The sequence below is a fragment of the Plecotus auritus genome (genome assembly GCF_963455305.1).
Source record: "Plecotus auritus genome assembly, chromosome: 1".
In the NCBI taxonomy this organism is placed as follows: Eukaryota; Metazoa; Chordata; class Mammalia; order Chiroptera; family Vespertilionidae; genus Plecotus; species Plecotus auritus.
The window spans coordinates 223,669,120-223,813,298 of record NC_137770.1 but is presented as its reverse complement, the minus strand read 5'-3'; the positions used below and the strand labels follow the sequence as shown (position 1 = coordinate 223,813,298).

At 39.5% G+C, this 144,179-nt stretch overlaps 2 protein-coding genes across 3 annotated transcripts; one reads left to right on the top strand and one right to left on the bottom strand.

Annotated features, from left to right (window-relative positions):
- Nucleotides 1–3,620: 3,620 nt before the first annotated feature.
- TMEM156 (transmembrane protein 156) lies at nt 3,621–38,640 on the bottom strand (the record flags this gene model as incomplete). The annotated part of the gene is made up of 6 exons (XM_080656572.1): nt 3,621–3,730; nt 16,707–16,790; nt 18,850–18,969; nt 23,895–24,155; nt 26,937–27,206; nt 38,553–38,640. The coding sequence occupies 6 exons, from the start codon at nt 38,638–38,640 to the stop codon at nt 3,621–3,623; spliced, it is 933 nt and encodes a 310-aa protein (XP_080512698.1).
- A 14,601-nt stretch (nt 38,641–53,241) lies between these two features.
- KLHL5 (kelch like family member 5) lies at nt 53,242–142,566 on the top strand. 2 transcript variants are annotated; one of them, XM_080656496.1, is made up of 11 exons: nt 53,242–53,561; nt 90,807–90,989; nt 94,960–95,096; nt 95,616–95,812; nt 101,700–101,912; nt 118,909–119,095; nt 125,815–126,039; nt 128,945–129,107; nt 134,163–134,375; nt 136,443–136,614; nt 141,181–142,566. In XM_080656496.1, the coding sequence occupies exons 2-11, from the start codon at nt 90,847–90,849 to the stop codon at nt 141,235–141,237; spliced, it is 1,707 nt and encodes a 568-aa protein (XP_080512622.1). In that variant the 5' UTR covers nt 53,242–53,561; nt 90,807–90,846; the 3' UTR covers nt 141,238–142,566. The 2 variants fall into 2 exon arrangements, with proteins under 2 accessions (XP_080512622.1, XP_080512621.1); XM_080656495.1 differs by lacking the exon at nt 53,242–53,561 and adding an exon at nt 79,339–80,022.
- The last annotated feature ends 1,613 nt before the right edge of the window (nt 142,567–144,179 follow it).

Genomic DNA, 144,179 nt, shown 5'->3' with positions numbered 1-144,179 from the left:
TGACACACTTATCTTACCGTATTGTGTCTAGTATTATAACCAGTACTATAATATCTATCTCCTCCACCACATTGTAAACTCTGTAGGCAGAGAGCAGGCCAACACTATCTTTGAATGCTTCAGAGAATCTGTTAAAGTCTATTATTTGAATAAATAAGTGAAATTAACTTCCAGAAAGCTGACACAATTTAGCAGAACTTAAAGCTTAATTTATGGCTTAGGTAAGCCAAGCTCCCATTGATTTCCAAGTCACTTGTCTGAACATAATAGAGGATGTGCAAGGAAACAATACCTTGGCTTCTCAGAAATTGTATAATATCCATTCCTCATGGACTGTGACACCCCCTAAACTCCTGCTGAATATTCCAGACCTGAGCCTGACTCACCTATTAATCAGGGCTACACAGACTAGAAAAAGTGAGACTAGCAGAATTCCCAAGTCTGGAATTCTACTCAGCTAAGCAATTTTAACCAAATAATGATGCCAGGAGATTAAATTGCACCTTAACTCTAGGAGGATAGTTTTATGATTTTCAATGATAAGAACTGCCCTCTTATCTCTATGTGCTTTTCTTGTAATTAATCACTGTAATTATTCCTGATATGAATGATGTCTATAAAAAATATAAAAGCCAAAGGAATCAGAGGACACTTTGCTATTAGATTTAAATATTGAAGTTTCACTTAAGTTTTACTTCAATTCATTGTATTTTAGTATATTTGAAGTTTTTGAAACATCCTCAATGCCACAGAGGATATTTCAAAGGCAAGATTTATAAATCCAAACAAATGTAGAAACAAACAACCCAGGCCCTTTGAAGTGACTTGCCAAAGAGAAACAATCCATCTGCCCAGAAAAACCCATCAAATCAGAATGTGCACCCTGAGCCAAGGAGAGGAAAGCCTGACCCTGTTTTTGATCCCTCAAAATCAAAATCTTGGGGCATCCTAAGCTGTGTAATGATGGGTATTCATAGAGAGTAAGCATTCTCTTGCTATTTCCATGGGTTTCATCAGCTTGTTTCCATGACCCAGGCTTCCTGAAAAAAACCTCTCATTTCTTTGACCTCATGTGTGCCATGAGTGCTCCCGAGCTAGTTTGCATCAACCAGGATGCTATTTCCTATTGTGCATCCTCGACTGGACTCATGGCTTTACCAGTTAATTCATTTCCAAAATAAAATTATGAATATTCTTCAAAAGGATTTTGTCCAACTTGTTCAGAGGACTTCAGAAGGATGTTCTAAAGATTAAGAAGAAAAAAAAGAGAGAAATATTAATCACACAAAAATGTTAAGTATTACCTGAAGAGAATTAGTGGAAAACAAGTTTAAAACAATTCATCAAAAGTGTGTCTTATAAGAACACTAAAATACTTCCTAGAGTCACTGGTTAAGGGCTGTTTCCAATCCTATGTTATGCAATGGAGCCTCCATTATATCCAAGAAGACAGTGTGGTAAACAAACCTCTCAGCCTAGGACTCAGGAAACCTAGGGTTTTCTCCAGCCTCTGCCACTACAGTATGTTTGGGTTACTCTCCACTTCTGTGAGTGTTCACGTACGTTTCTTTTAGTTATAGCAGTCCATGATTCTAGTAGAGAGACATAGAAGCTAGGCCTTAATCATTCACTCAAAAAATAACTGGTGAGCATCTATTAAATGCTAGGTAACATATCCTCTGAATGCAGAATCTTTCCATTATGCTCCCAAGTTCCCCGTCAATGCCTCTATCATGTTATTTGACACTCTATTGGAATTAGGGGTTCCCTAATCTGATTCCTCCACTGACTGCATGTTATTTTTGCCAATGAGTAGAAGAATTCCTGGCACAAGCATTTGGTGAATGGACAAAAGGAACTCTTCCATATGCCAGGTTGAGCATCCCAGAATGAGGACCAGAATGAGAAGTATCAGGCATAAAAGTATCCAGTAATATTCCATTAAAACAATTATATGATTACATGACAGACTATGTAGAAATTTCTGAGCCAACAGCAGACCCTGATTACACTAAAACCCAACTACTAAGACCAGCCTCTCTCTAGTCCTGAACACAAACATATCCTTGGCACTTAGCTTCCAGTTTGATGTATTGAGCCACCTGCTGGAAGCTAGTTCCAGCAGGGGATAATAAAATGCAAAAATTTCATCAAAAGGTTGATGAATCTTGATGCTTCAGCAGGGCTGAACATCTGCATATACTATTGCCTGCTACTGGAACAGCCGAAGGCAGTTCCCCCAATCTGACAATGCCTACTGTATACCAAACCTTACCTTTGATATGTATATCTGCTTTGCCTTAGGGCAATTTGTGTTAATATAAAGCTAGGGGTCCAGAGATTCAGAGAACTTGATTACTGAAGCTAGGTCTCCTCTGACGCCCCCATGTATTCCAAATTTATATTTCATATCTAATCTCTTTATTAATTTACTCGCTGTCCTTCTCCAGATTCCCAAGCCCTTCTAGATGCTGAGAAACACCCCAGCAGCCGCCTGTGCTGGATCCCTTTAGTTACCTTTTCTAGATCTGCTCTCCACTTTCTCCCAACCTGCTTGGTATGCTGGGTGGTCAATCTATAGAAACTGCCTCCAGCTGGTGTCAGCGTCCCCTGGCTCTGGTTCAGTGTGGCCAGTGGGAAGTACACTGAGTAAAGGGAGAACAGCCAAGCTGGGGTATTTATTCTCTCTCTTCATGGCAACCACAGGCTGTGTCCCCTGACCAAAGGTCACAGCTCCTGTCGGGCAGCCCTCTGCACATACTCCACCTCTGTGTATGTGTGCATGTGTGTCTGCCTCTGTGTGTGTCTCTCTGGGTTCCTTTAATCTTAGAGACAGGAGCAGTAGCCCCACTTATTAGTCCTATGGTGTCACACTCTTCTTTTTGGTTTTCTTAGTTTAATAAACCCTTTATTAAACTCTCCACAAATTATTTAAGTATATCAATGGTTTCCTATTGGGACCTTGACTGATAACTACCCAAGGATTATGAAGCGTAAATGATCTAGCCTATCACCACCAAGCACAAAAAAATACAACAAATAAATGCTAGTGTCCCTTCTCTTCCCTGTTACAATTTTTATACCCCCTACAATGGCTGCCAAGTTTGCCTTTAACAGAACAGCTACTTAATAAATATTTGTTGAATGAGTGAAAAATTTTTCTAAGACACTTTTGATCACAGTTTTGAATTCAAATATATAGGAAGCAATGTACATTAATCTAGATGATCAGATGTTAAATTTAGAGAAGTCTTTAGTTTCAGTAATTGAGGATCAGTGGACAGTTCTTTAGAAATTCACATTCTCTCTTTTCTCATGCTCCAACTAAAACAATGATTGGCCCACTGAAATTATGACTCAACCCCAGGAAACAATGCCAAGGGATGAATTGATAGCTCAGAGGCACATGTTGGTTAACAGACTACTGGTCCTTCCTACACCTTGGAGAAACAAGTAATTTTATTTCATGTCATTGAATTCATGTGAGCTGATTTTGCAAGTTCATCATTTTCTATCTCCTACTCTCAATAGAAACGTAGTTTGAAGTATACTTTATTTCCTTGGATCTCTTCACGTTTATAATGAATAAAGTCAAATAGTCAATAAAGCAGAATCATGACTCACCGTGTATACTGCTCATGCCGATGGGCCGTGGAAGGAACTTCTAGTTCTGGTATTGGAGAAAGCACCACCTTGACCTGAGTGGAGGGCAGCCTCTGCTTGGTCCCGGCTATTTAAGAAGGAGAACAGTTTTCATCTCTATTTAATCCACAGCAATGCAAACACAGACACAGTGTTTTCTTTTTTGTTTTTTTTGTTTTAATAAATCTTTATTGTTTAGATTATTACAGTTGTTCCTTTTTTTTCCCCCATAGCTCCCCTCCATCCGGTTCCCACCCCACCCTCTGCCCTTACCACGCCCACCCCCCGTCCTCATCCATAGGTGTACGATTTTTGTCCAGTCTCTTCCCACACCCCCCACACCCCTTTCCCTCCAAGAATTGTCAGTACACTCCCTTTCTATGCCCCTGATTCTATTATATTCACCAGTTTATTCTGTTCTTCAGATTTTTTATTCACTTGATTTTTAGATTCACTTGTTGATAGATATGTATTTGTTGTTCACAATTTTTATCTTTACCTTTTTCTTCTTCTTCCTCTTCTTAAAGAATACCTTTCAGCATTTCATATAATACTGGTTTGGTGATGATGAACTCTTTTAGCTTTTTCTTATCTGTGAAGCTCTTTATCTGACCTTCAATTCTGAATGATAGCTTTGCTGGGTAGAGTAATCTTGGTTGTAGGTTCTTGCTGTTCATCACTTTGAATATTTCTTGCCACTCCCATCTGGCCTGCATAATTTCTGTTGAGAAATCAGCTGACAATCGTATGGGTGCTCCCTTGTAGGTAACTAACTGTTTTTCTCTTGCTGCTTTTAATATTCTCTCTTTGTCTTTTGCTCTTGGCATTTTAATTATGATGTGTCTTGGTGTGGTCCTCTTTGGATTCCTTTTGTTTGGGGTTCTGTGTGCTTCCTGGACTTGTAAGTCTATTTCTTTCACCAGGTGGGGGAAGTTTTCAGTCATTATTTCTTCAAATAGGTTTTCAGTATCTTGCTCTCTCTCTTCTTCCGGCACCCCCATAATTCAGATGTTGGTACACTTGAAGTTGTCCCAGAGGCTCCTTACACTATCTTCATGTTTTTAGATTCTTTTTTCTTTTTGCTTTTCCAGTTGAGTGTTTTTTGCTTCTTTGTATTTCAAATCTTTGACTTGATTCTTGCGTTCCTCTAGTCTGCTGTTGGGTCTTTGTATAATATTTTTTATTTCAGTCAGTGTATGCTTAATTTCTAGTTGGTCCTTTTACATATCCTTGAGGGTCTCGCTAAATTTATCGGCCTTTTCTAGAAAGTTCTTGAAAAACCTTATAACCATAGTTGTGAACTCTATATCCAGTTGTTTGCTTTCCTCCATTTCTTTCATTTGTGATCTGTTTCTTTGTCTCTGCATTTTGGTTGATTCCCTGAGTTGATAGAGTAGCTAGGTGTCCTATAGGGCCCAGTGGCTCAGCCTCCCCAGTTACCTGAGGTGGACACTCTTGGTGCACCCTTTTGTGGGCTGTGTGCACAGTCTTGTTGTAGTTAAGCCTTGATTGTTGTTGGTATCACTGGGAGGAATTGACCTCCAGGCCAATTGGCTGTGAGGATCAGCTGTGTCTACACTGGGAGAACTTCTGTGCTGGAGACACCTTTATGAGACAAGACTTGCAAAAGCCTCTGTGCTCAGCTTGGATGGAGCGGAATCTCAGGGCGGAGAGGACAGCATTGGTTTCCTATCAACCCTGCCCTATGAGGCCCCTGTGTCTCAGTGTCCCTTGGTAATCGCTGCAAGCATCTCTGAGAGAAAGCCGCCCTCGAGTTCCATCCGCTGCCAGACAATCCAGTTTCTCCCCCAATGAGTCTGGATCCCCAGAGTCTCGCCCCCCCAGAACTGGAGTTCAGTGTAGTCGGGAGCTTTTGTCTCCCTCCTGCTTGAGAAAGCCAGTTGCACACTCAGTTGCCAGTTCTCTCCATGCACGCGTCTCAGTACCTCTGCCTCCTGCAGCTGCTCTGAGTCTCAGTGTGCCTTTCTCTTTCCTTCTAGTTGTAGAATTTCCACTCAGCCAGCCTTCCTGTGGTTCTGGATGATGTCCATTTTGTCTTTTAGTTGTCGTTTTGAAATTGTTGTGCGAGGCAGCAGTTTAGGTGTTTACCTATGCCGCCATCTTGGTTTCTCTCCAAACACAGTGTTTTCTAATATAGTAGGAGAACCAAGCCCTCCATCTAGAAAGATTTTGGCAGTTCCCACCATTCACTAAATTTCCTCCCTACAACTCTGACACCTTTGACCCATTTCTCTCAACTCTGTTTCTTTCCTTTCATTATTCCTCTGCTCCCACTTTCTGGGGACAAGACCTAAAGCATAGCTGAGAAGGAACAAAGTAGAGAAAATGTTTTAAGTACAATGTCAAGTAGCAAGAAAAGAATTTTAGTTTGGAAACTGACTGCAAACATGTCCTTCTATCGTATGTTGTTGAAATATGTCCTTAAGAAGAATGTTAATGATGTCCTTTATTTCAGAGACAATTTTACCAAGAAGCAAAGTTACAAACTAGGTGAATTCTAATCTGTCTTTCTTTACTCTGACCATGTGACTCTATGAAATTCTTCTAATATTATTTTTAGCTGATTTCAAAGCAGAAGATGAAATGTCATGTCCATGGCATAACGGTATATCTTTTATTCCACTGGGGTCTGAAGTCTTGCTTTTCTAGTTTTTTATATTGAAACTTAGTCCTACGTAGTACATGTGGTTTTTGCTTCACAGATGCCTCTGCTTTTTATACAAAGCCCTGGACAGAAATGAGGTGACCTATAATATAGAGAAGCAGGTAGTTGCTTCTTAAAAAGAGAAGTCAAACAGGAGGATTTAGCCCTGACTGATTTGGCTCAGTGGATAGAATGTCAGTCTGCGGACTGAAAGGTCCCGGGTTCAATTCCAGTCAAGGGCATGTACCTTGGTTGTGGGCACATCCCCAGTGGGGGGTGTGCAGGAGGCAGCTGATCGATGTTTCTAACTCTCTATTCCTCTCTGTAAAAAATCAATAAAATATATTTTTTTTTAAAAAGGAGGATTTACATGTAATCAAGAATATGATCTTTCTTGTCCATGAAGATGATTAACACTGGCATAGTTTACCAAAATAGCAATACTATCAACCCTTCTCTGGTAATTTTTATTGTTTTCATTAGAGAAAATTTTCAATATGAAAAACTTAATTTTTGGATTTAATTTTCTAAATAAATAATACATTTATTAGAGAAAATTTTCAATAGGAAATACCTTATTTCTGGATTTAATTTTCTAAATAAAAAATACATTCATTAGAGAAAGTTTTTAATAAGAAAAACAATTTTTGGATTTAATTTTCTAAATAAATAATACATTCACATGATTAGAATTTTTTAAACTATAAAAGGACATTCAGTGAAATGTCTCCCTCTTACCCCATATCCCAGATAATCACATACTTCCCTTGCTCTGCCACTGGCAACCAAGGTTATTTGTTTTTTTGTGTATTAATAGATGGTAAACGGACAGACGGACAGATAGATAGATAGATAGATGATAGATAGATAGATAGATAGATAGATAGATAGATTTATACTTTTATACATACGTATATTATTTTGTCACTCTTTACACAATTTGGTAGCCTACTATCCACACATGTACTTAAGGATATATTTTAGAGATCTTTCCACATTAAGACCTTTCTCATTCCTCTTTACAACTTCCTGGTATTCCACAGAATCCATCTATCATCGTGTCTTTAAAAGCCTTCTATGTAGATTGTGTCTAATCTTTTGACATTGTGAACACACTAGCAATAAACATTGTACATATGTCATTTCTCTCCCATGTAAGTCCATCTACAGGACAAATTCCTAGAAATAGAACTGCTGGCTCAAAGGGCTTGTACATGTTAACTTCGATAGTCTGTTTACAGACATCCAAGTGGCTTTTGATGCACCTTAAAGCTTCATAATGAACTTACTATGTAAATAATTGTTTACACAATTAGGTTAAAGTATCCAAAGAGCCTATTCATGAAACTAAATAATTATTGAAGAAAATTAACAGAGCCCTTTCAATTGGAAAGCCAAACTGCTCACCAGTTGCTTATTCATTTGGTTTACTGATATTTTATATTATGGTATAACCATATTTTACTGTAGAATGCCTGTAAAATGATGTCTAAAGTAACTCTCTAGTGGGGCATTATCCTCTGTCTCTTCTAGTAGCCAGGGTCATGTAACTCATATGCTATAGCAAAACTTCTGAAAAATTGATAAAAAGGCAAAAAGTAAGATATGTGTGATTTTAATAACTTCTTCAGAATAGTTGTTAAAACAGGTGGAACTTTTCTTGTTCTACCCTGGGAAATGGAGCTGCTTTTGAATAATATTAATTCAGCAGCACCAGTTAAGGCAGTAGAAGCAGTCAGACATATTTTAAAACTTCACAGAAGTCTTTTTATGAATTTGTCAAATCTCTGAACCAAGCATTTCTTTGACTTTTTTCAGGAACCTCAGAAGAACCTAAAACATTGAAAAGAACCCCAGTTGGAGTTTTGACCTGGCTGAATCTAGTGAATAAAATGGATTTCTAGCAGTAGAAACTTTGATTAAAAGTAAAACTCTATGCCTTATGTTCGCAGATAAAGCCTCTTATCACCCTGCTCTTGACAATGTCCAGGTTGCCATCTGGTCATTATTTTTCAAGATTTCTATCACTTTTAAAAAGTTTTTTATATCTATGACATCTGATATCTAACCTCAACTCATCCTTCCAAGGTAATTTTTTACTCCCACAGAGTAACAGAAACTTGCAAGATGTTCTGTTCACTTTGCTCCTGATGGTTTTCCTGCCAAAGACAAGGTACATCTCCCACAGTGAAGGCACATCTAAAGCTTCCTCATCCTACCAGGCTCTCTTAGCTGCTAAGCGAATTTTCCTCATCAATTTTTTATACTCTTACCTCAAAAACTACTTGTTCAACAATATTTTACTTGATTATTACATTGGAAAGCCGAAATAGCTAAAAAAATAATAATAATAATAATAATAAACAAGGAGTAGTAAGTAGGGTTAGGTGTCCATGCAATATATGATCTTCTGTGACCTCTATTTCCCCAATTGTGAATTTATTCAGTTTTGCTGTAATTGCTTACTTGTCTGCCTTCTTGTGTACAAAGATTGTATTTTATGCAAGAAGCCACCTTAGAAAATGACACGTGATGGGTCTTCAGTAAAGACGTGTTGAATGACTGAAAGAATGTCACTTAACTTTTTTGTGCTTCATTTTTCTTAATAAAAGGGTGTGGTTAGAAGCAGTACAGCAGTCAACTGGGGTGCCACCTAGGAATCTGGGGATAAGACTGCCCTCTGAGAGTTAATCTATCAAACCAATCCCCAATCAGAGCGGAAACACACGAAGTCATCTTCAGAAATGATCCCCAGGCCAAAGCCTGTTAAGTGTTAAAAGTGCTGTGTTATGTGAGCCATCTTTCCCTAAACTGTGGAAGAAGGCCCCCCAACATATGTTGGCAGAGGAATCCACTCCAAGACCTGCCAAACAAGCATTGGCTGTGATTTGACTTCCCAGGTGGTTCTATCTCAGGAGAGAGAACACATGTGTTTTGGGTCGTGTTTCTCTCACTGGGATTACTCCTTGTGAATTAGTAAGTGGCCCTCTGGTTTTATAAACCTATTGATGTGAGTGGGATTACACAAGGGATCCTTCTCTGGGTGCTACCATTGCAGGAGGCTGAGCCCACAGGCCTGAAGAGAAGCACAGGATCAGGTAAGCTCACCCACACGAGGCACCTGTGTGGCTTTGTCACCCATGGGCTGCAGCAGCCAAGCAGCCTATCCTGGCAGGGCCCTGCCCTCACCCCACAGGTTTCCTATAAAAGGTCGGCAGTGGTTACTGACCCCTGAACTCCTGAGATCATTTCCTTGTGACTTCAGCAAAGTTAGTGCAGCTGCCTTGAGGCTTAAAGGAGGAAAATAAAGGGAAGGGTGAAATGAGGCAATAAAGGTGTATTTTGAAGTACTCCGAAAAATAGAAAGCTCTATGAAGTGCAAAACAGAATATTTTTACCAGCATTTTTTAAAGCCCACTCAAGAGCTCTGCTCAGAATTTAGTAGGACCCGTGCGTGTGCTCAACAGGAGAGGGTAAGGAGAGCTAACCTTGGAAATGATGGTCTCACTGTGTCCCTCTCCTTCATACTTCGGGAGACTCAACCATGACCCTTCATGGAGACAGTGGCAATAAATGTCTAAATTGTTACCCACAAAGTACTAGGTTTCCTCATAAGAGCTTCTCAAAAATGCACGGAACTCAAGTTAGTCTTAACAGATGACTGTGATCAAGACAGATGTGGAAATTTTCAGATGATTTAGCAATTCTTATTCAGTTCTCTAATCTGGCTTCAAAAAGCCTTCCAGTCTTAATGATTTATCCTTATTGCTATGCAGAACTTTAATACTGCTATACATCATTCTAACCTTTTCATCACATAAAAACATTGGCACTTTTGTGCAAGCCCAAGATAGCTGGTAGCCTTTCAGGGCTAATAGAACCAATTATGATAGATTTCCATTATTCCAGGCACCAACTCCCTACTATGTACAAAGCTTCGTCTGTTATTATTAACAGTGATCCTAAAACTACTCATTTGCTCCAAATCTGGCCAGTGTGAAAATCAAATGAGGATGGAAAAATAAATTACTGCAAAATTATCTAGAATTAACAGCTAAAGAGGAAAAAAAAAAGTCATTCAACAGATAGCTGCCAATATTCTGAGCCATTGACTCAGTTTCCGGTTCATTCACACTACAAATATCCTTAATACTCCAAGGAATGAAACTGATGAAGTGTTTAACCATTTTCCTTTCATTATTTTGAATAGGCATTATCAAAAGTTATAATTTAGTGGGGACATATTTAGAAGGTCTTTGTGGCAGCCGTTCTTTCAACATAGTCGGTATAGAGTTGTATTTATTTGGTAAATATTTATTGGGCACCTATTACGTGCCCTTATATACACTATGCTATGAGCTGGAATGTAGTGATGAGTACTATAAGATAGTGTTCCTGACCTCAGTGAGCTACCTGGCTCATGGGAGAGACATCAATTTATATATGTAAAAGCCTAATATGAATCGACCGTTCAGCCAATTGCTATCATGCGCACTGACCACCAGGGGGCAGACGCTCCGACCGGTAGATTAGCTTGCTGCTGGGGTCCGGCCAATTGAGACTGGGCAAGACTGGCCGGACACACCCTGGAGCCCTCCATTGGTCCCTCCCAGCCTCTAAAATATTTCTTCTAATTAATTTCCTTTCAATGTATATGAATCAGTGCACTGGGCCTCTAGTCAAATAATAACACAAAAACATCAAATAGCCCTGGCCGAGTGGCTTGGTTGGTTGGAGGTCATGCCATAAACCAAATTGTTTCAGGTTCGATTCCTGATCAGGGTACATACCTAGGTTTCTGGTTCAATCCCCAGTCAGGGCTCGTACTGGAGGCAACTGAACTCTCTCTCTCTCTCTCTCTCTCTCTCTCTCTCTCACTTTCTCTCCCCTTCCTCTTTCTCTAAAATCAATAAAAACATATGCTGGGTTAAGGATAAAAAATATATTTCAAATAGCAAGAGTAATAATTGCCACAAAGAGAGACTTGTGGTATTATGAGGATGTGTAATAAGGGGACTTGACCTAATTTGGAAGGTCCAATGTGACTTCCCTGAGGAGGTGTCAATTAAACCAGAGTTGGACTTCCTAGACAAAGGCAGGGTGGGAGAAGGGGAGGTGTGCTGGGGATTGCAAGGGAGGATGGTTCAGGCAGGGAGAGTTTGTGCAAAGATGGAGCAAATGTTTATCTGCATATGTTTTATCATCAATTCTTTCATACCTGGCATAAATGACTGTCACATAAAGGCATGAAAATAAATCACCCTATTCTGCCTAAAGATTCTTCACACTTATAAAATTCTTTCTGCGCATAGAGTCACCCTCCGCATTTTGATCTATTCTGGAACCTAGCAGATGGCTATAACCTTTACTGTTTTATGAACTCAAATCTGTATTTTAAGAGTCATAAAAATCATAGTTAAGCAAGTAAAAATTGAATTCTCATGTTATCTTGCTTGGTTGCTAGACATCTGGCCCCAGTAATTTATCTTCTCTTCAGCAAGAAATGGAAACCTGCTTAATCTTTATTATACTGGCCATAAACATGTTGCAAATGATAATTTTATAGTGCCATTCATTTTGTTTGGGGGTAATACAAATTACTGGGTCATCCACTATTGGCCTGCAGTAATTATCTTTCTTTTTCCTCCTTTTTTATTGTTCCTTGTCTGCTTTATTCCTCTCTCTTTCTATGGTATAAGTAATTCTCTTTCACCATAAAGTTCCACTTTCTTTCCTTCATGGTCCCTATATACTCACCCACATTAACTACAAAACGCATTTCAGCCAGTGCTGGAATGTGACTTTGTGGATGACCCACATAGTCTCACACAAGCTTCTATATGCTTGTAGAGGAAAGGTCTCATCTCAGTTTCCAGTGTTAAATGTTAAAGAGCATGGAGAGTTTTGGTCTGTGAGGAACCAGCAGAGGTAAGCTCCCCAGTTCGCCATTGCCACTGGGGTGCAAGAAAGTGCATCCATTGGAGTTTGAGCCCTGACTCTGCTAGGACCTGTCTGTGGGTCAGTGACTTAAACTCTCATAGCTTCAATGTTCTCATCAGGAAAAAAGAGTGAGGTTCTTATGAAATAAAATAAATGATGTGTGTGAAAGAACTCTGCATATAGGAGGTACTTACTGAGTTCTTAAAGTTTCACTGGTTTCCCTTCTCCTAAGGCAACCAGAATCTCCTTAACTGTGGTGTCAGCTCTGGGAAGGCAGCGACTGTGCTATAGTACATGCCACTCTGTTGTCAACACTTAACAACGCCCGGTGTGTAGTCCGTATTCAATAGATTTTAGTTGAATGTTTGTAGGTGAAGAATTTCAGGTTTAAAAATTTCAGCATGTTTTATGGACATAGAAGGGGGAGATGAAATGACTCCTCTCATGGACCCACGAAGCAGGAATAAGTGGAAGCTTGAATCCCAGAAACCTGGGGTTGTGGAGATCTACTGGCTGTCCAGCATGTGGATAGCTCACGGGGACTCTTGGGGTGCAGGAAGCCAGTAGGGCAGATATTCCCACTCTCGGCTTCCTGGCCTACACTCCATTAATCAGCTACTCCCCCTTGGGGCTGGCAATCCTGGCCGAGATGCAAAGCTGCCAGGTGGTGTAAGGCTAGCTTTGGCAGCTCAGAGGGAATGTCCAGCGGTGGGGACACCAGCAGGGGTATTATCACCATCCATTCCTGTGGTATGAGTTTGGATGCGTGTTTAGTTGCCTGGCCTCTCTTAACTCCTCTTTATTTTCCAATCTCAGATTCCCTAACTTCCCTGCTGCTTCTGTGGGTTCCCTATTGGTTTTCCAATAAATTTCCTTTCTGCCAAGTCAGCCAAGTTGGTTTCTATTGTTTGCATCCAGTGATCTGGGTCCTAGTCTATGGCCTCTGCCCCGGCCTTGGTTTCCCAACGGGATCAACTCATTAAGCACTGTGTCTAGGGATACATTCCAAAGGTGCTTTTGCGTTAATTCTCAAAGTCTCTTCTTCAAATGGTCAGTGTTTTTCACGATTCTTTAATGTCCTTAGCAATTCTATAAAGTGTGTTACATGTTCTTCAATGAAGTAGAATTATGCTGCCTCTGACCACTCTTTGTCTCTTTGTTTGTTTCACCTCCCCCAACGCCCAAGATTCATTTCTTGTTCATCTGCTCTTTTAACTCTAGACACATTTCCCCTTAGCGTTTGTGTGATTTAATAAGCTTTTATTGTCCATGAACTACATGCCAGACATTACGCTAGGGACAAGGACCCAAAGGTGAATAAGATAAGAATCATCTGTGTGAAGATAATAGTCAAAAGAACAAAATGTAAAATAGATTAATGCCCGGAGAGGCAACATATGCCACCATACTTCTCAGAGCAAGGAAGAAAATACAAGGGACATGTGAAAGCTGGGGAGTTGATTATGTGCACCATCTTTTCTACAGCAAAGCAACTCACTTATCCCATCAGTGTTTGCTGTGCCCTACTGCGCGCCAGGCACTGTGCAGGGCCAGGATCTGGGTAATCTCTCCTGGGTCTCCCTTGTCTTTCTGAAGGTGTGAGCCTACTATACTGTGTGTGTACATGTGTAACAATACTTACTCATGAACAACTGAGAGTCATTGCGGGATGTACAGCCGGAGTGGACAGCAAGAGGCTCTGCTGAAGTGACTGTAGTCACTGCTCTCTTTGAACTACATTTTTTTTAAACTTGTGTTACTGTTTCTCCAGAGAACCATGCCGGCACATTTTTTTCTGACTGCAGCCTATAATCCATCATTCCAAAGAGAGGCCTTAAAAACAGCACTCGAGGGAGACATTATTTCCTTTCCATTTCTCTCTCAGAAAGAGCAACTTATAATGGGAGGAGGAAAAATTGCATTTAGGTTAAAGGAATATAAATAACAGGAAGGAATCTGCTTCTTCTCCCTTTTAAGAAGCTAAGCCTCAAAAGGACTCTTCATTTTAAAACAGGCCACCATCCCTTGACCTGCTCTAAACATTAATATTATATACCTGGTAATAAAGCCAGAGGATTTTTAGTGAGAGCTATTAAAGGGAAAGGGTGGCTGAGGCAGGTTTCTCTGGTGAATGAAAATCACAGGCTCATAAACAGTGTGTGGTTAGTCCTGTGGTTAGCCAGAACTTTAAATTTGTGATTCTCCCCATTGTCTATGTTGACAGGACAACTATTGACTTTTCTTGGTTGCAGTGCTCAAAATTTCAACTTGAAAAGAGAAAGGATTGGGAGTCCCTAAAGCAAGCAAAAGCCCTACGGAGCCGGGCTAAAACATTCCTGGTGTATGGATGTCAGGTGTGTGTACTGGGTGAGAGGGGACACCAGGGGGAAATGCCATTTTCTCTCTTTAAAGTTAATTTTGGCCCTAGCCGATTTGGCTTAGTGGAGAGCGTCGGCCTGAAGACTGAAGGGTCCCAGGTTTGATGCCGATCAAGGGCACATGCCCGGGTTGCAGGCTAGATCCCCAGTGTGGGGCTTGCAGGAGGCAGCCGATCAATGATTCTCTCTCATCATTGATGTTTCTATCTTTCTCTCCCCCTCTCCCTTCCTCTCGGAAGTCAATAAAATATATATATTTTTAAAAAGTTAATTTTGTCTTTGGAAACAGCCCTGTGATTTTTATCTCATTAACCAAACAAAATTGTCACTGACCACCCAAAATTTCCATCAACTTCCCCTACTGTTAGCTAGTATCCAGTGACTATTTAGCTAATGCTTATTTTTAGCCATCTATAATATAAAAGGCTAAGCAACCGGGCCGACCAGCCAACCGGCCGACCAGCAGGTAGCTATGATGAGCACTGACCACCAGGGGGCAGATGCTCAACGCAGGAGCTGCCAAGAGACAGCAACTTTGCAGAGTGCCCTCTCGCACTCTGGGACCCCTTGGGGGATGTCAGACTGCAGGTTTTAGCCCAATCCCCACAGGCCAGGCTGAGGGACCCCACCTGCCAGAGGGACCCCACTCATTCTGTAGACGCCCTTCAAGCCCTGGCACGCCGTCCCAGATGTGGCCGGCCAAGGAGGGACCATGGGAGATTGGTTCCAGGGCGTGTCCAGCCCATCTCGCCCAGTCCCTCCCTGCTGACCACCTTCTAATTAATTTCCTTTCAATGTGCACAAATCCATGCACTGGGCCTCTAGTAGGTTAATAATTTTACTCCTAATGCTGAGATTAGAAAATATGTATATATTTTTAAAGTGAGCTCTTTTGGCCCAGCTGACGTGGCTCAGTGGTTGAGCATCGAACTATGAACCAGGAGGTCATGGTTTGATTCCTGGTCAGGGCACATGCCCAGGTTGCGGGCTTGATCTCCAGTGTGTGGATGTGCAGGAGGCAGCTGGTCAGTGATTCTCTCTCATCATTGATGATTCTATCTCTCTCTCCCTCTCCCTTTCTCTCTGAAATCAGTAAAATATTCAATTAATTAATTAATTAATTAAAATAAAAGTGAGCTCTTTTGGTGCACCCAGTCCAATTTTTCCTCAAGCTAGGGGCTGAGTACCTGCTAACTTAAATAGCTAAGAAAACCTCAGGAGCATAGTCCCCAGTGAAATGCTGTGCAAATCTCCACGTGGCTACAGATGCAGCTGCAGTGGGGGGCCCAGGATTTGTTCAATTTTCTTTCAGCTTTGGAAACGGTTTACACGCCAGACATGAAGTTTCCTTATGTAACTTCTCACAAAGCACGAAGAAGTCTGCTCACTGGCTGTGCATGAGGAGATATAGTTATATAACTCGTAATCCTGTGGTTTTCAGCAACGCAAGGATATTATTTCTCCCTGACGAAGAAGAGGCCTTTGCCCCTGTCATAGTCTGCCACTTTCTTTTTAATATGATTTGACAGCTTGAATTCAGAAGGAAGCTTCCCAGTTTGAAGAAGGAGCTGGAACTACAGTGTCTGTGCTAACAGCCCCCTTGCTGCTCTAATGAGGATCCCCTTACTCCACTTCTATTTCTCGGGAGAGGACAGGGTTCTTTTTAATTGGGGCTATTAGAAGCTCTCTGCACAATGACACCCTCTGCTAAGTAAAGGCTCCAGCAAGAGCCAGGCCCGCTCTGCAATTACTTCTTGCAGTTCTGAGAAATAATGGTATCTTGTCTCATTTAAAAATAAATCTGAGACTTATCCCTGATTGCTTTTTCTCCTCTGCCTACCTACATGAATTTCTTCTTGCCAACTGAGCAAACTTGCCATTATTTAAGGAGGTAGTTTTGATTGTTACTGTCCCCTGATAATAAGACATATTAAACTAGATATCATTTGCCCATGGTTCCTTTCTTCCAGATACAAGGCTAATTTACACGAGCTCAGATCTCGTGATCTTGAGTTAATATTGAAAGGGTGAAGTTTTGGAATTTGCTGAGCAGTGTTCTGTTTGCATGTCACAGAGCTCACCTGAAATTACCCGCATTTCCAATGTTCGCAGTTTCTCCGAATCACTTCTTCTTAAGAGAACAGATGCAGGTTTGTATTTATGACCTATTCCAAGAAAAGAAATGAAATATTTAGATGGTAACCAAGCACATTCTTAAAATATATTCCCCATGTTGAGTCCAAGGATTACCAAGGAAAATGGGCCATTCACAACAGGGCCTGGAATGGCAAGACATAAAGAGCTTTTTCTTAAGTTGTTTTTCATGAACAAATACAGGTTCTTTCTAAAACCAGTGGCTTCTCCGCTGCCATAAATGCCATATGCCATCTCCCTAATGAAAAGCCCAGCTCTTGTGTATAGAATGTTACCTTATTTATATTATTATATATACATAGGTATCATATACAGAATATATTATTATTTGACATTTAATACCCTAAATGATGTGACTTTTTATTACTGTACATGCTTGGATTTATAAAGCAAGCCTTTGAAAGCTATTAAGCCTGTCATGTGGGTCGATGTTCATAAGAACTCAATGTCAATCTTCTCTATTAGTCTCTTTCTAGACCCATTTTCTTTCTGGTTTCTATCTCTCTTTCTTAGTATGTTATCATATGGGAAAATAGACTTTAAAAACTCAAAACTAAGCACCATTTGCCATAACATACATTTATTTAAAATAATATAATTTTCAAAACTAGAAAGACCCTGATTCTTAATGCTGACATTTTATTAGTTACATAACTCTGGACAGAACACTTAACCTCCCTGAGGCTCAGGGTCATTGTTGTGTTTTTTTTAAATAAAAATAATAGCACATACCCTGTTTTCATGCTTTGAGAATCTAGTGAAAAATCTTGTGAGAATGTTACTCTACAAATATACAATATTATGATCATTCACCAATGCATTAGGGGTCTTACGTATAAGGTATCAATGACAAGACTTGATATGAAAGTGCTCTCAGAAATATCTGCAACAAATATTTAGTTGAAAGAATTAATGGCACTTGCACTCAAGCCTAGAGGCAACCATTTGTTTGGCTCCTGAAATGACTAACAGCCTTGCCTGGTGAAGAACATAAGAGCCTTGGGAAATAATATAAGCAGCACGATACTACTCTTGTTTATTGAGCATTGCCATGCTCAACATTGTGTTAAATTTCTTACGCAATCTCTTTCGTTCAATGCTTACTTCAACCCTGTGTGGTAATGGTGACTAGCCTTGTTTTACAGAGGAAAAAACACTCAGATCCAGTAAGCAACTTGCTCAAAGTCACATAACTAGTGAGTGGTGGCACTAGGATTCTAACGTATCCACCTATCTCCAAAGACTAGTCTCATACTGACACATTTTTCTCTTGTCTCATAATGACACATTTTTCTCTTGTCTTTAAGAGACCACTACTTTCGATCAGGCCTGATATTCAACCAGTATATTCATGGGCACGCACTCGTAGTGGCAGTATATGGATGGATACACACCAGCAGGGCACATATATGCATGGGTACACACCAGTAGGACTATGGCAATAGTTCACATTCAGTGTCCACCCTGATAGGTGACCATCTTATTAGTTATTAAATATTTTAGTATCAGCCCTAACCGGTTTGGCTCAGTGGATAGAGCTTCGGCCTGTGGACTGAAGGGTCCTGGGTTCAATTCCAGTCAAGGGCATGTACCCTGGTTGCGGGCACATCCCCAGTAGGGGGGTGTGCAAGAGGCAGCTGATTGATGTTTCTCTCTCATCAGTGTTTCTAACTCTCTATCCTTCTCCCTTCCTCTCTGTAAAAAATCAATAAAATATATTTATAAATAAATAAATAAATAAATAAATAAATAAATAAATAAATAAATATTTTAGTATCATCCCTACTGTCTTGATTTCCAGTTCCACATTTTAGGTCAGCCCAGCCAAAAATCTACTGACATACTCACACTCATTAAAGATTGGCTCCCCCTCCCACTCATCACCTTAACTTAGAGCTCCAACGCTAACATTCTTTATCACCACTCCCTATTGAATCGCCACTTACACACAGTAGGTGCTCAGTAACTGGTAAATTGAACTTAAAAAAAAAAAAAACTATAGGTAAGATTAGGCGTTCCTTGAAACTAAATGGATTATTTCAAATGATGGATTTATTTCTCAATACTTACTCTGCCACTTCTGCTCTCGCCTATGGACTTCAAGTATTTTGTGGATAATGAGGATGAGCAAAAATATGAAAACTAATATTACTAACACATACCAAGTGATCTTCATGGAACAAGAGAAATCTGCAAAGGAAAAAAAAAACAATAAAAGGACACAATACACAAGAGGCTATGTGGTTGTGCAGCTGGGTTCTATTATGTAGTCTGCCCTTAACTGAAAAGCTAAATAGTTACATAGCATCACTTTATGGGTCATTTGCTCTCCTGAATACTTCCCTGATGTACTAAACGAGGAAACTTGATCAGGTGGCTTCCAGAGATCCATTTAGTTCTGAAATTCTAGGGTTAATTTCTTGTAGGTTATGCTAGTGTTAGTTTCACTGTCATTTCTATCCCTAGGTTAAGACCAGGACATAGCCAAGCAGCCAAAAATTATATCCTGAAATCAACAAAGATGCATTGAGTATGAGGAGGATGAGGAAGAAAGGTAAAGACAGACAAAGAGAAAGGGCTGGGCTGAGGCATGGGAGGTGAAAGCAGCCAGGCAGATGAATAATCAGACTCCCCTTTCACACAGGCTCTCAAGGCAATGCTCAGATCAAGCACATGCATTAATTAAACATGCAGTTATCCCAGCCTACACTGAATGAAGATACAGGTAAAAACTTCTTCCTTCAAATGACAGTGAAGCCACATGGGGAGGACGGTCACCGTCCAGCAATAGTTTAGCACGGTCTCCTTTGGTCCCATAGAGACACACTGGCCAGCCGACCCAGGAATCAGTGACTTAAATGAAGACAACCTCATCATGTCCAAGACACAACTGTACTGACTTTCTAAGCCATCCTCTGGGCCCTCTTCCTTGCACGCAAAACACAGCTAGTACTTATTCAACTTAGCAAGATATATAACTTGTGTATACCCTTGGATGACTGCCCTTGTGGTGCTCATGATCTCGGTATCCCTTTCACAGGACCCTCACCCCATGGGCAGGTGTACATTACATAGGCAGTCAACAGTTCTTTAGAGAAGAAGCTGAATGAAAAAAAGTCATAGTTGACTGGGATGACATAGTGCTTGCCCCACCCCACCCCCGCCCCAATATCATTCCATGATAGCTGCCAAACTTGCATTTCTCACTCAGCAAGATAAAAGTATGTAGTCAGCCCAGCTGGCGTGGCTCAGTGGTTGAGCGTCGACCTGTAAACCAGGAGGTCATGGTTTGATTCCTTGTCAGGACACATGCCCAGGTTGTGGTCTCGATACCCAGAAGGGGGCACGCAGAAGGCAGCCGATCAATGATTCTCTATCAGTGATGTTTCTATCTCTCTCTCTCCCTCTCCCTCTCCCTTCCTCTCTTTTAAAAAAAGAATGGAAGATTGTCAGTGCCAGCAAAAGCCAAGATGGGTCCAACCACCAAGGTGTCACTAGGCAGTGGACAAGCCATTAAAAAAAAAAAAAAGAAGAACCATGCATTCACCAAAGTTATATTGTAAGAGCGAAATGTGCACAGTTGAGGCCAAGCCAGCCAGCCCACCCACCAGTGTGAACATAGCATCAGTGTGAACACAGAGGGATGTGTTTCCCACATCCCATGCCACACACCTTCCCTGCATCCCTGCGGCCACCTGGGAGAGAGCCAAGGGGGAACAAACGAGAATCTGAAAAAAATCTAAAGAGATGGTTTAAATTATTGTTCCAGAGGAAATTTACCAAATTGGACTAAATTTCGTTTCATTCCCTGATGGATAGGGCTTTTAAAGAAGATCGCATTAGTCTTTGCACAGCAGAGTAAAATACGAATAATTTTTTAATCGTCTACACATGGCAAAATGGGTATCATTTTTCCAGAATATAAAACTACCTATTTATGTACCCCTGTAATCTTTCTGAATTATGGACCCCCCCCAAAAAAAAATTAACTATCATTTCACTCTGACTAGATTTATGGATTTTTCCATTAATACAAAAATAAATCCTCTTAAAATCATAATAGAAATGCTTATTTTTCCTTTATGTTTTAGAACATCAAGTATTTAAATGGATACATAAATGTACATTGAAATACGTAATGTTTTAGTATCTATAATCCAAACCTCTTTATCTTTCAGATTTTATCATAGTCACCTTTTCTATGCAGCCTTTCCAAAACTTACTTTCCAACCTCACACCTGAACCAGAAGGAACGGACTTTCTCCTACCCTCTCCCATCCCCCCGCCCCCCACCACCACACACACCTTGACATATGCACTAACTGCAGAAACTGTAGGGTCCTGGGCAAACTAACTCACAGGAGAAATTTCTCTGAAATCATGTATTTTACTTTCAAAATGCATACATGGTATATATTTGTGTTTGCTTTAAAATAAATATAAGATTTTTTAAAATACTTGCCTCAAAAATAACATTTTAGAAAACCATTCTGAAGTTATCTGAAAGGCTCCCAGACATCTGGAACCTCCAAAAGCACAGCAGACTACTCTAGCATAGCACCTGTCACACTGAATGACCTCCTTGATTGCTTTACATTCATCTCTCTTTGGGTCCCCAGTGCCTGGAACACTGCTTGGCATACAGCAGGCACTCGTTAAATGGTTAGATCATAAAATGCTCTTCAAGAGTAGGTTTTGTGGCTAAGTGAGGGCACAGTGCTTAGTAAAAGGATCAATTGTGGTCGATCAGAAGAGGGTGAGCAGGAAGTTAATCGGCCTTAAGCAGAACTAAGATATATGTAAGTTTTGTCTTTTGGCTCCTACATTCCCCCAATTCCTCCAGTGAACCAAAGTGCTTAATCTGCATCCTGCCTATCTTCTCCGCTTCACATCAAAAATCCCATTTAGCTATGGTAAGGGGGAGAGATCAACCAAAGGACTTGTATGCATGCATATAAGCCTAATCAATGGACACAGACACCAGGGGGGTGAGGGTATGGGGGGAATAAGGGCACATATGTAATACCTTAATCAGTAAAGAAAAAAATCCCATTTATGCAGGCCTGGTTCTCAGCTCTAAGAGGACATGTTAAATCAATTCAAAGTAAGATGTTAATAGCATATCACAATGTACATGGATATTTACATTTTAAAATAAATCTCACCCGGGCGGAGACTCGGGAGCGGGGAAGGCAGAGGTCTGAAGGCGCGCGCGTGTGCACAAGGGCAAGGCTGACGGGAAGCCAAGACTGTTTGCTCCGCCCTGAGACTCCACCCCATCCAAGCTGAGCACAGAGGCTATTGCAATTTGGCAAGTCTAATCCTATAAGGCTGTCTCCAGCACCGAACTTCTCCCAGCATAGACACAGCTGATCCTTACAGCCAACTGGCCTGGAGGTCAATTCCTCCCAGTGATACCAACAACAATCAAGACTTAATTACAACAAGGCTGTACACACAGTCCACAAAGGGGTGCACCAAGAGTGTCCACCTCAGGTTAACTGGGGAGGCCGATCCACTGGGCCATATAGGAAACCTAGCACACAAATCTACCCTACCAACTCAGGGAAGTAGTGAAAATGCGGCGTCAAAGAAACAGATCACAAACGAAAGAAATGGAGGAAAACAAACGACTGGATATAGAATTCAAAACCACGGTTATAAGGCTTTTCAAGAATATCCTAGAAAAGGCCGATAAATATAACGAGACCCTCGAAGATATGAAAAAGGACCAACTAGAAATTAAACATAAACTGACTGAAATAAAAAATATTATACAGAGACCCAACAACAGACTAGAGGAACACAAGAATCAAGTCAAAGAATTGAAATACAAAGAAGCAAAAAACACTCAACCGAAAAAGAAAAAAAAATCCAAAAAATTGAAGATAGTGTAAGAAGACTCTGGGACAACTTCAAGCGTACCAACATCAGAATTATGGGGGTGCCAGAAGAAGAGAGAGAGCAAGATACTGAAAACCTATTGGAAGAAATAATGACAGAAAACTTCCCCCACCTGGTGAAAGAAATAGACTTACAAGTCCAGGAAGCACACAGAACCCCAAACAAAAGGAATCCAAAGAGGACCACACCAAGACACATCATAATTAAAATGCCAAGAGCAAAAGACAAAGAGAGAATATTAAAAGCAGCAAGAGAAAAACAGTTAATTACCTACAAGGGAGCACCCATACGACTGTCAGCTGACTTCTCAACAGAAACTATGCAGGCCAGACGGGAGTGGCAAGAAATTTTCAATGTGATGAATAGCAAGAACCTACAACCAAGATTACTCTACCCAGCAAAGCTATCATTCAGAATTGAAGGGAAGATAAAGAGCTTCACAGATAAGAAAAAGCTAAAGGAGTTCATCACCACCAAACCAGTATTATATGAAATGCTGAAAGGTATTCTTAAAGAAGAGGAAGAAGAAAAAAGTAAAGAGAAAAATTATGAACAACAAATACATATCTATCAACAAGTGAACCTAAAAATCAAGTGAATTAAAAACCTGAGGAACAGAATAATCTGGTGAATATAATAGAATCAGGGGCATAGAAAGGGAGTGGACTGATAATTCTCAGGGGGAAAGGGGTATGGGGGGTTCAGGAAGAGACTGGACAAAAATCATACACCTATGGATGAGGACAGTGTGGGGGAGGTAAGGGCAGAAGGTGGGGTGGGAACCGGGTGGAGGGGAGCTATGGGGGGAAAAAGGAGAAACAATTGTAATAATCTGAATAAAGATTTATTTTTAAAAAAATAAAAAATAAATTAAAAAAAAATAAATCTCACCCTTGCATACCCAAGTGTGGTAGTATTGCTTCAAGCACAGCTAATAGGCATGTTCAAATTTTTTTCTAGGGCAGAGAGTCTTTCTAGTGACCCTCAAATCACCACCCCTAGATGCTTCTTCTGCCTCGTGGTAGGGTTGGGTCCCATAAATATCACATTTTGAAAAAAATTAAAAAAAAACACAGATAAAATAGCTAACATTTTTCTAGCCATATTATTTCATCAATAAAATTATTCTTCAATGATTTTACTTTCAGTGAAGTTAATGTGATAGCCCTTGTATAATTTCTCTTTTCCCTCTAATTTCCTTTAAAACTTACTTTTTACATCCATTTCTAGGTGCAAAGAAATGTGTACACAGTTATTCGAGTAATTCATAATTCCACAAGTTTGGTTCATAGACTTGTCCTTGGTTGGCTCTTCCTCCATAACTGCTGAGCTTCTAGTGCCTGTTTTTAGGTTACAGGTAATGTTACATTCCTCCGAGTGGTCAACTGCAGGAGCTACAGTGAGGTTAAAATGTCGACAAGGTGAAAGAAGGTAATCTGCCTTCACTTCCATGGATCCTCTCATGATAAGAACTAGAAAGAGATTAGAAAAATGTTATTCACAAAATAGTAATACCTGGTAAGAAAACAATTCAAAACTAAGTCTCTTCATATACATATATATATATATATATATATATATATATATATATATATATATATATATATACATATACATATATATGTATGTATGTATATATAAAGTAGAAACAAGAAGTTACCTGCACTACCAATATTTTTAAGATTATGAAACCCAAGGGACAGTAAGATTGAAAGAGAATCAGAGCACCTGAAAGAAAACACAGATATTTCTCTGACAACCTGTGGAACAGATTTTATTTTTCAACATTGTCACAACAGTATTTCTCATCCCACATTACACTAGTTCGCTAGGGCTGCCAGCACAAAGCACCGTAAACTGGGTGATTTAAGCAACAGATGTTTATTGTCTCATAATTTTAAAGGCTAGACTTTCAAGATTCAGGTGTTCGCCAAGTTGCTTCTTTCTGAGGCTACAGGGGTAAGATCTGTGCCAGGCCCCTCTCCAGGCTTCTGGTGGCTGCTGCCAATCTTGGCATTCCTTGGCTTGTGGAAGCATCACCCCAATCTCTGCCTTTATTTTCACATGGAGCTCTATCTGTGTGCTTGTCTGTGTCCACATCTCCCCTTTTCATAAGGACACTAGTCAGATTGGGCCCTAATCCACCCTTTTGACCTCGTCTTAACTAATTACATCTGGAACAACCCTATTTTCAAATATCACATTCTGAGATACTGGGGGATAGGACTTCAACATAATTCAACCCATCACATACATGTTAACTTAAAATTTTACCACTGCACCATAAATAGGTAGAGTCTAATACAGGGGTGGGCAAACTTTTTGACTCGAGGGCCACAGTGGGTTCTTAAACTGGACCGGAGGGCCGGAACAAAAGCATGGATGGAGTGTTTGTGTGAACTAATATAAATTCAAAGTAAAGGAGCGGAGGGGAGAGCAAGAGAACCGGATAGAACAGCCGGATCCGGCCCGCAGGCCGTAGTTTGCCCAAGGCTGGTCTAATACCTTTCACCTTGAATCTGGGTGGGAGAGTTTGTGACAAGTGTAACCAACCAAATTCAGAGGAAGAGACCCTTCAGGGCAAAGCCAGAAAAAGTGAAGCAATATCTACCTTGTTCCCTGGAACATAATATTGGGGCCTTGAACCACTATGTACCAGTTCAACAACTTAAGGTCATCATGCTGTGAGGAAACCCAAACTAGCCCTCAGGGAAAGACCACGTAGAACATTCTGATAAAAAACCTGAAGAGAGAGAAATGCCCACCTGTCTCTAGCTGCTCAGCCCCTCTGCTTTAGCTCGCCACTGTCTTACCCCAACAGTATGAAATGCTCCTAGCCAGAAATGCCCAGTTATGCCCATTCTGAATCCCTGGCCCACCAAGGAGGAGGAGAAGGAGGAGGAGGAGGAGGAGGAGGAGGAGGAGGAGGAGGAGGAGGAGGAGGAGGAGGAGGAGGAGGAGAGGAAGGAAGGGAGGGAGGGAGGGAGGGAGGGAGGGAGGGAGGAAGGAAGGAAGGAAGGAAGGAAGGAAGGAAGGAAGGAAGGAAGGAAGGAAGGAAGGAAGGAAGGAAGGATAGAAGGAAGGAAGGAAGATTGCTGTTGTTTTAAGACACTGAGTTTTGGAATGATTTGTTACACAGCTGTAGCAACTAAGAGAACTTGTCAATGCACTGTTTTCACTTTTCAAAGAGGCAGAGAAGTAGCACTTGTGAGCTACCAACCCTTGAAGCATTTTCTAGTTCTTTGATATCATAAAGGTATTTCCCTATTTTGCTTTCTGGTGATTTGACCCCAAACCCTCCAATAGTTATAGCACTACTTGAATAAGAACTCAGAAGAAGACATGTCTATTGTACTTCATCAAAAGTCAATGACAAGAAATCTTGTTCCCAATTTTTTATTGTTGGCATTATTACAGATGTCCCCTCATCCTCCCCCGCCTTGTTCCCATTTCTAAAGGATGAGGAAAATGCCAATATAAAACAAATAAAAGGCAATCTTGCTAAATCGGCATAAGCAATCATTTTTATGCTTAGGCTTGAGGCAACCAATATATTTTGTGATTATAAGTGAATTATTTAATTTCTCAATGATTCAAATTCATAGCATTTAATTAAAAATATATATTGATCACATAATAAATGTAAGGTTCAATTAGACACTACAGGTGATATGTAGTTATTATTTATTTGTTCATTCATTCATTAAACAAATACTTATTGAGTGCCAAATGTCAGACATTATGCTAAGATATAAAAATACACTAGTGAACAAAGACAAAGACCTTGGCATCAACAGGCTCACTGGATATTTAGACAAGTAAAAAGACAGCTCATATATAGTGGATAAATGTTAAGCAGGAAGAGTTATAAATGTATCAAGAATTCAATGACTCCTTGGAGAATCAAAGTGTGACTTTTTTTTACTGTGAGAACCTACAAGTTTATTTAGAATTTTTAATTCACATTTTAAAATCCATTTATTTAAATTCAGTATCTTTAAAAAAAGCATGTTAAATAATTCTTTAACCATCAAATCTTTGTGAATTACAGTGGCATCGATATTTTGAATAGATATTTTTTTTTTGATAAATCAAAGTAAACCAAGAACAATTAATATCTCAAAGGCGTTCACGTCAGTCATCAAGAGCCACTCCAGGGACTTAAAATTTGAATATATTGTTAATACCTTTTTTAACAGAATATGGTCATCTGTCCTTGATACATTTTATTCTCACTTTCCCTTTGAATTTACCTTTTGATGTTTGTTCCTGAGAAATAAATTCCATGTTTCCTTTGGACTCACAAACCAAACATGAGGAGCACATTTTAAATTCACTTGTGATGTCATGGCATATCCTGGTGAAGTTTTGAAAGTTGGAGTGATTTAGAAAAATTCCCATCATAGTCTGAGTCTCCCTTACTCGTTGCAGAAAAGTCACAACAGGAAAATTTAAGGAAGAGAATGAATAGGTAAGATTAGGTTGTAAACACACTTCCAGACATGATAGCTCCAAAATGTTTCCTATAAAAGAAAACAAAAACTTTCTTTACTGTGAAAGTTTGAATTTTTCAAATAAACACACAATAATAGCTCCCAGTTTTTCTTAGGCAGATTCAGTACATTTCTTATCAGTGACAAGATTTTGTTTTTACATGAGTTAACAATAGCTACTCCATTTAAACATTTCTTTTTAAAAGTTATCAACATTCCCTATTAATTTTCAGCAAACAGTCCTTGTAACAAAGTGCTTGGAAACCCTAGCATTTTAATCATTCTCTCTTCTGGAAAAGTTCTAATGGACAAGCCCTAGGCTGCTCTGAATCCATCTGTTCTACACGGGAGGTTCAAGTCAATTGCATGGAGCTGAATGGGGAATGGAAAATATGAACAGTATAGTATCTCTATTAGTTTCCAAGGGCTGTGTAACAAGGTACCACAACCTGGGTGGCTTAAAATAAGAAATTCATTCTCTTACAGTTCTAAAGGCCAGAAGTTCAACACCAGTTATACTGGTCTGAAATCTAGGTATCTACAAGGCCACACTCCCAGAAGGGGATGAATCTGTTCCTTGCCCCTCTTCCAGCTTTTGGTGGCTGCGGGCATTCCTTGGCTTGCAGCTGTAGCGCTTCAAACTCAGCCCGTGGGGTCGCATTGCCTTTCCTATGTCTGTCTTCTACTCTTCTGTCTGGGTCCAATCTCCCTGTGCCTCTCTCTTATAAGGACAGATGGTTGGATTAGGGTTCACTTGGATAGTGCAGGATAATCTCCCCATCTCAAGATCCTTAACTTAGTCTCATCTGTAAAGACCCTTTTTCCTTATAAGGTAGCATTCACAGGTTCTAGGTTTTAATACCTAATATGTTTGGGTGGTCATTATTCAACCTGCCTGAACCTCCAAAGATGAAACTCAACAGGATGACATGATTTGTATTTTTTGTCTGAAGACAAACATCTGATATGGAAATGGTGGTATAAATAGAAAAAAAAAACATCAAATTCAAAAGAAAAGACAGAAAGACTCTAGTGCTGTATCTGTCATTAGCCAAGATACTTGAACAATTTAATCTCCATGAGTCTCATTTTCTCATCAGCAAAATAGAGATAATAACTAGATTCTGCTAACCTCATGGGGTTATAGTAGCATCAAGTGGTATAGCACATATGAAAACACTTCTGAAATTTGTACAAATGTATATTATTTAAAATTCAGACCCATGTTCCAAAGTAAAAATTAAAAATTCATCCTTAATTTAGGATAGAATTGTCTATGATTTAATTCACACAAGTAATTAAAGGTCACTATATGAAAATCAGAAATCCCTACTTAGCTTAGCAGTAGTGCTCAACTAAGGAATATCCTCTTTCAGATATTCCCATCTGACTCTCATTTGCCAGTATAAGAAAATAAATAACATGCTCAATTCTACCATTATATGTCTTTACCTATATTTCATATAATCATATAGGGCAAAATACTATAAACATATACATATATATTATTGATTTTTTACAGAGAGGAAGAGAGAGGGATAGAGAGTTAGAAACATTGATGAGAGGGAAACATCAATCAGCTGCCTCCTGCACACCTCCTACTGGGGATGTGCCCGCAACCAAGGTACATGCCCTTGACCGGAATCGAACCTAGGACCTTTCAGTCCGCAGGCCGACACTCTATCCACTGAGCCAAACCAGTTAGGGCAACATACTATATTTTTTAAATTTTCTAAATAATGTGGAGTACAATAGAAGAATTACTCCATTTTTTTTAGAATGATTACTTCTAGTCATACATCTTGGTTCTAACGTAAAAGAAAATGAAGCTATTGATTAATATTAAAATTTTCTTTTGCTTCTGGAATTTGTACTTTAATCTTAATTCATAAGTGTTTCATTACTGATGATGATATTTTTATTATGTAATAAATTAAAGGCTCATTACCTTATGCATTTGAAATTGCTTCCGTGATAATTCACATGAGATTTCCAGCTACAAACACATTTCATACTTGAGTTGCTATAAAGATTTTTTGGGGAAGGATAATTTACTCAAATACACAATTTTATAATTTATTTGTAAACAAAGATGTAATCAAATAGTAACTAATTTTTTTTTGAAACATTGTCTTCAATAACAATGTCCCAGGAGGGAGATAGAAATACACTATCTGATAGAACTCTAGCTTTTTTGTGTTAGCAAAATACACGGAAAACTTATTTCTTGCCGTCTTTCTACTTTCCTCTCTGGAATTTTTCAACTCATGAAATTTTCAACGTTTTGAATTTATAGTTTTATGCTATGAACTAGAAGGGAGATAGAGAAATTTTACTGTCAATATTGCAGCCTTATTCAATAAGAGACCAACTGGGCTTCTTAGAATTTACATTTGGTTATAAGGTCATTTTATGATGTTTTTTAAACCTTGGTTTTAAATAATTCAGTTGGAAAATAAGTAGAGGACATATCCTTCCCTGGTATAATTTTAAGAAATAAATGAATTCTACTCAATCTTTTTGTTATCAGATGGGCTATAATTTCATCACCATGAAAAAGGATTTATGATTTTAACTACTGCCATTAATGTTGCTGGGAACCAGGCATCTAAATTCTCACTCCCAGAGATAGAAATGCATACCAGAATTACTCCACTACTAGGACTGCCATCTCTCAGAGGAAGTATACAGAATGCTAAATAGTATCAGGAAAACACATTACTGTATAGGACAAATGCCCAGGTCAGTTATTTTTTTTTTTTTTAAGAATCATGGACGATCTTTATTTTCTTTTTGGCACATCATGGTGAAGTTATGAAAGTTATTTTCTTTTTTAACTTTCATTATAACAAATCATATATAAGTATATATAAAATGTATTGTGCCAATTAAATAATAATAAAAATAAACACCATGTATCTATCACACAGATTAAGAAACAGGATATTACCAACATCTTTGAGGCACCCTACCCTTCCCATGCCTACACACAACTTCTTTCCCAGAGGTTAACCACTATCATGAATTTTGTGTGTACCACCCCTTTGCTTTATCATAGCATCTTTCAAAAATGTATATATTCCGCCCTAACCGGTTTGGCTCAGTGGATACAGCGTCGGCCTGCGGACTGAAGGGTCCCAGGTTTGATTCCAGTCAAGGGCATGTACCTGGGTTGCGGGCACATCCCCAGTAGGAGGTGTGCAGGAGGCAGCTGATTGGTGTTTCTCTCTCATCGATGTTTCTAACTCTCTATCCCTCTCCTTTCCTCTCTGTAAAAAATCAATAAAATACATATTTTTAAAAAAATGTATATATTCCAAATAACATTGCTTTTTAGCATATTTTAGAAATATGTACATATATATAGAATATGCTATATGTATTACCTTTGACTTGCTTTTTCTGCCTAATATGTCTTAGTCATGTTGCTGTAGTTAATTCTTTGTGGTGTTCATTTGAATGAATGTATCACAATTTATTCATTCTCTGACCGTGGACATTTGGGTGTTTCTATTTTTTGCTGTTCTGAATAATGCTGCTATGAACTATAATGATCATACATGGTGGGACTGTACAATAGTCCAACCACTTTGGAAAACAGATTTTCATTTTATTTAAATTAAATATACACTTAGCTTATCACCCAACAATTCTACTCCTAGGAATATACACAAGAGAAATAAAAACTCGTGTTCACACAAATACCTGTAAATGAATTTTCATGGCAGCTTTTTTATGTATAATGCAAAACTGAAAATAATCCTTTCAGTCTTCTTTCAGTGTCCCTGTCCTCCACTTACGGCCCCATGACACTGAGACTCCAGACCACCAGGAATTGGTAGATGCCCCTGAAGTGACCAATTTGTTCACTGTTGCTTATCCATCTGGATTTATAATTTTTAGTCATTTTTCCCCTTTGAGAAGTTTTCTTATCAGTTCAACTATGTATTTTTTTAATTTTTAAATATGTTTTAACTCACATTTTATTTTACTTTTTATTGTGCTAGGAATGTTTTTCAAGATAGGGCTATAAAAAGAGAAGTCTCAACTCTCTGTTGACCTTCAAAAATATGTGAGAATTTATAATAAAACCTTCACTGCTTGACAGACAGACGATAAGAACTCCAAAAACTACTCTGTGTCAAGTCATATTTCCCCAATACCTGAGCTATTGCTCTGTTAACTAGCTATCAGGGAACTTTGGAAAAAGCACGAATTATTTCAGACAATACATATTTTTGAGTTATTGCTCCAGAATATTAAATGTACACTAGGAAAAATAAGAAATTTTTTCCACTAGAAACATAGCTAAGTGCAACCATTTTTGAGAAGCATTTAGTGATTTCTTATAAAATTAAATATACTCAGGTATTCTACTACTAGTTTCCTCATATAAATGAAAACATATATTCATACAAAAACTTCCACAAGAATGTTCATAATAGCATATTTATAATAGCCACAAACTGGAAACAAGCCAATAGACAAATTTAGTGCATTTATACAATGGACTATTTAGCAAAGGAACTATTGGTATACTCAATAACATGGATGAATCTCAAAACATTATGCTAAGCTAAAGAAGCCAGACCAAAAATAGATACTGTGTGATTATTCCATTTATATGAAGCATAAGAAAGCACAAAACTATACTATGATGACACAGGTCAGAAAGTTGCCTTGGGGGTGGGAGGAGATTTGACAGGAAAAGGCAGAAGAAATCGCTCTAGGAGTGCTGAAAATCCATAATTTATGTGGGGATGGCAGTTACATAGGTGCATACCATTGTCAAAATTCATGAAACTAAGCATTTAAGATCTTTTCCATTTTATTATATGTAAGTTATGTCTTTCAAAAGCAGAGCAAAACAAAGCATAGCCAATTGCTGCTGACGATCTTGCATCGTTATTGGGTATTCAGCAATTTAAAAATATTAGCTGCCAGGAGAGGAGAGAGTATATGGTTTTGCTGCCTAATTTGCAGACATTGGTTAACATGTCATTTCCTTTGCTCACAGGTCTGCCTCTGTAACAATTGGCATAGACTCAAAAGAGTATCAATTTCAGTAGCAAAAACTCAATTGTATTTCCATTTTGGATCCGATGCTGATACTTCTTTAGTAATACTGAGTGAGAAAGGGTGAAAACCGCCATGATGTGTTAACATCTACCATGTTGACCAGGTCAGGGACAAGGGAGTCTAGATAGGATATGGATTTATTCACAGAACATTAGAGGGAGATCATTTGAAATATTTCCTGGGGGTAAGGGGAAAAGTTTGGGGTTACTTTTAGCTAATGGTAGCAGTGTGTGAAAGGCAGGTTTGGGACAGAAGAAAGAGACTGCTGGTTTTACATGTCAAAGCCAGGGACAGAAACACATTGTGAAATTCTCCGTGGGGGGAAAAATGGTAGAAAAATGATTCAAGGTAAAGAGACACATATCATTTTTAATGAACTTTATTGGGATGACATTGGTCAATAAAATTACATATGTTTCAAGTGCACAATTCTATGATACATCACCTGTATATTGCATTGTGTGTTTACCACCCAAAGTCAAGTCTCCTTCTGCCACCATATATTTGACCCCCTTTACCCTTTGCAACACCCCACTCCCATTTCCCTCTGGTAACCACCATACTGTTGTGTGTCTGTCAGTGTTGTTTGTTCATTTGTTGCTTTGGCACATTATTTTTAAGTAAAAAAAAATTCTGTGAAATAAATTTCAAAATCTAAAAGTTCTAGATTTGTGATGACATTTTGTGTTTCAAGCATGTAAGAGGAGGATAGCAATGCCTGGCCTGCCTAAATCAAAAGATGGTTGTGAAGATCAGATGAGAAATGCTTCCTTCAAGAATGTTCGCTTTTTAGTTGCTTTACAATATGACTTGGAAAACTCACTCAGTCAACAAATACTGCCTCCTAAGTGCTTGAAATATGAACAAAACAGGCAGAAACCTCATTTTCATGGAGTTTACATTCCACTTAGAGAAATCAGACAACAAAAAATATATACAATAAATAAGTAAATTATATAGGTGATAGGTCTATGAAGAAAAGAAAGAGCAGTGCAAGGGGGAGATATATTACCATATTCATGTTTTAGAGAAAGTCATATTTTTCTATTTAAAAAAAAAAGAGAGAGAGAGCATTTGTCCCCCAGTTCATTGAGACAAGCAGTTAGAAACCATCCCAAGTAAGGGTTGTTGGTATTGTAACCTAATAGATGAGACAATGAGGCCAATCCTCCCAAACCAGTGAAAAAGCACTATATTCCGCGGTATTTTTTTTTTGCCAGTACTTATTGTCTAAAATATATATGAAAAAAATATTGTGTCCATTAGTAGCCATTTAAAAACTATAAATATTCATAAAATTCAGGGAGAAGTAAAATCTCACAATGAAGTGAAATTACCCATCAAGTTCTATTCCTTCTTTCTGAAGATTTTCAGAATAGTCTCTTTAGAAAGATGCTTCATTGTGACTGAGCTTAAATATTTAATGACTTGAAATGAGACATTTTATTAAAAGTACTTGGTATACTACCTGGTACATGTATAACTATTTGTTAATTTTTTTTAATTTAAATAGTCACAAAACTATATCCCAGCCAAAACCGGTTTGGCTCAGTGGATGGAGCGTCGGCCTGCGGACTCAAGGGTCCCGGGTTCGATTCCGGTCAAGGGCATGTACCTTGGTTGCGGGCACATCCCCAGTAGGAGGTGTGCAGGAGGCAGCTGACCGATGTTTCTCTCTCATCGATGTTTCTAACTCTCTATCCCTCTCCCTTCCTCTCTGTAAAAAATCAATAAAATATATTTAAAAAAAAAAAAAAAAACTATATCCCAAACCTTATTGGGGGTTACAGTTAAATTTTTTTTTAATATATTTTATTGATATTTTACAGAGAGGAAGGGAGAGGGATAGAGAGCTAGAAACATCGATGAGAGAGAAACATCGATCAGCTGCCTCCTGCACACTCCCCACTGGGGATGTGCGCGCAACCAAGGTACATGCCCTTGACCGGAATCGAACCCGGGACCCTTCAGTCCGCAGGCCGACGCTCTATCCACTGAGCCAAACCTGTTTCGGCTACAGTTAAATTTTTAATAAGCCAGACAATAAGAAGAAATTAAAGAGCCCATTTTTGAGAAGTGGGATAACACTTTCAGGCAAATTCATTGTGGATAGCCTTAACACTTTTTTATACCCAGACGTAAGTAATGTGTAGTACATATGCTCAGATACTTCAGGGGTTAGCCTTGAGTTCATAAGTATTTAAAGTTCCTTTATCCTTTGTTTTCTTCAACTCCACTGCTCCTTATACCACCATTTCCATCAGAAAGTGTGAAATGGAAGAGGAAATTAAAGCCAGCAAACATTGTTTATGTCAGTTTGGCTCTTAAAAGTTAGTGAGGAAGTCAAAACAGCTAGATAAAATTAGGTTTGAGGTGTTTTCATCTGCACTATTCCTGTCCCACACTGTGACAAATCATCAGGAATACACTTGCGTAACTCATTACTACCTCTGGTTTCAAGAATTTCTGAGATATTTATATGAGTACATTTTATTTGAAAATCAATAATAATTGCTTCTCTTAGAAAGTGCTTCTGCAAGCAGGTAAGGAAAAATATTGGGTGATCATTTGAAATCTGGGAGTTATTTCCCATGGCAACAAAAATGGAAGAAACATCTTCCCCCAGACAGGCCCAGAGGCAACTTTTACTGTGTTCACATTGAACCTTTTTACATTGCTATCTAATAATGGCAGTATCATATTTAATTATTTACCAGTCAGTCCTCCCGACTGAAACCTCCTTGAAGGAAGACCTGCCTTTCATTTTCGTAGCCCCGGGTTCCTAGTACAGGTAAACAGTATTCATAAGTGAATGAATAAAAAAAATAAAAGATCACTGAGATTTGTATGCGTTAACCAGGTCTCACTCTCTTGTAAACATTGTCCAACAAAAGTAGGTTGATTAAGTCTATTGTTTAGGGAAACCTAGCTCCCTTAACTGCAAGAAGCTCTGAATCAAAATATATCCATTCCTTTTTATATCTCTACTAGGGGCCTGGTGCATGAAATTCGTGCACGGGGGTGGGAGGGGGTCCCTCAGCCTGGCCTGCACCCTCTCCAATCTGGGATCCGTCTCACAATCCAGAACCACTGGCTCCTAAGCCCTCACCTGCCTGCCAGCCTAATCCCCCTAACTGCTCTCCCCTCCTTGTCTGATCTCCCTAACTGCCTATCTGCTCACCCCTCCTGGCCTAAATCCCCTAACTGCCCATCTGCTCTCCCTTCCTCTCTGTGCCTTCAGACCCCAGCGCAGGAGTGCTGAGAGCTCTCCATCGAGGCCCTGCCCCCATCCTGACACCCCCCTCCGGGCCAGGTGGCACAGCAGGCCTGCACACGCCTCTGCCTCCTCACAGCGGGTGGCGCAAGTCCCCACCCACATCCCCAACCACCAGCTCCTGTGCACGCACAGCCTGTTGAACAGTCGTGACTGGGACTCCGTTAGGACCAATTAGCATATTACCGCTTTATATATATAGATTATCTCTATGCAATATAAATCTATCAAGTCATTATATTAGCTACCGAATCTTAGCATAAGCTGCTTTTCAAGTAAGCTGCAAGTACTAGAATAAGCTCTCCTGCCAATGCAAACTCATTAAAACTCCCAGACACCGTTAAAGTTCCTCTCCTTTGGTGAAATTAGAATAAATAGCTTCTACTGTATAGCTATGATAATTGAATATTCTGAGTAATGATTATTCAGAGACTCAGATACATTCTTGATGAAAAGTGATCAAATACAGTTCTCTATTTTTAACATAGGCCTTCAGAGGGTTTGTTATTTTCAAATCAAATCTATTAAGCCTCGTGAATACATTATTCCTCATTAAGATTCTTTTTTAATTCACTTGACGTGTCGAAGACAGGGTATCAGTGAATAATTTATAAATAAAAATCATTTATAATATTTATCTTAGAAATTAAAGTGAAAAGGACATAAGAAAAAGTGGGGAAAAAAGACACAAGTAACTGATAGGGAGGGTGAGACTATACAGGAAGGGCTCAAGGTTAATTTTAGCACTAATGGGACACTCTGAGCTTATTACCTAGGTAAGCTTATTACCTAGGTAATTTTACCAGAGAGTTTGTTTTATGAACTATATTGGCTAGCAAGTCAACTCATTTCATAGGACATTGAGTATTATTGTGATTTTAAAATTATTAAAATATCAAGTTTTTTAAAAGCAAAACAATTATGTGCCCTTATGGATAACATGAGGTGATAGGAACTATTCCTGGTGATCCATAAACCAGTATAAGATATAAAACATTATTATTACACTATTTTTAAAACATTACTCTTATACTACTGTATGTGTAAAACATTTTGCCTAGTAATGAAATGTTTGTTTATGGTGGATCTGTGCAAAATTCCTTCTACCAGAAAATGACATCAGGATAAGACGATGCTTTCCAAACATTTTGTTTATTGGCCCTACAGAGGATTCCTTTGAAACAAAATTCCCAAATAAGTTCATCACCCCAAAGAGTACAAGGAAATATCTGTGCTGTTCTTGAAGCAGGAAAAGAGAAATGGCTCTTTAGAGTTTATGGAGGCAGTAAAGGTAGTATTGGGAGCTGATATAATTGGTTAGGAAACTAGGAGAACAAAAATTATATCAATGTTGGTTGTTATCAGTTCACAAACATTAAGCAATAATTAGCAAGTATTTCATTAAATCTTTTTTAGGCTGATTACCTAGTTTTCATTAGATCCAACCTGATTTTTTGGAGGTGCTAGATATACCTATATGACCTACCTTAGATAATTATTAAATGAGCTTACTCTCAGCCCACAATAGCTTAAAATTTTAAATAGTTATCTCTAGTCCAATTCTATTTTTTTAATATTTGCATTAAGTGAAATAAAGAATTAAAAACATGTGCTCTTTAATAACTATGTATGGTGCCCGGCTGGTATTGGAAATATCAGAGGGAACACTTTGTAAAGTATTTGATTGTCTAACCACTGTGGTGTACACCTGAAACTAATATAAAAAATGGAAAATAAATATATATATACACTATAGTTGCTTAATCTAAGCAACATAATGCCAGAAAAACAAGAGAAGTTTGAACAATTCAATCGATCACAAAATTGCACAATCATGGTATTTATTTACCAAAAAAAATATTTTTATCTGTCTATTTAGCATTACGTATTTGCAACAATAATTACTGCAGCAAGTCAAATTATAATATTTTTTTCTAATTTTAATCAAATTTATATAACTTTTAATGATATTATACATCATTTTCTTTTTATTTTTTCTTATTATTAAATGCTAGGGAACACAGTTACCATCCAAGTAGCCACATTAACATATTTTCAAATCTTTTACTGACATATAAAAATAGTTTAAATTTACACCTAATTATTTTCCTACCCTTAGTTTCAGCAATCATCACAATTCTCTGAAATATCCACAGAGTTCATGTTGTCCCATTTTTCTCTCGTTACAAACATTCACACCCATATACCTGCTTAAATTTGCACCCATCTTACTCTAATTATATTTTGAAATAGCTAATATTCTTGATTTTCAAAAAGCAATAGTAAGTTATTGTGTGAAATATCTGTGTTGGAAGGAAGACAAGCCATTTTAACATAATAAATGTCCTTTTCTGTCGATAATAATTTCAGAATGTAAACGCATACTTAAAACTGGTTTTGAAGGAAAATGATTTAAAAAGCAAAATAATGAAAAGGGAGATATATGTACTACTATGTGTAATACTTTAAACAATAAAAATAAATAAATAAATAAAAAGCAAAATCATGTGATGAGATTACTGTACACTGAATGTTGGAAATCTTGGCCACAAATTTTAAATTACCTTTTCATTTTTTTTTAAATATATTTTATTGATATTTTACAGAGAGGAAGGGAGAGGGATAGAGAGCTAGAAACATCGATGAGAGAGAAACATCGATCAGCTGCCTCCTGCACACCTCCCACTGAGGATGTGCCCGCAACCAAGGTACATGCCCTTGACCGGAATCGAACCTGGGACCTTCAGTCCGCAGGCTGACGCTCTATCCACTGAGCCAAACCGGTTTCGGCACCTTTTCATTTTTTTATTTCATGATTGTATTCTACAATAACTAAGTGCTCTGACTAAGGTTACTGTGCTATGTAACAGTCAACTGAAGTTGCAATCTCCCTGTATTAGCTTTTCAGACGAGCTTCTGCCCATGCAGCATGTATCTGAAATGAAGACATTTCCTATAACCATTGGCTGTCCTCACTTTTAAAATTAAGAAAAAGAAAAGATAAATTATAATTATATACTCACCTTTTGGTGTCTTGAAATATTCCGGCAAAATTAAAATGAAAGTGATCACTATTGCTAAAAGTAATTTAAGGAGGGCTGTTTTTGTCATGTCTGTTCACATGACACACGTGTTCCCATCCAGTGCATTGATGGCAAGTTTCTTCCTGCTTTAAGTTTCATCTCTGTGGTACTTTAAGTTTATGCAATTGACCTCATACTTCCTTTTGGGTAAGAATTTAAAAAAAAAAAGAGGCCTTGAACTGAGACTTCAAGTCACTTGACATTGAGAAAACTACTTCCAAATAAGCACTTTCAAACTATCTTCTAAACAAGACAAAAATAAAGAAATGAACCCCCTGGCAATGGGCAAGGAGACACCTGGTTGGTGGTGTTGCTCTTATATCAATCAGGGGCAAAGCAGATGTACAGTCCTTAGTTCATCCTAGCTTGATGCCTGTGTGGGTGGCCAGAGCTGTTTCATGCCTGAGGCTCATAAAATGAAAAAGGAAAAGAAAAGAAAAGATCTTGAGAAGCAAAGGGGTCTTATCCTCATCTACATTTGAAGCTATTTTCTCTTGTTTACCAATCTGTGTGATAAATATAAACCCACAAGATCCTCACCAAAAATAAAATGATGACTGTCAGTCATGTCCAGGTTATGTGAACAGCATTCATTCATTTACTTATTAAATGATTGTTTACCTCTTTTAAGTGTGAGGCAGGAACTGTGCTGGGTTCTGGTGTTCAGAAAAATAGTATGTCTAGAGGACAATAAACTGTACAAAAGGTAAGGATAAACTAAAGACACTTGCACAACTTTAGTTCTACTTTACTTACAAAGTATAAAAGCAGTAGGATGGGACTCATTATCATTATGCCTGGAAACACTGTTTATTGTTCAGAATCCACATTTTCAGTTACCATTTTTTTAAAAAGATTTTTCATTATGGTAATCTTAGTAAAACAAAGTACTTTGTTTAGAATATTTGAAGGGTAGGAATAATCCATGGTGAATAAAGAATATGTGCAAACAAATATTTTTTCCCATTTTTCTTGTTTTCTAATGTTGGGTTTTTCGAAACAGCTATCAGTTTTCTCCCTGCTCACTCTCTTTTGTACTCTCACCACCCGTCTATTTCTATTTATCCTCTTTCTTGTTCTTATCCACCCAGCCCTGAGCTTTATCAAACAACTAGAGGCGCAGTGCACGAAATTCATGCATGGGAGCGGGGTCCCTCAGCCCGGCCTGCACCTTCTCCAATCTGGGACCCCTCGGGGGATGTCCAACTGCTGGTTTAGGCCCGATTTCTGTGGGACAGTCGGACATCCCTCTCACAATCCGGGACCACTGGCTCCTAACTGCTCGCCTGCTTGCCTGCCTGATTGCCCCTAACTGCTTCTGCCTGCCAGCCTGATCACCCACTAACCACCCCCCTGTCAGCCTGATCGACGCCTAACTGCTCCCCTGCTGGCCTCCCCTGCTGGCCTGATCGCCTCCAACTGCCCTCCCCTGCCAGCCCAATGCCCCCAAATGCCCTCCCCTGCCAGCCCAATGCCCCCAACTACCCTCCCCTGCCACGACCCGCCTCCTCCACCAGGACTGGCCTCCTCCACACTGCACAGAGCCGTGGGACCCCCAGGCCTCACTGCGTGGAGCAGCCACCAGCCCCGCCTCCACTGTGCGCAAGGCCATCTTGTGGTGGCCATCTTGTGGCAGCCATATTATGGTGGCCATCTTGTAGTGGCCATATTGTGGTGGCCATCTTGTGACAATGTTGCACGCAAGGGCCACCTAGGCTTTTATTAGTATAGATGGGTGAGTGAGGAATGGAAGGCCGGGAACAAAGGTCATGCTGTGAATATATTTTGAGCATGAATGAACGTCTTCTGATTAGGGTTGGGGATTTGATAGACAGGTGGAAATCAAAGGTTAAGAGACCTTAAGACCTGAGCCTAAGAATAGTCAAATGGGAGGAAGGGCTTTATACATTAGACTTTTTAAAATTATTATTCTTGATTTCAGAGAGGAAGGGAAAGGGAAAGAGAGATAGATGAGAGAGAATAATTGATCGGCTGCCTCCTGCATGCCCTACACTGGGGATCGAGCCTGCAACCCGGGCATGTGCCCTGACTGGGAATCAAACCATGATCTCCTGGTTCATAGGGTGATGCTCAACCACTGAGCCACATCAGCTGGGCCACATTAGACTTATTTTATGAACAACATCAAGAATCATTGAAAGGAAGAGAAGAATTGATGAGAGTCATTGCCCACACAGCCTACTGAACGAAGACGTATTGGAATACAGGTTCAGCAAAAGGTCCAGTTGAGATGCTGGTGAGGAGGGGTGAGAGACCCTGTCCCTTAATCCTTCCCCATCTTACAGGTGTCACTGAGTGATCAGTGGATCATCTACTCCCCATTTGGACCCTGTTTTGATTCACTCAGACATTTTCTCATGTATGAATACAAACATTCCAATCATAATTTTACCAATGGAGATAAAATTGATCAGAAAGTATTTATTTATATAACACCATTAAGTCTATTTAATTCCTTGATGAATTTTTTTCAAAAGGCCATTAAGCCACTTCAATAGAGGGTGGGGAAAAACAGGTTTACAGTTGTTTGTATGAAAAATAATACAACAATTAATAAATAATATAAGAATGAACTCTGTGTTTCATGTACTCACCACTATCAACCTACTTTTGCCCATCCTGTATTTTCTTTTCTTTTTTAAATAAAAATATGTTTTTATTGATTTGAGAGAAATCAAGGGAGAGGGAGAAAGATTTAGGTGAGAAAAAGTCAGCTGCCTCCTGAACGCCTCCTCCTGGGGATTGAGCCTGAAACCCAGGCAAGTGCCCTGACACGGAATCAAACCCACGACCTCTCAGTGATAAATGGACACTCTCATACACAGTATGCTGACAGAGAATATGTTTTTTCTTTTTTTATTTTATCTTTATTGTTGAAAGTATTACAGATGTCTGCTTTGTGTGTGTGTGTGTGTGTGTTTCCCCATTGACCCCCTCCACCCTGCACCTGCCCCTCCCGAGCCTTTGCCACACTATTGTCTATGTCCTTGGGCTATGCATATATGCATATAAATTCCCTGGTTAATCTCTCCCCCTCCACCCCTACCCTCATCTTCCTTCTGAAATTCGTCAGTCTGTTCATGGTTCTATGTCTCTGGATAGGTTGTGCTAACTCTTGATTTTATTTACCTTTTAATTTCATTTTAAAGATAGAACTGAAGCAACAAAAGGTTTTGAAACAAACAAACCTGGAGTAGACATGCTTCTAGTGGTGTGTAAGAAATTTTCTTCAACAGCCCATTTCTTGATTTACATATTAAGAAGGACAGAGATGTAGCAAGCTCTAAACCTTTAAGTGTGTGACTCTGTTGGAACTTAATGTGCATATTTGCCCTGAGGAACGGTGGTAAGCCAAGGAGGATCCCAGAGCTGGAGATGTGCGCAGGGGTTCTCCCTGCTGCTCCGCACTCTTCCTCTGATGTCCCTCCTTGCATCTGTGCTCCCCTTTCTTCCATATATCTGTACCATCACCTCTCCATCAATCAAACATGACAACTCTGCAGTTAAGTTCTTTCTAAAGACTTCATTGGATTTCTAAGGATCCATAGATACAACACAGTTCATTTAACCATACTCCAATTACATCATTTTTAGTTTTTTATATAGCACCACATGTGAAAATCACATACTAACATCTTTGTGTGATTCTGATTATAGAGTAGAATACTGAGACAAACAGTATGAAGATATTTGCAGTAGTTGATTCCCATAGATAACTGTCTCCCAGAAAACCTCTGTCAGCATACTGTGTATGAGAGCGTCCATTTATCACCAAACTTCAACACTCGCCATTTTATTCTTTTAACCTTTGTCAATTTGAAAGGAAAAAATAATAATTTGTGTTTTAATTTGCATTTTTTTATCGCTAGTCAGTCTGAACACTTTTCATATTTACTGGAAATTTGAATTTCTTCTCTTGTGAATTGCCTGCTCATGTCTTTTATTAGAGCATTCACCTCCTTGTTGCTGCTTTTATAGGCCTTTTCCCTCTATTGGAAATATGTATCATTTGCCATATATGTTGCAAACATTTTCCCTAAGTTGTCATGTTTTTGTGTTGCTGTTTTTAATCCTCACTGGAGGATATGTTTTTATTGATTTTTAGAGAGAGAAGAAAGGAAAAAGAGAAAGAGGCAGAGAGAGAGAAACGTTGATGTGAAAGAGACCCATCAATTGGTTGCCTCCTGAATGCGCCCCAGCCAGGGATCGAACCTGAAACCTAGGTATGTGCCCTGACCAGGAATTGAACCCTCAACCTTTTGGTGTACAGGACAACGCTCCAACCAACTAAGCCAGCCAGCCAGCGCCTAAAAATAATAGTAGCAAACACAAATATAGTTTTCCTGTGTGCAGACACTGCTCTAACTCACAGGTGGCACTACTGACATTTGGGGCGAGATAATTCTTTGTGGGTAGGGGACTGTCCTGTGCATTGAGGAGTGTTTAGCAGCAGATGCTAGGAACAACCCTGCCCTCGTTTTGACAACCACCACCACAACAAAACGTCTCTGGACACCACCTGATGTCCCTGCGGAGGCAAAATACTCCCCATTGAGAAGCACTGTGCTGAACACTTCACCTACATTAAGTCATTTAATCCTCAAAACAACCTTAGGAAATAGTCACTATCATTGTTTCCATTTTACTCGCATCAGACTAGCTCTATTCTAGGTAATCTAATCGCCCAGAGAGTGGCTTTAAAAGACAATTTATAATCTCAATCACCCTAATTACTTCTAATTGTGTTACTTGCAGCTAAACCATCTACTTTGGCAACACGGCAAGCTTGGATTGACACATTTGCAGGGGGGGCGGGGGAGAGGATAATCTCTTATTAATGAGGTCAGTCTGAATGTGGAGAGGAGGGTTTGGGGAAGTTCCAATGTCCTCATTCATTTGGCCGCTCGTTCAGCAAATATTTCCTGAACACCTGCCCCATGGCAGACAGCAGTCTGCACCCCAGAGATGAAGCAGCAAACGAGGCGAAGTCCCTGCACTCACATTCTAGCGGGAGTGTGCATTCCACTGACAGACCACCATCAAAAAATGACAATAGCTTATGTTCAGATAATGTTAAATGTTCTGAAAAAAAAAAATAAGGCAAAGAATGATGTACTAACAGAGAGTCAGGCAGGGCGCATGCTGTAGTGTAAACAGGGATGTTAAAGGCCTGCCTTGTAGGATTCCATTTATAAGACTCGAGAGAAAAGGCAAAACTACAGGGGCAGAAACACAGCGGTGATTTCCAGAGACTGGGGATAGAGGGAGGGGTTGACTCCAAAGGGACACGAGGGAATTTTTAGGGAGACGAAAATTTATATTTTGATGATGGTAGTGTTTATGCAACTGTAAGCATTAGTCAAAACTCTAGAACTGTACATTAGATAGAATGGATTTTACCATAATTAAATTAAAACTCAATATACACAATTCTCTCTCTCTCTCTCTCTCTCTCTCTCTCTCTCTCTCTCTCTCTCTCTCTCTCTCTCTCTCTCTCCTCCACACAGGCTATTTTGCTGCTTTAGAAACAGAGATTATTGAGAAAGGGGGTGGGATGTTGTTTCTGAGGCTGGGAGTGGACCAGAGCTTGAACTTAATTGGAGAGAATTCCAGGGGGAGCCTCAGGTCAGGCCAGCAGGAGACCGCAGCGTTGCTCCTGCTTCCTGCAGTGGCCGGGGTGAGGTTGCTGCAAAGAAACCCGGGGCACGAAGGCACACAGAGGGCACGTCTTTAGCAGCCGGTTCAGTGGCCCAGAAAAGGTGGTCAGCATTGCTCAGCCCACAGGCTGCGCTTCACTGAGCCGCCTCCTCTTTGTTCATGACCCTCTGGGGAGCATCTGGTTTGATCTGCCACCACTGTGTTCAGAATGCTCACTGGGCAGAGCGAGTTCACTTGAGGCCTTTGCATATGGGCCCTCTCCCGCACAGCCATACCTCGCTGCTCTGCCTGCACTGTCCCCACCCCAAGCACCTGGGGCAAGAAGCGCAGAGTCTGTTTCACTAACAAAAGCCGCTGCACTGAGATGGCAGCCGACACAGGAAAGAACCCACTGGGGCCACTTTCCTTAGAAGGAATATGAGGCAGACTTATCTGTCCAGCCAGTTCACTCAGAGACTGGGGGAAGGGGTGGGAGTGCGGGCAGAAAGGTAAACCACCCTGGAATGGATTCCTGGGACCACTGTAGTATTTCAGCCTCTGGGAACAAAGTTCCTGACAATTAATTTGGCCCGGTAATGCGTTATCATGTTACTTGCATGTATAAAGACACAGAAAAGCACAATCAAAACATTCTTCATGCCCTAGCTCAGTGGATAGAGCGTTGGCCTGTGGACTGAAGGGTCCCGGGTTCGATTCCGGTCAAGGGCACATGCCCGGGTTGCAGGAGGCAGCTGATCAATGATTCTCTCTGATCATTGATATTTCTATCTCTCTCCCTCTCCCTGCTCTGACATCAATAAAAATATTTTTTTTAAAAAAAAAACAGCATTCTTATAATACTAAAATATAACATCCTGACTCTAAGAAATCCAGTAAAACCAACTCCTAGGAGTCTGAAAGCATTCAGTGCAATAGGTCCAGTCCCAAATAAAAAGAACTGGAGGCAACAAGAGGGCATTTCAATGTCAAATTATGAATACATTCCATTCTCCTCCCCTCCATCCCCAAGAAAATCAAGAACTAGTGGTACTTAGATGCAGAAGAGCCTGTTCTTTTTATCTGACACCGGACCTACTGGACCCAATACTTTCAGACTCTAGCCATTGATCTTACTCAGTTTCCTAAAGAGTCAAAGGTTGTTACATGCTAGCAGCATAAGAATGTCTCAATTGGGCTTTTTAGGGGTCTCTTTAGCATGTAATCTGTAAATAATAGTGTTTCTTGATTTTTCTTGCGGTTGGAAAGGAAGAGAATAAAATGTTTGGGTTTTTTTTTCCCTCTTTGTATTGCTTAGAGCATTGACTCTGTGACTGTCTTCAAATGAGTTTAGTGCGTGCCACCTCCAATTCACCCACTGCTTTTCTATCCTAGGTCAGCTGCTCGCTACTCAGCCCGAACCTTTCCTCCACAATTCTGTGCTAAGTATAGTCACGGAGTATAGAAAGCAAGTGTGAACACAGAGGGATGTGTGCTTTTAAAAAAGTGAACAAAATGGAGGAGGAAAAGGAAGCATAGTGATCAATAAGAACTTGTCAGTTTACAAAGCTGCCTGATTCATCTTTGTTCATTCTCTCCCCCATAACAAGTAGCACCGTGTCATCTATGCTGTAGGCTTCTTCGTAATACTTGGTCAATGTTGCTGAATGAATATTCTATAAGCAATCCACCAGCACAGTGACAAACCTGAATGCTTAACCTTGTAGAATGGTAATAAACATTCTCTGAGAACATTAAAATGAAAGCCGCATTGAGTGGTTCCTGTCTGTTAGACAGGAAGCAATATGTCAAATATGAAGATACATCCTGGAACATTTTTTAACTCGTAAGAAGTCAGCATCAATAAGTAGTCTCACAATTTTTGTCTTCAAAAACAAAAACAAGTATGTTGAGATCCTGGGAGATTTTTTTTTTTTTTAAATACATGGAAATAAATACAGGTACTTTGTATTCATCCCTAGCCTTGTAACTTTATGGAATCCTAAATTAAGAATCTTCTAAAGTTTCATAAAACGGGGAGTATAACACTATAAAGTAGAAGAAAGGTCCTTTTTCTAATGCTCATGGGGGGAAATGGCCATACTGTAATAGTTACTTCCCAAGGCTTCATAGGTGAGGAGTGTTTTTCCATTCATTCATTCATTCATTCATTCATTCAACAAATGTTTATGAGTCTGGCACCATAGACCTCTCAGCTAGTCAGGGACATAGATAAGTTAGCCAATCAGGTACCTGCTACAACACAGGGTGCATGGGTTACTACGGAACCCAGAGGAAGAACGCGCTCAGCCTGGAAAGTTCAGGATAGAGATTGCCAGAGGAAGTGACCCTTGAGCTGAGCCTTGAGGGATTTATACAAGCAGAGATTGGAAAGGCGGGCCCCTCCAGATGGAGGAAACTTATTTAAAGGTATAACTATGAGAGAAATTATACATTCTAGACACTGCAAGTCATCTAGAATGGGCACAGGCCTAGAGAGAGAGAGAGAGAGGTTTGATGATAGAAGCTTCCGACCTACAAAGCCCATGTTAAGATGTTTGAACTTTACCTGGAAGGCAACAGAGAGTCACTAAAGTGTATTAAGCAGGGTCCTGGGGGACAAACAGAATTAGGTTTGTATTCTAGAATGGTTAGGGAGACCGGCAAGAAGTGTTGGAATCGGTTTTACAAAAACCCTTTTTTCCGGTCAGAGCGTGTGTGTGGCCTGCTTACAGGAGGCCTACTTGTGAATGGATAGATGGAAACACGTGCAGGAGAGCATGTGCTTTCCTTGCCCACGTCTCAGCACCTCAGCACCAGTGCAGAGCAGTTCTTTGTTTGTAAAAAGTTGTCTTTGTCACTTATTCACCTTATCTCAGTTATGCAATTTTGGCATCCACAGTGACAGTCCCCTAAAAGCTGGGGTCAGCCCCCACAAACTGGTGATCATTAACCACAGAACGAGAGCCCAAGCAGCACAGGGCCCCACTGAATGGTTACAGGTTGCAGGCAGTGTGTGTGTGGGGTGGGGGGGGGGTGCCTCCGCCCAGGAGGCCCGGAGCTCTCCAACGGCTATGCTGCCTTCCAAAGGCCACACTGTTCCCATTTGTGGGACCCAGCAGACCGTGTGGGGGGTGAGCCATCAGATCTCTGCTCAGGATTGGGTCTGACATGGTGTGGCATGGTGGTCCGCCCTGGACTGTGGGTGGACAGACCTGCTGGGCCCATCCTGATTCTGCCTCTGACTTTCCCGGCGGTTTTACGCAGGTTACTTCTTGCCCCTCGGTCTGTCTGTTTCCCGGTTAGCACTGCTGGTGAGGTCTCCCAAGAGCACCTCCTGACTCAGCAGGTGCCAAGTGTGCCTCTACCGAATCGAGACCATGGCTCTGTGCTTGGAAGGCGCTGTGTGCCTGCCACGGGGGGCCATCGCTCTCCACAGAGCTGCACTCACCTCGTGCTGTGCTCCCTCCTTAGAACTGGGGCGTCCGCCAGCAGGGTCCCCTCAGGCTGGCAGTGCCTGACTCTGCTGTGCCTGCTCCCAAACACTGCCGGGCCTTTGTCCCCTGCCAGGGGCTTCCCTAAAGGCCTTAGGAAAGGCTCCAATTCCTAAGATCTAGGTCGCCTGTTATTGTGAACAGAATTCATTTTAGACATAATTGTGAGTCTTTTCAGAATGTAAGGTTGTTCTTATGCAGATGCTCTGGGGACTACGAGGAGTGACCTGACAGTGCCTTGGAACTGCCTTTCCTCCATGTGTAAGGAGGGTCCCACCCGAACAAGGGGCATTAGTCCGTCCCTGCGATTGGACTGGGACGAGGCCGTATCCCTCTGACCAGAACTGAGAAATGAACAGGCGTACAAAAGAGGCTTTTGGCCTTGGTTGTGATTGGGACAAGCTTGATGGCTCCCACGTGGGAGACAGAAAAGTGGCCCTACCATGTGGAGCAAGAGGGAGAGCCAAGAGGGAAGGGATCTAGGCAGATTGCCTGCAATTTACACCTGCGCTTTGGGGATGGAAGTGTTTTTCCTGGAGGAATGAAAACTGTAGAAAAATACCTGGACAAAGGAATGGAGTCATGGCTGTCCCTTACATTTTCCATAATAATTTCATTCTTAATCTCCTTTAGATTTTAGTAACATTCATTTTGAAAATTTCTAGATTGGCTTGGCTGTGGTAAAGGAAGCCAAGGAAACTTTTTTTTTTTTTTTTTTTTAAACCAAGTTAAAAGGGGAAACAAGTTACCCTGGGAACCAAAAGAAATCAGAGTGAGAATCTGAGGTGAACTTCAAGGAGACAAATTTTGGGTTGGATTAACTCGGCCACCTGTCTTACCCATCTGGAAATTTTCCTTCCAGGGGTATGATCTGCTCACACCTTTTAAAGCTATGTATTTTAATAGGAGGCTGTTTTGTGTCAAAACATGGATAGCGGCCGTAGCTGGTTTGGCTCTGTGGGGAGAATGTTGGCCTGCAGACTGAAGGGTTCCAGGTTCGATTCCAGGCAAGGGCACATGCCCAGGTTTTGGGCTCGATCCCCAGTAGGGGGCATGCAGGAGGCATCCGATCAATGATTCTCTCTCATCATTGATGTTTCTATTTCTCCCTCCTCTTCCTCTCTGAAATAAATAAAAAATTTAAAATATATATATTTTTAAAAATACATGGATAGCAGCAGTACTGTTAAAAGTAATCTTAAATCCTCAAATCCTGGGATCCAGTTTTTGACCATAGATACTGTACATAATTATATTTGAGCCTTTAACCCGCCCCACCTGCACAACTCGTAATCAGAGCAGAAAATGAAAAGCCAAACCATTTCTTTATTAAGGGCATCCTATCTAATAAAGAAGGAATATGCTAATTAACCATCACTCCGTCACAAAGATGGCTGCACCCACAGCTGAGGCCAAGTTCCCATAAGGAGCCTTAACAAGCAATCAGCAGGGACCTGAGGCTACGCCCTCCCCCGCCCCCGTGGGGCTTGACAGGGGACCTCAAGGTGCACTTCCCATCCTGGTGCTGGGCTAGGGGACCTCAGGCTGCTCCCCCCGCCCCAGTGCCAGGCCAGGGGACCTCGGGCTGCACCCCCCACCACGTGGGGCTTGACAGGGGACCTCAAGGTGCACTTCCAGTCCTGGTGCTGGGCTAGGGGACCTCAGGCTGCTCCCCCTCGCCCCAGCACCAGGCCGGGGGACCTCAGGCCACGCCCCCCAACTGGCTGGGCTTGATGGGGGACCTCAAGGTGCGCTTCCCGTCCTGGTGCTGGGCTAAGGGACCTCATGCTGTCCCCCCCCCGCCCCAGTACCAGGCCGGGGGACCTCAGCCTGTGCCCCCCACTAGGTGGGGCTTGACAGGGGACTTCAGGCCATGCTCCCCACCCCAGCACCAGGCCGGGGAACCTCAGGCTGCACCCCCCGCCCCAGCACTGAGCCAGGGGACCTGAGGCTGCACCCCCCTGCCTGGCGGGGCTTGACAGGGGACCTCAAGGTGCACCCCCAGTGCTGGGTCAGGGGACCTCAGGCCATGCCCCCCACCCAGTGGGGCTTGACAGGGGATCTCAGGCCATGTCCCACACCTGGCAGGGCTTGATGGGGGACCTCAAGGCATGCCCCCCCACCCCAGTCTGGGCTGGGGGACCTCAGGCCACGCCCCCCATCCTGGCGCCAGGCCAGGGGACCTGAGGCTACGATCCCTGCCCGGCGGGGTTTGACAAGGGTGGGACTAGCCAGGTCTGGATCTATTCCAATGAGGGGGGGGGCAGCCGGGTATGGGTCTCACGTGATTTTGAGGCGCATGTGGGTGGACGGGAACTTGACTCTGGGTCCTGTGGTGTGCCCCAGACTCTGACAGGAGGAAGGTTTTCATATACATTTTACTAATTTTCTTTCATCTCTGACACTTCTATTACAGAGAAAGGGCAAATAGCAATATTAAAATATTTCCTCTAATTAATCCCCTTTTAATGTGCACGAATTTTGTGCACCGGGCCACTAGTCTACAATAAGGATCAAGTTCTGTTTGCTACCTGTCAGTACTACACTTCAACCAGATGAAAACATTGTTAAGCTCACCATTGTGATTATCAACTCAAATCATCTGAGAACTCACAAAGGCCATAGTATTAGCACCACCTGTAAAGTTACCAGTAATCAAATTTTAGGTTCATTTATTCCACTTCTGATTACTGCTGTATTGTTTCTTCTCAGGGAAAAAACATTAAGGCTTGGACAGCATTTATTGATCCATTATTCCTCTCTGATTCTATGGATCCATTTATGGGCCAACTTGTAAAATCTCAGCATAAATTCTTAGCTGTGAATGCTTCTTCAATGTGTTGCCAGAATGAAAGATTAAAAACAGCCATTTCAAATTCTAATTTTAAAAATGGGCTGTATCTTAAACCTCATTCATATGTCTAAATCATGTGACTTAGTTATAAGATAACTGTATAAAAGCCCTTTGGCCAATACAAAAAGAAATACAAGCTATCTTTCCTAGGTGAAGTCATTCATTCATTCAAAAATATTTGTTAAGTATCTACAAATAGCAGACACCGGTAAGTAATAGACACTGGAGATGTAACAGCAAACTAAACGGACACATTTCTGTTCTCATGGAGCTTACATTCCATTGGGACAGAGATAAACAGATATATGTCAGGTGGTGCTAAGTGCTGAGAAATGGGGAGAGGGGTGTTGCAGGTTTACAGAGGATAGGCAGGAAAGGTAACATGAAGGAAAAGGGAAACAGCTGTGTGAATAGCTAAGAACCCTCCAGACGGAGGGACATGCAAAAGCTTGACTGGCAAGTGCTTAGTGTGTTTGGCAGAGAGGAAGGAGTCCGGTGGGTAAGAGCTGAGGCCAGCGAAACAGGACCAGATTACGAGGGATGTTTTATTTGATTTGCTTTTATTGGAGTGGTGGAGCAAATAAACTTAAAATATCCATTAGTAAATCAAAGAGAATATATTTTAGGACAGTACAAAAACACATTTAACATGAAAAACAAAAACAAAAAGGAAAGGGTGTATGGGAAATCCTATTTCTTAAATTAGGACTAATTTTTACTGCAATTGTAATCCAATTTTATTGCAATGCTTTTCTAGTCTTTCTCACTATAAAACCAAAAGAAAACAACAATTAAAATTCCAAAATAGAACAACAAATGGGGCAGAGGGGTGGTCATGAGAAGAATGTCTTTTGCTGTTAATGTACATACACAAATGTTAACAACGAAAAGTCAAATGAGAGCTGAAAAGTAATAACAAATTCCAAAAATTTAGGCTGTGGATTTAGAGAACTGTCTTTTGTACTTAAAGACAATACCACTGAAATAATGTTTATCTATTTGTGCAAGTGATTGCAAAGGAGGGGGTTGCAGTCGCTTCCCTGTGGCTCTAATTTTAAAAAATTGCCCTAACGGGTTTGGCTCAGTGGATAGAGTGTCCGCCCACAAACTGAAGGGTCCCAGATTCAATTCAAGTTTGATCTCTGGTCAGGGCACATGCAGAAGGCAAACAATAGATGTGTCTCCCTACATCGATGTTTCTCTCTATCTCTGTCTCTTCCCCTCCCTTCCACTCTCTCTAAAAAATCAATGGACAATATCCTCGGGTGAGGGTTAACAACAACAAACGTACCCTGTGCTTCTGTGGAGCCCTCAGTGGTAGATTTTCTGATGTTTCACCTTCCTGATTGTGACAGTTTTAAATCCGCCCTTCCGCTTTCCTTTGAACTAGCAGTCTGATTCAATGCTTCATTGTTTTACATTATGTTGCTTTTTCTAACCACTTCCCCAAGAGGGAGTGTACAAAATAGATCCCTAAAATAAATCTCCCAGCCAACCCCTAGGTTGCTGCCACAATTTGGCTTTTATTCTGATAGTGACTTGATCCATCAGGCTTCTGGATCACCACTTGCTTGCATCAGATTTTCATTATGAAGACATACTGGAAATGTCCTGAGCAAATGTCATTTGGGCTGGCAGTGGGGAATGACCACATTCAACCCTTGGGGACAGCATACAGCTAGCTCAGAGTAGCAAACAATTAATCTGCAAATAATGAACATGTGCATTACTTGGAGAATCAAAAGGAGGTGGACGTTTCGTTTACACATCAGCCTGAGACAAGCCAAGGAAACTCCAGTCCTCCCTTATCCACCATGAGCTCCATGAGGGAAAGTACCTTAGCTGTTTTGCTCAAGTCTGATTATGAGTTAACATACATAAAGTGCTTTAGATTTGTGCTTAGCATCTAGGCGCTGAGTACATTAGTTATTGCTGTTCTCAGCATCTGGTATACTGTACAGGAGTTTAATACATGGTGGCTAAAAAGATTTAATAAGGAAGCTACTTTTGTGGAATTCCTATTAACCCGCCATTGGAAAACGATGATTATGGACAGTGTTGAGAATCATAATCCCTATGGCACACACCCATATTCGGGGCACAATAATGATCAGATTGTTGCAAGAAGGGTTGCAGAGGCTGGAAAAGAGGCGACTCTTGGTGAGTTTCCCCAAAGCTCCGGGACAATACAGTCCTGTTCTCCAAGGAAGCAAACCACAGGCCCGTTGTCTGATCGCCTTCCAGCCCTGCAGAGGGACCTCTTCCTAAACTTCCACACCCAGGAATGCCCCATTCCCAGTTTCAAGGGGCGGGGAACAACCGGAATCTTTGTCAGGTCTGCCGCCCCCCGCCCCCTGCCCCAGAGCCCCGCCCAGCCTGTCGTCCCCCTCCCCCATGAGCTTCCAAACCTCAGCCCGCACCCCCCCCCCCCTTCTCCCCTTCTCCCCTTCTCCCCTTCTCCCCTTTTCTCCTTCCTTTCCTTCCCCAGGCCCGGGCCGTCCGCGGGCGCTGCGCAGGGGGGAAACAGAAACCGCCAACCCGGAGGCGGCGGCAGTTTCCGGGGCCCCAGCGCCGGCGATGAGGGGGCGGGGCCTGTGTGTGGGCGGGGCCTGGCGGGAGGGGGCGGGGCGTGAGCTGCTCGCTCGGCGCCTGGACTGACGGGCGATCGGTCCCGACTCCCACTCCCTCGCCCTCCCGCCCCCTCTGATTTGCCCGAAGAGTTGGTCCCCCCAAGACCTGGTGCAGATTGACGGAGGGGGAGTGGCCTGCCCCAGCCCGGCGGGCGCCGGGGGTGAGGCTGCCAGGAAGGAGTTGGGGGCGCCTGAGGGGCCGAGCATCCCTCTCCCCCGCCCGCCGGCCCCCGCCCCCGCCCCCCGCCGGCCCTCCTCCTCTCTCCCGGCCGCCCCGCCCCGCCGTGACCCCCGGCCGCCTTGGGAGCCCGACGAGGTAAGTGCGACTTCCTCCTCGCTGCCGGTCCCCACGCGACCCTCCCCCCGTCCTCGGCGGCCCGAGTCCCTCTGGGCCCTCCGACTGCCCCAGGAGCCAGCCAGGCGGGGGCCTCCCCAAACCGCGTCCGGGCTCGAACCCGGGCCGGGCCTCCGCGGCGCGCAGCCGGAGCCCTGGAGCGTCTGGGCCGCCCTGAGTTGTGCAAAGTTGTGGCCGCGGCGCTGGCGGCGGGCCTGCGAGGCGGGGGCCGCTGTCCAGGATCATTGCTCTTCCCGGGACTGTTCTGCTAATGAACTGGGAACCATTTCAGATTTCCCCCCGTTGTTACCCGCAGACTATCCAACTCTATAAGTTTTTATTTTAAGTAATTGCCTCACCCCAGAGTGTGGAGAATCAGGAAGGGATTTTATTTCTATGAACACTGGCGTGTCTGGTTGAAACTTTATTCCTTTTAAGCATTTCAGTGCATACTTCGGGATCAAAAGCTAAGGGAGAAAGTTTGCTGTATCTAAGAGTAAAGCACTACTGCCATCTTTATTATAGTTCCGTTTGATTTTGAAAAACATATTTCAATGGTTGGTGCACTCACAACATTCAAAAGGGATAATATGTACAAATTCTCTCTCCCTGCCCACCCATGACCCCCAGCCAGCCAGTTTTACCACTGTCTTCTGCATCCTGGTGCATATGCAAATGCACTTTTAAAAATGCCTTGCAGTTACTAGTGCCTGATAAATTTTCATTCTCCTTTCCTTTAGAAAACAGATTAACAAGTCTTTTTGGTTATTACACCACTGGAAAAAAAAATGACTTATTTCTGGTTTTAAGCATTTGTGAATTTAACTATATCGTGAATGTGTATATTCTATTGACTTGCCATAACTATGTGAATATCTTTACACAAAGGTGACTATACTATTTTTGGGTAATGGGGCAGGTAGGTAGAAATCATTATGAAATTGTAAGAAGATAGGTCTTAATATATACAATAGATAGTTCCAGAAATTATTTGAAGTACTATATGCTACCACAGGATGAAACAAACCTAAATGAGAAAATTGAGGCAGAACAGGAAAAAAAAAAGAATACAAAGTGACAGGGAAAGTGCATACTATAAAATTGTTTTATGCAGTTGGCGACATTTTTAAAATATCCTACAGAAAATAATGAATTTTGGACAACAGTGTTCTTCAATAAAGGGCGTTAATAAAATGCTAAAGGTAAGTTCTCTGAAAGCTTAAATTTTTTTTTTTGAAAGCTTAAATTTTTGATCCATTCATAACATTTAAAATTACCTAGGCCCAGCTGCTGTGGCTTGGTGGTTGAGTGTTGACCTATGAACCAGGAGGTCACGGTTCAATTCCCAGTCAGGACATATGCCAGGGTTTCTGGCTCCATCCCCAGTGGGAAGCGTGCAGGAGGTATCTGATCAATGATTCTCTCTCATCATTGATGTTTCTATCTCTCTCTCCATCTCCCTTCCTCTCTGAAATCAATAAAAATATATTTTAAAAAAAGAAAAGAAAATTACCTAGGACAGTATTTCCCAAACTGTGTCCTAAGAAATGAGAAATCAATAGTTTATTACTTAAAGATTCTAGTTCAAATAAGTTTGAGATAGCTGGATTAGACCAATTTTAGTAGTTATTTACTCTTTCTTGGCTAATGTTCAAATTTACTCTTTTAAAGGGGGTTATATTTTGTTACCTTTTCCAAATTTATTTGACTATGGAACACAAATTGAAATCCACTGAACCTGTAGAAATGGCTGGACTGCCTATTCTTCAAACAGTTCTTCATGAGAATTTCCTACAACTGAGGTTTGATAGGAATTGGAAAGCAAAGAGTATGAGATTTTTCCAATTTGGTAATTACCAAAGTGAAGATAATTAAAAAATCAGAATTTTAATATTATATATATTAAAGGTAAAGGCTACTTTTTCCCTGAATTCTTTCATAGTTCTTCATTATTCTGCAGGTTGTCTGTTGGACCAAATGACCTTTAGGACTTCTTCCTATTCAGTGCTTCAGGGCTACTCATGATCTTGAATTAGACTAGGTTTACACAAATAGAATTCCTTGAAGAATAACTTCAGTTATTCTCAGATGTAAACATGTGATCAACATGTTCTTTTCATTACAAACATTATTGATACTGTTATTTTACTATAACTCCTAGAATTCTGTAGGGGTAAGAGACCTTAGAAAGCATGGTATATCCTGGAAAGGACTTTGAAACCAGAAAATCTGGGACACTACCACTAATGTGCAGGGTTGTTTCTAGAAAATTTATGAACCACTCTGAATCTGTTTTCTTATTTGTAAGATTAGAATGATGACAGCACTCAATCCATTCAATAGATGTTGAGAGTGGAATAGGTATTGGATAGTAGAAAAACAGCTTTAAGGGCCAGGATCCAAGATGGTGGAGGAATAGGTGGATGTTCCACTCACTTCCTCCCAGGACCAAACTGGAATTACAACTAAAATACAGAGCAATCAACCTGAAGACTGTCTAAAGAGAAGTCTTATAACCACGGATTTACAGGAGAAGCCACATCAAGACTGATAGGAAGGGGGTAGATGTGAAAGAGCTGGCCTGTTCCCAAGGGTTGCATCTGAGATTCCAGAGGGATATCTCAGCTGCAAAGGTTCCCTTGAGGAGCATGGGGTTTCAACCCCCACATACCACATAACATCTGGCTGTGAAAATCAGTGGGGATTCTGTCTGCCAAGGAGAGACCAGAGTCTACTAGATACACAGGCATGCTCTAAAAGGGCCAATGCATAAAATCTCTTTCTCAGCCACTCACCCGAGCTCCTTTGGAGGGAGGGCAGAGCGGACTAGTTGTGTAAGGAGAGATGGGTTTGTGGCTCTAGGGAGAGAGCTGAGGGGATAGCTACCGGGACCCCTATACTGAATCACTCTCGTACACTGCAGACACGATCTTTTTGGGGTGGAGCATGTCCCTCCATATCGTATCAGCCTCGGGGAAAGCCCCTCCCTCTGGACTCTCTATCACCCACCCTGTGGAGCTTGCATCCTACTGAGGAGTTAGCTGTCTGGGCCAGGGTGTAGAGGGTTGAGCCAACTCAGGGGGTGTCAGGAAAGAGTGGTGTGGCTTTGGTGTGGGGGCCATTACCCCACATTCCCATGAATCTAACTGGCACCATCCTCTCAGGGGAGATCTGCTAGCCCCACTCACCAGTCTCCCAGCAGCCCCATCCTCCCAACTCCTGGTGGGGTTTGGGCAGAATTCAGGAGACACTGCATTGTGTGACTCTGGGGTAGGGGCCCCTCTCCCTACCTACCCCCAAGCCTGACCAGCACCTCCCCTTTCCCTACTCCTGGCTGCCCCAAACAACTGAGATCAGGCTCCTGGTAGAATCTGGGACAGACTATGTTCTGTGTCTAGGGTGGAGGAAATTTTTCCCTGGCACACCCGAACAGTGCAGAGCCCTCCCTTCATGTGGCCAAATCTTGGTCTATTTGGGCCCGATAAAGTCTGCTGGCCTCACCCTGATGGCTCCCTGAGACCTGGCCCCATGACAAAGGTCTGCAGACCCCCAGCAGGTAAATACTCTGGAATATTTGCTGAGTGGCCTCAGACCAGGCACTAGCACTGAGTTTGAACCTGCATAGACCAAGTTTGAACACCACTTGCCCTTACCTGATGATTCACTGAAAATGTACCTATTACAACTTGAGTATCGCCAGAGGCTCTTTTAGCGACTGAATCTAACAGGTAGTTGGCAGGCAGAGGCAGGTGGAGGAGGATCTTGGGGTTCCTTAAGACTTCTGCTGACCTGCCCCATGGATCCGGTGTGGTAAAAGCTTGATCCTTCCCACATACAGCCAGGCCCAGCAGAGGCAGCCACAAACTGTGGATTGCTTTGCAGCTCCAAACAGGTTGCCAGTGCCAGTTACAGGCAACATCTGATGTTGGCCTGCACCACAGTCCCTCTTAAGAGGCCCCAGAACCAACACACTCAGTGGCCAGCTCCAGACAACATCAGAGCAGGATCCAATTAGCTTCACAAGCAGGATATCCAAAGGGAGGTCTTGGCAGGCACCACACACTGCTGAGGCGAATTCCACTTCGTGTGGTCAGAACCTGCATGGCAGCTTGTACCCTGTGGTTGGGATCGATTCTCACAATCAGCCAGCCTGAGGGTTGACCCCACACACAAATGGGCCAATAGCAGTCAAGACTTCATTACAGCCCTGGCAGGTGTGCCTCAGTGGCCATAGTGTATCGGCCCATTCACTGATAGGTCAGATTTGATGCCCATTAAGGGCACATGCCTGGGTTGCAGGTTTGATCCCCAGTCCCAGTTGTGGCATGTGTGAGAGGCAACCAATCGATGTGTCTCTGTCACATTGATATCCTCTCTCTCTCTCTCTGTCTCTCTCCTTTCCTCTCCAACACTCTCTAAAAAATCAATGGGGAAAAAATGCATGTCGTTAAAAATATGACTTCATTACAACAGGAGGGCCCACATAACCCAAGCAAGGGAGCTGATCAAGGAGACTGTGCCACTGGGTCTCACAGGACACCTACCACATAACACCACCCTACCAAGGTAGTCATAGCAGATCTACCTGATACATAGAACCAAACACAAAGAGGCAGCCAAAATGGGAAGACAAACATGCCTCAAAAGAAAGAAAATATATAGGAAAAATCTCCAGGAAAAAGCTAAATGAAATGGAGGCAAACTATTTACCAGATATAGAGTTAAAAAAAAAATGGGACTAACAATGCTCAAGGAACTTAGTGAGAACTTTAACAAAGAGAAGCAAGCATAAAAAAGGACATAGACACCATAAAAAAGAACCAGAAGTAAAGAATACCATACCTAAAATGAAGAATATAATACCTAAAATGAAGACTACACTAGAAGGAATAAACAGGTTGGATGAAGCAGAGGATCAAATGAGCAATTTGGAAGAGAAGGTAGCAGAAAACAATCAGAGCAACAAAATGGATTTTTAAAAATGAGGATAGCCTGGCCAATGTGGCTCAGTGTTTGTGCAGCAGCCCATAAAATAAGAGGTCACAATTCTATTCCCGGTCAGGGCATGTGTCTAGATTGCAGGCTCGATCCCCAGTATGGAGTGTGCAGGAGGCAGCTGTTTGATGTCTCTCTCTCATTGATATTTCTATCTATCCTTCTCCCTTCTTCTCTCTTAAAAATCAAGAAAAAACATCTTTTTAAATGAGGATAGCATAAGGGATGTTTGAGACAATATGAAGTATAACAACACCTGCATCATAGGGGTACCAGAAGGAGAAGAGAGAGAGAGAGCAAGGGATTGAGAACATATTTGAAAAATGAATGACTGAAAACTTCCTTCACCTTGTGAAGGAAAATGACACACAAGTCCAGGAAGCACAGAGAGTCCCAAACATGATGAACCCAAAGAGGCCCACACCAAGACACATCGTAATTAAAATGCAAAAGGTTAAATACAAAGAAAGAATCTAAAACGCAGGAAGAGAAAAAGCAGTTAGTTAGCTACAAGGGAGCTCTCATAAGACTGTCAGCTGATGTCTCAACAGAAATATTTCAGGCCAGAAGTTAGCATGAAATATTCAAAGTGATGAAAAGCAAGGACCTACAACCAAGACTACTTTATCCAGCTAGGCTTTCATTTAAAACTAGTAGCCCTGTGCACAAATCCATGCACCAGTAGTTCACCAGTAGCTCGCTGCCACCCTCCAGAAGCTTGCCGTCCGCTGCCCTGCCCTCCTGTAGCTCTCTCCACCTCCTGCCCCCTCCCTCATAGCTTGCTGCCTTGCCCCCTCCTGTAGCTCTCTGCCACCCACTTGTAGCTCTCTGCCGCACCCTCCTGCAGGTCCATGATCCAGTCAATACGCGGTTGGTTGTTATGCTGTGCCGTTTGCATATTACATCTTTACTATATAGGATTGAAGGAGAAACAAAGAGCTTCCAGACAAGAAACAGCTAAAGGAGTTCGTTAACACATGCCAAGTATTACAAGAAATGTCAGAGTCTTCTTTACGAAGATGAAGAAACGAAAAAACAAACAGGAACATAGTTAAAAGAATAAAATAATCACTTTAATCACTTTAAATGGAAATGGCTTAAATGCTCCAATCAAAAGATATAGGGTAGCCTAATGGATAAGAAAATAAGAACTGTCTATAAGAAATCCACCTCAGAACAAAATGTACACACAGACTAAAAGTAAAGGGATGGAAAAAGATATTTCATGCAAATGGAAATGGGGGGGAAAAAAGCTGGAGTAGCATTACTTGTATCTGACAAAATAGACTTTAAAACAAATGTTATAGTAAGAGACAAAGAAGGGCACTACATAATGATAAAGGAAGCAATCCAACAAGAGGATATAACCTTTGTAAATATGCATGTAACATAGGAGTACCTACATATATAAAGCAAATATTGATGGGCATAAAGGGAGAGATTGACAATAATACAGTCAGTAGATAGATCTTCCAAACAGACAAACAACAAGGAAACAGTGGCCTTCAAAGATGCATTAGAACACATGGCTTTAATCGATATCTTAAGAGAATTTTACCCAAAGCAGTAGATTATACATTCATTTCAAGTGCACATAGAACATGTTTCTAGGATAGACCACATGTGAGGATACAAATCAAGTCTCAGTAAATTTAAAAAGATGGAAATCACATCAGGCATCTTCTCTGACCATAATGGTATAAAACTAGAAATCAATCACAAGAAAAAAAACTAAAAACCACAGAAAGTCATGGAAACTAAATAACATGTTACTAAACAATGCATGGATTAATAATGAGAAAGAAATAAAAAGATACCTTGAAATAAAAGAAAATGAGAACACAACAACCCAAAATCTATGAGATATAGCAAAGGCAGTCCTAAGAGGATAATTCATAGCAATGCAGATCTACCTCAAGAAACAAGAAACATATCAAATAACAATCTAACTTTACCCTTAAAGGAAATAGGAAAAAAAAAAAAAAAAAAACAACAACAACAAGCAAAGCCCAAATTGGGTAGAGGAAAAGAAAGAATAAAGATCAGAGAAGAAATAAATGAAATAGAATCTAAACAAACAAACAAACAAATATATATATAAATGATCAGTGAAACCAAGAGCTGGTTCTTTGAAGAAATAAATAGATTGACCTTTAACCAGACTCATTAAGAAAAAAAGAGAGGGGACCCAAATAAATAAAATCAGAAATGAAAAAGGAAAAGTAACAACTGATTCCACAGAAATAACAAGGAATTTAAGAAAATATTACAGACAACTGTGTGCCAACAAATTGGACAATCTGGACGAAATGGATAAATTCCTAGAAACATAATCTTCCAAAACTGAATCAGGAAGAATCATAAAATCTGAATAGACCAATTACAACTAATGAAATTGAAGCAGTAATTGAAAAAACTTCCAACAAACAAAAGTCCTGGACCAGATGGCTTCACAGGATAATTTTACCAAACATTCACAGAAGAACTAACACCTATCCTCAAACTATTCCAAAAAATTCAAGAGAAGGGAAGACTCCCAAACTCATTTTGTGAAGTCAGCACTATCCTAATTTCAAAACCTGATAAAGACCCTACAAAGAAAGAAAATTATAGGCTAATCTCTGATGAACATAGATGCTAAAATCCTCAAAATATTAGCAAACTGGCTTCAGCAATACATTAAAAAGATCATGCTCCATGATCGACTGAGATTTATTTCTGGGATATAAGGTTACTACAATATCTGCAAATAAATAAATGTGATACATCACATAAACAAAATGAAAGGAGAATTGATGACTGGAGAACACGCAATATAATATACAGATGATATATTATAGAGTTGTATATCTGAAACCTGTTTAATTTTATTAACCAACTAGTGGTCCAGTGCACGAAATTCACTCACATTAGAGAAATTAATTAGAGGAAATATTTTAATATTGCTATTTGCCCTTTCTCTATAATAGAAGTGTCAGAGATTAAAGAAAATTAGTAAAATGTATATGAAAATCTTCCTCCTGTCAGAGTCTGGGGCATGCTGCAGGACCCAGAATCAAGTCCCTGTCCACCCATGCATGCCTTGAAATCGTACCAGACCCAGCCAGCCCCACCCCCATTGGGCGAGATCCAGACCCGGCCGGCCCCACCCCCATAAAGCCCCACTAGGCAGGAGGCACAGCCTCAGGTCCCCCAGCTCGGTGCCAGGCAGGGGGCGCAGCCTCGGTCCCCAGTCAAGCCTCTCCTGGTGGGGGGAGCACAGCCTCAGGTCCCTTGTCAAGCCCCGCTGGGCGGGGGGCACAGCCTCAGGTCCCCACAGCTCGGGGCAAAGAGCATGGCCTGAGGTCCCCCAGCCCAGCACAGGGGTGGGGGGCATGGCCTGAGGTCCCCCATCAAGCCCCGCTGGGCGGGGGTCCCCCAGGCCAGCACTGGAGCAGGAGGCGTGGCCTGAGGTCCCCTGTCAAGCCCCACCAGGCACGGGGCATGGCCTTAGGTCCTCGTCAAGCCCCGACAGGCGGGGGGCACGGCCTGGGGTCTCCCGGCCTGGTGCTGGGGCTGGGGGCACTGCCTGAGGTCCCCTGGCCTGGCACCAGGGCAGGAACACAGCCTCAGGTCCCCCGTCAAACCCTGCTGGGTGGGGGGCAGAGCCTCAGGTCCCTTACCCTGGCCCAGCGCCACGCAGCTTCTAGTCCCTGCTGATCACTCGTTACAGGAACCCCACCTCCACTGTGGGCACCGCCATCTTGTGACAGCGTGAGGGTTAATTTTCATATTACCTCTTTATTATATAGGATGTTACCCCAATAAATTTTTTTAAAAATAAAAATAAATAAAAATTTTAAAAGAATAACAGCTTTAAGGGTGATAATAAAGACTGTATTAACAATCTTTTGTTGTCTAAATTTTTTTTCTGAGTACAGATGGCAAGAGTATGGAGGACAGTGGTTCCTGAGTTCCAGCTAGCACGTAGTGAGAACTGAGAGAATGAGGGATTAGTGCAAAAATTCATATAAATCCATTCAGTTCCTATTTGGATTTTGAGAATTTGGGTAATAAAGGACACTCCTATAAGAAAGAATTCTATAAATGATGTGGTGCTATACAAAATGCTACCATTCTGAAAATAAATGAGGGTCAGAGCTTATCACCCTTTTTGATTTTTTAAATTTAACAAGAATGTATGTTTTAATATTTTTAAATTCAATGGAAAGGACAGAGTTCTATCAAGTCCCTTTAAATTGCAGTCAGTTTCTTTTTGGGATAACAGTTCTTTGAGTCCCAATTTCAATCTCCAACAATTCCTTATGTGTACATGTCAGCAATGATATTTCAGTTCTGGATGGTGGACAAACGGTGGCAATGCAGGTCCGACCCTCTCTGGTTTGGTCCTGGGCAACCTGCAGCGATTCACAGCTGCTGAATGCTAGCATGGCAAGGAGTCTTCACCATCTTCATTTCTGGACTGTTTCTCCTCTTGTCTTCGTGGCTGGAGCAGTCCTGTCAATGCCTCTCTGGGATCCGTTGTTGCAGGAATCCACAGGGGCTTGGAGTTTTCTGGACATATACACACATATTCATGACCAAAGGTTAATAAAGGAATCTTTTCTATAAATTTGACTTGGGATCCTTTTTCATTTTTGCCCAAACAATTTTCCTTTGGCTTATTTTGATACCATGTGATTTTTCATGGGTGTCTTGCTATCAGTATTACAAATGAAAAATAATTTTCAAAGTAAAAAATTTCTTGATGTAATTTACTTACAGGGTATTATTCTTACAGGATATTTTTCCACTATCCCCCTTTTTTGATTTAAATATTAGGAGGCTTTTGGAAATTTATAATGCAGTCTTGATAACTTTTAATTTTTTGCACAAAAATATGTCTGCTTTAGATTCATTGCATGTTAAGCAATTTTACTATGAGATGAACTATCAATAAAAATTTTAGTTAATATTTCCGGAACAGGTTTTTTGTACAGTACAATTAAGTTTTCTTGAATATTCATTTCAATTAGCCAATTTAAATTAATCCAAAATAAATTTATTTAACTTTACTTGTCCTAGGTTATGGGCAATAAATGACTGCAATTAAACTTCTGCAATTAGTCTTTGAGTAACTTAACAAACTTTGTCAGGGAGGCAAAAAACACAAGTTACTTCAGTTTATGAAGCCAAATATATTGACTTTTAATTACAGTTCTTCAGATGTTTGAAGAAAACCTCTATTTCCTTCCAGAATAATTTTCAGGCTACAGAGAGTTTGATTTAAAAATCTTTGTCTTGCCCTAACCAGTTTGGCTCAGTGGATAGAGCCTCAGCCTGGGGACTGAAGGGTCCCAGGTTCAATCCCAGCCAAGGGCATATACCTTGGTTGCAGGCACATCCTCAGTGGGAGGTGTGCAGGAGGCAGCTGATGGATGCTTCTCTCTCATCGATATTTCTAACTCTCTATCCCTCTCCCTTCCTCTCTGTAAAAAAAATCAATAAAATATATATATACTTTTTAAATCTTTGTCTTTCTTTACACCAAGCAACCTACAGGGCTGCTGCTTGAACACTAAAGTCATATGTCTGAATAGCCATATCACAAGAAATCTCATTACAGTAAGGTTGACTACTATTTTACTGTCAGATTTAGTAGTTTAACAACAATCTTAGTTTACACTGTAAATATTAGTGGAAGAGACTTCAAAAATTTTTAAATTTCTCCTTTTTATTAAACTAGAATTTTATTTTTAAAGAGCATCCCCTTTGGCTTATTTGCATATACAGAGGGATCATGCAAGGTCTCAGTAACTTTCTTAGAAGACTTAATCAAATTGCTTACGAAAACATTGGCTTATTCAAAGGGAGGGGTTGGGGGGAGAAACCAAGATGGCGGCATAGGTAAGCACCTAAACTGCTGCCTCGCACAACAATTTCAAAACTACAACCAAAAGACAGAACGGACATCATTCAGAACCACAGGAAGGCTGGCTGAGTGGAAATTCTACAACTAGAAGGAAAGAGGAAAGCTCACGGAAAATCAGAGGAGGGGCAAAGGGCTGAGGTACGGAGATGCACACAAAGAGGAAGGGTGACTGAGTGCCTGGCTGACTTTCTCTGGTGGGAGGGGAAAGGAAGCCCTGACTGCACTGAACCCCAGTTCCGGGTGAAACCCCATGGACCCAGGCTCATACAGGGGGAGTCTGGACTGTCAGGTAGATAGAAAGGCACATGGAGACTCAGAGACCCTGGGGAGCCGCGGCGGGTCTGGAGGCATGCGCGCACACATGAATACTCGCAGAGAAAACTGAATGCGGAGGTTGCTGCAGGCATTCCCTAGCGGAAGGGAGTCGGAAGCTCCTGACTTCACTGAACCCTAGTTCCAACTGCACTGAACCCCAGTTCCGGGTGAGCCCCTGGGGACCCACGCTCTTACGGGGGGAATCTGGACTGTCAGGTGGAAACTCAGGGGAGTCTCGGAAGGCAGAGATCTGGAGGCGCGCACGCAAGGGCAGGGCTGACGGGAAGCCAAGACTGCTCCGCCCTGAGACTCCGCCCCATCCAAGCTGAGCACAGAGGCTTCTGCAATTTTGCAAGTCTAATCCTATAAGGCTGTCTCCAGCACCGAACTTCTCCCAGTGTAGACACAGCTGATCCTCACAGCCAACTGGCCTGGAGGTCTATTCCTCCCAGTGATACCAACAACAATCAAGACTTAACTACAACAAGGCTGTACACACAGTCCACAAAGGGGTGCACCAAGAGTGTCCACCTCAGGTTAACTGGGGAGGCCGACCCACTGGGCCATATAGGACACATAGCACACAAAGCTACCCTACCAACTCAGGGAAGCAGCAAAAATGTGGAGGCAAAGAAACAAATCACAAACGAAAGAAATGGAGGAAAACAAACGACTGGATATAGAATTCAAAACCATGGTTATAAGGCTTTTCAAGAATATCCTAGAAAAGGCCGATAAATTTAGCAAGACCCTCGAGGATATGAAAAAGGACCAACTAGAAATTAAACATACACTGACTGAAATAAAAAACATTATACAGAGACCCAACAGCAGACTAGAGGAACGCAAGAATCAAGTCAAAGATTTGAAAAACGAAGCAAAAAACACTCAACCAGAAAAGAAAAAAGAATCCAAAAAGTTGAAGATAGTGTAAGAAGCCTCTGGGACAACTTCAAGCGTACCAACATCAGAATTATGGGGGTGCCAGAAGAAGAGAGAGAGCAAGATACTGAAAACCTATTGGAAGAAATAATGACTGAAAACTCCCCCATCTGGTGAAAGAAATAGACTTACAAGTCCAGAAAGTGCACAGAACCCCAAACAAGAGGAATCCAAAGAGGACCACACCAAGACACATCATAATTAAAATGCCAAGGGCAAAAGACAAAGAGAGAATATTAAAAGCAGCAAGAGAAAAACAGTTAATTACCTACAAGGGAGCACCCATACGATTGTCAGCTGATTTCTCAACAGAAACTATGCAGGCCAGACGGGAGTGGCAAGAAAATATTCAAAGTGATGAAAAGCGAGAACCTACAACCAAGATTACTCTACCCAGCAAAGTTATCATTCAGAATTGAAGGTCAGATAAAGAGCTTCACAATAAGAAAAAGCTAAAGGAGTTCATCACCACCAAACCAGTATTATATGAAATGCTGAAAGGTATTCTTTAAGAAGAGGAAGAAGAAAAAAGTAAAGATAAAAATTATGAACAACAAATACATATCTATCAACAAGTGAACCTAAAAATCAAGTGAATTAAAAATCTGAGGAACAGAATAAACTGTTGAATATAATAGAATCAGGGGCCACTGCCATTTCATTGGTCAAACAAGTCAAATGAAATCTTTTTGAAAGAAGTAAGGTGTACTATTTTAGCCAAGTGGATTTTGTTCTTTTTGAATTATATGTTCATTCAATAGACATTTGGTTCAATGTAATGTGTAGAAGGCACTGTGTTAGATTCTATGAGGTTAAAAAGATGAATGGAAAGTTTATAACCCCAATAGACAATAGCTATAATTAAGTCCTCTCTCTTCCTTCTCTTTAAAATAATATAATTAACAGAATCTTTCAATATGATAAAAGTGGATTATGTATATATGCATTGTGGCACTTTGTCCCTTTTTGGTCTTAGGAATTATTTGGTGACAAGTTACACAATATTACTTAAACTAGCTTAAGCAAAAAAAAAAAAAAAAAAAAAAAAAGTGTTTTGTTAGAAGAGGGATATAGCTTTATGTCACAGAGTCCAAGGGCAGGAAGTACATCTGAATTTCAGAGGCAATTGTCATCAATAACAGAAAGTTAGGAGCTGGGTCTGTGTTTTCTCTCCAGGTCTGTATGATTTCTTGCCAGTGTTTCTCTCTGTGCCTATACTTCATTCCTCTTTTAATGTGTTGACTGGCTTTTGCTTTTAAATGGGTGTTTTAACCCAAGAGCTCACAATTAAAGGAAACTACAGTCTCTAGCAATTACAGAAGAATTATATTTTTTCTAAATGCCACATCTTGGTTAGTTCTTAAATTAATCACTATCAGAGTTTGGAAATAATGTATCACAAGTTAGGATAATTGGCAACTTTGTATGTAATAGAGCAAGAGGCAGTTGTACTAGTTTGGGATTGAAGAAACCTACGATGCCAGTTGAAAGTTCTACTACACAGTTAACATCAGCTTGCATATTCAGACTCTAGAATCTAGAGGGACAGGCTAATTAAGATAATAAAGATAAGAAGGTGGAACTGGAGCTGACTTGTAGCAACAATATCTCCTCCCTGAACCCTGGCAGGCGCCGCCTCCATTCTAATCCTTTCATCCATCCCTTCTCCCTCTCCCTAGGTATATAGAGTCCTAAACTGTGGAATTTTTACAAGTCATCTGCTTTAGATGCTGATACAGGGCTCCCTGGCTTCTCCCGTGGCTAATAATGCAGGAAGAAAGGAGCACTTAATAAACTGCTTTGCTCTGCTGTTTTCTACCATCCAAAGTGGTCTAGACCAGCGGTCGCCAACCGGTGATCTGTGGACCACTGGTGGTCCTTGAGGTCCAAAAGTTTGGTGACCGCTGCAGACTAGAGGAACGCAAGACACTCTATCTGGACATTTTACACTTTAGCATTCTATTGCCATATCTCCCCACCAACTTAAGTTATTTTTCTCTCAATAAATTCCCATTCTTTTTCTGGAAGCTGTGTGTATTTAGCTTATCTAGCAGCATTTCCTTGCATTCCTCACCTATGCTATATCTCCTTTCTTCCTCGTTGAAAAATATCCATAGCTTCACCTCAGCAGATGGCTGAGGAGATGGACTATAGGGAATTAGTTGATGTTACCTAGAAAAGGGAATCCCCAGAAGAAAAACAACAACAACAACAACAAAAAGATGACAACAGAGAAAGGTGAGTAAAAGCTGTGTATGGGGTTAGGTGGATTTGTCAGGGATATATGTTAGACTAAAAGAGCAAACAAGGAAGGGAAGGAGTTTGGTTTCAAACTTCAGAATATCTGGACTGTCATTCTAAGATATTCTTATATTCTTGTTGCTGTGCAGATGAACGAGTCTTCTTAGGTTCAACTAAAAACATTCAGGCTCATAAAGCTACCATAGGCTTGTTTGCTCAGAAGGATATCAGACATGAACCACAGCTTGCCAGCAGGGCAGCAGCCCTGTCCCTCATCAGGGGTTGTGCTCCTTACAACAATCCCTATAAGCAGTTCCTGTAGCTCTCTAGGAGACATCCTGTCAAGTGAAAGCTCAAGTGCAAGGAGACAAAGCTCACATCGGGTAGGTGTGGGAGCCACACTGGCTTTAGAAACCTCAAGTCCCACAGAAGACAGTATGTCTTCCACAACTCCATGGACTTAGCTTCCAGGGTCCCTGAAAGCGATATGCCAGTTACAAGAGCCATCACGCTCAGGGAAGTCAAAGCTGTGGCTTCCTAGCAGGTATTTATAGTTTTATTTATAGTTCTCTGAGTCAAGATGCAAATTTTACTAATCATTTTTACTATAAGCAATGTTGCCTAGTAGCATAGGTGGCATACCTACTTCCATCAGACCTGAGTTAACTAATTGAAGGTTAAATGCAGAAAAAGAAAAGATTTTAACTCTACTCATATTTGTATTTTCCACAGTACCTTCCATAGTCCTTTTCATTTGGGAATTATTCAATAATATACATTTTGTTTCCTTTGATGTAGTGTGTTAACTATGGCGGGAAAAGTGTGACATAGGAAGAGGGGTTGAGAGGAAGGTAAGGCTGGAAAGGTAGACAAAGACTTCTAGATTGTTAAAAACACTGAATTCCATATTAAAGATCTTGACATTTCTTTATCGTGTAGGTGATTGAGAACAAAAAATACAAGTTTTAAGAGTGATGTGGTCAAGAATTGCACTTTGGAAGGTTGTTTTGACTATAGTGGAGAGTGGATGAGAGAGGATTTAGACTTGAGGCTGGTTGCTCATTTATACTTAATATTTGCTTTGTGGGGGGGAGATATTTCTTCTATAAGCAGAAAGAATGACTACTCAATTCTGTGCTCTATAGGAGTTTAGAATTGCTGGACAGATTCAGCCTGGTCCTTTGGAGGGGCCTGGATCAGCTCGTCCTTCTAAATGTATTGCTCCCCCCACCGTTGGAGATTGAGAGTTTGGGAGGACTATTCTGAACTGCCTCCTAAGAACCATGGATTAACACTAAGAAATTCTGGCCTCCACTGATCTCATTTGACTCACTAGCAGCCCTCATTTTGTTTTTTGCTGGAGTTAAAGGATAGAACAGTCTTTCAGTGGATACCGTATTTTCCTGTGTGTAAGATGCTATTTTTTTCTAAAATAGTTAGACTGAAAATCGAGAGGCATCTTATACACGGAAGTCAGCCGAGGAGGGAGCCGTGGGTGCATAGCTGCCTATACCTTGTCAAACAGGCTTTCTCCAATCACGAGCCTTATTGTTACTAAGCCTTATTGTTACGGCCCATTGTTATGAGCCATAATTGGAGGTGGAGGTGGAGAGTGTGCAGATGCAACAGGGACCTGAGTGTTCTGAGCTCATAAAGATGTCAAAAAATAAAAAGATAATACTGGTAAGTGATTGTCTTACTCTGCAAAATTCAAACTGAATGTAATCAGCTATGCAAAAGAGCATGGAAATAGAGCTGCAGAGAGACAATTTGGACCTCTTCCCACTGAGTGTATGATCAGACAGTGGAGAAAACAGGAAGAACAACTCCTTAAGATGCCAAAAAAGAAGAAGGCCTTAAGAGGAAAACCAGCAAAATGTTTAAAATATTGATTTCTTAATTTTGGGTTGGAAAAGTGGAGGGCGTCTTATACATGGGGGCGTCTTATACACGGAAAAATGCGGTATGTTTGGTTTGTTTTTAGGTTTAGTTTTAGGGCAAGCCAGGGAGTTTCTTTAATGGTTAACAGGTTTAATTAACATTTGTAGTGATTAACTATTTCTAATTACAAGCAGCTAAGAAACAGAGTGCTTCACATTTTTCTTCTATTGCTTACATTGCCCTTTAGACTCTTTCCTTACCCGACTTACACTGTTCTAATATAAATATACAATTTATAAAAAAATGATTGGTCCTGCAGCAGAATTAAGTTGATCTGTGAATGGCTTATTATGGGTGCAGAGAACTCAGGCAATTTTGCTTGATTATATTTGTGTCTAGAGAGTACTGATTGATTACTTTTCTCCCCTCATCGCCATAAAGCTGCACAGAAGACAAACACTTGCTGGATTTGGTTCAGGTCAGTAAAAGACAAAATTACGTTTATCCACACTATTACTTTTTATTACACATAAGACAGTTGGGTGTCTCCGCACATGCCAAACAGGAAATTTAGCTGTGGTTCACTGTCGTTACGATATTAACAGTTCTCATCCTTGTGCTACAGCAAATGTGTACTTAAATTCACAAAAATCTAAGGCATGGGTGGCAAGGAAGTCTCTTTTACCTTTCATCAAGTCAAAGGGCTATTTTTAAAAGTAAATATTTTGTTATAATCATGTTATGGCCTTCATAGTATCAGCTGTGATGACTTTTATAGATGAGTTTGGGGCTAAAAAGGCCATAGAATATTAGCTGATTTTTTCAATGTTGCTTGCTCTATAACTGGATATTAGAACTGATAGACATTTGAGGGATGAAAAGGTTCTTTTAATGTTAATGTGGCTCAGCACTGGCCCAAAGAAATAGTGACAGAAACTGGGAGGATGCCAAGTGGGTGAAAATCTCTAAGGCACTTGTACTTGGTGAATAAATGCCATTTTGATATTTAATTATGATGAACTTAACAGTATTTGTTATATTAGGAGTGATGCGTCCTTTAATTGCTCTGTGTTTTTTCCTTCTTTTTAGTGCCTTATTTGCTTTAACTTTGGTCAGATCTTATTGGTAAAGAATTTAAGTCTGCTCTACTGCCCTGTCCTAGATGTCTAACCTTGTACTAGTCAACTAGCCTCTGAATGTGCTTCCTCACTACCCTGCCTCCTTACAAGGTGGCTGTGAGTTGCAAATGAGAATTCTTTGAAAGCAAGAAGCAGTGTGTGTACTTGCAAGTATATGGTCCTTAGATTCAGTTCTGGTTCATAATGAACCCTGCTATTCACTAGATATGTAACCTCACTTCGCTTCAGTGTCCTTATCTGTAAGGGGGAGGGGAATCACCCCGTTTGCCCGAGTTTTGTGACAACTAAATGCCTCAATGTAAAGTATTTCACATAGTACCTTGCTCATTTAGGCACTTAGGAAATACTAGCTGCTGTTACAAATCCAGTTCTTTACTCAGTACTTGCACATGCTACTTACTTAATCCCATTTTACTGAACAGTAAACTAAAGATCAAGAAAACGTGATTTGCCCAATTATGCAGTGAGCTAGTCAGTGATTGAGCTATTGGGCTCTTTCTGCTGTATCACTTAGGCTACCATTAATAAGTGATAATGTGGGGAAATGATAGCAGAAGATCTCTTCACCAACTACTTCTGAAGACTCATAGCTCTAACCTAATGCTTCTCTTTCCTCTGTTAAATGTACTGACTTATCCCAAGGGCCAACTGAACACTCATGGCTAAGTAGGCTGCTCTGTAGTAGGCCTGCAGGTACTTGCCAGAAGTTAGTTGTGTTTATTCAGAAACCTGTTTTTAACCGTTATGCTTGTTATAATAATTATAAAACATGAATAAACATGTAAATTAATGAGCATAAAGAAAGGAGAATTCTTTCTTTGAAAATTAAGCTGAATGCTTAATTACTATAACTGAGTTATTAACAAATTTACTATCAAATTGGATAAGAGATGGGGGCGGGGAATCATCGAAGTCCAAAGCAGTGCCTGTCAAAGTATCCAGGGACCAGCTAGCCAAGTGGTGTTTACAGTATTAGTGGTTCTCAAGGAAATAAGGAGCTCACACCGGAATGTAAATTAACTACATCACTAAGCACACTGTTTAGTTCAGCTGACTTTTTTTTCCCCATGCATGGTTAAAACCTTACTTCTCCTGAAGTAGGCAGTGCATTAATTTATATCTGGCCCAAGGTTTTTATCTCATGGTGGACAGACTACTGGTCTAATGGATTCTGTATTCATATTCTTTCAGAAGTACTTTTAAGTTCTTTCTCCATTTACAGAAACTGTAAGTGAAAATAGATGATAGATCATTGTGGACATGGCTTATATAATAAAGAGGACCCAAACTCATTAGGAGGCCCATATCAAACAAAGCATGGACCCTATATGAAAAAATTAGTGAATAAACGTGTATTTAAATTAAACGTGTGTTTAAATTATAATAAAATCTTTAATGATATGTAAAAATAATTTTTACAATTACAGGCTTTCCCTGCTATCCAAAAGTAGAGCATATCCTATGAAACCTTTCTAAGCTGAAATGGCAGCCACAAGAATTTTTAAAACATGCAATACCTGACTATTTTGTCAGGGGCCCTGACCTCTTTTCCCTTAGATTATCAAATAAAAAAATGATAACAGCAGCCCTCACCAGTGTTGCTCAGTGGAAAGAGTGTCAGCCTGCACACTGAAGGGTCACAGGTTCGATTCCTGGGTTACAAGTCCGATCCCCGGCCCCAGCCGGGGCATGTGCAGGAAGCAACGAATCAATGTATCTCTCTCACATCAATCTCTCTCTTCCGCTCTTCCTCTCTCTTCTCCCTCCCTCCCATTCTCTAAATCAATGAAAAAAATATCCTTGAGTGAGGATTAATAACAACTACAACAAAAAACAACACAAAAAGTGATAACAATAACTGTCCAGTGTAAATGAATCAAAATTATACCTATTTTTTGTCATATCAGCAAAAATATATTTTTTGGTGTGCTGCAGAATTTTAGTAATTAGTTTATGTGTGCCATGAGCTGAAAAAGGATGAAAATCGCTGGCATAAGGCAAAGAAGCAATTACCATTCATTTGTATCCAAAAAAATAACTCACCAAATCATACCAAATAACACATAAAAACCTAAAATAACACTAACATATAGGGAAAGCAGGAATGCACAAAGCAAACCGAGATAAAGTACAGATGCTCACAGACCCAGCTCACAGCCCTGGCAGCTTGATGCTGAGATGCTAAGTGTAGTGACCTGGGGAAGAGCGTGTAGTGCCACGCTCGCTGCCGGAGGTGCCGCTGCCTTATAACTGCCTGCAGCCAAACAAATGCTGAATGCTGTTTCTTACCTTTCTCTGTAAAAGTGAAAATCCTCTTCACATCTCTTTCAGTTAGCTAAATTAGGTTCTAATGTAGATCTTTCATGAAAGGGAAAGTGGCATGAGGTGACCTTTTAAAAACTGGGGGATACCTGTACTGACTTTTTCATTTGATGAACCAACTATAGGTTTCATCTGGCAAGGGGGCTTTTATAATACTCAGAGTTCCAACTTGACTAGAAATATACTTTTTAACCTCTGTAGCTATCTTAGGATCCTTAGTTTGTTACATATGAATTTAAATTATTTGCAAAATAAGGCAGAGTTAATATTTGTAATATAGAAAGAGCATCTAGATAGTGATAAGGAAAAAACACAGCATAAATACATAGTTCAGAAAACTACAAGTACCCTATCCAGTTTGGCTCAATGGATAGAGCATCGGCCTGTGGACTGAAGGGTCCCAGGTTCGATTCCGTTCAAGGGCACATGCCCAGGTTGCGGGCTCGATCCCCAGTAGGAGGCATGCAGGAGGCAGCCAATCAATGGGTCTCTCTCATCATTGATGTTTCAATCTCTCCATCTCCCTTCCTTTCTCTGAAATCAATAAAAAAACATTTTTTTTAAAAAGAAGAAAACTAGAAGTCAAATCAGCCAATAGCCTATGAAAATATTCCCAAGCCCAGTAGTCATCTGGAGTTAAAATAATTATAATACTCATTGTTGACTGTTGGGCCTAAGAAAAGAGATTAGAAGGATAAACTCACTTTAGTTTTGGAAATGTGAGTTTTAGGAAAGTAAACTATGTATTTAAATATAAACTACACATACCTTCAACCTAGAAATTCTATTCCTTGGGATAAATTCCATAGACATAAAATCCTCACACATATTTTTATTTCAACATTGTTTTAATAACATAAAACAAAAACCTGAAATCAACTCAAATGCCCATTAGCAATGAGATAATTTAATAAATTGTATTTTACATTTATGAAATATTATGCAACTGTTAAAAAGATTATTAGTTCATATATATATGTATATATATCCTATATAATAAAAGGGTAATATGCAAATCAACCAAACGGCAGAACGACTGGTCACTATGACGCGCACTGACCACCAGGGAGCAGATGCTCAATGCAGGAGCTGCCCCCTGGTGGTCAGTGCGCTCCCACAGGTGGAGGGCCGCTCAGCCAGAAGCCGGCTCAATACTGGCGAGCGCAGCAGCAGTGGCTGGAGCCTCTCCTGCCTCCACAGCAGTGCTAAGGCTGCCAGTGAGACATTCCCGAGGGCTTCCAGACTGTGAGAGGGAGCATGCGGGCCTGAGGGACCTTGCCCCGCCCCCGGTGCACAAATCTCATGCACCAGGCCTCTAGTATGTATATAATTGAGAAAAGCAAAATGCTGAAGAGAGATATATATAATACAATGTCTCTATTATAAAACAGTAACAAAACTCCTATATATGTATATATAAGTTTGTATATGCTTTTTACACATGAAGAAAGATGTGAAAGGCTTTACACCAGCCTGTCAATATTGATTACTAGGGAGAATGAATGGAAGAGGATTGGCAAAATAAAGGTCACATTTTAAAAAGCATACAATATAAGTCAATTGATACAAAAGTTTGGGTTTAAAAATATATATATATATACTTAAATATATATATATATATGTACACACACATATATATGTATATATTTAAATGTGTGTGTGTGTGTGTGACTGAATCCATGATCATGGCAGTAGTGGTTAAATGCTGCTACTTGGTCTTTGACAACCTGAGATCCTGGTTGAACTCCCTTTAAAATCAAAGAGCCTATTTCAATGGCTAATCTCACCTGCATCTCTAAACTATTCAGAACAGCTACTACATTAAAGAGGTCATATTTAATGTATATCTTAATACCGTGGTGTAAAGGGTCTTTGGGCCCTCCTGGAAGTGGGGGCATGGTTTAATATTTTAACATTCACATCTCCTTAAGTGTTTGGATTTCTCCTCTGTGTTATATTGAGAAGTGTCTGGCATCTCAGTGGTCTTTAATGAAATTCACTCTAGAGTTCAGGCCTCAACAGTCAACCAAACAACCGTACAATTAAAATCACTTCTAGCTATTGGAGCTAGCACATTGTAAGTAGAATCTCTGATAAATGCTCTCACATTGATAGATTAAATCCAATTAAAAGCTATATTTATATAAAATTGTATTTATCAAAATATAGTCTTCATTTATAATGTTCATTTAATTATCCTTTTCTCTGCCAGAGTGTAAGTTTAAAACCTCTTTAAAAAAAAAGATTTGCCCTGGCTGGTGTAGCTCAGTGGACAGAGCACCAGCCCTTGCACTAAAGGGTCATGGGTTCAATTCCGATCAAGGGCATATACCTCAGTTGCAGGCTCAATCCCTGGCCCTGGTTGGGGCATGTGTGGGAGGCACCAATCAATATCTCTCTTTCTCTCTCTCTCTCTCTCTCTCTCTCTCTCTGTCTGTCTCTCTCTTCCCCTGCCCCCTCCCTTCCACTCTCTCTAAAAAATCAATGGAAAAAATATACTCCCATGAGAATTAACAAAAAGTAAAAAGAAATCTGCCCTGGGCAGTGTGCTCAGGGGTTGGAGCATCGGCCCATGAACTGAAGGGTTTCAGGGACACCTGCAGGAGGCAACCAGTTGCTTTGTCTTTCTTCTCACTCTCCTTCTCTCTCCCCCTCTCTTTGTCTCTCACTCTTCTCCCTCTCTTCCTTCTACTCTCTTAAAAAAAAAATCAATGGAAAAAAATATCTTTGGATGAGGAATAACAGATTAAAAAATCTGTTACTCATTTTTCCATTTCTTGTGGTGCTTTGTACATATAAATGCTTGGTAAATAGTTATTTGAATGAAGACAATGATGGCAAGATCATTATGAACTACTGCAATGGCAATTCTTTATTGTGTGGGTCTATATACCATGCTTTGCAAGATACTTACCATCTCTGGGCCCTGCCCACTCAATGCCTATATCACACTTCAGTCATTCCAACAACTAAAATTCCAGCCCCAACTTCCAGCACCCCTTTTGGGATGCGGGGGGTGTTGGTGTTGGTGCTATTCTTGTTGAGAACCACACTGTTGGAGTAATTGAAATATTTCTAAGAATTGTAATATCTGTGCTGAGCCTTAAAGGATGAGTAGGATTCCACAGAAATTGGGCCCAACCATTGTGGCTCAGTGGTTGAGTGTCCACCTATGAACCAAGAGATCACAGTTTAATTTCCAGTTAGGGCACATGCCTGGGTTGCTAGCTCGATCCCCAGTGGGGGATTGTGCAGGAGGCAGCCAATCAGTGATTCTCATCATTGATGTTTGTATCTCTCTCCATCTCCCTTCTGCAATTAATAAAAATATATTTTAAAAAAACAGAAATTGAGACACAAACAGCATATAAAAGAGGGAGAAACATAATTAGACTCTACCTTGACAGATGAAGTGGTATGTCTATGTTGGAAATAAAGTTGGATAGGTAGAGTGGAGTTAGAAGTCTGACAGAGGTGTGAGGAAAGGGAAGTGTCATTTCACTCTAATGCATCTTGCATACTCCTGCCAAATTAATTTCCTAAAACACTGCTCTATTCGGTAGTCCATTTAGTATTGCCTGCTAGTCTTTACACCTTTGCTTTGTGCTCAAGGCATTTTATCTCATCATATTTATCCAACTGTACTACTTAAAATTAATTAGGTATGTGTGGCTGACTGAGTAAAGTAATATTTCCCCCTTTCTTTGTCAATGTGCTCACTTCATGCTTTTTTTAAAAATGTCTTTCTTCCTTTGTAAAATCTATCATCATTCTGCCTATTCAACTTCTTCCTACTCTTAGATGCCTTCTCTTTAATATAACTGGCCCATACCATCCCACACCATCCTGATATCTTCTTTCTCTTTTTTATAGTGTTTATGGTTTGTCCTACAATACTTAGCACAAAATTGTATATGGCTTTTCATGCCTCTACTCTGATTCTCTTAAAGAGCTGTGTGAGGGTAAGATATATAGACATATGCCTTGAAATATATTTTAAGCCTCCAAAGCAGCTTTTTTTTTTCTTGGTCAGTTGATAAAAGGCATTGCCTTTTGAGTAAAATACTTGATATAGTATTAGATATTGAGCACCCTGAAAAATGTTTTTTATATTTAAATTATCAAATATTTTTGTTTCTATAACTGGTTATAATTATTTTTGAGTGTAGGAACCAAGATGCATATATCTATGCTCCCCCTCCCCAATGCCTAGTAAAGTGTCTTGCTCACAGTAACCACTCAATCCTAATATATAAAAACCCTGGGTCCATCACATCCACAACGACCAGGAGGCTCAACCAACTGGAAGTCAGTCCTGCAGTCAGCGCTGGGTTGCCATGGCAACCCAGCACTGACTGCTGCGGCTGCAGGCACAGTGACCCAGCACTGACTGCTGAGGGGGCTGCAAATCAGGCTCAGAGAGAGGCCTGAAGAGAGAAGCAGGGTCTGATCCATAGACTCTGTGGCAGCTGTTGATCAGCACTTGCCTCTCTCTCTCTTTCTTTCCAGACCTGGTCAGCAGCCGTACCTCCATTTCTCTCCAGGCCTCCACGGGGACTGCTGATCACCCCTACCTTTCTGATCAGGCCCCGTTGATAGGCCCAGAGACACTGAGTGGCATAGAAACCGACCAATCAGAACCAAATCTGGGTCAACTGTGAGGAGCCAATGGCTGCCTAGGAGGTGGAGCTTTTGACGCTGACTGGCATAGAAACCGACCAATCAGAAACAAATTGGCCAGCGGAGGAGGGCAGTTGGGGGCAAGATCAGGCCTGCAGGGGAGGGCAGTTAGGGGTGATCAGGCAGGCACAGGCAGTTAAGGGGCGATCATGTTGGCAGAGGAGGGCAGTTGGGGGCGATCAGGCCGGCAGGGGAAAGCAGTTGGGGGCGAGATCAGGCTGGCAGGGGAGGGCTGCTGGGGGTGAGATGAGGCTAACAAGGGAGGGCAGTTGGGGGGGACCAGGCCTGCAGGGGAGGGCAGTTGGGGGTGATCAGACCGGCAGGGGAGCAGTTAGGTGTTAATCAGGCTGGCAGGGGAGCGGTTAGGGGGTGTTCAGGCTGGCAGGCAGAAGTGGTTAGGGGCAATCAGGCAGGTGAGCGGTTAGAAGCCAGCAGTCCTGGATTGTGAGAGGGATGTCCCAAATTGGAGAGGGTGCAGGCTGGGCTAAGGGACACCCCCACACACACCCAGTGCACAAATTTCATGCCCCAGGCCTCTAGTATTTTATAATTTGCTTGCATTTGATTGATTTTTATTTGCTTTATCAATTTGCCTTAATTGTAACCATGTTTAGACCATTGTTTTGTTTTGCTAACAATAGAAGGTACCATTATGGTGCCTGTACACCCCCAAAATAGTCCTATCCCAGTCCTTGGTAGCTTTCTTCAGCCACACTTTCCTTTTTCTAAGTAATATCATAGAAATTTGGATATTATCATAGTCCAATCCTATTTTTAGAGCAATATTAGCTTCATGTTATTTAGTTGAAGAATAAGTACTGCCATATTTTGATCCTTTGTAGTTTCAAACTTTTTCTCCTTATTCTTTGCTCAAATGAAATCTTATGCAGAATCTTACTCTATTAATTAAATACACTCCTTTCCTAAAGGGAGAAGATAGAGGTGGAAAGCAACAAACTGGAACCTCACCTTTTGTTCCATTCCTCCTTCCTCATCCCCCATCCAAAGAGCACAGCTTGAAAAACCACTATAACTCATCTAATTAAAAAATGCTTATTAAAAAAACAATTCTTTTGTGATATCTCGTGTAGGAACTTAGTGTAAAAATAGAGACACTTTAGTTTTACAGTGATTTTTAAGTACAAAGGAAAATGCTCTGGAATAAATTTCTTGTTTCAGCAATAAAAGAGTTAATATACTAAGCAGCAGAGACTGATACTGTGAGGGATAGTGCTTTCTGTCTCTGTCATTTGTGGTTTAAGGAAAGGGGGTAGTGTTCTGCATTTGAAAGGGCTTTAATGAATGCTGTCAGTGTTTGTAAGAGCTAATGGTCAGTATGGGAAAGGAGAGCAGAGGAAAGTGGGCTAGCTGCTTCAGGATAGGTGGATGAGTTTGCTCTGATTGAACGGAATGTTCCACCGTGTTTCATCTTTATTCATTATCCTTTGTTCTTTATAATCTGACATAGTGGTGTAAAAGTAAATGTAGATATATATGTGAATGTGATTTATTTTCTTTTCAACCTGTTTATTGTGTACAGCAGGGCATATACTTCTCTTGTCTTGGTTGGATGCACAGATTTGTGTGCAGTGCTTTTTGCCCGTTGCCTAGACGATCACTTGGTTTCTCTGAGGATGTCTGGTTCTCGTAAAGAGTTTGATGTGAAGCAGATTTTGAAAATCAGATGGAGGTGGTTTGGCCATCAAGCATCATCTCCTAATTCTACAGTTGACAGCCAGCAGGGAGAATTTTGGAATCGAGGACAGACTGGAGCAAACGGTGGGAGAAAGTTTTTAGATCCATGTAGCCTACAATTGCCTCTGGCTTCAATTGGTTACCGAAGGTCCAGCCAACTGGATTTTCAGAGTTCACCTTCTTGGCCAATGGCATCCACCTCTGAAGTCCCTGCATTTGAGTTTACAGCAGAAGATTGTGGCGGTGCACACTGGCTGGATAGACCAGAAGTGGATGATGGCACTAGTGAAGAAGAAAATGAATCTGATTCCAGTTCATGCAGGTCGATGATTTTTCTTACTGTTAGAAATGGGGGGTGGGGTATATTCTCTATAATGTTTTAATATAACTTAGTATTATTATTTAAAATTTATGAACATATATGTATGTACCTCATGCAAACACATATATAATATCTTGGTATGCAAATGTGGAACTTTTGCTGGGATTTAAAAATATTCTAATATTAATTCTGTAAAATTATAAAGACAACAAATAGCATTCTTTTTTAAATATCTTGTGTTCCATATATAGATCTGGCTCTGCCTTGAAAAGAATATATAGTAACAGTTTTATGCATCATTGCCTTGCAGTTTGCTTCATCCTTTTACCTTTCTTAATCATAGCAAAACTATTAGAGACATTTCTAGTGTATAAATTTTTTATGACATTTTAGTTTGCAACATATTATAGAGTCATTTTAAAATCTTAATGAAAATGAAAGGTTTTATAAGGAGATAACACGGTAGTTGTCAATAATTTTTTTAAAACCATGTAGTTGTCAATAGTCTTTTTATGGTTATATCTCTTTGTCTTGTCTATGTTGCAGCTCTCCAGACTAATACAGAGAATACAGTAACATGTCTCTTTCTAAGATGACAGCTACTAATTCCTGTTACCTTCACTTCACTGAAAATTGTGCCATTTAGGGAAATGAGGGACATTCCTTCAGGAGAGTTTAAAGGAATGTGGAGGGCTAGTTGTGGTCAGCTGGTGAAAGAGGGCAAGGAGGAGGGGAAATGAGTTTGAGGGGAGAAAATAAAACATTGGTAATTTCATAATGACTTTATCCATATTCATCCTTGGAACCTGGTTTTATCTTTGAAATGGATTTTCTTATTAACTAGTATAAACTACTGTACAATATTACATACAAGTTAGAACATGAAAGTCATCTTTCTGATTCATCTACACTCAAATATTTCAAAATATTTAAAGGCATACATAGCTTATCATTTGTTTAGTTTGATTATGGATTATTTTTCTTTTAAAATCTCATTGCAGGTTTTGATAACACTTGTAATTTGTATGTTGATTATTAATATAGGAGATGGAGACAAAATGAGTTCTTATATTCAAATATATCTTACTTAGGAAAAAAAGATAATAAATCTTACTTAGGGATATTGACTGCCTTCCCTTCTAACCTTCAGAATATTGAATTATAAACTGTGGTGTCAGAATAGTGATAAATATAGACTAATCACCTATTATCATTTGTGTAATGGAGAGAAGGGAATATCTTTACATAGATAACTAGTATATTGAATTTTTAAAAAATTTTTTTCTTTCTTTAAAATTTAAAAATTTTTTATTAGTTTGTGACTTGGCATTATCTTGAGATTAGAGGAAACTAATAATTTTAATATGGAGATAAATTGAGTTAATGTGGTTTCATTGTTTTGGGTTTGTTTGTTCAATTGGGGGGATTTGGGCTGTATTGGGGGGGAGTTGGTGGTTGTTTTGAGACTTGTTGCCATAGGAGAATAATTTATATAGTAAAAGGTTCAGGGCTTATCATTTTTGTGGAAAACCAAAGAGTAATCATCTTTCCATTTAAAAAATCAATGCAATGTATCAACATTTTAACAAAATTAGACAAACCATTCATTTATCAGAATAAATTATAAAAATCTTAACATGTATCTACTACTTGGAGAGATTTTACATATGTGTGTATGAAATTTATATACATGTATAGTCTTGGAAAGATTATACACACATTGGTTACTATAATTTACTTCCTTACAACAAAGGTAGTTTGCTTAACTAATGATTATTGAAATTAAATTAATCTATTTTTTAGTATCCATATTGAAATATCATCTTGTTGGGATATTCATTACGAAAGAAAAAGATTGCCTTTTACTGAGATTGCTATGTGCATACTTCAAGACTATAAAATTGATATTTCTATTTATAGGAGATGTAAATATAAGAAAATGACATTTTAAAAAATCTAAAATAAATGTCATTGTTTAAAAAAATTTAGTCAAGAAGATTGATAAAGTAAATAATAAAGTGGGAGTAAACAGTTCACATCTACATTAACCAAACTATTTCTAAAATTCCTTTTTCAAAAATAAAATGTACTTCAAATGTCTCTGATTTTTAGATATACTAGTAAAGGGGAAATATGTCAAAGCAATTTAATATTCCCAATGCTTTAAAATTTCTATCTTAACACCTTATTGCAAAAAAAGGATAAAACAAACATCTAGATTTTAGAAATGTCATTTGTGTGTATATTTTTACTTCTCCATTTTTTCTAGATTAAATATATCTAATTCTCACATCTTCTTTTAGTCTTCTGGCTCTGAGTCTTCGATTTTTGTTATAAGGGTGGATACATTTATTTGGCCCTAGCTTTTTGGTTAAGTGAGCATCTCTCTAGGTGGTTGCTCTTCTACTGTAAGCAAATCAAAAACTATCACTGTTAATGTCAAAAGAAGCTACACTGATATTCATCAAATTTTTGTATGTAACTTGGGAATGTTTCTTTTTCTTATACAATATTTGCAAATAATAAATATATAGTAAACATTTTATTTGAGTATACTATAGATATCTTAAAATATTAAAGACATAATGGGGAAATACATAAGATACATGGAGAATTTATTTAGGCAGTAATATTTTTTATTTAGACCCCAAAACTTAGACTGAAATGTTCAGTTATTAGAAAAAGGGAAGGCCGCTGAGTGGTTTTACATACACAGAATCATAAGGACTTAGGAGGCAGCAAACATTATTAATATGTTTGATCAGTTATAGTCTAGCTAGGAGAAGTATCTGCCTGAGACTTAGGCTTCTGGTAGTTTCTGCTGCCACAGATCTAAGTGATTTAAAAGTTCCTCTTCTTTTAACTTTGATCTTGGGTCTATAACCTAACCACCTTTTCTCCATGGGAGTCATCTAAATCATTACTTTGGTATTAAAATACAAACTTTAGTTTATGTTACACCATGAGAATTTTAGACAAAGTTATCACCTTTCATGTGAACTATAGGTCCTAAGAGCTTAACTCATGATGAATTCTTAACGGGGTCAGCAAGGTTTACACGTGGCCCACCATGTGACCATAATACAAACACAGTTTACACTTCCCTTGATTTGGCAGCTTTAACAGCTGTAATTTTTGGACATTTTTAACTGGGGGAAATCATTTAAAATTTTGTTTGTAAAGTTAGACTTTAATGTCAGACAATTTTTTAGTCAATATGCATAAAATGTTACTGTACTTTACAAATATCAAAAAATAAAATAATACAGTTAATACTGACTGATGCTTATTATCCGTGAGGCACTGTTCTAAGCATTTTAGTATATTAACTCATTAAGTCTTCACAACAGATTTCTGAGTTAGACTGCTCCTGTTATATAGGATGGAGCAAAAGTAGGTTTACAGTTGTTCATATAGAAAATAATACAATAACTAATAAATAATAGTGCAAGAATAAACAGTTTTCCATACCCACAACTGTAAACCTCCTTTTCCCCATCCTGTATTCTAACTTTACAGGTGAGGCCAATGAGGCACAGAAAGGCTAAGTAACTTGATCAAGGTCATAAGTAAAATAAAACTGCACTTAAGAAAAACAAATTTTATATTTTTATTACAGTTTTAGGTGTATAGAAAAATTGTGAAGATAGTATATGGTGATTTCATATATACCCCACACCCAATTTCCCCTGCTATTATTATTTACTAGAGGTCTGGTGCACGAAATTCGTGCACGGAGCGGGGGGGGGGGGTCCCCTCAACCCAGCCTGCACCCTCTCCAATCCAGGACCCCTCGGGGGATGTCCGACTGACGGTGTAGGCCCAATCCTGGGGATCGGGCCTACACCCGCAGTCGGACATCCCTCTCACAATCCGGGACCGCTGGCTCCTAATCACTTACCTGCCTGCCTGCCTGGTCACCCCTAACTGCCCCCCCCCACCAGCCTGATCGCCCCTTACTGCCTCTGCGTGCTGGCCTGATCACCCCTAACTGCCCCCCGCTGCCGTCCAGGTCACCCCCAACTTCCCCCTCCCTGCTGGCCTGGTTGCCCCTAACTGCCCCCCCCCCGCCAGCCTGGTTGCCCCCAACTGCCCCCCATGCCAGCCTAATCGCTCCCAACTGCCCCCCTGCCGGCCTGGTCACCCCTAACTCCCCCCTCCCGCTGGCCTGGTTGCCTCTTATTGCCGCCCCCCCGCCAGCCTGGTTGCCCCATGCAACCTGCTGTTAGTCATTTGGTCGTCCCTCACTAACCCCCCTGCTGGCCTGGTTGCCCCACAAAGCCTGCTGTTCAGTCGTTTGGTCGGCCCTACTAACCCCCCTGCTGGCCTGGTTGCCCCACAAAGCCTGCTGTTCAGTCGTTTGGTCGGCCCTCACTAACCCCCCTGCCGACCTGGTCACCCCACGCAATCTGCTTGTTCAGTCATTTGTCGTCCCTCACTAACCCCCCTGCTGGCCTGGTCATAGGTAGCCATCTTGTGAGGGTGTGATTGTCAATTTGCATATTACCTCTTTATTATATAGGATTATATAGAATTAGTATGGTGTATCTGTTATTATTAATGAATTAATATTGATATTTTATTGCTAACTGAAGTCCATACTTTATCCAGATTTCCTTAATTTCTACCTAATATCCTTTCTCTGTTACAGGATTCTATCCAGAATAACATGTTACTTTTTTTTTTAATTGATTTCAGAGAGGAAGGGAGAGGGAGAGATAGAAACATCCTTGATGAGAAAATATCATTGGTTAACTGCCTCCTGCATGCCCCCTACTGGGGAATGAGCCTGCGACCCTGGCATGTGCCCTGACCAGGAATCAAACCGTGACCTCCTGGTTCATTGGTCAGTGCTCAACCACTGGGCCACACCGGCGGCCAGGCAACATTGTTATATTTAGTCCATCATGTTCCCTTAGTCTCCTCTGGGCTGTGACAGTTTCTCAGACTTTCCTTATTGTTGTGTGTTTTTGTTTTATTTTTTATTGATTTCAGAGAGAGGAAGGGAGAGAGAGAGAGATAGAAACATCAATGATGAAAAAGAATAATCTGCTGCCTCCTGCATGCCCCCTACTGGGGATTGAACCAGCAATCCTGGCATGTATCCTGAATTGAATTGTGACCTCCTGGTTCATGGGTCAGTGCTTAACCACTGAGCCACACCAGCCCAGGGACTTTCCTGGTTTTTGATGATTTCAGCAGTTTTAGGAGTACTGGTCAGATGTTTTGTAGAATGTCTTACTCAATTGCGATGTGTCTGATGTTTTTCTCATAATTAGACTGGGGTTATGAGTTTGGGGGAGGAAGACCACAGGGATAAAGTACCATTTCATCACATCATATCAAAGACGCATGCTACTGTCAATGTAAGAAACATTCAAGCCTGTGAAGAATTTTTCTGAGTTTATTTGAGCCAAAATGTTGACAAATGCTGGGAAGCAAAATCACAATGGATTGAGATAATGCTCTGGAGAATGGCAGTTTTGCACCTTATTTTATACATTAAAATCAGAAGAGGAGGTGTAAGTGGATTACATGAAATCCATTGGTGATGGATTAGAGAGGCGGGAGAAAGCGAAGCGGAGGAGGAGGAGAAATTCTGGGATTGGATAAAAAGTAGACACATATTTCTTTTTTCATAGGTGGGTGGAGGATAGTTAACAGTCAACGATTAACTCAGTAACAGTGAGGGGATTTGTGGACTCCACAGAACAGTGCCTGTGCTTTGAGGGATCCAGTAAAAGGAAAATTACTTTGACATTCCAACAATACGTTATAGTAGATGCAAAAAGACAACAGGCTCAGTTAAGGTAAAGATTGACCTTTGTCAGGAAAGATAGCAGCCTAGGACATGACTACCCACCATAAACTACTTTTAATTTAAAAAGTTTTCATTTCAGACCATCCTATGTGATTAGTTTAGGTCTCTGGGTTTGTAAGGCCGCCATACAGGCGGTCCCTGAGCTAGTCAGGATAGCATGTGGCCCCTTTTAGTCCTCATTACCAACTTGACTTACCACTGGTATTGACCTTGATCACTTGGAAATAGCTGCATTTTGAGCACAAACAATTAACATGTAGAGTTCATGCTTCCATACCAGTAGGCAGTTCTCTGTGACTATTCATTTAATCACCTTTTCAACTTGCATTAACCTAATAGTTAATGATTTATTCTAACCAGTGTCACCTTCTCTCCCCAGTTAATTTTCTTAGCCTGGTTCTTAAAAATGGCAAGCCTGGCTGGCTTACAGGTATATTCTCTTGACACGGCCACAACTTTTAGCCAGTCAGCAGACCTGTCTTTTTGGTTACTTGCTACTCTGTGTTTCAACTACAGATATCCTTGAACTCTATTTCTTGATAAGATGATTTGCTATTCTTTGACTCAGCCTGAAGGCATTTAGGTCCTCCTTCTCTCCCAGCAAGGGGTTATCTTCATAATCATCAGCTTTTCTCCAGAGCTATCTCCATTGTCCTGACCCTCTTGTTGTCTCCACATCTCTTTGTTTAAACCAGTCAATTAATTCTGGTTCAGTTTGAAATTTAAAAATTTCTACACTTCCACATGAAAAGTATTTTGTTTCCAGATATGGCAAAGAAGTTGAACTATAATGTACTCGTATCTAGGACAGATATATAGCATGGTCTTCCCTCATACATATATATCCAAGTCATAATATAGATTCCCTTGACATAAGCTATGGAACCTCTTCCCAGAAGACACGGTGTCCGTGTGTGTGTGTGTGTGTGTGTGTGTGTGTGTGTGTGTGTGTGTGTGTGTGTGTGTGTGTGTTAAATATTTTTTATATAGTTCAAGGAGTTCATGAACCCCCTAACACCTATCTGTATGCTATATCAATCACCATTTTCAGTTTTAAGCAACTGACATTGACTGACTGACTTAAACAGAATAAGAATTTATTGGAATCATATTATTCCTAGAACTGCTGGGAAAGCTGAAGCAACAGCTTAGGAAAAAGGTAGGCACCACAGTTGCACAGCTGGCCTTTGTAATTCTAAATTTTTAAGGCAGAAGAACCTATCTTTATGGCACTTATTATATTTTACTTTTATACATTTTTAGAATTATATGTATTAGGCATGAAAGCATTCACATATGACATATACACTTGTATGCACATTGCCCTATAATTTGGTCATTTAACTTTAGGGAGTATCTTATTAGAGATTAGGTTAAAATGCTATAACAAAAAGATTCAGAAATACGGCAGCTCAAAGGAGATAGAAGTTCATTTCTCTGTCACCTAACAGATGGCAAGTGGCCCAGGGTAGCTAAGTAGCTCTGCTTCACAGGTTCACTCAGAGACTCGGATTCCTTCTATGTTGTGTCTTCATCCTGTAAGGTGTTTTCCTTTCTTTATGGTCAAAGCTTACTCAGTTCCCCTCTGCATTCTAGCCTGTGGGAAAGGCCAAAGACCGAGAAGGAGGACATTAGTCAAATAACACAAGTTGGATATATCAGTTCTGCTCACAGTCCATTGTTGAAAACCCAGTCCCATGACCACAGCTAGTTGTAAGAAGCTCAGAAATGTATTCTCTACCTGAGTGTGTAGCTGTGTCCACCTAAAACTCATTACTGTTGTACAAGTGAAGAATTGTTTGGGGGTTAAAATCAGCAGAGTGCAAGAGGTGAAGACAGCTGAATAGAACTCTTCCAAGTTCTTTGGATTTAATTTTTCAATTAGTTTTTTTTTTTACTATATTGCATCATATTTTTATCATAGAGACATTAGAAAACAGAGTAGGCAAAAATGAAAAAATGCAAACAACTCATTTCCCTGCCACCCCAAAACAATCATTAACAATCTGAGGAAATGTACTTCCAGTATATTTTCTAAACATACACAATAAAAAGTGTGTTTTAGAATAAAAATCTGAATCTTATTGTTACATACTGTTTTGCAACCTGCTTTTTTGGCCCTAATATAAATATTAATTAGGACTCTGGTTGAAAAGGACAAAAATCCAACTCAACTGACCTAAGCAAAAGCTAGAAACTTTTGCTTCATATAAGTAAATTGAAAGTCTAAGAACAGAGCATAGCTTTAGACATGGCTGGATCCAGATACTCAAATAAGTCCAAAAATCTATTTTCTCCCTCTCTAGATTCTGTTTTCCTTTGTGATGGCATTTTCTCATGTGGCAGCAAAAAAGCCACTAGCAGCTTCAAGTTTTCTTTTTATCAGCTTAGCAAACTCAATGGGAAGAGAGTGACTTTTTAAAGAACATCACAAACATCTTGAAATTAATTCTGATTTGTCTTGTTTGGATCTGTCCACCCAAACCAATCATCAACAAATTCATTTTCTAGTCATTTCTGAGAATGTAATATAAAGTATAAGAAATGTAATACAAAATATAGAAACCCTAGGAAAGAAGTGCTTGATTTATTTACTTCACTTTATCTTGTCCTAGAAAGGATTTGTAGCTTATTAAAATTCATTTTTCTAATTTTCTCTCATCCTTAGATTATTAATACTCATAATCATTTGTCATTATTTTGACAGAATAAAACTAAAATTTTGTGCTATTGAAAAATGTTTTAAATCTTCAAATTATTACTCATCAGAGCTACCATTCTTTGTTTTTGCTTATGTTTTCTGTTAGATTCTAATTCTCATTTGTATAAGCAACATGTAGTTATACATTACTCAATACATTTTTATATTAATGATCTTAAATGTAAAGTTAAGTATATAATACTGGATTTTCCAGGTCATCGCACCAATAATATCCATAGTATACAATACATCCTTTCTAGAAAATATATATTTTGCCTTCATTATCTTTATTGACAGTTATCTCCAAGAACATTTTTTTTAGGGCCCATATTTGTTTGGCACTGAAAATGCACTGGGCTGGGAGGATTTAGTAGAAATATGTATTAGTCAGGCACTGCTAGCTTATATCTCAATCCAATGTGAGAGTTCCATGAGTACACTCTATGGGAGTGTTCTTATTTGAGTGTAATTTACCTCTTCCTTCATCTGAGTCCTCAGTCCTGTCCATTCAACTCAGGAAGAGAGAGAGAGAGGGAGGGAAGGAGGGAGGGAGGGAAAAGCATACCTGTTCTTAGTCACGTTAGCCTGGAGTTGACACAGTTCATTTCATCATAAGTCCATACCTACCTGCAAAAAAGGCTGGGAAATATAGTCTAGCTATAGTATTACCAGGAGGAAAAGAAAAGCTGTTTTGTTGAACACATAGCAGTCTGTATCACAGCCCCCTTCCTGCCATGAACAAATTCTATGACTTCTGGCAAGGTACTTAATCTCCTTGCTTCAGTTCCCTTTACTTTAAAACATCCAGTGATTTTTTTATAAGGTTATTAGATATTTATATTAAGAAATTCTCTTAAGATATAGTGAGGCTTGATTCAACAAAGCATTTGTCAGAATCATAAAATCCTTAAAAATGAACCTGATGAGAAATGAGAATTTAGTTATGGCACAGTTGGTAGTTTTATAGTTAATTGCATAGCCAACAGATGTTAATTACTTAATTCAAGTGATTGTGAAAAAGAGATCTTGGAGGACAGGGGGAAGGTAATGAATTTATTATTTCACTAGTGGCCTGATGCATGGATTCATGCACACTGAAAGGAAATTAATTAGAAGAAATATTTTAATATTGCTATTCGCCCTTTCTCTATAATAGAAGTGTCAACCAAATTCACAATTGGTAATGACAGGTTGAAACACACATGTGCGATTGGCACCAGGGAGAGCTTTATATGTATCGCCCATGCGCGAGTCAACGTTTATTTTTAAATTGCCAGTGTGCATCATATGTACCGGCCAGTCGGTCAGTCGGATGGACAGATGGTCGGTCACTTAGCCTTTTATATATATAGATTCTTAATCCTAATCATTTTAATTTTTGCCATCAAGAAATCATGTGAAAACAGAACTCATACTCTTCAAATTATAATTTGGAGATTTCAAATAATTTTTCAGTTAGGCCATCAAAGTCCTTTAACCTGCAATATAAGATATAATTTATCTGGACTTTTGAAGACTGAGCAGAGAATCAAATAAATTATTTATAGCATGGTTTTTTATGATAATATTTTCATATTTTAAACATTTTATAAATGAGCTATTGAACATAACCCATTTTTTAAGTAAAGAATGACTTGAATTTATATTTGCCTTCCTTACTTCAAAAAATGATCTCTTACACCTAAATATAATGTTAGGAGGAATGTCTATTAATATGAAAACACTTGGTTTTTTTTTCAACAGAGATGTTGTGTTGACCAGAGAAGAGACCTCAAAAACAGGCACTACAAAGAATATGTGTAGCTGTTCACTAACAGATGTCACATTCACTCACAATGCTTACAAGACACACATATGATTTTAAAAGACAAAAATGAATTATTATACATTAACTAGAGGCCCAGTGCATGAAATTCGTGCACGGGTAGGGTCCCTAGCGGCTGCTGGCCAGGGCCTCCCTTCCCTGGCTGCCAGCTGCTGGCTGGGGCCTTCATTCATTCCATGCCACCCCCTGGTGGTCAGCGCACGTCATAGCGAGTGATTGAACTCCTGGTCGGTCAAACTCCCAAGGGGACACTTTGCATATTAGGCTTTTATATATATATATATATATATATATATATATATATATATATATATATATATATTGACAGGTAGCATCAATTACTTCTAATACATTTGAAGGTTTTAAAGGGACTCGCTAGAAAACACCTTTTTAATGTAATAGTGATATTTCAAAATGTGTGTTCTCTTTCTTTTCAGGACTTCCAATAGTAGTCAGACATTATCATCCTGCCATACTATGGAGCCATGTTCATCAGATGAATTTTTCCAGGCCCTTAATCATGCTGAGCAAACATTTAAAAAGATGGAAAACTATTTGAGACATAAACAGTTATGTGATGTCATTCTAGTTGCTGGTGATCGCAGAATTCCAGCTCATAGGTAACTGTTTTTTAAATTTCTGTGTGTGTGAACATTTTCTTGATAGTTTAGTTATGTATGTTTGTTGCAGGAGAAATCAGTGGGTTCAGTTTTCCTGACACTAGTGGGGTTCTTGGGGTATCACTGGAATAAGCATTTCCAGAGGCCCCCACGGGAGAATGAATGGTTTTTATTGGCATAGAATTATATTTCTCGGGTTGCAAAGTCCCCTGCCCCTTCACCCAGTCCTGAAAAAGGTGCAGCTGGGGCCCCAGCGGAGCCAAAAGCAGGGCCAGTGTCCAGAGTGTCCATTCCATGGTGGAGCTGGGTCAGGTAGCATCAGGCAAGTTAAAGTCTATTAATCCATTATAGACTTTTGGAGTCCACATGGCTGTGGGCCACGTCGTCGAATGCAGAGGAGCTCGGCGCCCTGCAACAGGAGTCACACGAGAGCAGCAAGAGAGAGAGGCAGGAGGGAGGTTTCTTTGTCCAGGAGTTTAAATATTCAGGTTTCATACCCTTGCAGTGGCCATGCCTATTCTAGCCACTAACTTGTTCCCAGGTGTGACTGACAGGTAAACATCTCCCATGGCACCCAGACCTTACTGGGCATGCATCTATATTCCAGTCCCTTCCCCCAGCAATCTGTGGAGAACAGACTTGGAGAATGTTAATTGCAGCTTCCTGGCAAGGCTATATAAATGGCATGCCTATATTATTTAGTCTTCCCTTTATTCCTTTCCTGTTATTTAATGACCAAATTATTATAACAGTATCCTGTGTGGTAACTAATTTCAATTGACTGTTAGGATAGAATGTTTTGGGGAAGGGATATATTTCATGGAATTTCTGCAAAGAAAACGGTGCATATGAAATTACTAGAGGCCCGGTGCATGAAATTCATGCACGGGTAGGGTCCCTGGGCCTGGCCAGTGATCAGGGCAGATCATCAGGGCAGATCGGGGCCTTCCAGCTGCCAGCTGGGGCCTTCATTCCACGTCGCCCCCTGGTGGTCAGCGCACGTCATAGCCAGCGATCGAACTTCCGGTCTCCCAGTTGAACTCCCAAAGGGACACTTTGCATATTAGCCTTTTATATAGAGATTACATGTCAAATGACCCCAAAAGGTCACTTTCCCTCTGTAGAAGCACAAAAACAAAACAATAGCCTCAGATCAGTCAGTATTGTTTGGCATAGATTTCAGTTACTGTAAGCAGCTTTCACCCTACCTAATTCTATGTATTAAATAACTTTAAACTCAATAGGAATTAGAGCTGTGGGTATTTAGAAGCAAAAAAGCTGGTTGAATAGAATGGCAAAAACTGTTAAGAATTTTTAAATAACTGAAATTATCCTAACTTTTGTTTGCTGATCTCCAAGAAATATGAAAATCATTGGTGCTAGGGAACAAAAGGTTTTAACAGAACTGAAGTATTAATTCTTGACATAAGAAAAAGAAAAAAGAGCTATTTAATAAAAAAAAACAAATCACTTTTCTTCTGATAATTCCATATCCCGTTATTCAGTGTTAATCACTATTATGATCCCAAAGGCTTTTTTATGCCTTTCAAAATTAATTAACACTCTGTCCCAAAAGTTTTGTTAAACCCTCCAAAGTGGAAGTAAAATCAGGAAGAATGGCCTTGGTCTTATAGTTTTCAATGACTTAATTAGCATGAGATGCTACTACATACTGTGACAAAAAAATCCATGTTATAAGCATCAGTTTATTAGAAAACAAATTTTAATTTGAATTTCATAAAGGCATCTCAAATTCTATATTTCCAAAGCAGAACTCATTACCTTACCTGTCATGCATATTATGTAAGCCATCACCATCTCACTAGGTAACCAAGGCAGGAAACTCCTAACCAGTCTCCTTCCTTTGATTCCTTTCCCCTACATTCTGTTTTCTACACAGCTACTCGAGTGATCCTTTAAAAACAGAACTCAGATTCTGTCTTCCTCTGATCAAACTTTCCAGTGGCTCCTCATATTGCTGTGTGTGCTCACAGTGGCTGTGTGCTCCAGCCTGGCATGACCTCTGTGATGTTCTGTCCTAGTGCTCTCCTTGCTCACTCCGAGCCACACAGACCTCCTTATTGTTCCTTGTATATGCGATGCACGCTGCTCTGGCTTTTGGATTTTTTCATTGGTTGCTCTTCTGCCTGAATGCTATGCCCAGATCCCTGAATGACTAATTCCTGTATCTCCTTCAATTATTTGCCCAATTGTCTCTTTCCAATGAGACCATTTATTTTAACCCACCCATACACTCCCCATACACCTTTACCTGACTTTTTTTCCCCAGGGCACTTAGCACTTTTAAATGTACTATAGAGTTTATTTCTGCTGTTTATCAGCTTGTCTCCCTTCTCTCTAGAATGTAAGACTCAGTGGGAGAAGGGATCTCTTCTCTATTTTTTGCACTGATAATATTTCAAGTATCTAGAATAGTGCCCATTACTTACTAGGCAAGCATACTAGTAAGCATTTGTTTGGGGGATAAATGAATGACTAGGCAGTTCTCAAAAGAAGAAAACTGAATGGCCAATAAACAGTTGGAAAGATCTTCAACATCACTAGCGATCAGGTGAATTAAACAACAATGAGATACCATTTAATACCTTACAGATGGCCAAAATTTTTAATATCTGACAGTGTTCTGGGACCTTATTAAATTATTATACAATTCTGATAGGGGTCTAAATTGGCACAGCACTTTCTAGAGTAATTTGGCAAACATTAGGACTCAGCAACCCACTCTTGGGGAGGGAGCAGAATGGAATTAGAGAGAAACACAGAGGGAGTTTCAACTATTATTATATCATAATCTGTGTTTTTTTAAAAAATGAATAATGTAAATCTATATAAATGTACTGACATGGAGATATCTTCAAAACATATTATCAAATGAAAATGCATGTTTAAAATCCTATATAATAAAAGCATAATATGCTAAGTATCTGACCACTTGACCAGTCGCTATGACGCACACTGACCACCAGGGGGCAGACGCTCCGACCAGTAGGTTAGCTTGCTGCTGGGGTCCAGCCAATCAGGACTGGGTGAGAGGGCCGGACACCCTTGAGCCCTCCTGTGGCCCTTCCCCGGCCGGCCCCCATCAGCCCCGATCAGGACTGGGCGAGACGGCCCAATCGCTGGCCAGGCCAAGGGACCCCACCCATGCACAAATTTGTGCACTGGGCCTTTAGTGTGTGTTTGTGTGTATATATATATATATATTTATAACCTATTTTGCTTATATGTGACTATCAAAAAGTCTGGACAGAGGCATAGCTAATATAGAGTAATTATTATGACAAAATATTATAGTTTGTAGTGTTGTAACAAAAATATTATAACTTTATAACAATATAATAATTTAAAATATCATAGAAGTTAAATATAACTTGCTAAAACCATTCTCAAATGTCTCCCATATATTCACTACTTGTATGATTAAATAAAAAAACAGGTGATAAACAGAAATCAACCTTTATATTTCTTCCCTTTTTTTATATATAGTCAATTTAATGCTGTGGCCTTATAGCTTTTTTTTTTCCTAGATGTTATAAATCAATATTTAAGAAGTGAAACAGTAAATCATTACCTCAGCAGAAAATTTTCAGTAATGATAATTTATTATTCAGAGGAAGGAACTAGAGCATAAAGCAACTTGTCAAACTTAAAGTGCATTTCCCAGTACCATGCAATTTTTATGGGTAACAAAGTTAGAGAGGGGGGTGGGGGAGGGAGAGAGAGGTAGAGAGAGGGGAAAAAAGTAGCATTCATTTATTTACTTTCATCCCACTTAGAGTTTATTTCATCTGATTCTCAGCATACAGTGTACTTTCTTGGGGGAAAATTTTTTGTCTCAGTTCACAACATAAATTATTTTACAAATATAGAACTGTGTAGAAGTAGCACTTATTAATGAGCTTCAACTTTAATGTGGTGATTGATTTTTTTTCTTCTAATATGTTCTCAGATTGGTGCTCTCCTCTGTCTCAGATTATTTTGCTGCCATGTTTACTAATGATGTCAGGGAAGCAAGACAAGAAGAAATAAAAATGGAAGGTGTAGAACCGAATTCACTATGGTCCCTGATTCAGTATGCATATACAGGTAATATAAACTTAAAACCTCTTAGATTTATGTTATCTTATTAGATTTCAGATTTCTGCTTTTAGCCACAGCTAACAGTTAATTCTGCTATTACAATCACCACCCTTGGTGATACCTGTTTAAGTTAAAACTTGTATATTAGAATCTTTAAAGCAGTTATTACAATTAAGCTTTTGAATGATATTTTTATATGTTAATATAATAATTAGATCAATTCTGTGTGTTTAGAATATTGCATTTAAAATTTGAGTTCTATATAATAGATATGTTACTAATTAAATCATCCTGTTAAAAGTCTTAAAAATTAGTTACTAGTTGTTTATTTTAGCAAAAGTCACAAAAGGCAAAAGTTATTTTATAGTTAGCACTCTTTTTTTTCTTTCTGAATGTCTTAAATCATCTAGGTCTGAAATGCATGTAATGAGTTCTTATTTAGAATTATTATTCTTAACACCAATTAGTTTATAAACTGAAGTTAATATAATTCCATAGTTAATGGAATTTCTCTTTATCATTAAGGCCGCCTTGAATTAAAAGAAGATAATATTGAGTGCCTGTTATCTACAGCTTGCCTTCTTCAGCTTTCACAGGTTGTGGAAGCATGCTGTAAGTTTTTAATGAAACAGCTTCACCCATCCAACTGTCTTGGAATCCGTTCTTTTGCTGATGCCCAAGGTTGTACAGATTTGCATAAAGTGGCTCACAATTATACTATGGTATGTGTTTTTTTGAAAAGCAGGAAAGCATATGCTCTTTGTCTTGTTCTTTATTGTTGCAGGCTTATCTATATGTTGCTGTTTTCCCATGGCTTTGCCACATGTTTTCAGGCTCAGGTTCACTGTCTAATCTATACTAATAAAAGGGTAATATGCTAATTAGACCAGACATCCTTCCAGACAAAGCCACGGTGGTGGGAGCCAAGGCAGAGGCGGTTAGGGGCAACCAGGCCAGCTGGGGAGGGCAGTTAGGGGCAACCAGGCTGGCAGGGGAGGGCAGTTAGGGGCGACCAGGCCAGCAGGGGAGGGCAATTAGGGGCAACCAGGCAGGCAGGCAGAATGGTTAGGGGCGATCAGGCAGGCAGGCAAGTGAGTGGTTAGGAGCCAGCGGTCCTGTATTGTGAGAGAGTTGTCCTAAACTGGCCTTCGGACATCCCCCAAAGGGTCCTGGAATGGAGAGGGTGCAGGCCAGGCTGAGGACCCCCTCCCCCCCCTCCCCGTGCACGAATTTCGTGCACTGGGCCTCTAGTCTGTTATATTTTCATTGAGTTGTAAGGAAAAACACCAAGTAATATTTCTCCTGGATACATGAGTCAAGCCTTAAGTTTTCACAGTCACTAAGAAGCAGAACAGTAGCCTAGGACTGTTCCATTCAGGATTTTCACACCTGTTGTTTTTAGAGCAGGATTTCCAGCAAACATTTTATTTGCATGAATTTCACAATTGTCCACATATTCACTGATGGAAGTTGGTGATAGTAATCATAGTGCATTTGTGCAATCCTAGTACACAATATAGGAGCCTGAAGGGGAGTTTTTTTTTATCATGGATAAACCTCATTATAAGTAAGAAGTGTTCTTAGTTATATAGAAATATGTTGTTATTAATTGTATCAAATTATATGCTCAAAATAAATCACAGAGGGTGCTCTGATTCAGAAGCCTAGAGGATAATGAGTACAGCTTGATTTAGGACAGCGAAAAAATAAGGGCATGTTGAGGGCATATTGTTAGGACCAACAAATCCCTGGTCTTCATTGTAGAGGGATTTAGGGAAGGGAGAGTTGTGGATTTTTAAGGAATGACCATCTGTCCACACTTGTGCAGTGACTGAGGACTCTTGCTTTAAATGCTTCATTTAACGCAATACGGCTTCTAAGGGAAGAGAAAATGTGAGCATTTACATACACAAATACAGTTCTCCATATTACTAATTTTGTCAACCTTTAGATATTTTCTCTACACTCCCCCCTCCCCCATCCTTCTGTTGAGTTGTTTTGTCAAGGGATTGACAAGTAATTTAGGAATCTTTCACTGGAAAAATAGAGATCTGGAAAAATTATAAGACCAAGTATTTACAACTATCGGGAAGATTAATTCTACCTACTTCATAAGCTTAATGTGAAGATTAAATGAGTTACTAGAAGTTTAGCACTTAAAACAGTGATTGACACATAGTATACCCAGTCAATAAATTACATCATCATAATTGTCACCACATTATATAGATTTACTCTCTTCAATACAGTAGGGATTTATGTGAGTGGACAAAAAGCACGTATACGAAAGCACAACCTTTGTGATTTGTTTTTCTCCCTGTGGTATAATTACTTTTCAGAAATGTTCTTGTTTATAATGGTCAAAGTGCTTCAAGTGAAAAAATAAGAGATTGTGCAACAGGGCAATACTATACAGACCTAGCATGGTGTTAGGTTAACATCTTAAAATAAGTCCTTTCAGAAGACTTTTCCCCCTCCGTCTTTATTCTTCCTTGTAGAGTTGTCATTTTAACCTTGCAGTTCTCATTTCAAGGTCAAATACTTTTTGGAATAACATTAATATAAATAAAATAAAGCTGGATTTTTTAACCTTTATAATCAATTCATAATTTAAGTAAGATGTCTTTCCTAGGAAGGAGTTTTATTCACATGAAATATTTAGGTCACTCCTGTTGTTTACAGTAAAGGCACAATTGCTGCTTTTTTAAGACTTAGACATAAATTAAATTCAAATTAGCTCAATGTTCTTAAAGCTCTTCTCATAGCCAAGAAGTTGGGGTAGGGATTTTTTTTTTCCTTTCAAGCCATTATTTGACATTATTCAGTTGCAACAGAGACATGAAATTGAATTCTAATAACAATAAGTAATTTAGAGGCAGATTGTGTGATTTGAATTGTTGCTATGGGAACTGAATGAAAGTGTATAACAAAATTCAATCTTCAATTTAAATAAATCCCTCAGTAATTTCATTTACTTAAAAACTATCCCAAAGGGGAAAGGAGCATAATGCTAGCAAGTGTTTGGTAGCATAATAGCTGTTTGTATCATAAAATGGATTCAAAATATGAAGGAAGTGTAATGCCACACTGTGAATTCAGTTGGCACAGTCAGAAATGGTGCATGTACTTTGGATGTTCCCTGATCCTGAATGAATACAAGTGGGAAAGGATGAGGAGTTCCTTCCTGCAATCCTAAAATCTGGAAACTTTTGTTCTTGTTCTGACTGCCACTGCACTTGACCTGGAACAAGTCATTAAACCTCTACAAAAAAAGTATAAGACTGGTTATGTCATTACAAATTTTAATGTCATTATGGATTTATAAAATAAATCTAAACATTTCATTTTAAAACTTAAAATTTTGTTTTGTGATCTAGAAAACCTATAAAACCATGGAATTCTGCTAAAATACCTGCTTCAAAACCAAATACTTTTGAAAAGTACTTTGTTTAGTAGTATTTCTGTAAGTTTTTAAAAATTAAATTTTCACTAAGTTATACTAAAATGGAATGGGCATGTTCTGAAATATATCAACAAATAATCAAAAGATTATTTAGCTCTAGTTGGTTTGGCTCAGTGGGTAGAGAGTTGACCTGTGGACTGAAGGGTCCTGGGTTTGATTCCAGTCAAGGGCACATGCCTACGTTGTGAGCTCGATCCCCAGTATGGGGTGTGCAGGAGGCAGCCACGATTGATGATGTTTCTCTTTCATCGATGTTTCTGTCTCTCCCTCTCCCTCTCCCTTCCTCTCTGAAATCAATAAAAAAATATATATATATAAAAGAATATTTAGCTCAGCCGGTGTGCCTCTGTGGTTGAGCATCGACTTATGAACAAGGAGGTCATGGTTCAATTCCTGGTCAGGGCACATGCCTGGGTTGCGAGCTCGATCCCCAGTGTGGGGCATGCAGGAGGCAGCCGATCAATGATTCTCATCATTGATGTTTGTATCTCTCTCTCCCTCTCCCTTCCTCTCTAAAACCAATAAATAAAAAATATATTTAAAGATTTTTAAAAAGAATATTTATATAATAGGTTTTTCTCACTGATGAAATGCAATTAACCAGTTAACTGCCACAATATTTTGAATTTAATTAAAAAAGGTCCACCACTTGCATCTATAGACGCTTATGGTTAATTGACAAATGGTTAATACCATGTGAAAGTATGGCAGTAGTTACATCAGTAACATGGCAGTATTGTATAAATGTTGACTATACCATACACTATACCTTTGAGCAATTAGAAATATATTTGATTTCTTCAGACTCTCATCTAATATTTTAGAATAAACAACTGCTTATATATCTATATGATCTTTGTCCTTGAAATTTTTAATGCCTACTTAATAGTCCATTGAGTTACAACCCCTGTAGTTGGACATCTAGGCTATTTGCTAAGTTTTACTTTTATAAATAACTAGAGGCCCGGTGCACGAAATTTGTGCATTTGGAGGGGTCCCTCAGCCTGGCCTGTACCCTCTCGCAGTCCGGGAGCCCTCGGGGGATGTCCAACTGACGGCTTAGGGAGCGGACCTAAGCCAGCAGTCGAACATCCCTCTCACAGTCCGGGACCCCTCGCTCCTTACTGCTTGCTGCTTCTTACCACTTGGTTCACTTCTCCTTACTGCTTGGCTCGCTGCTCCTTAGTGCTGCCACGGAGGTGGGCCATTGTGCTTGCCAGCCGTGAGCCCGGTTTCTGGCTGAGCAGCACTCCCACTGTGGGAGTGCACTGACCACCAGGGGGTAGCTCCTACATTGAGCATCTGCCCCATGGTGGTCAGTCCACGTCACAGCGACCGGTCATTCTGCCATTCGGTAGATTTGCATATTAGCCTTTTATTATATAGGATAATACAGATAATAGAGAAGCATCAATTTTTTTCCCTCGTGAATTATTTATTAAGGATTAAACTACTAGTGACATAATTAGGTTGAGAACTTCAACATTTTTATAGTTCTTGCTGTATGTTACCAAATCATTTTATAATGTCAGTATACAATGGCACAGAACAGTTTGCTTGAAGCCATTCCAGCACTGAGGTTTTATTAAAATATATTTCTGAAAATGATAACCAGTCATTTAAAATAGATTCACTGTGGCATCTTTAACAAATCATGATGAATTGAAGCAATTGAATTTAGTTAACTATTCATGTATGGTTTTCCTCTGAAGAATTTTTATAGAAAAGAATGTTAACCCAAGATATATTTTAGATGAGTACTTAACTAGGGTTACTGCATGCTATATGGAAAATATAATTCTCATTTTAATTTAGGAGATAATTATTGATAGTCCTTATCTGTAGCTCTAATTTAAACAGCCTTAGCTATTTTACTAAAATTCTGTGTGCTGAGACAGCCATAGCACATTAGGAAGTATAAGAAAAACAAAGGGACAATGTGTCTAGCATTTGCATTTAAATTACTACTATGTAATCAATCCATGCACTAAGACTTGTAACCTTGTATACCAGAGAGTATAATACCCTTCTCTTCAGATTGCTTAGTATAATCCTATATAATTAAGATGCAATATGCTAATGGTCGTTACACCGTGAAGCGTAATGACCGACCACGTAACGACCGGATCACGGATCAGCAGGAGGGTGGGGCAGCGAGCTACAAGCGGGCAGCAGAGAGCTACAGGAGGGGGCAGGGCAGCAAGCTATAGGGGGGGGCAGGGGGAGGGGAGAGCTACAGGAGGGTGGGGCAGCGGGCAGAGAGCTACTGGAAGGTGGCAGTGAGCTACTGGCAAGCTACGGGCACACGGATTCATACACAGGGCTACTAGTAGCCTAATAAAAGTCATTCTCTCACATCTGAGGGCATTCCTATCTCCCATTTCAAATTAAAAAGAGCCTGATTCTAATATGTGGCTAGGGCTGAGTCGTCTTTAGTATAAGGTCCTAGAGTCTCAGTGCATTCTTTTACTTTGGCTTTTTCTTATATAATATAGACCAATAGAACTTTGTATGTAAATCAGATTAGAGGAGATTAAAGTTTTCAAACCAGACCTAAAATCCTGGGTGGTCTTATAAATAACATTAAAAGACTCTTAAAGGCCAATGTGGTTTTAGGATAGTCCTGAGGACACATATCTTCCCCAGGCAGTCTGAGAAGACTTCTGTGGCCCAGGGAAATCTAGCCAGCCTGGAAACCATTGCTGGGTAAGAGAAATAGCTTCACAGCTCACCCAGGTATTTGGCCAAATTCTACGGCAACCACAAATCTAAACTAGATTTTAATGTTAGCCCATCATACATCTCATGTCTAAATTCTTTTATCTTCCTTTGAAAGACATGCCAAAATTATTCCCTAACTTGAGCAAAGCAATACCTAAAGGTCTCACGTCTATTTTTAAAATGTAATAAATTATACAACACTTTAATTCTACTTAATATAGAAATTAAAAGTTTAACAATATGATTGTAGTTTAAATTGAGGGTTTTTTTTCCTACTGTGTTTCTTTCCTAGCAAGCAGTAATAAATTGTAAGGAAGGTCTAAATTATAAACTATTTTGGCATCTAAAAAAAAAACAAAACAGTATTGGACAGGAAAAAGAAAAAAAAAACAGTATTGTTTATATGATACTTATTTTCTCTCTAGGAACATTTTATGGAAGTAATTCGAAACCAGGAATTTGTATTATTACCAGCCAATGAAATTGCAAAGCTCTTGGCCAGTGATGACATGAACATTCCTAATGAGGAGACAATATTGAATGCACTTCTTACCTGGGTCCGTCATGACTTGGAACAGAGACGGAAAGATCTCAGTAAACTTCTGGCTTATATTAGGCTACCTCTTCTTGCGCCACAGGTAAACAATTTTTGATTATTTAAAAACAATGTCATAATTTTAACAAAATTTGAGTATTCACTTTATGCTAATTACATTGATATATACTTGTGTCTAGTTTTTTTTCTTACTATTCTATCCCATAGGGTTATTTTACGTATATTCCTATTAAGTGTTTGTTTGTTTTTTAATATATTTTTATTGATTTCAGCGAAGAAGGGAGAGGGAGAGATAGAAACATCAACGAGAGAGAATCATCAATTGGCTGCCTCCTGCATGCCCACACTGGGGATCGAGCCCACAACCCAGGCATATGCCCTGACCATCAGGGAATCAAACCGTGATCTCCTAGTTCCTGGGTCAATGCTCAACCACTGAGCCATGGAGGCCTCGCTTCTATTAAGTGTTTAAGTGAAAAGATAGTGAGCTAAAAAAATTTCTGTTTGTGTTTTCAACCCAGCAGATCTGGCTCTGTCAGTTAAATAACCTAATTGCATCAATTAAGTAACATTGTTGCTTTGGGGTTAGTAATTTTATTTGACTCAGCTACAAACCTATCCTAGAAATTGAAGAATTATTAAAGCTTCTAATAAAAGGAACACTAGATCCTAAGAACCAGAAAATTTAGATTATTTCACTTGCCACAGTTAACTATTCACTAAATGCTGGATTTTGATGATACATAAATTAATGAGATATGATAATAGTTTCAGCTCTGAGATTTAAAAACCCTGTGACCTAACAGTGGAGATAATATCCTCTCTAACCATCTCACAGGATTATTCTGAGGATCAGAAAAGTGCTTTGTGAAATAAACTGTGCTATAGAAATAATAGTGATACGGAGAGATCCAAGATGGCAGCGGACTAGGTGGCTGTTACACTCACCTCTTCCCAGGATGAACTGGAATTACAACTAAAATACAGAACAATCAACCTGAATAACTAACTGAAGACTAGCTGGTTAGAAGTTTTATAACCAAGGATTTACAAAAGAAGCCACATCAAGATGTTAATGGCAAATGGCACCAGATGTTAGGTAGACATATTGGTCAATGGAGCAGAATAGAGAGCCCAGAAATAAACCCATGCCTTTATATTCGACTAAGGAGGCAAGAACATACAATAGGATAAAGACAGTCTCTTCAATAAATGGTGCTGGGAAAATTGGGCAGATACATGCAAAAAAATGAAATTATACCACCTTCTTACACCATACACAAGACTAAACTCAAAATGGATTAAAAACTTAAATGTGAGATTCAAAACTATACAAATCCTTAAAGAAAACATAGGCTGTAAAAACTTGGACATTTCTCATGGCAGTGTTTTTTCTGATATATCTCTTCAGGCAAGGAAAACAAAATAAAAAATAAACAAATGGGACTACATCAAGCTAAAAAGTTTTTGTACGGCAAAGAACACTATCAACAAAATGGAAAGTCATCCCACTGAGTGGGAGAACATGTTTCCAATGAAGCATCGTATAAGGATTTAATATCCAAAATTTACAAAGAATTTACACAAACAACACCAAAAACAAACAATCCAATTAAAAATGGCAAAGGACCTGAATGTACCCTTCTCCAAAGAGGACATACAGATGACAAATGGACATATGAAAAGATGCTAATCATCACAGAAATGCAAATTAAAACCACAATGAAATATCACCTCATGCCTGTCAGAATGGTTATCCTATATAATAAAAGCTAAGTGTTCAGTCATCCAGTCATCCGTTCAACCAATCAAAGCATAATATGCTAATGATATGCTAAGGCCACTCAATCACTCGCTATGACGTGCACTGACCACCAGGGGGCAGACGCTCCAACCAGTAAGGTAGCTTGCTGGGGTCCGGCCGATCGGGACTGAACAAGATGGGCCAGACATGCCCTGGAGCCCCCCCATGGTCCCTCCACGTCTGGCCAACCTCCTGCATGCCTTTCCAGTCCCAATCGTGCACCAGTGGGGTCCCTGGCCTGGCCTGCGCCCTCTCGCAATCCCAGACCCCTCGAGGGATGTCAGAGAGCCGGTTTTGGCCTTATCCTGCTCAAGGCAGGAGCTGCCCCCTGGTGGTCAGTGCTCTCCCATAGTGGGGGAGCACTGCTCAGCCAGAAGCCAGGCTCACAGCTGGCGAGCGCAGCAGCAGTGGTGGGAGCCTCTCCTGCCCCCGCAGCAGCACTAAGGATATCCAACTGCCAGCTTAGGCCCGCTCCCCATGGAGCGGCAGTCGGACATCCCCTGGGGGCTCCTGGACTGTGAGAGGGCACAGGCTGGGCTGAGGGACCCCCCGGCCCCCCGCGAGTGCACGAATGTCATGCTCTGGGCCTCTATAGTCATCAATAAAGCAACAGACACAAGTGCTGGCAAGGATGGGAAGAAAAGGGAACCCTCATGCACTGTTGGTTGAAATGCAGACAGGTGCAGCCATTGTGGAAAATAGTACGGAGATTCCTCAGAAAGTTAAAAATGGAACTGCCTTATGACCCAGCAATTCCACTTCTAGGAATATATCTGAAGAAACCAGAAGCATATCATTTCAAAACAATATATGCATCCCTATGTTTATTTCAGCATTAATTACAGTAGCCAAGATCCAGAATCAGCCCAAGTGCCCATTAGTAGATGAGTAGATAAAAAAGCTGTGGTACATTTACACAATAGCAGGAATAGCTGTAGAAAAGAAGGAAATCTTACCTTTTGGGACAGCATGGATGGACCTGGAGAGTATTATGCTAAGTGAAATAAGCCAGTCTGATAAAGACAAATACTATGTAGAATCTAATGAACAAAACAAACAAACAAACAAAATAGAAACAGACTCATAGATACAGAAAACAGACTGACAGCTGTCAGAGGGGAGGGAGGTGGGGGGGGGGGGCTAGGTGAAAAAAGGTGAAGGGATTAAACAAAAAAAACAAACAAACAAAAAAAAAACTCTTAGACACAGACAATAATGTTGTGCTTACCAGAGGGGAAAGTAAGGTGGGGAGATGTTGAAGATGGTAAAAGGGGGATAAATGGATAAATGGTGATGGAAAGAGACTCAATTTGGGGTGGTGAACACACAACACAATATACAGATGATGTATTACAGAATTGTACACCTGAAATCTATATAATTTCATTAACCAGTGTCATCCTAATAAATTCAATAAAGTTAAACTAATAATAATGGTATGATTATTATCACTATTTTACAATTGAGAGATATCTAGTTGGTGTATTCAAGGCAATTAGTCACAACATATTTACATGTCAAGTTTTCCCTTTTTACAATTTTGACTGGAATATACAGAAGTTTCCTCTGCATACTTTGCTGCGCATTTTGAGGCCTTGAATAGAGAAAATACCTTGAAAATAGAGCAAGAATGAGCTGTTACTGCTCAACTTTTTATTGTTGTTCGAAGTGCCATAAATTTTATCCTGTTTGTATTTATCTTGAGGATTCTATATTATTTCTAGCTGATGTGAGCAAACGTTGCTGTTTGCTTTCTACTTCACTGAGGCAAAAATCAGTGCTGATGCTTTATAAGAAAGACCTTCCTCTTCAGAGAGAATGTTGTATGGGTTCATAGGAGTGAAGTGCATGTATTTGTTACAATTCAGGAAGAATAACATCATACCTCTCTCAAAATCAGATTTAAAGAAGAGAGTTATATTTTACTGATACCTAGCAGAATTTTTTTCTTATCCTTTTTAGATGAGAGAATATATAACCTAAAAAATTATAGACTTCACAAATAAGTAGCCTGACAACATACTTCAGTCCTGCCGTTTCAAGAATTTATGGTACTATTTTGCATGATTCTAAGAGACCTTCAAATTTTCTGTTATCCAGGATACTGCTGATAATCATACTCTTAAGATCTTAGATTTGAAAGACACTTTGAGATCATTTAGTCTAACACCTAAATGAAGTAACAAACCAAAAAAGTAAAACCATATGATCAAAATCACAAAGTGATTGCAGAAAGCCCTGTCCTTTGGCATTGTAGTTTTACTTGGCTTTCTACTTGACTAACATTATAGCACTAATAAGACACTAAGATAGGACTCAGACCCCAGTAAAGTCTGTGCCTTTTCCATTGAACCATTCTGCCTCTTGTACACACTCTGCGTAAAATTGCTGGGTGGGAGGAAGAAATAGGTTAAAAAATAAATCTGTGATAGATGTACCAGGGTAGGCAAAAGTAGGTTTACAGTTGTGAGCACGCAAAACAATTGATTCTTGTATTATTATTTATTTATTATTGTATTATTATTATGAACCTACTTTTGCCCACCCCTGCATAAACATGGCATTATGAAAATAATCAGAGTAGCCCAGCCAGACTGATGGTGGGGAAGCTGGGAGGACGTCCTGAACTGTTACTCAGTCTGCATCCTGAGTAAGCTACCCAAAAGGGACATGGCAGCCCAGGAGAGAGAGGAGATTGTACCTAGTTATCGAGTCATGAGCAAATATGTCATGTGCTGGATGTTTGAAGATAGCTTGCATGGCTAGAATGCAGAAATAAAAGGGCAGTGTTGAGAGATGAGGCTGGAGAGGGAAATGGACCAAATCAAGAAGATCCTCGAGTCATGGATTTTATTCTAAAAGCAATGAGGGAGCACTAAAGGGTTTTTAATAGGAAATAGCATAATTATCATTTCATTTCAGAAAGATCCTATAACTGCATTGTAGAGAATGGATTCAAGAGGTCAAAGTAGAAACCCATTAGGAAGGCCATTGGATTCACACAGGTAAGCATTCTGTGGCAGTGGAGATAGAGAAATTTATCAGGCTCAAGAGCTATTTAGGAGGCAAAACTGATATAGCTTAATGTCCAGTTGAATGGTGGGGAGTAAAAAAATAACAGCGGTCCAGAATGATTCTGATTTGTGTAACTAAGTTAATGAAGGTGCTGTCAATTAAGAAAAAGGGTACAGGGTGAAGAGCTGCTTTTGAAGGTGGGAAAGGAAGTGGAAGAATCACGTTCCCAGGGCTTCTCGATACTTTTAATATTCTTAGAGTCTAAGAAATTTTTAAAACTTCCTAAAGAGATTCACGTTCAAGAAGGAGGAAATTTTGCCCTGGCCAGTGTGACTTAGTTGGTTGAGCATCATCCCATGCCCCAAGGGGACACCATATCGATTCCCAGTCAGGGGACACACCTGGGTTGTGGGCTTAATCCCCCATCAGGGCATATACAAGAATCAACCAGTGAATGCATAAATAAGTGGAACAGCAAATCCATTTTTTTCTCTCACTTTCCCTTCCCCTCTCTCTTTCTAAAATCAGTAAACAAAAAACAATAATAATAATAAAAGATAGGGGAATGGGGTTAGGAGATGGGAGACATAGGTGATGGTAGTCAAAAGGTACAAACTTCCAGTTATAAAATAATTAATTCCTGGGGATATAATATATATCCTATCTAATAAAGAGGTAATATGCAAATTGACCATCACTTCAACATACAAGATGGCCACCCCCATGTGGACACTAGATGGCAGCCACAAGATGGCCAGCAGGGGAGGGCAGTTGGGAGGGACCAGACCTGCAAGGGAGGGCAGTTGGGGGCAATCAGGCCTGCAGGGGAGGACAGTTGCGGGGGGGGGGACCCAGGGCTGCAGGGGAGGGCAGTTGGGGGCAACAAGGCCTGCAGGGGAGGGCAGTTGGGGGGACCAGGCCTGCAGAGGAGGACAGTTAGGGGCAATTGGGCTAGCAGGGGAGCAGTTAGGCATCGATCAGGCTGGCAGAGGAGTGGTTAGGGAGTGATTAGGCAGGCAGGCAGGTGAGTGGTTGGGTGCCAGCAGTCCTGGATTGTGAGAGGGATGTCCGAGATTGGAGAGGGTGCAGGCTGGGCTGAGGGACACACACACACACACACACACACACACACACACACACACCCGTGCACGAATTTCATGCACCTGGCCTCTAGTAGTTAATAATAATGTAGTGTATATTTGATCAGTGCTAAGTGAAGAGCTCTAAAAACTTCTTCTTGCAATGGGCATAGACAACAGTGTGGTGATGGCCAGAGGAAAGGGGCAAGGCTGGGTGGAGAGGTCTAAGGCGGGGAGGGGAATGGGGACATCTGTAATAGTGTCAACAATAAAAATAAATAACCAAAAAGTTCTCCTTGAAAGAAAAAATAAGTGTCACTGTAGTGATCATTTTGTAATATATACATATATCAAATCACTATATTCTAAAGCTAATGTGTTATGTCAATTATATCTCAATAAAAAATTTAAAGGTTACAAAAGCATGACAATTATTTAAACTGACCGATATCTATCAAATAACAAATGACTAATGTTTTTAAAAATTGCCATTAGGTCCAGTTACCTTAGAATTTACTTTTGTGAATAGTTTCTTTCTCAATGGGGTTTTACCTTACTAGGTTAATATGAAATGCTCTATTTAGGCTAACTAGAAGGGGTTCAACTTACATAGAGTAATTTTATTGTAGCATCTCCCAGTAGATCCTTAAAATCATATAGGAAATAATATATATAATTGTAATTCTCTGCCAAATAATCATTTTAGTATGACCTTTTCAAAAACTATTAATAATCCAAAAGACAAGTGCTTGTGGTCATTTTATTTTACTTTTGAAAACATTCCAAATTTTTCTATTTGATCAAATTTTAAAGCATTTAAATACAAATACTAGGGCATATATACATTATTTAAAAGATATTGACACCGACCACATGAAGACACAGTGAGAAAGGAGGCATTCTCGGAGGATCCAAGATGGCGGCGTAGGTAAACACCTAAACTGCTGCCTCGCACAACAATTTTGAAACTACAACTAAAAGACAAAACGTCTATCACCCAGAACCATGGGAAAGCTAGCTGAGTGGAAGTTCTACAACTAGAGGGAAAGAGAAAAGAGCATTGAGACGTGCACAAGCGCTGAAAAGCTGAGGTACGGAGGTACGCGAATCGGGCTGGCGACGGGCAACTGGGAGCGCTGCTTTTTTCAACCCAAAGGGAGACAAGCTCCCGATTACTCCAAACTCCAGTTTCTGGGGAGACACGGGGGACCCAAACTCCTATGGGGAGAAGCTGGACTGTCTGCCGTCAGGTCGGAAAGTGAGGGTGGCTTGCTTGCAGGGCTGCGCTCAGGAATAATTGTTTACTGTACTGGGGCGCAGGACGCGGGGATGTGGGGACAAGGTCGGAGACGCAGAGCTGGCTAACTGGCAGCCATCACTGTTTGCCACACCCTAGCCTAGTGACGCCCTGAGACCCCGCCCCGCACAACCTACAAACCCACCCAAGCTCCAAGCAGCGGCTTTAGCATATGAATGGCCTGCCCTATTGCAGCTTAACCTAGCAAACTTGCAGCCGGGTCAGACAGCTCCAAAACCTCCAAACCCCAAGCAAAGAGGAGAAAACTGTAGTTCTCGCTGTAGCTCCTGCTGGGTGGCCTCAGACAGTAGCTGACCTGCACCCCATTGGAGATCCAGAAGCCAGTGTACCTAGTGGTCAGTGTGAGACACCAGATTTCAACTCCTCACATCCATAAGTGACACATTCAAGAGGCAGACTCAGTGAGCACCAAAGCCGCACAGAAACAAGTCCTGCACCATAAGCGTGTCTCCAGCGCAGCAGTTCTTCCATTATAGACACAGCGGGTCCTCACAGCCAATTGGACTGGAGGTCAATTCCTCCCAGTGTACCAACAGCAACCAAGGCTTAACTACACCAAGACTTTGCACTCAGCCCACAAAGCGGTGTACCAAGAGCGTCCACCTCAGGTGATTGGGGAGGCTGAGCTACTGGCCCCTATAGGTCACCTACCACACAAAGCCACTCCATCAACACAGGGAAGCAGCAAAATGCGGAGACAAAAAAACATGTCACGAAAGAAAGAAATGGAGGAAAGCAAACTACTGGACGATATAGAGTTCAGAACCACATTTATAAGGTTACTCAAGAATCTTCTAAAAACCACCGAGAAACTTGATGAGACCTCCGAGGAGCTTAGTGAGACCTTCAAGGACCTTAATGAGAAGGCCAAAAAAATGGAAAAGGACCAGACAGAAATTAAGCATACACTGTCTAAAATAAAGAATATACAGAAACTCAACTGTAAATCAACATACCCCAAGAATCAAACCAAAGATCTGAAATATGAGAAAACAAAAAACACCCAACCAGAAAAACAAAAAGAAAAAAGAATCCAAAAATATGAAGATAATGTAAGGAGCCTCTGGGACAACTTTAAGCATACCAACATCCAAATTTTTGGGGTGCCAGAAGAAGAGAGAGAGCAAAATATTGAAAACATATTAGAAGAAATAATGACTGAAAACTTTCCCTACCTGGTGAAAGAAATAGACTTACAAGTTCAGGAAGCACACAGAACCCCGTACAAGAGGAATCCAAAGAGGACCACACCAAGACACATCATAATTAAAATGCCAAGGGCAAAAGACAAAGAGAGAATCTTGAAAGCAGCAAGAGAAAAACAGTTAGTTACCTACAAGGGAGTACCCATACGACTGTCAGCTGATTTCTCAACAGAAACTATGCAGGCCAGACGGGAGTGGCAAGAAATATTAAAGTGATGAACAGCAAGAACCTACAACCAAGATTACTCTACCCAGCAAAGCTATCATTCAGAGTTGAAGGTCAGATAAAGAGCTTCACAGACAAGAAAAAGCTAAAGGAGTTCATCACCACCAAACCAGGATTACATGAAATGCTGAAGGGTATTCTTTAAGAAGAGGAAGAAGAAGAAAAAGGTAAAGATAAAAGTTATGAACAACAAAATGACATCAAATACATACCTACCAACAAGTGAATCTAAAAATCAAGTGAATAAAAAATCTGAAGAACAGAATGGACTGGTGAATATAATAGAATCAGGGACATAGAAAGGGAGTAGACTGACAATTCTCAGGGGGAAGGGGGTGTGAGGGGTGCGGGAAGAGATTGGACAAAAATCTTACACCTATGGATAAAGACAGTGGCGCAGGGTAAGGGCATGGGGTGGGGTGGGGTGGGGAATCAGGTGGAGGGGAGCTATGGGGGGAAAAAAAGAGGAACACCTGTAATAATCTGAACAATAAAGATTTATTTTAAAAAAAAAAAAGCAGAGGAGAGCCTAAGGGAACTTTGGGACAACACGAAACAAAACAACATCTGCATAATAGGGATTCCAGAAGGAGAGGAAACTGAGCAAGGAATAGAAAACCTGTTTGAAGAAATAATGACAGAAAACTTCCCTGATATAGGGAAGAAAAAAACCACACAAATCCAGGAAGCTCACAGAGTCCCAAGCAAAATGAACCCCAAAAGACCAATGCCAAGGCACGTTATAATTAAATTGGCAAACACCAACGACAAAGTGAAAATCTTAAAAGCGGCCAGAGAGAGACAGAAAGTTACCTACAAAGGAACCCCCATCAGACTAGCAACTGATTTCTCAACAGAAACTCATCAGGCCAGAAGGGAATGGAATGAAATATACAAAGTCATGCAAAGGAAGGGTCTGAATCCAAGAGTACTGTACCCAGCAAGGCTATCAATCAAAATTGAAGGTGAAATCAGAAGCTTCACAGACAAAAAAGGACTAACGGAATTTATTACCACCAAACCAGCAATGCAAGAAATGCTAAAGGGTCTGCTGTAAAAAAGACAAATAGGAAGCGAAGAAGGAACACAGGGGTAAAGAATAAAAATGGCAACAAATAAGCACCTATCAATAATAACTTTAAATGTAAATGGATTAAATGCCCCAATCAAAGGACATAGGGTAATGGATTGGATAAGAAAACACGACCCATATATCTGCTGTCTACAAGAAACCCATCTGAGAAAAAAAGATGCACACAGACTGAGGGTGAAGGGATGGAAAAAGGTTTTTCAGGTGAATGGAAATGAAAAATAAAAAGCTGGGGTAGCAATACTTATATCTGACAAATTAGATCTCAAAGTGAAAGACATAACAAGAGATAAGGCCACTTCATAATACTAAAGGGAGCAATCCAACAAGAAGAAATAACTCTGGTAAACATATATGCACCCAATACAGGAGCACCCAAATACATAAAAAAACTCCTGGAGGATATCAAGGGAGAGATTGACAGCAATACAATCATGGTAGGAGACTTTAATACCCCACTATCACCATTGGACAAATCCTCTAAACAAAAAATCAGCAAAGAAACATCAATCCTAAATGACTCACTAGACCAGATGGATTAATTGACATCTTCAGAACATTTCATCCCAAAGCCACAGAATATACATTCTTCTCAAGTGCACATGGGTCATTTTCAATGATAGACCATATGTTGGGTCATAGGCAAAGTCTCTTCAAATTCAAGAAGATAAAAATCATATCAAGCATCTTCTCAAATCACAGTGGCATAAAACTGGAAATCAACTACAATAAAAACAATCCAAAAAAATCAAACACATGGAGACTAAACAGCATGCTATTAAACAATCACTGGGTTACCAGAGAGATCAAGGAAGAAATAAAAAATATCATGGCAACAATTGACAATGAAAACACAACAATCCAACATCTATAGGACACAGCAAAAGCAGTCTTGAGAGGGAAGTTCATAGCTCTACAAGCCTACTGCAAAAAATAAGAAACAATGGTAATAAATTACCTAACCCTACAACTCAAAGTGTTAGAAAGAGAGCAACAAGAAAAGCCCAGTGTAAGCAGAAGTAAGGAAATATTAAAGATCAGAGCGGAGATAAACAACATTGAGACCAAAATAACAATACAAAACATCAACAAAACCAAGATCTGGTTCTTTGAAAGGATAAACAAGATTGATGAACCTCTAGCCAGGCTCACCAAGAAGCAAAGAGAGAGGACCCAAATAAACAAAATCAGAAATGAAAGAGGAGAAATAACAACAGACCCCACCAAAATACAAAGGATTGTTAAAAAAATACTACAAACAACTCTATTCCAACAAACTGAACAACCTGGAGGAAATGGACATATTCCTAGAAAAATATAACCTTCCAAAACTCAATCAGGAAGAATCAAAACATCTGAATAGGCCAATAACTATGGAAGAATTTGAAGCAGTCATCAAAAAGCTTCCAGCAAACAAAAGCCCGGGGCCAGATGGCTTCACAGGGGAGTTTTACCAAACATTCAAGGAAGAACTAAAACCTATCCTCCTCAGACTATTCAAAAAATTCAAGAGGAAAGAACACTTCCAAGCTCATTCTATGAAGCCAGCATCACCCTAATACCAAAACCAGATAAGGACAACACAATGAAAGAGAATTACAGGCCAATATCCCTCATGAACATAGATGCCAAAATCCTCAACAAAATTCTAGCAAATCGGATCCAGCAGTATATCAGAGAGAACATACACAATGACCAAGTAGGATTTATCCCAGGAATGCAAGGATGGTACAATATCCGCAAATCAATAGACGTGATACATCACATAAACAAATTGAGAGATAAAAATCACATAGTCATATCAATTGATGCAGAAAAAGCATTTGACAAAATCCAACACCCTTTCTTGATAAAAACTCTCAACAAGGTGGGAATAGAAGGATCATACCTGAACATAATAAAAGCCATATATGATAAACCCACAGCTAACATCATACTCAATGGGCAAAAACTAAAACCATTTCCCCTAAGAACAGGAACAAGACAGGGATGCCCACTCTCACCACTCCTGTTCGACATAGTACTGGAAGTATTAGCCATTGCAATTAGACAAGAAGAAGAAATAAAAGGCATCTAAATTGGAAAAGAAGAAGTAAAGCTGTCCTTATTTGCAGATGACACGATATTGTACATAAAAAACCTGAAAGACTCCATCAAAAAACTAATAGACTTAATAAATGAATTCAGCAATGTAGCAGGATACAAAATTAACGCCAAGAAATCTATGGCATTTCTATACACCAATAGTGAACTTACAGAAAGAGAGACTAAAAAAGCAATCCCATTTACCATCTCACCAAAAAAAAAATTAAGATACCTAGGAATAAAATTAACTAAGGAGGTAAAAGACCTATACACAGAAAACTACAGGACACTGAAAAAAAAAAAAGAGATAGAGGAAGACGTAAACAGATGGAAGAACATACCATGTTCATGGATTGGGAGAATCAACATCATTAAAATGTCTATACTACCCAAAGCAATCTATAGATTCAGTGCACTCCCCATTAAAATACCAACGGCATATTTCACAGACCTAGAAAGAACTCTCCAAAAATTCATCTGGAATAAAAAAAGACCCCGAATAGCCACAGCAATCCTGAGAAAGAAGAACAAAGTAGGTGGGATCTCAATACCAGATTTCAAGCTGTACTACAAAGCCATTGTTCTCAAAACAGCCTAGTACTGGCACAAGAACAGACATATAGACCAATGGAATAGAATACAGAACCCAGAAATCGACCCAAACCACTATGCTCAATGGATATTTGACAAAGGAGGCATGAATAGACATGAATTTGACAGTGGAGTCAAGACAGTCTCTTCAATAAATGGTGTTGAGAAAATTGGACAGATACATGCAAAAAAATGAAACTAGACCACCAACTTATACCATACACAAAAATTAACTCAAAATGGATACAGGACTTAAACATAAGACAGGAAACCATAAAAATACTAGAGGAATCCACATGCAGAGAAATCTCAGACATATGCCGAAGCAATTTCTTCACCGATACCGCTCCTAGGGCAGTGGAAGCTAAAGAGAAAATAAACAAATGGGACTACATCAAAATAAAAAGCTTTTGCACAGCAAAAGAAACCATCAACAAAACAACAAGAAAACCCACTGTATGGGAGAACATATTTGCAAATGTTATCACTGATAAAGGCTTAATCTCCAACATCTACAGGGAACTTATACAACTTAATAAAAGGAAGATAAATGATACAATAAAAAAAAATGGGCAATGGACCTAAATAGAATCTTTTCTAAAGAAGACAGAAGGAATGCTAAGAGACATATGAAAACATGCTGAAAGTCACTAATTATCTGAGAGATGCAAATCAAAACGACAATGCGGTACCATCTCACACCTGTCAGAATGGCAACCATCAACAAATCAACAAACGACAAGTGCTGGCGAGGATGCAGAGAAAAAGGAACCCTCGTGCACTGCTGGTGGGAATGCAGACTGGTGCAGCCACTGTGGAGAACAGTATGGAGTTTCCTCAAAAAGCTAAAAATGGAGCTCCCATTTGACCCAGTAATACCACTTCTAGGAATATATCCCAAGAAACTAGAAACATCAATCAGAAAGGATATATGCACCCCTATGTTCATAGCAGCACAATTCACCATAGCTAAGATTTGGAAACAGCCTAAGTGCCCATCAGCAGATGAGTGGATTAGAAAACTATGGTACATCTACACAATGGAATACAACGCTGCTGTAAAAAAGAAGGAATTCTTATCATTTGCTGCAGCATGGATGGACCTGGAGAGCATTATGTTAAGTGAAATAAGCCAGGCAATGAAAGAAAAATACCACATGATCTCACTCATTTATGGAAAATAAAGAACATTATAACCTGATGAACAAAAAGATAGATACAGAGGCAATAAAGCACTGAACAGACTGTCAAATTACAGCGGGAAGGTTGGGGAGTTTTGGGGAGGGAGGGAAATAGATCAACCAAAGGACTTGTATGCATGCATATAAGTACACCAATGGACACAAGACATTGGAGGGGGTGGGATGAGGGCATGCGACAGGAGGTAGGGGAGGCTGGGGGAAGGTCAATGGGGGGAAAAAAGGAGATATATGTACTAATATATGTAATACTTTAAACAATAAAAAAAGGAAAAAAAAGACATAAGAGATCACATATTGTATGATTCCGTTTACACAAGACATCTAAAAAGGCAAATTTATTAAGACAGTTTGGTCCCTGGGACAGAAGATGGGAACAGAGATTAAGAGTAAATAGGCACCAACCCAGTATTATATGAAATGCTGAAGGGTATTCTTTAAGAGGAGGAAGAAGAAAAAGGTAAAGATAAAAAATTATGAGCAACAACGTGACAGTGAATACCTATCTATCAAGTGAATCTAAAAATCAAATGAATAAAATATCTGATGAACAGAACAGACTGGAGAATGTAATAGAGTCAGGGGCATGGAAATGGAGCGGACTGACAATTGTCGGGCGGAAGGGGGTGTTGGGGGGTGCGGGAAGAGATGGGACAAAGATCTTATATGCATGTATGCAGTACCCATGGACACAGACAGTGGGGTGGCAAGGGGGTGGGGTGGGAACTGGGTGGAGGGGAACTATGAGGGGAAAAAAGAGGGACATCTGTAATAATTTGAACAATAAAGATTTTTTTAAATAATTAAAAAACAGTAAATTGACATGATCTAATTGAGGTGATGAAAATGTTCCTTCCAAAACTGTTTAAGGTAATGGTTGCACAACTTGGTAAATTTGCTAAAAACCACTGAATTATATACTTGAAATGGTGCATTATGTGATGTGTAAAATACACCTTATCCTATCAAATGCAATCCTATAGGGTATCAAAAGGAAGACCAGGAAGGTCTTTTTTGAGGAATATAAGAATATGAGGTTCAGGAAGTCTGTTGCAGTAATTATTAATTGCATTAATAACATAAAGGAGAAAAAGCCATATGATCATATCAATAGATGTGTAAAGGGTATTTCAGGAAAATTTCAGCAATCATTCTTAATATTAAAACTTTAAAGTAGAAAAGTAGAGAAGAAAACAACCTAGATATACTAGTAATAAAGATGAGTTACTAAATGCTATAGCAACTATTATCCTAAATAGTGAGACACTAAAGCAATATCAATTCAAACCAGAAACAAAAATACTCTATATTGCTCAATGTCATTATTCATCAGAGAAATGCAAATTAAAACCACAATTCGATATCACCTTACACCTGTCAGAATGGCTGTTACCAATAATTCAGCAAACAGGTGTTGGCCAGGATGTGGTGAAAGGGAACTGTCCTGCACTGTTGATGGGAATGCAGATGGGTGCAGCCACTGAGGAAAGCATATGGAGTTACCTCAAACATTAAAAATGAAACAGACTTCTGGGAATTTATCTGAAGAAACCCAAAACACTGATTTGAAAGAATATATGCGCCCCTGTGTTCACTGCAGCATTATTTACAATAGCCAAGATTTGGAAGCAGCTCAAGTGTCTATCAGTAGATGAGTGGATTAAAAAGGCTGTGGTACATTTACACAATTAAACACTACTTGGCTGTAAAAAAAAAAAAAAAAAAAAAAAAGAAGGAGAAGGAGACGGAGACGGAGACGGAGACGGAGACGGAGAAGGAGAAGGAAATTGCCTGGCCGGTAGTTCAGTTGGTTGAGTGTCATTCTGTACACCAAAAGGTGGTGGGTTCAGCCCTAACCAGTTTGGCTCAGTGGATAGAACGTCGGCCTGCGGACTAAAAGGTCCCAGGTTTGATTCCGGTCAAGGGCATGTACCTTGGTTGCAGGCACATCCCCAGTAGGAGGTGTGCAGGAGGCAGCTGATCAATGTTTCTAACAATCTTCCTCCCTGTAAAATATCAATAAAATATTTTTTTTTTTTTTAAAAAAAAAAGGTGGTTGGGTTCAATTCCCAATCAAGGCACAAACTCAGGTTGCAGGTTCAGTCGATGAGTATGTATAGGAGGCAACCATTCGATATTTCTCTCTTCCTTCCTCTCTCTAAAAATCAATAAAAACATATCCTAAAGTGAGGATTAAAAAAAAACAACAACAACAAGAAAAGAAGGAAATCTTACCCTTTGTGACAAGATTATGCTAAGTGAAATAAGCCAGTCAGAGAAAGACAAGTACCATATGATTTCACTCATATGTGGCATCTAATGAACTAACAAGCAAAATAGAGACAACTCAAAAATAAAAAGCAGGCTGACAGCTGTGGAGGAGAGAGGGCTGGTGGGGGATGGAGGGATTGAGCAAAAGAGAAAAAAATTCATGGACACAGACAACAGTGTGTGATTGCTGGGGGAAGGGAAATGGGAGGAAAATAATAAATAAACTTAATGCAGTTTCCATTAGAATTCCAACAGGGTCAGGATGGTGGAGGGGAGTTAGATAAATTTCTCTCAAGTTTATATGGAAAGTAAAGACTCAACAATAGCCAAGAAAACTGAAATGAACAGTGAGGGTCGATTTATATCAGGTAATCAGACATGCTATAAAAACACTAAAAATATATGGTATTAGAATGGAAATAGATAAATCAGATCAATGGAACAGAATAAAAAATAAAAAAATAAATTTCATATATTCTGAGACTATTTATGAGAATGTAATATATGACCAAGGTTCAATTCAGTTGGAAATGACAGAGGTTATTTAATAAATGGTGTTCATACAGAACTGGCTAGCCACCTGGAAGAAAATAAAAATATTTTTCAACTCATACTCTGTTTAGAAATTCACTTTTTAAAAGGAAGGGTGTATGCATTTACATAAAACTACATAAGTAAAAAAGTAGGATTCGGTGACTCACAAAGGATTTTAATTATTTTAGAACCAGTTAGAGTTCTTTGCCTCTTAAGAAGTTGGTAAGTTTGTTTTTGCTGTTGTTTGAAGATTGTTTTTGAGAGGACAGATAAATGCAGTTTAATTAGTCAACTTATAATTATTCCTCTTCGGTTAAAATGATTTATAATTAAGGAAGTAAAATTATTTATTTTAGAAAATCTGGAAAATATAGGAAAGTCGTGAAAAAAAATACTATTAAAAAAGCACCAGTTTCCCTACTACCCAGAGATAAACACTATTAAGATTTGAGAGCATACCATGTATACCTCACAGTTGTTTTTCTTTTCAATGAAATTTAAAATGTGAATCTTTTAAATGTTGCATTTTTTACTTAAAAATAGGTGTCCAGACTTGGATTTTTTAAAAGTGAGATCATTTCCATTTGTGAACTATATAGTTTATTCTTTAACCCTTCCTATTTTCTTGATCATTCAGTTTACATATAACTTTTTTTTCTAGTTCCTGGCAGACATGGAAAATAATGCACTTTTTCGGGATGATATAGAATGTCAGAAACTAATTATGGAAGCAATGAAGTATCATTTATTACCAGAGAGACGACCCATGTTACAAAGTCCTCGGACAAAACCTAGGAAGTCAACTGTTGGTACATTATTTGCCGTTGGAGGAATGGATTCAACAAAAGGTATTAAACAATCTTTTATTTGTGGAAAAATGAATTTTAATTAGTAATAAATATGGCCAAGGATCTCTTTGGGAAAATGGCTGGCTCTAACATTGGGGTAGAAAAAGTACAAGGTAAACCTAGAACATCTTGTAGAACCAGAAAGTAAGAAGTGCTCAAAGAATGATGGAGACAGATCAAAGAACAGTTTCTAGGGGTTACCACTGTCCTATCTAGGATAATTTCAGCATCAAAAATATATAATGTAGTTAAAAGATTACAAACTATTAAATCAATAAGTGTTCATGACCACACTGATTCACATAAAGAAGGGTGAAGGGAAAGCTCCTCCTTATAATAGAATGCCAACTAATAAATGTGGAAGCAAAGATGGGATTAGAAAAATCACCACATGGCAACCACAATAATAACTAATTCAGTCAAAAGTCATCAATGGATGCTGAGACTAGTAGGTGAAAGTTTAAGAATAGACTATTTAGTCTCTTTCTTATTAGTTACAAAGGGTAAAATAGTCTCTTTACAGTGGACAGACCTGGCACACCACCTTAACCAAGTAACCAAAGGTCATATTGCCAGTAATGAGACTAACCAGCATCATGTGCATTTTATAAGATGTGTAGAGAAGAACTCAGCTGCACCTCTGTGGTATTCTTGCAAAAAGTGTATAATTTGAATTTGTTCATAAGGAAAAGACAGACAAATTCATATTGAGGGGCATGGTATAAAATAACTTGTCTGTTGCTAGTATTCCAAAATATCCATGTCAAAAAATACAGAAGAGATTTAGGAATTGTTTCAGATTATGAGAGACTAAGGAGACATGACACCTATATATGCATATAATGCATCATCATCTTGGATTTTCTTTTACTATAAAGGACATAACTGGGACAAATGACAAAGTCCAAATAAGGTCTGTAGATTAGAAAACAGCATTATATAAATGTTAATTTCCAGATTTTGGTGATTGTGTTTTGGTTTTGTAAGAGAATTTCTTGTTTTGAGGAAGATATACTGATGTATTTAGAGGTACAGGGGCATCATTTCTGCAATTTACTCTTATACAGTTCGGGGGGAAAACATACATACATAGAAAGAAAATACAGTAAAACAAACATTTGGGAAATCTGGCACAAGGACATCTGGGAATTCTTTGGATCATCCTTGCAAGAGTTGTTATTCATAGTCACAGTGATAGATAAACACCATATATACTGCCTGCCCGGTGCCAGGTATTGTGCTAGGAGCTTTCTCTGTATTATCTTGCAGTACACATTAATCTCTTCCTCTGAATTCTGACCGTCTGCAATCCCCTGACAATACGGTCTCTGACTGTGGTTACCTCTCTGGTCTCAGCTCATTCTACTTCTTCCCTCCCTCCTTCTGCCCAGTCCCATTGGCCTCCTTGTCCAGCTAAATGCCAAACATTATTCCATGTCAGGATTACTGCATTAGCTATTCCCTGTCATGGATGCTCTGTGCCTTGATACTGGGGTGTCTAGCAGAAATTACTCACTCAGATCTCCTTTCAAATGTCAGTTTACCAAAGGGGACTTTTCTGAGCATTCAGTACAACCTCTTACCCATCACTTTCTAATACTTTGCTTACCACTTTCTATCTCTTTAGTCTGCTTCATGTTTCTTCATAGCAGCTGATACATTTGTTTATGGTCTACCACTTCTCCCCAGGTAAGCTCCAGAACAGCAAGGATTTTGTTGTGTTCACTAATACATTCCCAGAGCCTAGAACAGTGCCTTGCACATAAACAGCATCAATAAGTATTTGTCTAATGCAGTGGTCGGCAAACCGCAGCTCGCAAGCCACATGCAGCTCTTTGGCCCCTTGAGTGTGGCTCTTCCACAAATTACCTGGGCGAGTCTATTTTGAAGTGGCATTAGAAGAAGTTTAAGTTTAAAAAAGTTGGCCCCCAAAAGAAATTTCAATCGTTGTACTGTTGATATTTGGCTCTGTTGACTAATGAGTTTGCCGACCACTGGTCTAATGAATGAAGGTTGTCCTCTGCCACCTCTTGAATTACTTGTATGGCAGCTAACACACTTGATGCATTAATCATGTCTAAAGGTTTCTCTTCTATGTAACATCTCTAAGAAATACAGAAATATGAGCTCTGATAGAAAGTCTTATATTGTTATTTAACTTTTAGGTTTATGGAAGCAAAGATAGATATAGATACAAATATATAGGTATTATTCCATATAACATATAGCAAAGTGCTATATATGTACAGATGTATAAGTTCTAAATAGAGGCTTAATGGCTACATAGTATAGAAATACATAAAGTAAGATAACTGATTAGAGTTATAGTATAAATATTTGAAAATTTTTGTAGAGCTCTACAGTCCACATAATCAGTCTTCAAATACTGAGTATTAAATATCTACTATGCCCTAGTTGGTGTTTTTCAGTGGATAGAGCATCGGCCTGCAGACTGAAGGTTCCTGGGTTCAATTCCAGTCAAGGGCACATGCCTGGGTTGTGGATTCAATCCCCAGTGTGGGGCATGCAGGAGGCAGCCAATCAATGATTCTCTCTCATCATTGATGTTTTTATCTTTCTCTCCCTTCTCTTCCTCTCTGAAATCAATAAAAATATACTAAAAAAAAGTATATATATATATAATGTACCTGTTACTGGTACTTAGCTTTGTAATCATTCCCAGCACTGCTTGTTCCCCTCCATCTTGCCCTCTCTTTTTCAAGCCTTTACCTGTTATCTGTTTATTAATTACTAGTGGCCCAGTGCACGAAATTTGTGCATGGGAGCTGGGGGTGTTCCTCAGCCCAGCCTGCACCTTCTCCAACCTGGGACCCCTTGAAGGATGTCCTACTGCCGGTTTACAGGGATCGGGCCTAAACCGGCAATCGGACATCACTCTCACAATCCAGGACTGCTGGCTCCAGCCGCTCACCTGCCTCATGGCCTGCTCGCCCCCAACTGCCCCCACCACTGGCCTGCTCTCCCCCAAATGCCCCCCGCCAGCCAGATCACCCCCAACTGCCCCCATGCCAGCCTACTCACCTCCAACTGCTCCCCCTGCTGGCCTGCTTGCCCCCTCCTTCCCTCCCCACTGGCCTGCTTACCCCCAACTGCCCCCCTGCTGGCCTGCTCACTCCAAACTGCCCCACCCCTACTGTCCTGATCACCACCAACTGACCCCCGCTGACGGCCTGCTCACCCCCAACTGGCCCCCCTGCTGTTCTGCTTACCCCCAAAGGCCCCTGCCATCCCATCCTGGCCTGATCACCCTCCCCCCACCCCCGGTGACCCAAGGTCCCAGCCCCTCCTTTTTTCCTTTTTTTTTTTCAGTGTTTCCTTGAGCAGAGGCCAGGGCCAGCTGGAAGCAAGTATCTAGGATTTATTTATCTTGTATAATTGAAACTTTGTAGCCTTGAGCGGAGGCCAGGGCCAGCCAGGGCAGGAAGCTTGGCTTCCTCCATTGCCGGGGCAACCCTAGCCTCCTTCTTGCTCCAGCTCCATGGCCAGCCGCCATCTTGGTTGAGTTGATTTGCATACTTGCTCCTGATTAGCTGGTGGGCCTGGCTTGTGGGTGTAGCAGAGTGATGGTTAATTTGCATGTTTCTCTTTTATTAGTGTAGATGCTCTCTAACTTTATTTTATTCTTATAATTCTAGCTTATATAAAATGTACTGTTTTATGTTCAACTTTCACCTCAAACTTTGTGTGTTCAAATCTTCTCTGACCATGTCTCCCAGACTTGAAAACTTGGATTCTTAGTTCTGTGTTCCTCAGTGGACACCAGCTCTGCTGTCTATTCATTTAAGGAGATAGACATTTATTGGAAGGCTATTGAGAAATAGGCAGGAGCTATATCTACTGTCCCTTCTTTATAAATCCTGCTTTCAATTTTACATCCCAGGTGCAAGCATCCAATTGACTACATTTAGCTCAGTCTGTAGTCCTAAACTTCCAAGGGCAAAGACAATGTATATCTGTCTTTTCAGCTTTCTGGGAGATGAGTTCCTGACTGTCATCAAGGCTCATACATACCGTGAGAATTCCCCAAGCATGAGAATGGGACTCAGATTCTAAGTACCCAGAGAAAACAATATATATCTACTGTCACCCCCTGCCCCCAGTCGCCAAGTGACTTCCTCCAAATGGGTCTTATTATTCCACATTTCCATTGTATCTTTCTAGTTCCAGCTAGCCTCCTGTAAGCCCACATATTTTGGCCATGTTAATTTATGTTGTTCATGTGTGCCAGGCATTATTCTATATCATTTTATCTTCATAGCAACTTTCAGAGCTGAATATTATTATTAACCTCTTCTGTAGATAAGGATACGGAGAGAGAACTTCAAACAGTACTCTCTGCTTCATTAACTCTTCTGTTAACATGCCATTTTTCCTGCTCAAAAGCTCCAGTAATTTTCATTTCTTACCACAAAAAGTGTAAATTTCCCTTTCTAGATTTCAAGGGTTACCGTAATCTGGCCCTTGTGGCTTGACCAACATTATTTCTGAGTTTTTCTTAATAATACTCTGACCTTCCATCCTATTCAAGCTGTCTTCCTGGGCCTTACCATATTCTTAATAAAGAAAAGCTGTTCACGTTAGTTGAATAGTAGTCTGCTCATTGGGTTCTTGATCCGTCATGTGTCTGTTTTGTATAGAGTCCAACAAATAAACTGGGAATGGTTCTAAATAGCCACTAGGAAAATGTTATATTTGTGCCTATTTTTAAAAGTTAATTCTTCGGTATAAATTAGGGAAGTTCTAAACTTTTATGTAGAATTTTGCAGTTGTTAGGATTTTCTTATGCTTTGAGATATATATTTAAGATATATGTTTCAGATAGTGTTTTAAGACTTTATGTAAGATTATGTTTGATATTAGCAAAAGAATTTTTGTTACCAACTTATAAGATTATGATACTGGTTAATGAATTAGATACAAAAAATAAGTTAAAATCAAAATGAAATAAATATTTCTTAAATCCATTAGCAAGGAAAATACATTAACGAAGGAATAGTTTTAAGATCAAATTTAAAGTGCATCAAGTATACCATTAGACAAAAACAATCTGAGTGTATGAGTAAAATCTCCTTATAGCTAAAAATTACAAAGAAAGACTATTCAGCCCTAGTCGGTTTGGCTCAGGGGACAGAGCATCAGCCTGTGGCCTGAAGGGTCCTGGGTTTGATTTCAGTCAAGGGCATGTACCTCAGTTGCAGGCTTTCCCTGACCCAGGCCCTGGTTCAGGGCACGTGCAGGAGGCAACCAATTGATGTGTTTCTCTCACATCGATATTTCTCTCTGTCTTTCCCTCTCTCTTTCACTCTCTTTAAAAATAAATGGTGAAATATCCTCAGGTGAAGATTTTTTTAAAAAGACTATTCAAATTCAAAAGTATTTTTGAACAGCTACTATGTACAAGGGAATCTATTTTATGGCCCTGAGAAAATATAGAGATGGAAAAAGACTTGGTATTTATTTAAAATAACCTAAAATTTTTATAGAGTGAATAAAAAATAATGAAAACTACAATGAGAAAATTTGATAACATATATAATAAAACTATTTCTAAATTTTAGGAGATTATCAATAATATTGGTGCTCTGATGATCTAATTGCAATAAATTCGTTAGGATAAATGTTTGTCCTGACTGGTATCCTATAAGAATAGCACTGATTGCATGTTATATTAAAAGTGTAGAAGAGGGGAGTAAAGTAGACACTAACTAAACTTTGTAACTGAGGGTGGGTTTTTTTTAGAGGGGTGGGCTTTTTTTTCCCCTTAACTCCACTGGTCTCACTTCATAAATAGAACATGAGTTCTTTGACTCCTCCAATTCTTACAAAAATGTAGACACCATCAAATAGTTACTTCCTAAACTTCCCACACTCAGTTCCCAAAGCACATGATCCATACTTACGCTCTTGTCCTCCCTGGTTGCAATAGAATATGTGTCCTCTCACTCCCGCTGTGAAACCAGCCCCTCACCTGTGCTCTGATATTACTCTTTCCTGCCTCTCAGGATCTCGTCATCTCCTGTATCTTCAGCTTCTCTCCTTATAATTACATCCTTCCCATTACCTTTTAAACAAACTCAGGTTTTTCCAATTTTAAAAGCAAAGCAAGACAAAACCTCCTTCAACCCATCTCGTAATTTCTACATTTCTCTCCTCCCCTTTATAGCCAAATGTCTCCGAAGAATCATCTGTGTTCACTGTCTCCATTTCCTCACCTCCCAATCCTCTTAACCACTCAAACAAAGGACTCTCCTTAAAGTCACCAGTAATCTGTTTAGTTTTCATCTTATTTTGCCCTCTCAGTAGCATTTGATACTGTTCATAGTACTCCCTGCTATAAACTTTTTTCCCTTTGACTTTCATGACACTAAACTACCCTGGTTTTCCTCCCACTTCTAGCTAATGCTTCTCGGCCTTCTTTGACAAATAATTTTCTTTTACTTGATCTTTTAATACCAGAGCGTAATATATGCCCTGGAGAATAAATAGTAGGAGATGTATGCCCTGGTGAATGCCCTGGAGAATATTAGCAGACAGGGTCAGAGATACAAGCAGGGGTCAGATCATGCAGGGGCTTACTGGAATATAATAAAAGTATTATTGTCAATGTTAATAAAATTATACTTTTATCTGTATAATGTCATAAAATACTCAATCATGGTAAAATTTTTATTTACATAATTTTATGTATTACCATTAAGGAGCAACAAGCATTGAAAAATATGATCTCCGTACCAATATGTGGACTCCTGTAGCAAATATGAACGGGAGGAGACTGCAGTTTGGTGTTGCCGTGTTAGATGACAAACTGTACGTGGTTGGAGGAAGAGATGGACTGAAGACTTTGAATACTGTAGAATGCTACAACCCCAAAACAAAAACTTGGAGTGTGATGCCTCCTATGTCCACACATAGGCACGGCCTTGGTGAGTATCACTTCAGATTTGTTCCTAAGCAGGATTAGGCCTCCACGGCATGTATACATTCTGTACCAGGCAGAGCAAGACCAGTGTGGCAGCTGCAGAGTCAGAAGAGGTCACCAAGAATTTCTTCACATGCTCTCTCTCATCTGAGGAGTAGGAGCAGAGAAAACAAGCATGTGCATAAACATACATGTGCAACTAATACAAATAAAAGCATGAATATTTTATTTTTAATTTAATAAATCTTTATTGTTCAGATTATTACAATTGTTCCTCTTTTTTCCCCCCATACCTCCCCACCACCCAGTTCGCACCCACCCTCTGCCCTTACCCCGCCCCTGCACTGTCCTCATCCATAGGTGTACGCTTTTTGTCCAGTCTCTTCCCGCACCCTCCACACCCCTTTCCACCCGAGAATTGTCAGTCCACTCCCTTTCTATGCCCCTGATTCTATTATATTCACCAGTTTATTCTGTTCATCAGATTTTTTTATTCACTAGATTTTTAGATTCACTTGTTGATAGATATGTATTTGTTGTTCATAATTGTTATCTTTACCTTTTTCTTCTTCTTCCTCTTAAAGAATACCTTTCAGCATTTCATATAATACTGGTTTGGTGGTGATGAACTCCTTTAGCTTTTTCATATCTGTGAAGCTCTTTATCTGACCTTCAATTCTGAATGATAGCTTTGCTGGGTAGAGTAATCTTGGTTGTAGGTTCTTGCTCTTCATCACTTTGAATATTTCTTGCCACTCCCGTCTGGCCTGCATAGTTTCTGTTGAGAAATCAGCTGACAGTCATATGGGTGCTCCCTTGTAGGTAATTAACTGTTTTTCTCTTGCTGCTTTTAAGATTCTCTCTTTGTCTTTTGCTCTTGGCATTTCAATTATGATGTGTCTTGGTGTGGTCCTCTTTGGATTCCTTTTGTTTGGGGTTCTGTGGGCTTCCTGGACTTGTAAGTCTATTTCTTTCACCAGGTGGGGGAAGTTTTCGGTCATTATTTCTTCAAATAGGTTTTCAGTATCTTGCTCTCTCTCTTCTTCTGGCACCCCCATAATTCTGATGTTGGTACGCTTGAAGTTGTCCCAGAGGCTCCTTACACTATCTTAAAACTTTTGGATTCTGTTTTCTTTTTGCTTTTCCGGTTGAGTGTTTTTTGCTTCTTTGTATTTCAAATCTTTGACTTGATTCTTGCGATCCTCTAGTCTGCTGTTAGATCTCTGTATAATATTTTTTATTTCAGTCAGCGTATGCTTAATTTCTAGTTGGTCCTTTTTCATATCCTCGAGGGTCTCACTAAATTTATCGGCCTTTTCTAGAAAATTCTTGAAAAACTTTATAACTGTGGTTTTGAACTCTATATCCAGTCATTTGCTTTCCTCCATTTCTTTCATTTGTGATCTGTTTCTTTGTCTCCACATTTTGGCTGCTTCCCAGAGTTGATAGAGTGGCTTTGTGTGCTAGGTGTCCTATAGGGCCCAGTGGCTCAGCCTCCCCAGTTACCTGAGGTAGACACTCTTAGTGCACCCCTTTGTGGGCTGCGTGCACAGTCTTGTTGTAGTTAAGCCTTGATTGTTGTTGGTATCACTGGGAGGAATTGACCTCCAGGCCAATTGGCTGTGAGGATCAGCTGTGTCTATGCTGGGAGGACTTCTGTGCTGGAAACACCCTTATGAGACAAGACTTACAAAAGCCTCTGTGCTCAGCTTGGATGGGGTGGAGTCTCAGGACGGAGCAGACAGCATTGGTTTCCCATCAGCCCTGCCCTATGAGGCCCCTGTGTCTCAGTGTCCCATGGTAATCGCTGCAAGCACCTCTGAGAGAAAGTAAAGCTGCCCTCGAGTTCCGCCTGCTGCCAGACAGTCCAGTTTCTCTCCGAATGAGTCTGGGTTCCCAGAGTCTCGCCTGGAACTGGAGTTCAGTGCAGTCGGGAGCTTTTGTCTCCCTCCCGCTCGAGAAAGCCAGCCGCGTACTCAGTTGCCCGCCCTCTACACACGCATGCCTCGGTACCTCTGCCTCCTGCAGCTCCTCTGAGTCTCAGTGTGCTTTTCTCTTTCCTTCTAGTTGTAGGATTTCCACTCAGCCAGCCTTCCTATGGTTCTGGATGATGTCCGTTTTGTCTTTTAGTTGTAATTTTGAAATTGTTGTGCAAGGCAGCAGTTTAGGTGTTTACCTATGCCGCCATCTTGGTTTCTCCCCAAAGCATGAATATTTTAGTGTAGTATGATGGGCTTATGAGCCACCTTTTGACGTGTATTTTGTGTTGACAATTAGTATTATCTAACCTAATTGAAATGCTTATTTAAACATCTTTAGCATTAATGTGTTTTATTTATTAAGCACTAATGAGTAAAACCCAGAAAAATTTAAAGAGGCACAGAGAAGGCAATGATAGAGACTTTATTTTTGCATTCAATAATTCACTGCTGGTCCTCAAAATACTGCCTCTAAAACTTTTTTAACATATTTTTAGACATTTATTTATTTATTTTTGTTAATCCTCATCTGAGGATATTTTTCCATTGATTTTTAGGTAGAGTGGAAGAGAAAGGGACAGACAGAGAGAAAAACATCAATTGGTTGCCTCCTGCCCACGCCTTGACCAGGGCCCGGGCCTGGGCGGAGCCTGCAACCAAGGTATGTGCCCTTGACCAGAATCAAACCCAAGAAGGACCCTTTGGTCCGCAGGCTGATGCTCTACCCACTGAGTCACGGGCACTGTAAAACTTTTAAGACCAGAGCTATAGTGCTGTTTCTCCCCCTCACTCACCCACCTGTCAACTAAGAAGAGCTGTGAGTAAACCAGATGTCTACATCATAAATTTTTGCTTAAATTTGCATGTTTAAAATTCATTGTACTTACATTTCAATTAAAACGTGATTTTTAAGTCATTCTTGTCTTATAGGTGTGGCTGTATTGGAAGGTCCCATGTATGCAGTTGGAGGGCATGATGGCTGGAGCTATCTGAACACAGTGGAAAGATGGGACCCTCAGGCGCGCCAGTGGAATTTTGTTGCCACTATGTCCACTCCCAGGAGCACAGTAGGTGTGGCAGTACTAAGTGGCAAGTAAGAAAATATTTAAAGTTCTCTTTAAAACAATAAACTAAATTTATTAAGCTAGTAGAGGCCCGGTGCATGAAATTTGTGTGCTCAGGGGGGGTCCCTCAGCCTGGCCTGCACCCTCTGGCAGTCCAAAGCCCTCGGGGGATGTCCGACTGCTGCAGAGGTGGGAGAGGCTCCCGCCACCGCCACTACGCTCACCAGCCGTGAGCCCAGCTTCTGGCTGAGCAGTGTTCCCCCTGTGGGAGCGTACTGACCACCAGGGGCAGTTCCTGCATTGAGCATCTGCCCCCTGGTGGTCAGTGCACGTCATAGCGACTGGTTGTTCTACTGGTTGGTTAATTTGCATATTCGCCTTTTATTATATAGTATATCATGTCCAACTTAAGAATATACATAAGTAAATCACAAAAGGTAAATACTTCGAGTGATGTAAACAAATTATTTAAATAGTCTCTTTTTTAAGAGTTCTGATATAAATATTTCAACAGTAAGTTGAAGTGTGCAGCCTTAGTGAAGAAAGTCCTGACACCATTTAGATGCAGTAGTGCTTCACTCACCCCAAGAACAGTGTGTGCTCATTCATAAACCAGTGTTTTTCTAAGCTTGCTTTAACTAAGTTGCAATGTTTTAACTATTTTTTAATATATTTTAATTAATTTTAGAGAGAAAGGGAGAAGAAGAAAGAGAGAGAAACATCAATGATGAGAGAGAATCATTGATCAGCTGCTTCCTGCACATGTCCTACCAAGGATCAAGTCCACAACCTGGGCATATGCCCTGATGGGGGAATAGAACCATGATCTCATGGTTCATAGGTCTACACTCAACCACTGAGCCACTCTTTCTGGGCTGTTTTAACTATTTTGTTGGTGTCCATTTTCAGTATATATTCAGAATCTGGAAAAATAGAAACTATGTTTTTAGTTTTCAAAAAAAGTATGCAGTTGATTGAAAAAATAAATTATGCATCTTTACCACTCCTTTGTGATTTAGAACAAATCACACAAGTCAGTCAGAAAAAGTTAAGAACCATATGATTTCACTCATATCTATAATAATAAAAGTATAATATGCTAATTAGACCAGACAGGTGCCTACCGGCGGCCAGAGAGAAGCCTGGGTCCCGGGTGCCTGCTGGAAGCCAGTGCCAGCAGCAGGGGGAAGGAAGGCCTACTCTTGCACAAATTTCATGCATCAGGCCTCTAGTGTAGGATATAAAACTGAAACTCATGAACACAAACAGCAGTGTGGTGGTTGCCAAAGGAAAGGGGGTGGGGAGACAAGGAGGTCCTAATATAAGGTGACAGTAAAAGATTTTACATTAGGTGGTGGGCACGCAGTGCAATATACAGATCTTGTAGCATAGAAACCCACACCTGAAATCTATATGTTCACGCTGACCAATGTCACCCCAATAAATTTAATAAAAAATAAAAAATTGGCAGGCTGGAGGGATCAATGGGGGAGAAAACGGGAACATATATAATACTTTCAATAATAAAGATTTTTTAACATAAAATAAAAATAATTTTAAAACAAAAGAACAAATCATTTCTCCATGCCTCATTTTATTTTGCATTTTAATTTCTTTATTGATTAAAATTTAATCTATAAAATGAAAAACCTGGATAAACTACTGTTTTGTTACTTTAATTTATTTTGCAATGCTTCCTAATGCAAAATATAGTTGTTTCTTTAGGAAAGAACTGTTTCAATGCCTTATGAGTTTCACTCTGTATCTTAAAAATTTCAAAGTGTTAAATTTTCCATTCTACCATGTTTGACGGTAAGAAGCTTTATTTAGACTTTCAGTTGCTTGGCTACTTTTAAACCACTGGCTGACAAATATTTTTGATAGTAGAATCTCTCTTTCAGATGAAATCTTACTAAAACCTCATTACTTAAGACAAATGGAGGTTCAAATTTACTCTAAGCTTATTTTAAATGTATTATAAGCTCGAGTTTATAATAATTATTTATTATAAATTTTAGTGTAGAAGACTAAAAGGCTATTTAAAAGAACACCCAGATAATTTGTTTTGTTTTGGTAGTCCAAGTGAAGAAAATCCTGATTCAAAAATCAGCTGAAAATAGTAACAGTTATTTTAACTACTAGAGCAATTTAATTAGAATCTCAGGAAACCTCAGTTAGATTTTTTTCTGAGTTTAATCTCAAACAGTATCTACCAACCATTGACATTCTTTTTTTAAATTATTTTTATTGATTTGAAAAAGAGAGAGGGAGAAAGAGAAAGAGTTGCTTCTTGTATATGCCCTACCCATCCAGGGTCAACCATCGGCATTCTTGATCATAATTTTTAAAGTTAGGGAAGACCTAATTTTAAAAGTCAGGAAAGGCCTAAATCTTACATTTTAAAATATTTAGTATAAGACTGTCACAATTTGACATACTATTTCTTTTTTTATTGTAATAGGTACTGTCATGGGAAAGAAAGATGAGTTCTGAATCTTGCACTTAATTAAGCCAGGTGATATTTTTGAAAATTAAAACTATTTTTTAAAACTTAAATTTCAGCCGAAAGCGGTTTGGCTCAGTGGATAGAGCGTCGGCCTGTGGACTGAAGGGTCCCGGGTTCAATTTTGGTCAAGGGCATGTACCTTGGTTGCGGGCACATCCCCGGGGTGGGGGGGGAGGGTCTGCAGGAGGCAGCTGATCGATGTTTCTCTCTCATCGATGTTTCTAGCTCTCTGTCCCTCTCCCTTCCTCTCTGTAAAATATCAATAAAATATATTTAAAAAAAACAAAAACTTAAATTTCAAATGAACCATTTTGGGGACATCCTCAAGTCCTCCATAGAATCCTATTCTTAGAATACAGTTTAAAGACCATTGCTTGAGAGAATGATTCTTCACAAAGCGTTACCAATACAATTTAGCCCTTAATATTAGCATAGTATAAATGTTGTTTGTACATTTAATATTTTCTAAAAACATCATTTTCTAAAAGAATGCAAATAGAGACAGAATTCATTATCCTCTCAAGCATGTATACCATATACCATATATAAAATACTGTTCAAAGTAATTTTAAAATAATCATTAATAATCCTCTGAGGCAGGGCTTCTAAATTTTAGGGATGGTGAAATTAGGCAGGTAGAAGTTAAATAACTTGTCCACAGTCACAACTGGTAAGTGTTAAGTGGCAGAACCAGGATTCAAACCCAGAGAGTCTGGCCCCAGAGTTCACTACAGCCCTTTTCACAGTGAAGATCCATGAATTCATTGTGAAGAGGGTAAGGTGCCTTGAAGCCTCTTGTACAGTGTGTGTGTGTGTGTGTGTGTGTGTGTGTGTGTGTGTGTGTGTGTGTGTGTTGCTTCTTGTATATGCCCTACCCATCCAGGGTCAACCATCGGCATTCTTGATCATAATTTTTAAAGTTAAGGAAGACCTAATTTTAAAAGTCAGGAAAGGCCTAAATCTTACATTTTAAAATATTTAGTCCTGTAAAATATTTTACATTTTAAAATGTGTGTGTGTGCGCGTGCGCGCATGCATGCGTGTTACGTGTGTATACGTGTATTTTTAATTGTTGGTATTTTCTACTTACTGATGTCTTCTAATATTCTGTGATAAATATTTAGGTAATTATTCTATCAACTACTGGTTAAAGATTAGAATAGTTTAATATTAAGAACAGTGACACAGAAAAAGTAGTACTTCACAGATTACAAATTTTAACAGATTAAAGTTTCAAATAATTTGAAATTTCCGTATTATAATATAGCTTAAACTTACAACTTGTTGTAACAATTACTATAACCTTATGTTGCTGTTTAAAATAGGATCATCTTATTTAAAAACTAGATTGAGTGACATAGTGAACTTTAAATTATGGATTAAAATTATGAAATCTGTCTTTAAAATATGTGTATTATCCAAATGTAAATACTTAAAATTTTAATGGGCAGAAACTTGGTACAGTTCAAATATAATTTCTTGAAAATAAAAATATAGTTAAATGTTTACTAAGGCCTCTATAAGTTAAAAATGCATGACCTTTAATAGTAGCAATGAACTGAATTTATTGCTCTTCTTTTGTTTTTAATCCTCACCCAAGGTTATGTTTTTTATTGATTTGAGAGAGAAAGGAAGGTGGGGGGAGAGAGACAGAGAAACATCGATGTGAGAGAGAAACATGGATTGGTTGCCTCATACATGCCCTGACTAGTGATCAAACCTGCAAACTTTTGGTCCATGGGATGATGCTCCAGCCAACTGAGCCACATGGTCAGGGCATGAATTTATTACTCTTTCTTTAAAAAACCAATAGAAAAATATCTATGAAGCACTACAAGTAAATAATAAGTACAAGAAGAGTTTGTGCCTAATAAAAATATTAAAATGTTCAAATATTTAAAACATTTGAGCCCTACCCAGTTTGGCTCAGTGGATAGAGCATCGGCCTGTGGACTGAAGGGTTCCAGGTTCGATTCCGGTCAAGGGCACATACCCGGGGTTGCGGGCTCGATCCCCAGTGGGGTCGTGCAGGGGGCAGCCAATCAGTGACTCTCTGTTATCATTGATGTTTCTATCTATCTCTCCCTCTTCCTTCCTCTCTGAAATCAATAAAAGTATATTTAAAAAATAAATAAATAAAAATAAATAAAACATTTGATACATATTTAGAGTAAAAGACTTTCAAATTAGTACTGTATCTTAATTGAAAATGAATTAAAGTTGACCAAGGCAGCATTTATATACCATATTTTCTATATTCTAAGACACATTTTAACGTCTCTAAAAATGCAGTGCATCTTACAGCCAAGGGCAGAAAGATGGCAGCTGTGAAACAGTTGTCATTGCTTTCACATGAGTTTGGTGTTCTTTTATATGTATACTTAGTGATATCTGATATATCCAGATATATACATATGTCATTTAATTGGCAACATATCATGTTTCTAATGGAACATAAATTGACAGCGTGTCTTATAGTCAATGGCACCTTAAGTTAATAGAAATAACATGAGAATAACCTCTTTGACTTAAGTGTAGCACTCTTTCTTACTTATCATTCTGTTTGTTCTTTTTACAGACTTTATGCAGTTGGTGGTCGGGATGGAAGTTCTTGTCTCAAGTCAGTAGAATGTTTTGATCCTCATACTAATAAGTGGACACTCTGTGCACAAATGTCTAAAAGGAGAGGGGGAGTAGGCGTAACCACCTGGAATGGATTGCTGTATGCTATCGGAGGGCACGATGCTCCCGCTTCCAACTTGACCTCCAGACTCTCAGACTGTGTGGAGAGGTAATTTCTTGTGCAGGAAAACTAGGAATAAAAAAGAATGCTTTATGCCTCAGACACTTTCAGAAAAATTTATAATTCTTTATTTAGCATCCACCACATGCAATTTTCCTTAGGAGCTTTGTAAATATTGGGTTGTCTGCTCTGCCATCTCTCAGTCTGCATCCTAACCGCCTCCTCAGATTCTTGTCTTATAACTGCCTGCTTCAACTTTACCTTAGAATTGATTATATAATTTATTAATTGAATCGTAGGAAAAACGTTTGTTGTATACCATTTTGTACTAGACACTATAACTAATAAAAAAGAAAAGGAGCTCAGTGAATTTCAGAGATAATTAATTAGGGGCTAGAGCAGAAGTTCCCAACGTGGGGCACATGCCCCACAGGGGAGCAATTTGATTTTTAAGGGGGTCAATTCAAGAATAAGTTATTAACAGTGAATTTTTTGCATTTCTTATGGTTCTAGGGGCCTCATATACAGTATATAACTATATATTGTGACATATTTATGCATTTCAGTTCTCTGCTATATGTTTTAAAACTTTATTTGCTATTTTTTCATATCACTTCATATTATTATTTTTTAACAATTTCTTAGTGATTTCTTCCTCAGTGCTTCAACTGTCCTTTCGTTCTTTTATTTTTCTCTTTCATGGATGCCATGTTCTTCGGAAGCTTGTTTAGACCAAGTTAATGGCCTTTAGGCTTCCTCCATGTGAATAGAAGTTCATTTTTTGAATAATGAGAATTATATGTCATGGGGGGGGGGTTGGGGGGCATCAGGATTTTAGAGATGCTTAGGTTGGGCATGGCAAAGAAAAGGTTGGGAACCACTGGGCTAGAGGCTAATTAAGAAGTGAAAAGGAACGGGGTATTTCTAACACATTTTGATATAAAATAAAATACTATATAATAATAAAAGGCTCATGATGCTTAGAAGCTTTGACAAGTCATCCAAACTGGCCTCATAAAACTCAAGTGTGGGGCCAGGTAAAGAGCCTACCATCAGTGGAGGATTTGGACAGTAGTTCAGGCCCCATCTGTTATGTTCAGTCAAGTTCAAGGAATGGAGCAATTGAGTGGGTTTGGGAGGTAGAGTCAACAGGAGCATGTATGAGCACTCCAATGCAGAGAGGAATATGACTCATTCAGAAACTGAAAGGCAACTACTGTAGCCAGAGAACAGAGTGATGCAGAGAGAGTGGCAGGAGAGAAGGGAGAGTGGAATGGAGGTAGGGGCAGGTCATGTAAAGTATTGAGGCCTTTTTAAGAATTTTGGATCTTTAAAGAGAAATGGGAAGTTAATACATATGTGCATGTTACTTAGTAATTTATAAATAACTAAAAGAAGAATAAAAAGTGAAATGTAGGTTTGTTGGTGATAATGATTGTTTTCTGTGAAATAATAAGCAGAGTTAGCTGGTGTTTTTCTTGAGAAAGCAGGAATGTTACACCTGCATTTCACCTGTATTGGGGAGACACTAATTCAGACTACCCATGTTGCATGTTATAATCCAGAAGAGGAACGTGGAAGTTTTTATACACTTCGCTCCATAAATTACCGCAGGCTCAATGTTGTACTGCACCCAGTGAAAAGTTATTCATTAAGATAAGGGGTATTAGAGCAATGTAAGTCGTCTTAGCATGTATCTGCTCTTAGATAGACAGCTTTAGGCAATTCTAGTAAACATACTTCATGAAAGGAAGAAGAAGGTCCAAAAATGGACAGCTACAATGATTGAGGCGGTGAGTCATCATATATAGATCTTCACATACTGATTTCCTCAAATTTTCAGTAGGTAATCTAAAACCTTAAAGCAGATTTCAGTATTGACCTTGGCTCTTTTGAAAAGTTTAAGTGGAATACATCTGCTAAATGAATCTGTAATATTGTAAGTTAAAAGTTTTTAGGAAAATATTGATATTCTATTGATATTCTCTAAACTATGTACAAATGCATTTTATATAGCAGATAATAAGACAAAAAGATAGGCTTAAAGAACAAAACTATTTTTACATAAAATATTGTGAGAACAATGTCAACTCCAGTTCTAAAATTTTCTTTCAGATATGATCCCAAAACAGATATGTGGACTGCAGTGGCATCTATGAGCATCAGCAGAGATGCGGTGGGGGTCTGTTTACTTGGAGATAAATTATATGCTGTTGGAGGGTATGATGGACAAACTTACCTTAATACAGTGGAGGCTTATGATCCCCAAACAAATGAGTGGACTCAGGTATGTCATTTCATTTTTCATTATTCCACTTACTCTGTGTTGTTTTTTAATTTTTTTTATTTAATTATAGTTGGTATAGAGTCTTATATTGGTTCTATTAGTTTCAGGTGTACAATATAGTGATTTGACCTTACAATGTGGTCACCCCACTAATTCTAGTAATCATCTGTCACGCCATGTAAATTTATCACAATATTATTGACTGTATTCCCGTTTCTTTTTCTTCCATCTCCTCACCCCATCCCTTCTGGTAACTAACCATTCTTTTGCTCTCTGTTTATCTGAGTCTGTTTTTGTTTTGTTTGTTTGCTTGTTTTGTTTTGTCTTTAGATTCCACATATAAGTGAAATCATACAGTATTTTTCTTTCTCTGCCTGATTTATTTCACTTAGTATAATATCCTCTACATCAGCAGTCGCCAACCTTTCAGACCTCACGGACCACCAGTGGTCTGCAGACCACCGGTTGGCAACCGCTGCTCTAAATTCACCTATGTTGTCACAAATAGCAAGATTTCATTCTTTTTTATTGCTGCGTAATATTCCAAAGTGTACATATATCCCACATCTTCCTTATCCATTCATCTATCAATAGACACTTAGGTTGCCTTCATATCTTGGTTGTTGTAAATAATGCTGCGACGAACATAGGGCTGCATCTAACTTTTCAAATTAGTGTTCTTGGTTTTTCTTTATAATTATACAGAAGTGGAATTGCTGGATCATATAATATATCTATTTTTAGTTTTTTGAGGAATCTCCATACTGTTTCCATATGGCCTACATCAGTTTGCAGTCTCACTAACAGTGCACAATAATGTATTTGATAAAGGTTGATATCCAAAATATATAAGTAACTCATACAACTCAATAACAAAAAAATAAACAATCCATTGAAAAATGGGCAGAGGACATGAAAAGACAATTCTCCGAAGAAGACAGACAGATAGCCAACAGACATGAAAAAATGCTCAACATCACTAATCATCAGGGAAATGCAAATCAAAATCACAATGAGAACCACCTTACACTAGTCAGAATGGCTATTATCAGAAAGTCAGCAAATAACATAGTTGGTGAGGATGCGGAGAAAAGGAAACCCGTGTGCACTTACTCTGTTTTTGTTAAAACAATTCTTTTAATAAAACAGATCCTCTCAATTTTTTGGAGGCTTATGAACCCCAGACAAAAGAGTATCAAAATATATAGCCTGAACATGATAAAGTCGTCACTTAATTAAATGTAAAAAACAAGAGGGACTCATTAATTTTATAACATAATTAAAATCCAAAATTACCTTTAAAGTGTAAGTTAATGCTACTCAGACAAATTATTGTTAGTTGGTATGCCTCCATTTGCTTGCTGGGAATTGGTGAGATGTTCTAGCATTGCTAGAGCTGTCAGTACCACAATCAGGCTATGAGAAAGAGAAAGGGAGGGGCGATTGTGGAAAACAAAGAGGGTAGTCGGAAAAATCTGAGCCGCTTACCCATACATGACCAATAATTTTTAAATACTCAAGCCACTGACATTTGGGAGCAGATCAAATGGCTGGTCATAACCTAATTAGTTAAGATGGTAATCCTAAATTACATGAACAAGTAAGACACTTGACCTGCAAATTATAGCAAGAGTTCCAAACGTGTTTGTTTCTGGGAGAGCCCAGCACTTCCAGGAATGGTCTTTTGAGATCTTTTTTTTTTTTTTTTTTTCCATCGTCACCAAGAACAGAATCAGGAATTTTGTGCCCCAATTCAGTATCTGGTACATAAAAGACATTCATACGTTTAATTGAGCCAAAGTTTTTTTTTACAAGAAGCAATGAATAGTACTGTTAAGAAAACAAAACTTGCGAGAATCAGACTGTCATAGAACTTAACTACTTAGGTAGGTACGGTCTGCATGTGTAAGGAGAGCCCACAAGGTAGAGAGGTGATATGAAGAGTCCCATGGTATAGGCAGCGAGCAGTTATAGAAAACCGAAGAGAAAAAAGAAAATGGTTGTTGAGAGGGCTTCAGTGAGAAAGAAGTTGGATTTAAGCTAAACCTTAATGGATTCAACTCAGAAAGTAGAAAGGAAGGGGAAATTGTGTGAGAAAACATGAAAGAAATGTCACCAAACAGAAATATGTGGGTTCTATTGAAGAAGTGTGGCTGGTTGAGAAGAATAGGAGTTCTTATTGGAGAGGAAGTTTGGGGTCAGGATGGAGGTCCATGAAGGTCAAGTTAAAGAGTTTGGTCATGAGAAGTCAGTGGAGACTTTTAACCAAGAGAGTGATACAATAATAAAAAGTTCACCTAGCAGTAGATGGGGACAGGATAAGTTGGGTTAGGACAGAAGTGAAGGCTTGAGTTAGAGCTACAGGATTTCATTGGAAATGATGTGATTACCTCCCATCAGCCTTCCACCTTGGCAGACGTAGTGTGAATGATAACCATGAAACCCAAAATAGGATAGAAGAATCTCTTTCTCTGAAACATATTTATTTAAGCCCTTGGGCCAGTTATAAGGAAATCCATTGGCCAGCATTTGAGGCTTGTTACTGCAGATAATTAATACTTTATGCCGAATCATTCTGTATCAAAATTAATGATCTATGACCACATAGATATTTTATGTGCATGCCTCCTCTATCACTATTTCACAGCACCTAGGTGTGAACTTATAACCATAGTATCTGAAAAATAAATGTTTCATTCAGTGTTCCAACAAATGGACGAGAAGACATTTGTACAGGGAATGAAATGAGGTTACAAAATCTTTTTTTTTAAATATATTTTATTGATATTTTACAGAGAGGAAGGGAGAGGGATAGAGAGCCAGAAACATCGATGAGAGAGAAACATCGATCAGCTGCCTCCTGCACACCCCCCACTGGGGATGTGCCCGCAACCAAGGCACATGCCCTCGACCGGAATCGAACCCGGGACCCTTCAGTCCACAGGCCGACGCTCTATCCACTGAGCCAAACGGGTTTCGGCAGGTTACAAAATCTTAATCTGTCACCCACCCTACCACCAGCCTTGACCCAAAAAGCAGGAGGTGCCTGCATTGTATTTAATAAATTCTCTAAGCTAAACTTGCTAGCTGGTTGTCATGACAACATGAACCATTCACAGTGTAGAGATTTAGTGTCTTGGCTGTTTTGAGAAAAACTGCTAATTACAAACAGATGCTTTAGATTTTAATGACTTAGAAGTCACTCCTAGAATACTGTAAGTGGATATGGTTTTAAAATAGATTATTTGTTCAAGGAGATATAACAGTGATCAAAACAACTGATTCAGATGGAAAATAACTGAGAATTATCTTACAATTGAAGTCTGTTGTGTTCTTAAAATCCACTAATTGATACAAACACTTTATATTAGTTCTTTATATTAGTCACTCTTTCCCAAATGCTAACGTTTTATTTTTCTTAGGTCAAATGCATAGATTCTTACTATTTTCAAAGTAGTTCTTTGACAACTATTCTTTCCACATTTTTGTTTCCACTATTAATTTTCTAGTGTTTAGGATACATTAAAAAAAAGACAGCCTGGCTGGTATGGCTCATTCATTGAGCATCAACCCATGCACCAAGAGGTTGCCAGTTCGATTCCTGGTCAGGGCACATGCCCAAGTTGTGGGCTCGATCTCCTGTGGTAGGTATGCGGGAGGCAACCAATCAATGTTTCTCTCTCATTGATGTTTCTATCTGTCCCTTTTCCTTCCTCTCTCTCTCTAAAATCAATAAAAACAAAAAATAATAATAAAATAAAAACATTTTAAAGGACAATAAGTGAAAAATTTAAGAGCTGCTCCTTATCTATAAGCAGTTTATATTCCTTCACCCAGCACTCACACTTCTTTCTCACTGTCACAGAGTTCATTCATCAGGTTTGTTTCCACTACTAGGGAGTTGAATGAAAATCAGTAGAATGGGTTTAGACTTTTCAGCCATGCATACAGAAAGCAGTCATTATATGGGAAGTTACTGTTTTTCTCTGGAGTAAGCAGATCCCAGGCATGCAGTGTATTTTGTGTATTCTCTGAGATAATCCTTCTCCTACAGGGCCCCTCTAGATAATACTTGATATTTTTCTCCATATTGGTCATAAAGTTGCTTTTAAGTATTCAGCATTTTCTCACAATATCAGCATTTCCTCACATCCATATTGTACACCATTTTGCCCAAAACATCGTACTTCATGTAGAACAATTTCTCAGTTATAAAAACACCTTTTCACAATATATATATGTAAATATTGAATCATTATGTTGTACACCTGCAACTAATATAATGTTATATGTCAATTATATCTCAATTAATAACAGAAAAAAATCACCTTTAAAGAGAAGTGAATAATACATTATCATGTGATGTACCCAAGTGATGTGGGATGTCTACGAAAGTTTCACATCAGGAGGGGGTTTTGGTGGGGGAGGAACCAGGCCAGCGGTAGGCCTGGGGCAGCAGCCTTTTGCCAAGGGGTATGGACTATTTCCATGGTTCACCAACTAGTCTAGTATTATCAACATTTTTACCTACAAACCCAAAACATATGTCTTTTTGTTTCTTTTCAGGTTGCTCCATTGTGCCTAGGAAGAGCTGGGGCTTGCGTTGTGACTGTAAAATTATAATTTAGTGCTTTGGTTTCTAAATGAAGATATCCTCTTTTATGAATTTGGTACATTTATCCTACTATGAATGGATCCATTTTTAGGAAATTTGCAATGCCACATTCCTGGGCACAAAGTGCCTGATCTCAAAGTGAAGATATTTTTAAAAAGGGAGGATGAACCAGAATCATATACTTCCATTTCTTAGTAAATCAAAAGTGTAACTGGTAGGTTATGAACATATGTTCCTCATGTAAAATACAAGGACAAACACACTGCTCCTAAACACAACCCAGTGTTAATTGGAAATTGCATTTCTTAATAATCAAGCACATTTTATTCACATTATCCAGATTTCTTTTATTACAGTGCAAATAGACAAGATAAAATTTGTAACCTTTTTCTTTGTAACTTTATCATACATGAGTTGTAGTAATTTTTATTTGTTTCCTTGTTTAACCATAACCACTCTTTTAATGATATACTAAAGAGTATGCTGTTTAGTGTTTTGTTTGTTTCAGAAATAGCTGTAATATATATGCTTTGGTTATGGATTTTATTTCTAAAATAAAGAAAAACATTAAAAAGTTAAAGTAATAATGACCAAATAAAAACTTGATATGATCGTTGGAATATACTTAAATATTCATCCTATTTAGATTCACCAAGAAGTTCATGTTACAATATTCTCAGATTGGAATTGAAACATGGTGTTCTGCATTAAATTTAAGATATGCAAATTTATGTAGAGAAAAGAAATGTTATATAACCTATAATGTTCTTTCACCTAACAAGTATTTAATTATATGAATTTGTTTTCTTTTATAAAAGATGTTTTTATCCCGTTGTGCTTCTTTGTAATCAGTTTGGGGGGGAATGGGACTATTGAATGTTTGAAAAATAAGTTTAAAGTGTTTATTACCCAAAGTTTTGTACATTTGTAAACTCTAATTACATATGTGGATGTTAATACTCTCAGTGAATTGCTTATTGTTTGCAAAAATGCACTGGGCAGTAACATTTTATGATAAATCCTTTAAGGTATAAGTCATTAATTTATATCCTAATATAAATGAGTATAATCTAAATGTCCATATTTTAAAATACAATGTTGTGGTTAATATGTTTTTGCATTTTATATCAGGGTAACCTTTATTTTAGTTGCTTTCTTTATTAAAACAAACTTTTTTTAGCTATTTTGAATGCTCATGCAATGTTTCCACATTGTTTCTAGAAACCAAGGAACTGAGTACTTCTGTTTCCCCAAACAAATCCTGTAGTTATTTCACTTTTGTGACTGCTAAGAAAATAATAGTGATAGTGACAAATACATTAATATTTCATAAATTTATTATATTATGAATATGAATTCAATTATTTTCCTGACAAGGAGGGTCAGCTGTGAAGTATATTTATATATTTAGAGGAAGGGATGGGAGAGGAAAAGGTATAAAAAACAAAACAAAATTTCAAAAGCAGGAACATATCAGTACATATCCCTTCTTGTGGAGGCTTAGACCTGTGATTTGAAAGGAAGCATTTGTACGCGTACTTGTGATCATTCCTTAGAACACTGTTATCCACTCTCTGGTTCCCTGTGTCCACAGTGGAGGCAGACTCATTTCCCTCTCTGGGGCCTTCCTTTCTTTTACGAGTCACTAGAACAGTTCCTTTGATTTTTTGTCCCACTAGAGGGCCTCTCTGATGCAGTTTTATAGTCAATAGAACCTGCTCTCCTGGATACTAATAAAGAGAACCATTTCTTTTCTAATGACAAAACATTTGCCAAACACTCCTTCTTCCAGTCTAGTGTCTTATAAATCTAGAGGAAAATATGGCTCTTCCTTGTATCCATCATCCAACATTGCTGCCTTGACTTTACTTTTAGTCTTTCCATTGAGATGTCTAGTTGCTCTTTATTTTAACCCCAATTAATGACCACCATATGAAAAATAATATTTGCTAATAATTATTGAATGCATATTATGGACTGGGGACCTAGTTTTTGTATGCTTGAATGCACTGAATCCTCACAGCAACCTTGTGAAGTAGGTTCTATTCTTTTTACAGAGGAGGAAACAGAATTGGAGAGGTTAACCCCAAGATTATATATAGCAAGTAAGTGGCAGAGCAGGGTTTTAATGCAGGCAATTGGCTCAGGAGTCCACACTCTTATCATTCCTGTATCTGGGTAGAAAAAGACAGGCTTCATTTTATGTGGGGAAGCATTCATTTTAGTCAAAAAACAAATGAAGTTTATGCTTTTTAGAAATAAAGTTTATACCAGTAACACTCCTATCAGAAAATTTTGGTTCCTGAGAATTGGGGAAAGATTTTGCTTAATATCTTATGGAATTCTGTATACATTTTGCTTTAGAAAAGTAAATGTAAGAAAGCATGGCATTTCAAGTTTTATAAATATTAGATAAATTGCATTGTATTTTGGATGACTGAACCATAAATTTATTCATAAAAAATAAGTTTTATTGCCAACAAATTAGATACTCTATATGAAATAGGCAAATTCCTAGAAATGAACAAATTACCAAAACTGAGTGAAGAAATAAAAAAATCTAAGCAGACCTTAACAATTAAAGAGATTGGATCAATAATATAAAATCTCCCAACAAAGAAAGTACAGAACCAGGTGGGTTCACCAGTGAAATCTATCAAACATCTAAAATATTGACACCAATTCTTCTTAAATTCTTCCAAAAAAAAGAGAAAGTAACACTTCCTAATTTATTCTATAAGACCAGCATTACCTTGCTTCCAAACCAGACAAAGACATTATACACCATGACAAACTAAAATTTATTTCAGGAATACAGGGATGGTTCAGCATACAAAAATCAATCAGTGTAATATACCACATTAATAGAATGAAGGGAGCAACAAGGACAGTAATCTATATACTGTATATAAAAAGCCAGCGACCGGAACGCGGAACACTGGTCACTATG

What these genes read in the sequence shown, in the direction of transcription:
- KLHL5 (XM_080656495.1), top strand. Translation starts at nt 79,640, where the DNA reads ATGTCTGGTTCTCGTAAAGAGTTTGATGTGAAGCAGATTTTGAAAATC. An exon ending in TCTGATTCCAGTTCATGCAG is followed by an intron (nt 80,023 to 90,806) that starts GTCGATGATTTT and finishes CTTTCTTTTCAG; the next exon opens with GACTTCCAATAGTAGTCAGA. An exon ending in CACACATAGGCACGGCCTTG is followed by an intron (nt 126,040 to 128,944) that starts GTGAGTATCACT and finishes CTTGTCTTATAG; the next exon opens with GTGTGGCTGTATTGGAAGGT.